Raw genomic sequence first — 134,287 nt, 5'->3', positions numbered from 1 at the left:
TCCGTGTGCCGCGGTGCCCGTGACTCGGCCTGCGGGGGCGCGGCGTCGTGCCGGTCTGAGGCGACGGAGACGGGGTAGAAATCCAATGTTTTTATTATGACGATTTTTAATGAAACACCGAATCGACAGGCCTGCGGCTCCACACTCCGACGCGACCGCAGGCCCGCCCCCTGGCTACAGCGGACAGGGCACGGAAAAGCTGGAGATGGAGAACACGGAGATGGCGGCGCCGGTCGGAGCTGGACTGTCGCTGCCGACGCTCCGGCGGTCTCGAACCCCAGCCACGTCGCTCTGCGGTGCCAGCTCTGCCCAGCTGGGCTCTGCTGCTGCTGGTCAGCCTGAAACAGGGTTTCATTCTGCTCCTGAGGGGAACTGGAGTTGCCCCCTTATTCTCACCCCTACATACCCTCCCCCGCTCTGAGGGAGATAACCTGCCCCCGGCCTGTGGATTAGAGCGCCCCCTCCTGGGGGAGGTGGGGGGGGTCCTGCACACCCAGCTCTTTTCATGGCAACAGAAACCAGCATAGCGCCTCCCGCAGGACTGTTGACCTCGGCCGTCTGGGGCGGCGGCAGGCACGCCCGCGTGGAGCAGCAGCTGCAGGGCTTGTTGCCGGGGCTGCGCGGCGCGCGGCGAGCTTCGAGAGATGGCCAGCCAGCCCGCCCACCCCCCACTGCAGTGCTGCGCTCGATTAATCAGCCTGACCAGCAGCATGTAGAGCAGCTGGCCGCGTGGAAATCCCGTACCGGAGCTGACCGGCACCGGAGCTGGAGCCTGCCCTGCCCCAGGGGGAACAAACACTGTAACTCGCAGTTAAAAACACAACCACAAAAGGCCCAAATACACTTGTGCTCGTCCAGGGAGACACCTGCGACTTATTTAAAACAAAATCTACCCCTGGACACAGACTGCTGGGAGAGGAGAGCAAATCGCACCACCTGACTCTGTGGGGGAAATCCCACTGAAAACACCAATGGGAGACGCACGGGCGAGTCTGGAGCCCCACTCATCCTCTTCCTCTGCTCCAGGGACACCCCTCCGAGCCCCCCTCCCCTCCCCACCAGAACCGGGCTGGGGGCACTCGGGCCAGCTCTTTTCCCAGGGACTCGGGTTCCAATGGGAAACCCATCCAGGAGGAACGAGGACAAGTCAGGGACGCGGGGGGGGGAAGGTGGTAATACAATCTACTACTACTGACGGTACAGGACTTCTGTCCACACCCACACGGCCAGACCCATTTCAGACTAGGAGTTTTAATAGTAAAGTGCACGTGTCTGGTATAAAAACAACAAGAGGCTGACAGCTGTGTTTTTTAAGAGCGCCCTAGAGGCATGAAAGCATGAAACCTCTCCCCCCCCCCCCGGAAAAGAAAGAATGGAACAGTCCATTCCCCCTTCAGCAGGGATGCGAAGGTCTAGTCCATCTCACTCTGATGGGGGGGGGGGGTTAAAGACCGGAGTTCCTTTCCTTTGGGCGAACTGAATTGGACTCGCTCCCGGCTCGCCCCACCACCCCCGCACCCCCCTACTGGGCTGCCCTTGCCGCTGCGCCTCCCAGGAAAAGCGACCTGGACTTAAGGGATTGGGCTCCCACTCCCACCTCAGTCTGGATGTCCGGGATCCTCACGGGGCCTTCGGGAGCACTGGGGGGGGGGGGGGGGGGTTTGCGCAGGCTGGAGCAAGCAAGGTTCGGTGTGGGCCCCCCGGGCAGTGGCCAGCGTCCAGCCCAATACTGTGCCCGAGGGGCCTGCGGGCGTCTCTGGGGGCTCCCGCTGCTGCCCGGCTCTTAACAAGCTCTGTCTTCTCCTCGTGGGCGTCACTGGACCCATCGAACAGGTGCTGCTGCTTTTAAACGAGACCACCAGACACGGCGCCTCCTCCTGGCCTAGGACTGGACACCCCTGCTGCAGGCACACTGACCCTCCTGGAGCAGGACCGGACACCCCTGCTGCAGACACACTGACCCCTCCTGGACCAGGACCGGACACCCCTGCTGCAGGCACAGCGCCCCCTCCTGGACCAGGACTGGACACCCCTGCTACAGACAGCACCCCTTCCAGGACCAGGACTGGTCACCCCTGGATTAAAGAGCAATTCCCTGCCTCTGGAATCCCCCATTTTCCCAAAAGCCATTCCGATCTCCTCCAGCGCCAGGAATGACTAATCACCCATCTTGTACGGATACAATCGCTCTATCAGGAAGAGAACATGGCCTGGTTTTTACACGCTTAATGCTCTAATGAAAACACACCGCAAGAAAACTGGTGCATAACATAACACATAAAAGCACATCTGCCCAAAGTTACTTCTGTACAAGACATGGTCAGCAAGCGTCCATTTTGTTTTGGGTGTGTACCCCCATCTGTATCCCCATCCCTTCTCTGTACACTCTTCCAGCGCCTCCTTGCGTTGCCCTGGAGACAGGCGTGAGCGAACAACGACGTCTTTGATCCAATCAACACGTGCTCCACAGCCGTTGCCATAGCGAAAGAAGAACGAAAATCTGAGCAGAAGTCTACGAATGACGCGATTGGAGGAGAAGCCCACACCCCTGGCTCTGATTGGCTAGGGAGGGTTCCAGGAGCTCTGAGTGGCAGAGGGCCTGTTCCGGGAGCTGGCCAACGGCTGCGCAGGAGGGGTGGGCTTGGGGGGGCGGGTCCTAGGACGCTGGCTTGCTGTAGCCGAAGAGTCCGACCGGGAAATACTTGACGTGTGTGGGCCACTGGGCCGCCAGCTGGAAAAACTTGACGTCGTTCCACTCCACCCCGTCGATGGACACTGCAGAGAGAGCACAGCAGGGACCGCCTGTCAGCCACTGGCGCTCTGTGGGAGCGCAGGTGAAGTGCGCGAGTCCACGCGTGTCTGAGCGTGCCCATGTTTGTCTACATGTGCGTGCGCGCCCCTGTGCGCGTGTGCCCGTGTCCGAGCATGCCAGTCTGTGTCTGTGTGTGTGCGTGCCAGTCTGAGTGCAGCCCTGTCTGTCTACATGTGCCTGTGTGTGTCTTGCCTGGGTGCCTGTTGTGTGTGTGCCAGTGTGTGTGCCTGTGTATAGGAGTGTGCGGTTGTATGTGTGCGTGTGTGTGCCAGTGTATGTGTGGGTGTGCGTGTGTTTGTGCCCATGTGTAGCAGTGTGTGTGTGTGTGTGTGTGTGCCAGTGTATGTGTGGGTGTGCGTGTGTAGCAGTGTGCGGTTGTATGTGTGCGCCCGCACCTCGCAGGATGGTCTGCTGCTGCTTGGCGGAGCAGATGAGCCGGCTGATGCCCTCGATCACCTGGCTCTTGGAGTCCACCTCCTTCTCCTTCGGCTTCTTGCCCAGGAAGATGGTGGGCACTGCGGAGACAGGAGAGAGCACCGTGGTGAAAGCACAGTTCAGCGCAGTAGAGCCCAGTAAGATCAGGGTAAAAGCACAGTACAGCGCAGTAGAGCCCAGTGAGATCAGGGTAAAAGCACAGTAAAGCCCAGTGAGATCAGGGTAAAAGCACAGTAGAGCGCAGTAGAGCCCAGTCAAAGTGCAGAGCAACATGGTAAAAATCACAGGACACCGTGGTAAAAAACAGTGAGGGGAGGTAGGTGCTTGGCAATCCCAAGGGAAAACCTACACAAACAGAGAATTGGCTCCGGTGAACTGGAACACAGGCAGGCAGGCCCTCCTGCTGGAACCCTCCCAGTGCCATGGCGGCGCCGCGCCAGCAGGGGGCAGTGTGCACTCACCCTTCTTGTTCTTCTCCTTGGTGACCACGGTCATGGACATGGTGTTGAGCCCGGGCGGGCCCTCGCCGGCGCCCCCCGGCAGCCGGCTGACCTGCACGGAGCGGAAGGTGCTCTTCAGGGTGTTCTTCGAACCCGTGTCGCGGCGCTCGCCCTCCTTCTTCCTCTCCCCGCCCAGCGCCACCCAGTAGTCCACCTGCAGGCCGATGGCGTCCACGCCGTGGGGCATGCTGGGACTCCTGCGGTGGGAGAGAGGGCAGGCAGAGCTGAAGCCGAGAGAACTTCGCATAGCGGCGAACATGAGACCATCAGCACAGTCTGCACTCGAGCAGCTGCTAAATCCTGGACTGGATCTCGCTGCTGGGCAACCGGAGGCTGACCGCCGACCGTCTGCGACCTGCGACCTGGGAGGCAGTTCAACCCTTAGCCTCTACCGGGAGCCGACGGCCGGCAAGCCCCACCCACCCCAGCACGGCCAATCCGCTGCTCATGGAGGGCGAGGGGGGCGGGGTCGCGGCGGCCTCCTTGACCAATCCGACGCCGGACCCGTGGGAAGGCGGTGACGTGGAGGGGACGGCCAAGCTCGTGGCCCCGCCCTCGTCTGCGTCCGCACCTGAAAGAGGCGGGACAGGAAGTGAGGAAAGCGAGGCGTGGGGTTGAGTCTCAACACCGATTCCACTCCACACACCCCTTCTCCTAAATCCTGTATGCCTGTGCTCCTCTTACTCTCCGCACCCCAAATCCTGACCCTTTCCTCTGCACCATGCACCCCGTTCTCTCCACTTCCTGAGCACCGTGCCCTGGTTCTACCGTAATCCTACCTGCGGACGCTGGACTGGGCTCGATCAACCCCACCTTCACCACCTGTCCAAAGACACAGAGAGGAGAGGCAGTGAGAGTGGGAGGACACAGGAGACAGGAGAGAGGAGAGAGGGAGAGGAGTGAGGGGGGACACTCACCCCAATGAAGGGGATGAACTTCTGATAGGAGTCTTCATCGTGCCTGAAGAGAGAGGGGGGATTAAAACAGAGTCTTTACAGTGGTCTGGAGAGAGAGGAGAGAGAGGGACAGAGAGAGGGGAGAGAGAGGAGGGAGAGAGGGGAGAGAGAGAGGGACAGAGAGTAGAGGGAGAGAGGGGAGAGAGGGACAGAGAGTGGAGGGAGAGAGGGGATAAGGAGAGTGGAGGGAGAGAGGGACAGAGAGTGGAGGGAGACGAGTGCAGACTCACAGCCTGTGCTTGCAGGTCAGCATGGCCTCGGCCACAGGCAGCTGGTGGGTGATGGCGGCTCCTGTGATGTACTGGGAGATCCTGCCGACCACATCGATGGGATCTGGGAGGAGACAGAGCGGGGGGCTTCAGTCTGTGACCCCCCCACACACACTGACACACACTACCAGGAGGAATACTCCACTAAGACAGTAATACAGCAGTGAACTTGATTCTGGAACAATACTTCACCCCCTCCAGTTAAAGGGGGGAAACACCCCAAGCAGACAACTCCAGTCCAGAAAAAAGGCATCAACCAATCGCCTGATAATCCAGCCCACTGATCCCTAACCCAGCCCCCCGATCCCTGATCCATTCTGGTGATCCACCCACTGATCCCTAACCCAGCTCCCGATCCCTGATCTATTCTGGTGATCCAGCCTCCTGATCCATAACCCAGCCCCCGATCCCTGATCCATTCTGGTGATCCACCCACTGATCCCTAACCCAGCTCCCGATCCCTGATACATTCTGGTGATCCACCCACTGATCCCTAACCCAGCTCCCGATCCCTGATCCATTCTGGTGATCCACCCACTGATCCCTAACCCAGCTCCCGATCCCTGATCCATTCTGGTGATCCAGCCTCCTGATCCATAACCCAGCCCCCGATCCCTGATCCAGCCCCCTGATCCAGCCTGCTGATCCATCCTCCTGATCTCTAACCCAGCCCCCCGATCCCTGATCCAGCCTGTTGATCTCGAACCCAGCCTCCCGATCCCTGATCCCGCCCCCTGACCCGGCCCGCTGAGGCGCTGACCTGTCTGCGGCGGCTCCGAGCGGCTGAACAGGTCCCTCCAGGCCGGGTCCAGGAAGGAGGAGCTGTAGCGGCTGTCCAGGCAGCCCAGGTGCTTGGCCACGGGGTGCGAGCCTGCAGACAGGGAGAGGGCAGGAATCACAGCTGCGCCGCAGCCCGTCGCCTGATGAAGGACGAACCAGGGGCAGCCCAGAGGAACGAGCTCAAGCGCCGACGTCCTGCACCTCACTCTCTGTCACGTTATTCGGGGTGTCATGTGTGATCGTTTCATCACATGTTTTATATTTCGTTGCTGTACACGATGTCTTACGGGCGATCTAACACCTGAATTAATGCAGGGAGGCCCCCCACGCCCCGCGCCCTGCCCCTCCCTGCGGGCAGCTTACCCAGGGGCACCACAAGGAACCTCATGTGGTTCAGCCAGTCCGACGTCTTGTTGGCCAGCTGGGTGACGAAGAACCTCAGGATGGAGCCCAGGTAGCTCTGCCCACCCACTGCTGCCACCTTGACCGGGCGTGGCATGGAGGAGTTACAGTTACAGCTGGGGAGAGAGGGGGGGGGAGAGAGAGGGGAGAGAGAGGGGGGAGAGAGAGGGGAGAGAGAACGAGTTGGTTTATCTCCTCCTGTGCCCAGGGCTGAAGCAGGACAGGATCCTGTGTCTGTGTCTGTGTGAGTGTGAGTGTGCGTCTGTGTTTCTGCAGCTCCTGAGCTCGGGTGTGGGTCCCGTGTCCGACAGACAGGGTGAACTCACAACTTCTGGATCCGGGTCAGCACCGCAGACAGCACGGCCTGGATCTCGGCACCAGAACACGTGCACACCACCGGCAGCTTCTGGGCGTGGAGCAGGTCTGCCACAAACTGCAGGGAGAGGAGAGGAGAGCCTTCACACGTGCTGACCCCCTGACCCTCACTGACCCCCCAACCTTCTGACCTTCCAACCCTCGCTGACCCTCCGACCCGCGCTGGTACTGACCTGGCCCTGCCAGTCCGTGATGTTGACCAGGATGAGGTTCTCCGGCAGCGCGGTGTCCGACACCAGGATCTGGTTCAGCTGATCGTACACGACCTTCCTGGGCACCTGTGGGTGACAACAGCCTTCCTCCAGCAGGCAGTACGGTCAACCTGCACACTGGACTGCACACAGACCACAACAGGGTCTAACAGGACCGGACCTGAAACACTGGACCCGCTGTCCTCCTGGTCTAACAGGACTGGACCTGAACCGCCGGACCAGCTGTCCTCCCGGGTCTAACAAGACCGGACCTGTGTGGTCGGTACCTGCGTGGAGTGGCTCAGCTCAGGTGACCTCTCGCTGTCTGAGCTGTTGGTTCTCTCGCTCAGTGGCTTCGACTGCTGCCGGTCTCTAAACGGAGTGCTCCTCCTCTGCCGCGGGGTGTGACCGCCGTCCAGCCTGTGTGGGGAGAGTGGTGGACACAGAGTGAGGGAACTGAGAGCTGGACATACCGAGACTGTCCTGTCTGTGTGTTTACCTGGGAGAGGGCGTGCTCTGTGTCTATACTGTGTGTGCTAACCTGGGAGAGGGCGTGTTCTGTGTCTATACCGTGTGTGCTAACCTGGGAGAGGGCGTGCTCTGTGTCTATACTGTGTGCTGACCTGGGAGAGGGCGTGCTCTGTGTCTATACTGTGTGTGCTAACCTGGGAGAGGGCGTGTTCTGTGTCTATACCGTGTGTGCTAACCTGGGAGAGGGCATGCTCTGGGTCTATACTGTGTGCTGACCTGGGAGAGGGCGTGCTTTGTGTCTATACTGTGTGTGCTAACCTGGGAGAGGGCGTGCTCTGTGTCTATACTGTGTGCTGACCTGGGAGAGGGCGTGCTCTGTGTCTATACTGTGTGTGCTGACCTGGGAGAGGGCGTGCTCTGTGTCTATACTGTGTGCTGACCTGGGAGAGGGCGTGCTCTGTGTCTATACTGTGTGCTAACCTGGGAGAGGGCGTGCTCTGTGTCTATACTGTGTGCTAACCTGGGAGAGGACGTGCTCTGTGTCTATACTGTGTGTGCTAACCTGGGAGAGGGCGTGCTCTGTGTCTATACTGTGTGCTGACCTGGGAGAGGGCGTGCTCTGTGTCTATACTGTGTGTGCTGACCTGGGAGAGGGCGTGCTCTGTGTCTATACTGTGTGCTGACCTGGGAGAGGGCGTGCTCTGTGTCTATACTGTGTGCTAACCTGGGAGAGGGCGTGCTCTGTGTCTATACTGTGTGCTAACCTGGGAGAGGGCGTGCTCTGTGTCTATACTGTGTGCTAACCTGGGAGAGGGCGTGCTCTGTGTCTATACTGTGTGCTGACCTGGGAGATGGTGTGCTCTGTGTCTATACTGTGTGCTGACCTGGGAGAGGGCGTGCTCTGTGTCTATACTGTGTGCTGACCTGGGAGAGGGCGTGCTCTGTGTCTATACTGCGTGTGCTAACCTAGGAGAGGGCGTGTTCTGTGTCTATACTGCGTGTGCTAACCTGGGAGAGGGCATGCTCTGAGTCTATACTGTGTGCTAACCTGGGAGAGGGCGTGCTCTGTGTCTATACTGTGTGCTAACCTGGGAGAGGGCGTGCTCTGTGTCTATACTGTGTGCTGACCTGGGAGAGGGCGTGCTCTGTGTCTATACTGTGTGCTGACCTGGGTGAGGGCGTGCTCTGTGTCTATACTGTGTGCTAACCTGGGAGAGGGCGTGCTCTGTGTCTATACTGTGTGCTAACCTGGGAGAGGGCGTGCTCTGTGTCTATACTGTGTGCTGACCTGGGAGAGGGCGTGCTCTGTGTCTATACTGTGTGCTAACCTGGGTGAGGACGTGCTCTGTGTCTATACTGTGTGCTAACCTGGGAGAGGGCGTGCTCTGTGTCTATACTGTGTGCTAACCTGGGAGAGGGCATGCTCTGAGTCTCTGTGCTCTTGCTTGTCTTCAGGGGAGTCCTGGGCTTCTCAGGGACTGACACAGTGATGGAAGGGGTCGTCTCCCCAAACAGGTCTTGTTCGCTGAGCTCCTGCACCACACAGAGAGAGCAGAGAGAGAGAGATGGCTGTTCAGTTTCTCGGCATGTTTCCCCAGCGTGTCACCAGCGTGTCACCAGCGTGTCACCAGCGTGTCAGTGTGTGTTACCAGTGTGTCGGTCTCTGACAGGGCCTCCTCCAGGGTCCTGCTTTGCGGCTGCTTCATCTTCTCCAAAGGATTTGCCTCCCCCTGCTGGAGAGACAGAGGAATGACAGGGGCGAGGGTGGGGCTCACAGGCGTCTCCAATCAGGGGGCAACCTCTCGGAGTCCCGTGGGTGGCTCGGAGAGGAGAGTCCCAGCTCTCCGGAGCACAGGCCCCCTGTGAGGGATAAGGATCACTCTCCCTGACGACAGTAATGGGCTCAGCTGAGACATGAGCTGATCCCTTTAAGCTGTGAAGAGCTCAGGCTGTGGGCTGGAAGCCAGAAGGATGAGGCTCCCGAGAGGCACTGGAACAGAGCTGTGGCCTGCAGCCCTGTCCTGCAGCCTGCACCCCCTTTCTGTAGAGCCCCAGTCCTGCAGCCTGCACCCCCTTTCTGTAGAGCCCCAGTCCTGCAGCCTGCACCCCGCTTCTGTAGAGCCCCAGTCCTGCAGCCTGCACCCCGCTTCTGTAGAGCCCCAGTCCTGCAGCCTGCACCCCCCTTCTGAAGAGCCCCAGTCCTGCAGCCTGCACCCCCCTTCTGAAGAGCCCCAGTCCTGCAGCCTGCACCCCCCTTCTGTAGAGCCCCAGTCCTGCAGGGCTTCTATGCATCTTCAGTCAGAGGCTAAAACTCACCTTCACCTGGACTAATTAATTTAATTATGGTAATTGGGTTCAATTAAGGAACAGCAAGTTGGGTCAAACAAGCCTGCAGCTCTGCAGATGTGAGTTCTAATCAGATATTCCTCTAAATCTCCCAGTCCTGCTCTCCCAGTCCTCCCAGTTCTCTCCCTTCTGAGTCCTCCCACTTCCCAGGACTCACTGGGCTGAAGATGTCTCGGCCCAGGCTGCCCTTGCTGTTCAGACTGCCGATCTCCGTCTGGGAGCTGGACTGGGACATTCCCTCGAAAAAGGGCCTGGAGACACACAGGACAGAGACAACATCACTCCCAGTGCACAGCAGTCTGATCTCCCCCAGAGCCCCTCCCCCTTCTGTGTACTGGCCAGGCTCCTCCCACAGAGCTCCTCCCCCAGTCTGTGTACTGGCCAGACTCCTCCCCCAGAGCCCCTCCCCCTTCTGTGCACTGGCCAGACTCCTCCCCCAGAGCTCCTCCCCCAGTCTGTGTACTGGCCAGCTCCTCCCCCAGAGCCCCTTCCCCTTCTGTGTACTGGCCAAGCTCCTCCCCCAGTCTGTGTACTGGCCAGACTCCTCCCCCAGAGCCCCTCCCCCTTCTGTGCACTGGCCAGACTCCTCCCCCAGAGCTCCTCCCCCAGTCTGTGTACTGGCCGGCTCCTCCCCCAGAGCCCCTCCCCCTTCTGTGTACTGGCCAAGCCCCTCCCCCAGTCTGTGTACTGGCCAGGCTCCTCCCCCAGTCTGTGTACTGGCCAGGCTCCTCCCCCAGAGCTCCTCCCCCAGTCTGTGTACTGGCCAGGCTCCTCCCCGAGACCCCAGACCCACTCCCCCCTGGCAGGGTACTGGCTGCGCTGACCTGAGTTTGGGCTTGGGGGTGCTGAGGATGCTCTCCGTCTCCTCCATCTCCGGCCCGCTGTCGCTGGGGTTGTAGAGGCTGTCGTACAGCTCGTCCAGGTCCTCCTCCACCTCCTGGATCTGCTCCCGGGACACGTGCTCCAGGCCAAACCCCACCTGCACACAGGCAGGCAGAAGGAGAGGGAGGAAGAGGAAGAGGAAGCATTAGTCCTGTCACTAATGAGAGAGACGGGGAAGAGCAGGACTGCGCCCCAGCTCAGAGAGGGGGAGCACGCAGGACTGCGCCCCAGCTCAGAGACAGAGGACAGCAGACGGTTTTACCTGCTGCAGAGAGAGATGGGAAACGTTACCTCATCGGAAACTTTAAACCTTTTCAGCAAAGCCACAAACTTCTGCTTTATGTTGGGTTGCTGAGGAAAAACAGAAAGAAAAGAAGGTCACCAGTTCAGACAATAGCACTTTGGTCAAATAGAGGAAGCTTCAATTTCACTGCAACTGAGGGGCAGAGAAGCATAGTGAAGCTCATCACAGCACAGAGCACTATAGCCCAGAACAGTTCAGCACAATACAGAGCTATACAGTAGTGCTTGTGACTCTAAGTACAGTACAGAGCACTATAGCACAGCACAGTACGGTACAGTACAGAACACACAGCACAGGATAGCCCAGCACTGTAGCACAGAACAGTATCGCTCATCAAGTCCCACCAGAGCCAGACACAGCCCTGCAGCAGCTGTGGGGCAGGCGGAGTGACCCGTCACCCCTAACTGTGACCTGAACCTCACACACCCGGCTCCCCACAGCCCTTCTCGAACTGCACCCTCTCCCTCTCTGAAGGACCCCTCAGAGCCCGCCCGGGTTAACGCCCCCCCCCAGGTCCGCGCGGGCCCCCGCGCCTGCGCGCCGAGTCCTGCCAAGTCCTGCCACCGCAAACACTGGCGCCAATCGTGCGCTCGGCTGTCTGACGTGGGGTCACTCTCCTGTCCGACCCGGCCTGGGGTCACTCCCGTCTGACGTGGGGTCACTCTCCTGTCTGACCCGGCCTGGGGTCACTCTCCTGTCTGACGTGGGGTCACACTCCTGTCCGACCCGGCCTGGGGTCACTCTCCTGTCCGACCCGGCCTGGGGTCACTCCCGCCTGACGTGGGGTCACTCTCCTGTCTGACCCGGCCTGGGGTCACTCCCACCTGACGTGGGGTCACTCTCCTGTCCGACCCGGCCTGGGGTCACTCTCCTGTCTGACATGGGGTCACTCTCCTGTCTGACCCGGCCTGGGGTCACTCTCCTGTCTGACGTGGGGTCACACTCCTGTCCGACCCGGCCTGGGGTCACTCTCCTGTCCGACCCGGCCTGGGGTCACTCCCGCCTGACGTGGGGTCACTCTCCTGTCTGACCCGGCCTGGGGTCACTCCCACCTGACGTGGGGTCACTCTCCTGTCCGACCCGGCCTGGGGTCACTCTCCTGTCTGACGTGGGGTCACTCTCCTGTCTGACCCGGCCTGGGGTCACTCCCCGTGCCCTTGGCAGACACAGCTCTGGCTGACAGCACGCCGTGCCTGCAGGCGCGGTGTCGGGCTCGGCCACTGGGGCGGCGCTGCTGTGGACAGGCGGAGAGACTCACATTGACCCGCGTGATGGACGCCGTGGAGGTCAGCTTGCGGCGAGACTTCTTCATCTTCCCCACCTCGTAATCTTCGTCAAACAGATACTGAAAGAGCGGGGGGGGCAGAGTCCATCAGGCTGGGACGGGGTTTAACTTTAACCTTTAACCCTTCAACCCCCCACCCCCAGGAACAGGGTCATCGCCGCCCTACTGTTGGGACCCACAGCCCCTGTGCCCCAGACTGCCTCCTGTACCCCCAAACCATCCCCTTGCCCTAAACAACTTTCCTGTGTTTCTATACTGACAGTGCTTTCTGTACCCCAATACTTCACCCCGCCTTCTGTACCCCAATACTGTCTCATCAGCTATTACAGCCTCACCTGGCCAGACACAGGGTCCCCTCTACCCTGCTGTTGGGACCCACACCCAAACCCCTTTCTGCCCCCGTGCCCCAGACTGTCTCCTGCCCCCTGCCCTCTGCCCAGATATGGGCTCCTGTGTGTCAGCACCAACACTGCCCTCTGTGAGCTGCGCCCCGATACCGCCCCCCTGTGGAGCCCCACCTGGCCGTGCGCGGGGTCGTCGCTGCCCTCCTGCTCGGAGGAGAAGCTCTCCTCTTCGTCTTCCGAGTAGTTGTCGATGTCCGGAGAGCGGTCTGCTGGCGGGGGGGGGGGGAAGAGAGGGAGGGAAGGAGAGGGTGAGGCTCTGGGGGGACACCCCAGTTCCCAGCGCAGCGGGGCGCCTGCTGCACCCCGCGGCGGGGATCTGATCGGCTGCGGCCCCTCGTGGTTCTTTTTAAGGAGGTTCCCGTGACCCCAGCCAGCAGCAGGAGGCTGCACTCCCTGGGCCAACCACAGGGGCGGCGCCGTGGTGGAGCAGGGCGACTCACCGGACAGCTTGGCCTTGGGCCCCTCGTGGTCGATGGGCTGGCTGGACAGGGAGTAGACGCGGATCTCGGCCACCGGCACGGCCGCGTCCTTCACGTTGCTGTGGAGACCCAGCACCTGCGCCCCCTCGCTGGGGTGCTGCATCACCTGGGCAGGAGACGGACAGAGACCCGGCTGAAGCGGGCCAGGCCGGGACGGGACCGGACCAGGACGTGCAAGGGCTCATGGGATGAGCTTGTAGCTTAGTAGCTCAGCTACAGAAACGGACAAATGATGCCTGACAGCCCAGGACCCGTGCACACGGGGGGGGGGGCACATGCACACAAAAGACACACACGCACACGGGAGACACACACGCACACAGCCTGGCCCTGCCCAGGACCCGCACTGACCTCCGCCATGTTGATGAGCCCCAGGGCCAGCGTCTTGTAGCCCAGGATGGTGCGGTTCTTGTACCTCTTGCGGCGCTGCAGCATGATCTGCAGCTTGTTGGCGTCTCTCTTCAGGAAGTGGGGGTACTGCAAGGCATGCAGGGAAGACACGTCTCTCGTCAGGCCAGCCCAGCGGAGAAAACTGGGGTCAGAGGGCAGATTTAACCCTCCCCACGCTGGCTCAGCTCTCATGAAGCAGCCCTGCAGGACTGGGGCTCTACAGAAGCGGGGTGCAGGCTGCAGGACTGGGGCTCTACAGAAGCAGGGTGCAGGCTGCAGGACTGGGGCTCTACAGAAGCGGGGTGCAGGCTGCAGGACTGGGGCTCTACAGAAGCGGGGTGCAGGCTGCAGGACTGGGGCTCTACAGAAAAGGGGTGCAGGCTGCAGGACTGGGGCTCTACAGAAGGGGGGTGCAGGCTGCAGGACTGGGGCTCTACAGAAGCGGGGTGCAGGCTGCAGGACTGGGGCTCTACAGAAGCGGGGTGCAGGCTGCAGGACTGGGGCTCTACAGAAGCGGGGTGCAGGCTGCAGGACTGGGGCTCTACAGAAGGGGGGTGCAGGCTGCAGGACTGGGGCTCTACAGAAAAGGGGTGCAGGCTGCAGGACTGGGGCTCTACAGAAGGGGGGTGCAGGCTGCAGGACTGGGGCTCTACAGAAAGGGGGTGCAGGCTGCAGGACTGGGGCTCTACAGAAAGGGGGTGCAGGCTGCAGGACTGGGGCTCTACAGAAGGGGGGTGCAGGCTGCAGGACTGGGGCTCTACAGAAGGGGGGTGCAGGCTGCAGGACTGGGGCTCTACAGAAGGGGGGTGCAGGCTGCAGGACTGGGGCTCTACAGAAAGGGGGTGCAGGCTGCAGGACTGGGGCTCTACAGAAGGGGGGTGCAGGCTGCAGGACTGGGGCTCTACAGAAAGGGGGTGCAGGCTGCAGGACTGGGGCTCTACAGAAAGGGGGTGCAGGCTGCAGGACAGGGCTGCAGGCCACAGCTCTGTTCCAGTGCCTCTCGGGAGCCTCATCCTTCTGGCTTCCAGCCCACAGCCTGAGCTCTTCACAGCTTAAAGGGATCAGCTCATGTCTCAGCTGAGCCCATTACTGTCGTCAGGGAGAGTGATCCTTATCCCTCACAGGGGGCCTGTGCTCCGGAGAGCTGGGACTCTCCTCTCCGAGCCACCCACGGGACTCGGGGCCTGGTCAGGGGCTGCTAAGCTGGACGTGGAGCACACATTTTACACCATGGTAAAGCCCTGGGTAAAAGCACAGTACAGCGCGGTAGAGCCCAGTGAGATCAGGGTAAAAGCACAGTACAGCGCAGTAGAGCCCAGTGAGATCAGGGTAAAAGCACAGTACAGCGCAGTAGAGCCCAGTGAGATCAGGGTAAAAGCACAGTACAATGCAGTAGAGCCCAGTGAGATCAGGGTGAAAGCACAGTACAGCACAGTAGAGCCCAGTGAGATCAGGGTAAAAGCACAGTACAGCGGAGTAGAGCCCAGTGAGATCAGGGTAAAAGCACAGTACAATGCAGTAGAACCCAGTGAGATCAGGGTGAAAGCACAGTACAGCACAGTAGAGCCCAGTGAGATCAGGGTAAAAGCACAGTACAGCGGAGTAGAGCCCAGTGAGATCAGGGTAAAAGCACAGTACAATGCAGTAGAGCCCAGTGAGATCAGGGTGAAAGCACAGTACAGCGCAGTAAATGCAGGGCCTACAGATGCTGTCATGTCCTGCTGGCCAGGTGCTCGGTCCAGCTCACCTGCAGGGAGAAGGAGAGCTGCAGGTCTGTCTCCGTCAGCCCGGCCGCAGACAGCAGGATCTCATTGGAGCGAAGGATGCGCTTCGAACCCTGGGACAGAGACACAGGGAGGAGTGAGAGAGGAGCAGGGATGAAGAGGAGAGCCACTCTAGCGCCGGACCGGAGGAGATACCTGCAGCTTGACGGCGATGACCACAGAGGTCAGGTCCTTGTCCAGCTCCTTCAACATCACCAGCTTCTTCAGGGTCAGGTTGAAGAGCCTGAGGCAGACAGGGGAGAGGCCGACAGGCACTCATCAGGACGGTTTCTGCACCGGGAGCTGTCCAGAGCAAGGCCTGTCCTACACCAACCTGAACACAGGAGACTACAAGACCCTCAGGGTCACCCACAGCGTCAACCCTGCCGACGTCTTCCCGCCCGGTGGGAAACGGATCAGAGGACGCAGGCGGACACTGCAGGTGAACCGGGTGCGAACCACAGAGCCTCAGGCCTCTCCGTGAGAGCGTTTGCGTTTCTCAGCCCAGCCTGTTGTACGATTTTCCTGTCTCGAGTCGCTGCAGCCCTCGGGCCTGTGCACACAATCCGGGAAGCCGAACGTCTGCAAGACCCACGCGCCGGAAAAACCCGGGATCGAGCCGAAGACCAGGGCTGTGGATCTCGGCTGCTGCCCCTCCCCCCCCACCTCCCACGACCTCGTCAGCCTCTGGCAGAGCCCCCCGCCCCCCACCCCAGAGCCCAGCACGCAGCCTCCTCCGCACGGCGTGAGTCAGTGTGAGAGAGACACGGAGAGCACGCCACAGGCCTGTCTGCAGGGGGGAATATTAACCCACTGCTGTCAGGGGGACTGCAGGAGCCTGCAGACCCCTCAGACTCCCACTGCATAGTGATTTGAGCCACTCCTGGGTTTTCTCCCCACCAACAGCAATTAACAGCATGGTAAAACCTGGAGTGGATCAGACTGCTCCAGGATCAGACTGCTGCGCACTGGGAGTCTGACTGACAGCACTGTCACACCTGGAGCGGATCAGACTGCTGCACACTGGGAGTCTGACTGACAGCACTGTCACACCTGGAGCGGATCAGACTGCTGCGCACTGGGAGTCTGACAGCACTGTCACACCTGGAGCGGATCAGACTGCTGCGCACTGGGAGTCTGACTGACTGCACTGTCACACCTGGACCAGATCAGACTGCTGCGCACTGGGAGTCTGACAGCACTGTCACACCTGGACCGGATCAGACTGCTGTATGTTCGGAGCCCAGCTGGTTTCCCTCTGCCTGTTCAAGCATCTTTTTCCAGATGTCCTTTCAACACCTGACGAAATGTCCCCTCACCTCCCTGCCTCATCTCCCTCTGGATTTGGGAAAATAGGACAAGAACAGGCTTCTGCCCCGGCCCCAGAATCCAGGTCAGGCTGACATTCAGGATGCAATGGTGATCTGACACAGGAAAAAAAGAGGTAGGCTACCTTTCCAGCAACAAGAATCGCCCAGATCGAGCCCCTACCAGACCCCCAGTGACAATTTTCACAAGCCGTCCCCCGCCCCCAACCACAGGGGTGCTTAAAGGGTTAGGATAATGGAAAATCAGACGGATCCCAGCTGGTTTCTCTCCTGTTCCTTCACCACACCATCTGTCCTCCTGCCAGACTCAGGACTCCAGCACCGAGAGTGACATCACAAAGTGGACCAAAGAGTGAACTACTAGCCCAGTGCGCAGCAGTCTGATCCGCTCCAGATGTGACAGTGCTGTCAGTCAGACTCCCAGTGCGCAGCAGTCTGACCCGCTCCAGGTGTGACAGTGCTGTCAGACTCCCAGTGCACAGCAGTCTGATCCGCTCCAGGTGTGACAGTGCTGTCAGTCAGACTCCCAGTGCGCAGCAGTCTGATCCGCTCCAGGTGTGACAGTGCTGTCAGTCAGACTCCCAGTGCGCAGCAGTCTGATCCGCTCCAGGTGTGACAGTGCTGTCAGTCAGACTCCCAGTGCGCAGCAGTCTGACCCGCTCCAGGTGTGACAGTGCTGTCAGTCAGACTCCCAGTGCGCAGCAGTCTGACCCGCTCCAGGTGTGACAGTGCTGTCAGTCAGACTCCCAGTGCGCAGCAGTCTGATCCGCTCCAGGTGTGACAGTGCTGTCAGTCAGACTCCCAGTGCGCAGCAGTCTGATCCGCTCCAGGTGTGACAGTGCTGTCAGACTCCCAGTGCGCAGCAGTCTGACCCGCTCCAGGTGTGACAGTGCTGTCAGTTGCTTTAACTACAGGAGACTCTTCTACAGAAACTCCACCAGGAGCTGGAAATTCCCATCTTTCTGTTGTACAGTAGGTCAGTCTGCATTGACTGATACAGAGTTATAAAAGTCCAGTGAGATCAGGGTAAAAGCACAGTACAGCCCAGCGAGATCAGGGTAAAAGCACGGTACAGCGCAGTAGAGCCCAGTGAGATCGGGGTAAAAGCACAGTACAGCGTAGTAGAGCCCAGTGAGATCGGGGTAAAAGCACAGTATAGCGCAGTAGAGCCCAGTGAGATCGGGGTAAAAGCACAGTACAGCGCAGTAGAGCCCAGTGAGACTCCAGTTACCTCGTGGAGAGGCACAGTATGACGTGACGAACGCAGGAAAGATTCTTATTCCACCTTTAAACAGCCCCGAGACTCAGGGGTCTAATTTCAGCCCTGTCCTTGTCCCAGTCCTTGGCAAATCTGCGCCTGGGTGTGTGTGTGTGTGTTACAGACGGGCACTGCTGGGGGCTCAGGAGCCAGTCTGTTTGTCTTGGCACCTGGCCTCTCCACCCTGGCACAGGAAGTGTTTCCTGATGCCCTCTGTGGGACAGCGCCCAGCGCCCCGTCTGAGCTCAGCGTCAGCTTCAGCTTCAAGGGGAAAAGTCAGGCGGAGCCGGGAAACACAGGACATCACTCCGCAGGAGGGACATCTGCCATTTGGAATTCCTCATCGCCATGCCGACGCGAGAAGCAACCAACGCTAACGCTAACGCGAGCGCGCGAGATCGCCCCAACTCTGCCCCCCAGAACGGAGCTCTGGAACCCTGTTCCCGAGCCCAGCGCAAGCAGACTGGACAGGGAGCCCGGAAGAGAGCAGGGCTGGGCAGCTTGTTCCACTCTCCCACCACCCTGTGTGTAAATGAGCGCCTCCTGCTCTGGGCTCCCGGCTGTGTGGAACTCGAGCTGCCCCGCGGCGGGACACGGGCTCAGCGGCCCAGAACCTCCCTCTGGCGGAGCAGGAGACCCGGCCGTCGGAGGAGACGGAACCGGCGATCCGCGTCCGGCCGGCCCCATCGCGACCCGCGCGCAACGCCGGACCCATCGGAAAGCTCCCCCGTCACCGCGGCCCAGATCCGGACTGATCGGACTGACGCCAGCGCAGACCAGGGTCGTGGGGAATGAACTCCGCCGGTCCGCTCGGTACCGGTTCCGGCACCGCATCCTGCGCACGCAGCCCGAGTGGGAGGCACGTCTCGCTGCGCGGTCGTCCTGCCGTGTTTATTTCTTGCGGGGGGGGGGGGGCGACCTTCCTCTGTGGAGTATTTATCCACAGAGATAACCTTGTTGTGAAAGGCGCTATATAGAAATAAATTGAATTGAATTGAATAAATCATCGATAAACCGGCGGGTCTTCGCACCAAGGGCGAGGAGAGAGGAGGGGCGCTGGGGGGGGGGGGGGGCGAGCCTCACTTACACCAAGGGAGCGAGAGACGGGGAGAGATCTGAGGCGCCTGTCACGCACCCCGAAAGAGCTCGCCCTCACACACACAGCCACACACACCCACCACGTCCCCCCCACCCCATCACCGCCACCGTCCCGGTACAAATTCACAGCGCTTCCCATGTTTACAGAAATTCAGGAAAAAATAAAGAGACGCTCGATGATCAGCCGCCCGCACGGACACGCCACCGCCGGAGGAAGAATTTGAGACCGGCCCGCATTCCTCAGGAATTCCACTCGCACCCGTCCGAGCCTGTCTTTCAGGGGCAGGGCTGACGGATCGCCCGTCCGCTCCGGCCGGGAAACGGCAGAGAGAGCGCCGCTCTCCCGGGAGACGGGGGGCCGGCCGCTGGCGCGGATCGGCGGCTCCTACCTGGGCACGCAGCTGGGCAGCGAGCGGTCCACCTCCCAGGTGGCGTACAGGTTCATCTGCACCGGGCGGGCGGAGGCGATGGTCACCGGCTTCGGGGGCTGGAGGTGCGGGGACGGAGCCCCGCCAGCCCGGGGGAGCCCTCCTCCTCCGCCGCCGCCGCCGCCTCCTCCTCCTCCTCGCTCGGACATGCTCGGGGACGAGGTCTGCGCAGGAGGTCTGGGAACGGCTGCCTTGCGAGGGCAGGTGTGCGGGGTGGCTGTTTCTCCTCTCTGTCCGGCGGAGGAGAGAGCCCCAGTCGCCGTCTCCTTGTTTTGAACGCGCGAGGCGCTTCCTTCCTATTTTCTGTGCGCGCTTCCTTCCTGCCGCCTCTCGGCTCCTCCTCCTCCTCCTCCTCCTCCAGCTCTACCGCGGGCGGCTGTTTTCCGCGGATGTGGGCTCCTCCCGCGGTCCCGAGCCGAGCCGAGCCGGTTCAGACAGAGGGCACGGCGCTGCCTCGCTCGGCCAGCCCGCTCTCAGCACTGCCAGCGAGCGAGCGGGAGAGAGGAGGGGGGCGGTGAAGGCGCAGACAGGCCCTCAAGATGACGCGCCTCGCAATCAATACCTCACAGCGTGTGTGTGTGTGTGCGTGAGTGTTTGTAAGACTGTGTGAGAGAGTGAGTGTGTTTGTGTGTGTAAGTGTTTGTAAGACTGTGTGAGAGAGTGAGTGTGTTTGTGTGTGTAAGTGAGTGTGTGTGTGTGTGTCTGGTGGGGGAGGGGGGCGGGCTGCTGATAATACTCCCTCTTCCCTGTCCAGAGGTTCCAGCGTGTGGACCTGCAGACACGCACACACACACACACGTCCGTTCCTTAAAATAACCCGCCTCTCCCCCAGCCAGGTGTCTACTCCCAGGTGGACTCGGGTCCGAACAGCGCTCTGCCCCTCTGGGCTCGGCCGGGCGCGCTGGGAACACGCTGGTATGGTTTCAGCTCACAGTGCTCTGGGGTCCTGGGGGCTGAAAGGCGCTATATGCCGGGCCAGGGGCGGCTGTCGTGGCGTCTCGGTAAGGAAGCACAGAGAGTCCGCGGGTCAGGTGGAGGGAGGGCGGCGCCTGCGGCGGGGAGATAGGGGGGCCGGCGGGGGCCTGGGGCTTCTGTCCCCGGAGATAAGAGGGGCTGCTGGCGTCACCGCCCCCCCCCCCCCCAGTTCACACAGCCTGCCGCTGGCACACGGTCACACACAGGAGACCCCCAGTGTACAGAGACTGGGGCTCCCCAGGAGCAGGGCCGGGTGAAGAGACTGGGGCTCCACAGGAGCAGGGCTGGGGACCCCCAGTGTACAGAGACTGGGGCTCCCCAGGAGCAGGGCCGGGTGAAGAGACTGGGGCTCCACAGGAGCAGGGCTAGGGACCCCCAGTGTACAGAGACTGGGGCTCCACAGGAGCAGGGCTGGGGACCCCCAGTGTACAGAGACTGGGGCTCCCCAGGAGCAGGGCCGGGTGAAGAGACTGGGGCTCCACAGGAGCAGGGCTGGGGACCCCCAGTGTACAGAGACTGGGGCTCCCCAGGAGCAGGGCCGGGTGAAGAGACTGGGGCTCCACAGGAGCAGGGCTAGGGACCCCCTGTGTACAGAGACTGGGGCTCCGCAGGAGTAGGGCTGGGGACCCCCAGTGTACAGAGACTGGGGGTCTCCTGGGGACACCCAGTTTAGGGGATATAATCTGTCTTCGAGGGTCTCCCTCTAAATGTCTAGATATTTTTTCAGAAAAGCAGAAACAAGAATTGGTCCAGAATCATGGGAGAAATGCTAATTAGTTCACAGGTGAGAAACAGGGCCACCTTTCACCCGGGCTTCGCCCTTGCAGGCTGGTCATCGTGTGTCTCTTTAATGAAGGATTTACCGCGACCGCTCTCTGAGCGGGCAGGGGTCACCCTGCGGACAGCGCTTCCTGTTCCTCACGGCTGTTTACAGCTGCAGCCCAACAGGCGTGACGTCCCCCGCCTGAGCGAGGGGTCACGCTGAGGGTCGCGACGGGCGTCCGTTCCCTGAAGAGACGACCGGGGGGTGACGTCACTAGCCCGCGCCGCCCCCCTCGCCCCGCGTGCGTGACGATGCCTGTCATCGTAATACGATTTCTGCGGCTTTGTGACGGATTTCACCTGCAGCAAAGTCAAAACTATCCCGATAAAGACTCCACCGTCTAAATGACGGATTATATTCAGGCCTAATTATGTAAATGCAGGTATACAACACGTGTATATTCGCCGTTTCTGTGAACACTTTTATTTAGAAGGGCTACGGGCGTAGATTACAAGTGTGATTCTTTAAAGTGACAATGATCGTTAAACCTTAATAACTATTGTTGTGGTACGAAAGAAGTTAGATTCTAGCGGGACCGGGCCGCAGACGGTAAACTGTGACGTCACCGCGACGAGCCGGTGACGTCGTATTCCACGTATAGGGGGCACGTCAGCGCACGTCCGCCTCGGGCGGCTTCATAAGCCCGGCCCCGTGCCGGCGTGGGGGGGGGTCAGTCCCAGAGCCATGCCGTGCCACACGGGGTATGCCCGGAAGCGCCGCGCCCGCGGAGCCGGGCGGCGGAGGAGGAGGAGGCGAGGGACGAAGGCGCTGAAGAGCAGCGGAGGGCGGAGGAGGGGAAGACGGAGGAGCCGGTCCTGAAATTTCGGGTCCGCCGCCGAATCGCGGGTACCCCTTGTCCGAGGGGACCCACACAAGCGGAACCACAATAAATCTTCCTGTGTGGTTTAAAACCAAAAGCAAAACGGCTTTTTTTTGTGTGTGTGCAACACGTATTAATTGGAACAATCTGCTCTTAACCCAGACCAGTGCCGTTTCTGACACTGGCCACTGGACAGACTCTCATCTGATTTCTGCCTCTGAGCACCCAGAGCAGACCGGACTGTTCAAGGAGAGGACAGGTCAGATCGAAGCTTTTTACAGGCGTTCCACCAGCTCGGGACTGAAAACCATCCATAACACGTTGCACAGGCCCAGACCCACAGACACTGTCCACCCTGCTGCTTCCGGGCTCGTTCGCTGGTCCGGTGGTTCAGGTCCAGTAATAATAATAATAATCATAATAATGTTGCTTTATTAGCCCTATACACCTTCTTGCATTAGGAATGTGTCTTTCCACAGACCCCAGCTCGCTCTCCATGAGACACAGACGGGGAGAGATGCTGGGGGTCAGAGCGCAGGGTCAGACATTTATACGGCGCCCCTGGAGCAGCTGGGGTGAAGGGCCTTCCAGTCACAGGCACAGATCCTTAGCCACAGAGCCACCGTTGGACCGGGAGGACAGCTGGTCCGGTCTCATTGGACCGGGAGGACAGCTGGTTCGGTGGTGGTTCAGGTCCGGTCTCGTTGGACCGGGAGGACAGCTGGTCCGGTGGTTCAGGTCCGGTCTCGTTAGACCGGGAGGACAGCTGGTCCGGTCTCGTTAGACCAGGAGGACAGCTGGTCCGGTGGTTCAGGTCCGGTCTCGTTGGACCGGGAGGACAGCTGGTCCGGTCTCGTTGGACCGGGAGGACAGCTGGTCCGGTGGTTCAGGTCCGGTCTCGTTAGACCGGGAGGACAGCTGGTCCGGTCTCGTTAGACCGGGAGGACAGCTGGTCCGGTGGTTCAGGTCCGGTCTCGTTGGACCGGGAGGACAGCTGGTCCGGTCTCGTTAGACCAGGAGGACAGCTGGTCCGGTGGTTCAGGTCCGGTCTCGTTAGACCGGGAGGACAGCTGGTCCGGTCTCGTTAGACCAGGAGGACAGCTAGTCCGGTGGTTCAGGTCCGGTCTCGTTGGACCGGGAGGACAGCTGGTCCGGTCTCGTTAGACCAGGAGGACAGCTGGTCCGGTGGTTCAGGTCCGGTCTCGTTAGACCGGGAGGACAGCTGGTCCGGTCTCGTTAGACCAGGAGGACAGCTGGTCCGGTGGTTCAGGTCCGGTCTCGTTGGACCGGGAGGACAGCTGGTCCGGTGGTTCAGGTCCGGTCTCGTTGGACCGGGAGGACAGCTGGTCCGGTCTCGTTAGACCAGGAGGACAGCTGGTCCGGTGGTTCAGGTCCGGTCTCGTTGGACCGGGAGGACAGCTGGTCCGGTCTCGTTGGACCAGGAGGACAGCTGGTCCGGTGGTTCAGGTCCGGTCTCGTTGGACCGGGAGGACAGCTGGTCCGGTCTCGTTGGACCAGGAGGACAGCTGGTCCGGTGGTTCAGGTCCGGTCTCGTTGGACCGGGAGGACAGCTGGTCCGGTCTCGTTGGACCAGGAGGACAGCTGGTCCGGTGGTTCAGGTCCGGTCTCGTTAGACCGGGAGGACAGCTGGTCCGGTCTCGTTAGACCAGGAGGACAGCTGGTCCGGTGGTTCAGGTCCGGTCTCGTTGGACCGGGAGGACAGCTGGTCCGGTCTCGTTGGACCAGGAGGACAGCTGGTCCAGTGGTTCAGGTCCGGTCTCGTTGGACCGGGAGGACAGCTGGTCCGGTCTCGTTGGACCGGGAGGACAGCTGGTCCGGTGGTTCAGGTCCGGTCTCGTTGGACCGGGAGGACAGCTGGTCCGGTCTCGTTGGACCGGGAGGACAGCTGGTCCGGTGGTTCAGGTCCGGTCTCGTTAGACCGGGAGGACAGCTGGTCCGGTCTCGTTAGACCGGGAGGACAGCTGGTCCGGTGGTTCAGGTCCGGTCTCGTTGGACCGGGAGGACAGCTGGTCCGGTCTCGTTGGACCGGGAGGACAGCTGGTCCGGTGGTTCAGGTCCGGTCTCGTTAGACCGGGAGGACAGCTGGTCCGGTCTCGTTAGACCGGGAGGACAGCTGGTCCGGTGGTTCAGGTCCGGTCTCGTTGGACTGGGAGGACAGCTGGTCCGGTCTCGTTGGACCGGGAGGACAGCTGGTCCGGTGGTTCAGGTCCGGTCTCGTTAGACCGGGAGGACAGCTGGTCCGGTCTCGTTAGACCAGGAGGACAGCTGGTCCGGTGGTTCAGGTCCGGTCTCGTTGGACCGGGAGGACAGCTGGTCCGGTCTCGTTGGACCAGGAGGACAGCTGGTCCGGTGGTTCAGGTCCGGTCTCGTTGGACCGGGAGGACAGCTGGTCCGGTCTCGTTAGACCAGGAGGACAGCTGGTCCGGTGGTTCAGGTCCGGTCTCGTTGGACCGGGAGGACAGCTGGTCCGGTCTCGTTGGACCAGGAGGACAGCTGGTCCAGTGGTTCAGGTCCGGTCTCGTTAGACCGGGAGGACAGCTGGTCCGGTCTCGTTGGACCGGGAGGACAGCTGGTCCGGTGGTTGAGCTGGGTCAGACATCACCCGACATCCTTAAAAAAAAAACCCCATACGAATACATCTAGAGAGCAACTTTATTTACAAAAACAGGGAAGTGTTGTGGCAGCACACAGTGGGATGTAGAAAGAGCAAACGACTATATACTTTTCCGTCCCTCGTCATTTTAAAAACGCAGACAAAGTCCGTGGCGACCGGGAAGGAGCACATCCGGGTCGGAGACTCTTCCTCCGCGGCTAAAACTTGAACTCCTTGTACTTCTTGGCCCCCCCCCTGGTGTCCTGGGGCTGGGCTTTGCGCTTCTTTTGCTGGAGAAGGAGAAGGTCACCCAGTGAGAGCAGAATCACCCTAACACCCCCCCCACCCCGCCTGAACACGGTCCCCCCTACACCCCCAGCCAGCCTAGGCGGCCCCCCCTACGCCCCTACCTTCTGCTTGGCGGCGTGCTCGGCCACCATGTCGCTGAAGTCCTCCTTCTCCACCTGCGCCTGCTGCTCCCGCACGTGCTCCTCGTACTTCTGCGTCATGGCCATGGGGTCCAGCTCCAGCTCCTCGGGCGCCAGCGCCACCTCCACGCCCTGCGACTCCTGCCCGCCCGCGCTCTTCCGGCCTCCCACAGCCTGGGGCAGAGGGGAGGAGGGGTAGAGAGAGAGAGGGGGGAGGGGTAGAGAGGAGAGAGGAGGGGTAGAGAGGAGAGAGATAGAGAGGAGGGAGAGGGAGAGATAGGGAGAGGGGGTAGAAGAGAGAGAGGAGGGGTAGAGAGGGGAGAGATGGAGAGGAGGAGTAGAGAGGGGAGAGATAGAGAGGAGCGAGGGAGGAGAGAGAGAGGAGAGGTAGAGAGGGGAGAGATAGAGGGAGAGGGAGAGGAGGGGTAGAGAGGGGAGGGGTAGAGAGGAGGGAGAGAGGGGAGGGGTAGAGAGGAGGGAGAGAGGGGGGGGAACAGACTCACAGTGAGTGACGCTGACATTAAGACACCAGCTGCCAGGAGTCGAAGCCGACACGCCGCCCGGCTGCCCGTCAGGCAGGCACGCTCACCCCCGACACGTCGTAGATGTGCGTCGACGCCATCATGGCGGTCCCCACGCTGGCCGCCCTCCTCTCCGGCAGCACGGTGAAGAGCTGGGGCGTCTCGTTCCTGCCGGGCAAACACCACGTCAGCGCCGGGCCCGAGCCGCCGCCCCCCCAGCCCCCCGCCCCCCCCCCTCCTGCCCGTCCCGCGCCCTCACCCGTCCATCAGCTCCTCGATCTTCTTCTTCCTCAGCTCGATGAGCTCCGGCGTCTCCATGCCGGCGGGCACGGACGAGAGCCCCCCGGGGGTGATCAGGCCGCTGGCGGGGAGAAGGACAGAGCCGGGGTCAGTCCCGGTCGCTCGCGCAGCCGCGGCCGGCGCCGGACGGGAGCTCGCGGGCCCGCGGGCGCGGCCTACCTGTCGGCGGGGGTGAAGAAGCCCGTCTCGTCAGGCTTGTCCTCGTCGCTCTCCTCCTCCTCCTCTTCCTCCGACGACTCCTCGTCGGACGGCTCCAGCTCCCCCCAGGGGGTGTGGTCCACCTCCTCCTCCTCCGTCTTTGCCTGGGAGGGATAATACATCAGTGAGGGGGTTCGAGTTGAAGGTGACCCCTCAAGCGCCCCAGAGTTCGTCGACACACCTTCGACTTTATAACCCTTCCCAGCCCGGCGAGCAGCAACAGCTCCTCCTCCGAGAGCCGACAGGTGTATCGAAACACTTCAGCTGCGCACAGGTGGACTCCAGCGTCAGGTCATTCATGCGACCTCTGCACCAGAGCTTATTTAGGTGTATCTTAGCAAAGGCGGGGTGAATACTTCTGTAATCAAGCAGTCGTGTGGTCATTTGTAACCGATTAAGAAAAAGCTACAGAGTTGTTCTGGCATTACAGAGCCGTTCCGACTCCAGCGCGCTAGAAAACACGACGTGAAAGGTGCCGAAGGGGGGTGAACACTTTTTGCAGCCGCTGTACAGGTGGGAACGCTTCCTGATGACCAACCGATCACGCACCCCTGCTGAGCAGCGCCCAGTTCCAGCTCCTGTTCTGGACCGGTACGGCAGCCGTGAGGCAGCAGGGGTCCCGGGTGAGCGAGTGTTACCTGTCGCCCGAGGAGATGCGCGAGGACCGGGCGAAGGTCAGATATCTTAACAGACGGAGCCACAGGGTCATAAGGGGCTGTACTTTCTCTTTCACATCACTGGAGAAATCAGAGCCCAAAACCAGCACCGCGGGTTCGAGCTGGACGACAACAGGAGGCCCGCTGGCCTGGCCCGGCCCGGCCCCGGCGAGGTCCGCACCTGGAAGTCCCCGGCGTTGGTCCCGAACACGTCCCCGTACAGCGGCTTCCCCGTCTCGTCCACGGGAGGCTTCCCCCAGCCGCCGGCGTGGTACCCGAACGAGCAGCCCTGAGAGAGACGGAGAGAGAGACGGGCTGAGCGGACGCGGTCCCGGGTTCGAGAGCGCCGCCCCGACAGGCCCCGCCACAGACGGCAGCCCACCCCCCCGAACCACCACAGCGCCCCCCGGGTCCCTAAACCCCAGCACCCCCCTTCCCCCTAAAACCCCAGCCCCCCGCCCAACATTCCTAAACCCCAGCACCCCCTTTCCCCTAAATCACCACCTCCCCCACATTCCTAAACCCCAGCACCCCCTTTCCCCTAAATCACCACCTCCCCCACACTCCTAGACCCCAGCACCCCCCTTCCCCCTAAAACCCCAGCCCCCCGCCCAACATTCCTAAACCCCAGCACCCCCTTTCCCCTAAATCACCACCTCCCCCACATTCCTAAATCACCACCTCCCCCACATTCCTAAACCCCAGCACCCTTTCCCCTAAATCACCACCTCCCCCACACTCCTAGACCCCAGCACCCCCCTTCCCCCTAAAACCCCAGCCCCCCGCCCAACATTCCTAAACCCCAGCACCCCCCTTCCCCCTAAAACCCCACCCCCCCGCCCCACATTCCTAACCCCCCCCACCTTTCCCCTAAATCACCAGCCCCCCCCACATTCCTAAACCCCCCCCACCTTTCCCCTAAATCACCAGCCCCCCCCCACATTCCTAAACCCCCCCCACCTTTCCCCTAAATCACCACCTCCCCAACACTCCTAGACCCCAGCACCCCCCTTCCCCCTAAAACCCCAGCCCCCCATTCCTAAACCCCAGCACCCCCCTTCCCCCTAAAACCCCAGCCCCCCGCCCCACATTCCTAACCCCCCCCACCTTTCCCCTAAATCACCAGCCCCCCCCACATTCCTAAACCCCCCCCCCCACCTTTCCCCTAAAACCCCAGCCCCCCGCCCCACATTCCTAAACCCCCCCCCACCTTTCCCCTAAATCACCAGCCCCCCCCCTTTGCCAAGATGCCAAGCGGCGCCCCAGTGTCGCTCCACGCCCTCATCTCAGCGCCACTCCGCCTCGCAGGACAAGACACACGGCGAGCGCCACGACAACCCCCGAGGGGCCTGGGGCCCGCACGAGCCCGTCTCCCGCGGGCGCGAGCGGCTCACCTCCGGGATGGGCGAGTTCAGCCCCGGGATCTTGAGGTTGGGGTAGGAGGGCGGGGGTCCGTATCGCTGCATGGCGATGAGCCAGGGAGGGGGCACCTTGTGGGAGTTCTGCAGAGACAAAGGCAGGGGGAGAGAGAGAGAGAGGCACAGGTGAGTGGGGGATACCGCTCCCACAGATCCCGTCTGTGCTCCCAGATCGACCAACAGAGCGACAGGGGCCTCATGCACACTGTCCTCGGGGAGCCCTGGTGAACCCCAGCGTTCCAACACACCCACCCCCCCCCCCCACCACCACCACCCTCGAGAACGGGAGAGGGCGCCCCCTACCGGTCCCACGGGCATTCCCAGAGCGATCCGCAGCTCGTCCGACAGGTCTCCCGGCTTCTTCTCCTTCAGCCTGGTCTCGAACTCCTTGCCCTGCGGGGGAGAGGGAAGAGCACCAGCCCTGAGATCCGACGCGTTTTGCCCGGTTTCCTGCTTTCCCCAAGCAGCCCCCTGGTTCTCAGTGTCCCTGGAATCACTCACTACTGCGTGGGATTCGGCAGCTCCCAGCAACAACTCCCGTGAAGTCACTGCTGGGGAGAAAGCAGGGAACGAGGACACGCCCCCCAGACACGCCCAGCTGCCACGCCCCGGCTGCCACACCCCCCTCCTCCAGGCAGGCCCCGGCTGCCACACCCCATGACCAACCCCCCCAGACACTCCCCGGCTGCCACACCCCCCTCCTCCAGACACGCCCCGGCCAGACGCTCAAGTTTCTCGGCACGGCGATCAAGCACCCCAGGGCCTTGTGGGAGCCTGCGTGTGGCCTGGAGGAGTGGCGTCTCTCTCCCCGGCGTCGCCGCGCTCCAACAGGCCCCCAGGGAAACCTGGCTGGATGAATCCAGAACCGCGGCCGCCCCCTTCCCTGACTGCGCCCCGCAAAGTGCCGCTGCTTCACCCCCAAACAAGCACGTGCCTTCCCTGGCTAGCCCATGGGGGTGGGGGGCTTCCCAGCAGACGCCGCAGGGCCCCGAGGTCACCCCCCCTACCCCACCCTGCCTACCTCGTAGTACAGGTCGCCGTGGATGGTGAGCTTGGGCTTGATCTGCCACTTGAAGAAGGCGTCGTGCAGCTTCTGGTAGTCGATGTCGATCTTGCCCATCTTGGGGCGCACCTTCTCCCGCATCTTCGTCTTCATCGTCTTGGCCTCCTCCTGCACGGAGAGAGGAGGGGGACAGGTGAGTGAGGACCGCCCCGCCCCCACCCCGATGCAGCCCCCCCCCAGGCGGGAAGGCTCGCTCACCTTCTCCTGCAGCGCCTCCCTCATCTCCTGGATGCCGGTGCGCTTGATGAACTCGGGCAGCTCGAAGGGCGGCTTCTCGATCCCCCGCTTGCCCTGCAGGTACTTCCTCTTGAAGCACCAGTGCCGCGGCACGGGCACCGTGTTCCGCGTGGCCTTCAGGTGCACCAGCAGCTTGGGCTCCTGCGCCGTCACGTCGTGCATCTCCACCACGTCCGGCCGCGCCACCAGCTGGGCGAGAGAGCGGACAGGGGACCGTCAGGCCGCACCCCGGCACCGCCCAAAAGGAACCGAGCTCCCGCCATTCTCACAAAGGGGCAGCACCCACCCTCCGGCTCTGCACGACGGTCAAAGGTCACAGCCAGGGGTTAAAGGCCGCATTAACAGGTTAAAGGTCACGGGGGGGATACCTGCTTGAGCTCGGCCACGGTCAGCCTGTTCATCCGCCTCAGCTTCTTCTTGGACATCTTGGGGGCATCCTGCCGGGTTTCCTGGAGAGCGACAAGCATGGTCAGGACCGGCGCACAGGGGACAGACACACAGGGGACAGCACAGACAGGGACCCCAGACACACAGGGGACAGGGACCCCAGACACACAGGGGACAGCACAGACGGGGACCCCAGACACACAGGGGACAGGGACCCCATGCACACAGGGGACAGCACAGACGGGGACCCCAGACACACAGGGGACGGCACAGATGGGGACCCCAGACACACAGGGGACGGCACAGATGGGGACCCCAGACACACAGGGGACGGGGACTCCAGACACACAGGGGACAGCACAGACGGGGATGCCCGAAAGGGGGCGCTCTCACCTCGTCACTGTCATCGCTGTCCTTCTTCTCCTCCTCAAACCCCTTCTTCTTCACCATCGCGGTCTCCTGCCGCTCCGCCTTCTCCGGCTCCTTCTCCTTCTCCTTCTTCACGTCGTCCGTGAGCTGCGGGAGACAGGCGCGTCACCAGCCTGGCGCAGCGCGGCAGGGCGCCCACACCCCCACGCCACGAAGCGCGGCACAAGCCTTCCCATCACTCCCCGTGCTCACCTTGAAGGCCTCGAAGATGCGCTTGAAGAAGATGTAGTTGGGGTCGTAGATCTCGGGCTCCTCCGTGACGTACTCGATCTCCACCTCGGGCTCGCTGTCCCGCCCGCTGCCCGGCGCCGCCTCCGTCCCCGGCTCCCCGTTCGCCTCGCCGCCCGCCCGCGCCGCCCTCTTCTTCTTCTTCCGGTTCCTGCGCTTCCGGCTTTTCTGCAAGCGACCGGAGAGGTGACTCCTGGGGCCCGCGCACGGCGACGGGGCGCGGCGCGGGCCCTCCGCCGGCGGCTCACACTCACGTCTTTCTTGGAGACGCCGGCCTCCTCCTCCTCCTCTTCCTCCGCCTCCGACAGCGTGGCGGCCGCCGAGGGCTTCGCCTCCACCTCGCCGCCGCCCTCCTCCTCCTCTGGAAGAGAGAGAGAGACAGGAGGCGTTTGTTTACACGAAGAGAGGTGGGAGTCTGGAACAAGCTGGCACAGCACTGCTGTGGAAGGCAGAAACCGTCCGAGAAAGGGTCGCATGGGCTCCTCCAATAAAAAGAGGAGATACTGGACACAAAGGGTGGCGGGAGTGTGGAACTAGCTGCCCAGGGGTAATGCTCTCGTACTCGAAGCAGAAGGGGCTGGGCGAGACCCTGGGAAGTCGACGAGCTGCAACGCGGACCGCGGCCTCACCTGGTGCCAAGCTGCTGAGCTGCTCCTGCCTCATCTCCTTCAGCTGCAGGATCTTCTCCAGCACCTGGGGGATCTTCGGGCCCACTCCGGTCTCGTCCACCTGGTACACAGCCACCAGCGCAGAGGGTCAGCGCCACTGCCCTCACGGAGGGAGGGGATCAGGACAGCACCCACTGCCGCCCGCCCGCAGGACAGAGCTCCACCAGGAGGGCAGCGACCACAAGGCCCCGCTGGGCCTCCGGCTCCTGTCCCACTCTGTGTTCTCCCCCCTCTCTCTCTCGCTGTGTCTCCTGTCCTGCCCTGTGTTATGACTGAGGGACTCTCTGTGTTCTCCCCCCTCTCTCTCGCTGTGTCTCCTGTCCTGCCCTGTGTTATTACTGAGGGACTCTCCCCTCTCACTGCGTCTCCTGTCCTGTTGTGTGTTATTGACTAAGATGTCCTCTGTGATCTCCTTCCTCACTGCGTCTCCTGTCCTGTTGTGTGTAATTGACTAAGATGTCCTCTGTGATCTCCTCCCTCACTGCGTCTCCTGTCCTGTTGTTTGCGCCGAGTACTGAGGGACTCTCTGTGATCTCCTCTTTCTGTGTCTCCTGTCGCGCTCCGTGTGCAGTACCTCTCTGATGTCCTCCCCAGGAGGAGGGGGGGGTCCTCTCTGTGGCCTCTGGAGTGGGGGGGGCCCCACTGAGATCCCGGGAGGCGGGGGGTTGTTGGGGGCCATGCCTGGAAAGGGACAAGAAAAGCCAACGACCGCGTCTGTCAGCCGGCGAGCAAAGACTTCTGGGATCAACCTGCCGAACAGCCCGCCCGCGGTCACAGAACACAAGACGGGTCACAAACGAGGGGATCCAGCCCGTCTGAAGGGTGGTAAAACCGGGGTCTCGCCCAGGTCGCCCACAAGGAGGGCGGTTACACCCCCCAAGGCCCGCCTGGCCGCTCGGGGGCCTCAGAGAGGCTAACTTACACAAACTCCTGTCTCAGCGCGCCTCTAAAACGAGCTCTGTGGCTCTCCCAACCCTCCGAGCACGAGCACGAGCACGAGCTGTGGGGTCCCCCAGAATCTGTCCCGAGGGGATCCCCTCGACCGTGCCGTCGCAGCTAAATGGGAACAGACCCCCCCCCGGGACCTGTACCCCGGCTCTCAGCTGGTGGGCGCGGTGCCCAGGGCGCGACTCACCTCGCATGGGGTTGAGCTGGGGCAGCGGGGGCAGCATGGGAGGGCGGGGCCCAGGCTCCGGCAGCCGGGGGGGCGGGGCGCCCTGCTGCATCTTCACCAGGCCCTGCTGGCGCTCGTGCTCCAGCAGCACCGCGGCCTGGGGGGAGTTCAGTCCGCGGTCAGGCACGAGAACACAGCCGCACAGACTGCGCGGGGAAACACACGCGCGCACACACACACTGGCAAAGCCCCTTTGGGCCAGGAGCTGTTCCCTCAGTCAGACTTCCCCCCGCCCCCTCCTCCCCCCACCTCCTCACCCTCTGCTGCTCTTCCAGCAGCTCCTGCTCCTTCATCTGCTCCTCCACGGACCGGGCGTCCCCCTGGAAAACAGCCAGCGCTCAGTGACGCCCCCGGACTACACCCCTGGCTCCCACCCCCCCCACTCCTGCAAGCAACCCACGATCTGAGCCAAGCTCAGGGGACAGAATGGGGTCCCCCCTCCCCCCCCAGGACACCCGCGTGATGGCGAACCCTGCGCCCCGCCTGCTGCTTGCCAGCACTCCGAGCTGGCCCTCCTGCGGGGGGCGCCGCTGAGCTCAGCTCCCCGTGCCGCCAACAGCTGGGATGAGCGACAATCTCAATCCAGGCGGCAGGAAGCGGGACAGCCGGCAGAGAGAGATTCCTCTCCGCTGGAGGGGGGGGGGGGGCTGGAGGACACACGCGACGGGGACACCGGCGCCCCCCTACCTGTGGCTGCTGGGGTGGCGGCGGCGGCGGGGGCTGCGGCTTCGCCCTCTCCTCCTCCTGCAGCAGCATGGCGGCGCGCTGCTGGGCCATCTTCAGGTGCTCCTCCTGGGACAGGCTGCCGGGGTCCAGCAGGGGCATGCGCAGGCCCGGGGGCGGGGGCACCCCCATCATCCCCAGGGCCGGGAACATCCCCGGGGGAGGGGGAGGGGGCAGAGGGAGAGGCATGGGGGGCATGGGCAGGCCGGGCATCTGTAGGAGGGGGGGGAGACCAGCAAGAGGGGGGCAGAAAGGGCAGCATTATTATCGGAGAATCGCTTACAAACTCCCTGCTTGGGGTCCCTCCCACACCCCGGGCACACTCACCTGGGCCGGCAGGGGGGCCACCACATCTCCATCGCCGGCCTGCAGCGTGGGCTTGGTCAGCATCATCCCCGTCTGGAAGGGCAGACACAACGTCAGACGGGACAGGGAGAGGGGCTGCAGCAGAGCCTGGCACTGCTGGAGCAGGACTGTCAGACCTGGGCACTGCCAGCCCATCTGGACCCAGAACAGCAGAGCCTGGCACTCCTGGAGCAGGGCTGTCAGACCTGGGAACTGCCAGCCCATCTGGACCCAGAACAGCAGAGCCTGGCACTGCTGGAGCAGGGCTGTCAGTCCTGGGCACTGCCAGCCCATCTGGACCCAGAACAGCAGAGCCTGGCACTGCTGGAGCAGGACTGTCAGACCTGGGCACTGCCAGCCCATCTGGACCCAGAACAGCAGAGCCTGGCACTGCTGGAGCAGGACTGTCAGACCTGGGCACTGCCAGCCCATCTGGACCCAGAACAGCAGAGCCTGGCACTGCTGGAGCAGGACTGTCAGTCCTGGGCACTAACAGTCAATCTGGACAAGACCAGAGTCATGGTTTTTCACCAGAAAGCCAGGCCTCAGGGAAACAAGAACTACTTCTCACTCAACAACAACACACTGAAGCACACATCCAGCTACACACACCTCAGTCTGACCATCAGCTCATTTGGGAGTTTTGACCTGGCAGTGAAGGCACGAGGGAGAAGGCACTCAGGGCTTTCTACACAATAAGAAGGAGGCTCTTAAACATCAACCCACCAACAAGAATCTGGTTCCAAATATTTCAAAGTGTAATCCAACCCATTGCCCTATACGGCAGTGAAGTGTGGGGTCCCCTCACAGACCAGGATTACACCCAATGGGACAAACACCCCACAGAAACTCTGCACATGGAGATCTGTAGAAACATCCTCCGTGTGCAGAGAAAAACACCTAACAACGGGTGCAGGGCCGAATTAGGCCAGTACCCACTATTGATAAACATACAGAAAAGAGTATTAAAGTATTGGCTACACCTAAAACACACCAACCAAAACTCCTACCACCACAAAGCCATGCTGAGCCAAGAGCTGAGCCCAAAACAGAGCCCCCCGAGCCAGCTGGTCCTGAGGCTCACTGACCCGAGCCGCAGTGACAGAGATGCACTTCCTACTGCACTGTGACAGATACTCTGGGATTAGAGAAACATTCTTCCCTAAACTCAGAAATCTAGTCCCAGAGTTCCCACACCTGCCAGAATCACAACGGGTCCCAATCCTACTGGGAATGGGAGGAGGGAACTCAGTGGAACTGGCAGCCCAGTGTGTGATCTCCTGTCCCAGCCTGAGGAACAGTGAGCCTGTCTCCCAGTAATGCTTCATATGTTTGCATGTAACTATATATAGATGGGTCTGTATTGTGAAATTCCTGTAAATGTCTGGAGATTTTATGCAAGTTGTATTTGCTTTGGCAGCACTGATCTCTTCATTGGTCATGCCAACAAAGCATCTTGAATTGAACTGAGAGAGTGAGACAGGTCACTGTATCAATCACGTCAGACAGAACATACTCACCTGCATCACATAGGCCTTCAGTCTGTCAATCATCTCCTCTCTGGGGCCTGAGGACAGAGACAACATCAGTCCAGAACTGTCACTGAGCAAAGACACAGCCACAGCACAAGATAACCACAAGTACCCCCAATACCGTCAGGCTGACTGTGAGAGTGTACTGGTTCTGTCTAAGTAACAAATCCTAAATTCTGATAGAGCATGTAATGCACTAAGACCTGGGTTTCTACTGGCACTGGGGCTGAGCTGGGAAACTGCAGGACTGAGGTCTGGGGTTCAGCTGAGCTGGGAAACTGCAGGGCTGAGGTCTGGGGTTCACCTGAGCTGGGAAACTGCAGGGCTGAGGTCTGGGGTTCACCTGGCTCTGCAGCTGAGATGGGAAACTGCAGGACTTGGAAATAAATATAAATAGCTACAGAGATGGCCAACGGATGGTCTGTTAAGCCTCCGGTGTTTACAGCAGCTAACAAAAGCAATTTCTTTAAAAGCGCTTTTATATCACAGCCCCCTTTCACGAACTAAAGGCTCGCCGAGAGACTCCGCGGCGCCAAACCGTGAAGCCAAGACGCGCAAAACCTGAATGAAAAGATGTGTTTCTGACGGTTCTGTACAAGGGTACGCCATAGAAATGAACCCGAGCAACCTGAACGCCGGGTTCCCCAGACGCCCGCCCACCGCCACTGGCGCCGGCCTGCTCGGGTGGACTGACCACTCGAGCCCGAGGCTTCGGCGCAAGGCCTCGGCCTTTCCCCCTCCCTCCACGGAGCCCGCGCTTTACACTCACCCATTGTGGGGGCTCCAATCTCAGCTAGCTTGGCTTGAAGCTCCGGGACGCTCCATGTGTTCAGGACAGCAACGGAGCTGCCGAGGTCCGGCGGAGCTTGCTCGGTGCCGGGCGGTACATCAGTCGCCATGGCTGGATCACAGAAACAACAAGCGAGGCAGGAACGGAAACCAAACGAGCGCTCTCAGAGGATCATGGGAACTGCGTCTCTCGACCGGAAACGGCGGTCCTGCGGCCTTGTGGGATTTGTAGTTCTAGCAGGCGACCACAAAACCGAGTCACTTTCTGAACAGATCAAATGCAGTTCTTCTACCTACTGTACATGAAAGCGACCAAAAAAAAAAAAAAAACTAGAGGTTTGTAATACTGCTAAATATCTTGTAATCATTTAGCACACTGACACACTGATGAAGAGTGGGACTGTCACAAGCACCTTTTAATGTACACATGCTGACGCGCACACTGACACACAGCATCAATGCACAGAAACACTCAACTGCAGTTCTATACATTCATCCTGCTAATTAACTAACGAAGGACTTGACTGAAGCAGTTTTTGTGGACAGATGTTTATTCTTCACAGCATCCCCCTTCCTCACTCCAGAGCCCCCGCAGGGTCTGTCCGGTCCTGCCCTGGACCAGCTGCCCCCGCCGGCCTCCCCAGGACCAGGACCAGGACCGACCCGTTTTGGGGTGCCCCGGCAGCGTTCTGGGGCGCAGGCTGGGGTCCTCCACCTCTCTCTCAGTCGAAAACATCGTCAAACTCGTCGGGCACTTCCGGGGGCGCGGAGCCGGGCTTCGGAGTAGCGGGAGCTCGGGTTCCCGGATCGGTGCTGTCCGCGGAGTCCCTCCGGAGCGCTGCAGGAGACGGACACACGGTCACTGACCAGCCAGGGTGGACAGCTAGGGCTCATACAGGGGGAAGAGCAAGCTACCACTGAGCAGAACTGACCTTTGCTCTGGGCAGCGAGAGTGCCGCTGTGATTCACCCTGAAAGTGCAAGGGAAAAACTCTTAGAAAGAAACATCCTTTAGAGATCATTCTACTGACAGACTTCAGGAACTTCACTGTGGTCCTCTGTACAGCGCAGTAGAGCCCAGTGAGATCAGGGTAAAAACGCAGTACAGCGCAGTAGAGCCCAGTGAGATCAGGGTAAAAGCACAGTACAGCGCAGTACAGCCCAGTGAGATCAGGGTAAAAGCACAGTACAGCGCAGTAGAGCCCAGTGAGATCAGGCTAAAAGCACAGTCCAGCGCAGTAAAGCCCAGTGAGATCAGGGTAAAAGCACAGTACAGCGCAGTAGAGCCCAGTGAGATCAGGCTAAAAGCACAATACAGCACAGTAGAGCCCAGTGAGATCGGGGTAAAAATGCAGTACAGCGCAGTAGAGCCCAGTGAGATCAGGGTAAAAACGCAGTACAGCGCAGTAGAGCCCAGTGAGATCAGGGTAAAAACGCAGTACAGCGCAGTAGAGCCCAGTGAGATCAGGGTAAAAGCACAGTACAGCGCAGTAGAGCCCAGTGAGATCGGGGGAAAAACGCAGTACAGCGCAGTAGAGCCCAGTGAGATCGGGGTAAAAGCACAGTACAGCGCAGTAGAGCCCAGTGAGATCGGGGTAAAAGCACAGTACAGCGCAGTAGAGCCCAGTGAGATCAGGCTAAAAGCACAATACAGCACAGTAGAGCCCAGTGAGATCGGGGTAAAAATGCAGTACAGCGCAGTAGAGCCCAGTGAGATCAGGGTAAAAACGCAGTACAGCGCAGTAGAGCCCAGTGAGATCAGGGTAAAAGCACAGTCCAGCGCAGTAGAGCCCAGTGAGATCAGGGTAAAAACGCAGTACAGCGCGGTAGAGCCCAGTGAGATCAGGGTGAAATATGGTACGTGTGGATGGTGGTGAACAGGTGTTCACTTGCCTCTCTTTCCCTGGTGCTGGTGGGACCTGGCAGCTCCCTGTTACTGTGAGCTACAGCACCCCCACCTGTGAGAGAGACACAAGACACCTGTCTCCCCAAAACCAGGGCTGGCGGGGCCCCCCTCCCCAGACTGAAATTGCCCGCGGCCTTTCAGACGGATTCGGTCGGGAGGAGGCGTTCCTGTGCGGTCAGACCCCCCGCCCCCAGCGCACGCGCACCTGTCCGGCGTGCCCCCGGGGCGCTCCCCCGCGGCAGGGACGGGCGGCGGGCACCCCTCCTTCCTCCCGGAGTGGCTCCCCTCCTCTTCCTCGGCTCTGCCAGGAGAAAGCCCCTGTCAGTGACTCTGAGCTACTTCGATGAGCTCATTCGCCCGGACACTGAGGCGGGCGCCGGCGGGGACATTCAGGGAGGGGGGGGGGGGGGCATACAGACTCCACACAGAAGGATCTCTGGAACTGAATTCTGCAAGTAAATCCTCATTCTAACGTCGTTTTTAACACACACTTGACACGCCAGTGCCTGTGGAAGCGAGAGGCTGGTGTGGTGGTGGACTGTCGCTGGATGGACACTCACGTCTGACCAGAAGACGTTTTGGGATCTTCCTGTGGAGCCAGGAGAGCTTCGATCTCATCGCTGTCATCTTCATCTTCATCATAATCATCATCATCGTCATCGTCATCGTCCCCTTTGCTCTTGATGTCGTTGGAGGTGCTCACACCCACTTCCTCCTCCTCCTCCTCCTCCTCAGAGCTCCTCCGCTGACCCGCGATGCCCTGGGAGTTGACCGCAGACCCTGGGTCAGGTGACAAACAGAGCAACCACCTCAGTGCAAAGACGCTATTTTCCTAAGGAGAGACCTAGCAGGACAGCCCAGCCCGCCCTCTCCCCCTCCTCCTGTGTCTTTTGTTAAAGACAATGCCCGGGCTTCTTACAGGAAGCAGAGATCCTGGGATCACGACTGGAGTGATTACATTACACACAGTGCTACCCAGCCATGTTGTCGAAGAAACAGCTGGACAAGATCCAAAGGGTTTCTCATTGTTGGTGAATATTCTTGTTTTTATTAAATTAGGGGTCTCCAAGTCAGGTCCTGGGGAGCCCCAGCCCAGTGTGTCCTACAGATCCCCTGTTTCTAGAGTTTGGCCACACCCGTCAGCTCCTGATGGCCAAGCCAGTGGTTTATTCCATTAAGAGAACCGCAGTCCTTGAGGACGGAAGAGGACTTAGGTCCTCAGTCCTCAATAACCCCTAAATTGGTTAATTTGACCAATCATGGGTTTAATTGTTCACAGTGAGGTCGCTCCAGATCTTTAGAAACAGGTGGCATTAAAGGTTGTTTTAAATTGTTAACATTTTCAGTGCACCTGCACCCTCATCATCAATAATCAATCATCAATCATCGGTCATCAATCAATCAAGTCATCAATCTCATCAATCTCATCAATCCGCGGCCGCGAGGGACCCACCCGTCACGCCGCCGGCGTCCGCGCCCGTCTCCCGGTGGCCCTCGCTGCTCTCTGGTGCCGCCCTGCGGTGGTGGAGAGGAGCCCAGGTGAGCTGTGGATCGGGCCGGGAGCAGGAGCTCTCTCCCCCTGGCCCAGAGAGATCTTCCCAGGTTATATCCCTGCTGGCTCATCGCGACGGGCGCCGCGTGTGCACGCCTCTCAGGAATAACACAAAACCGACCCACCGAAAGGTCAACAGCTCGACACGAGCAGGGGATTGCGAAACCCGGATCCCCCACAGTACAGGGGCCGTGGCTCAGGGTCTTAATTGTGTAATTGATTTATGAATGAGGGCGGCCCTGGGTTCGATTCTGGACCTGGGCAGCCGTCTGTGTGGAGCTTGCATGTTCTCTCTGGGCTTCAGTGGGTTTCCTCCAGGTGCTCCAGTTTCCTGCCACAGTCTACAGACATGCTGGGAGGTGAATTGGCTTCTTGGGAAACTGGCCGTGTGTGTGTGTGTGTGTGTGTGTGTGTGTCTGGAAAGCGATTGGAAAACGGATGGTAGGATTAATCAATTCACTAACTACACCAGGGAGCCGACTCCTGGGAAAACCTGGCACGGAGTGGACTGGGAGCGGAGGAGGCACCGGGCCACTGGCGGTGCTGAACCAGATGGGGGCGCTAGCTGCCTCTGACAGATAGCAGGGAGGAAAGTGGGAAACGGGTAACCCAGAGTGGTCCGGGCCGAGCTCGCACCTGACGCCCAGCGGGGAGCTGACAATTCTGTCTTCGGAGTCTGTCCCCTCGCTGTCCCGCTTCTCCTCCTCCTCCTCCTCCTCCTCTTCCTCTCCGTCGCTCTCCGGATCTTCCTGCTCGTCTGGCGCCCCTGTGTCCGTGCGGCACCCCTCCTGGCGGTCTGGGGTCTCTGCTTCACTCGGGCTGCCGTTGGACCCCTCCTCTGCAGACGCCCCCTCTCGCTCGCTGGTGACGCCCCCCAGCTCCCCCCCTCTCCTGGGATGGCTCGGGCTCCCCGCCCCGCCGCTGACCTCTGACCCCGCCTCGCTCTCGCCTGGGTCGCTCCCCTCCGTCTCTGCCCCCACCCACCCTCTAGCCCCGGCGTCAGACAGCTGCAGTTCCCCTATGTCTCCAGCAGGTGGCAGCGGTCCGCTCTCAGTCTCAGAAGCGGACTCACTGGTGCTCGTCTCTGACGGCCTGGCCCTGCCTGGGGTGCCTCGAACCAGGGGCCTCTCGTATGACTTATCCTCTGCACTGGAGTCTGTGAGCGCAGCGTCTCGGGGCTGTCCAAGGTCCCTAAAACCATGAAGAGAGGTCACCCCCAGTGCAGTGTGACCCCCGGCCCTGACCCCACTGGACACCCCAGTGCAGTGTCCCCCAGCACTGACCCCACTGGACACCCCAATGCAGTGTGACCCCCCTGTGCTGACCCCACTATATTCCCGTGTAGCTCTGTGCCGATATCCCAGATCAGTGCTCCTCACTCCCTGTCCTGGAGAGTCACATGGGCTCCAGTCTTTATTCCAGCTCAAACTGATCCCAGTTACAGCTGTTTCCGGGTTCCAGTCACCAAGGAGCTCAGCTTCCCTGTAAAAGCAGCAGGCCTGGGACTTTCCGGGAGCAGGGAGTGAGGACCGTGGTCCCAGATATTTCCTTTTCCCGCAGCAAAGAGATCACAGAGGGTTACTTACTCCCGGGAGGAAGATCGCTCCTCCGGCCCCTGTCTCTGCGGATTCCTCCTCCTCCTCCTCCTCGCGGCAGTGGCCCTGTCCGCGTCCCTGCTCCCTGCATCACTGAGGGCGGGGCCAGTCTCTGGTGAGTCGTCGAGGGTGGGGCCGGTTTCTGGGACGTCGCCGAGGGCGGGGCCGGTCTCCGGGGCGTCGCCATGGGTGAGGCCTGTCTCCGGGGCATCGCCGTGGGCGAGGCCTGTCTCCGGGGCGTCGCCGAGGGCGGGGCCGGTCTCCGGGGCGTCGTCAAGGGCGGGGTCGGTCTCCGGGGCGTCGCCGTGGGCGAGGCCTGTCTCCGGGGCGTCGCCGTGGGCGAGGCCTGTCTCCGGGGCGTCGCCATGGGCGAGGCCTGTCTCCGGGGCGTCGCCATGGGTGAGGCCTGTCTCCGGGGCGTCGCCATGGGCGTCGTCGAGGGCGGGGCCGGTCTCCGGGGCATCCCGCGAGCGGAGCCGGACTGTGGGGAGAGCAGCAGCCGCTGGGCCCGGAGCGCTCAAGGAATCCGGCGACCTGCCCCGACCGGATTCGCCCCCCGGGAGCAGGAGGAGCAGGAGGAGCACCGACGGCCGAGCGCTCGCCTCACCTGGCCGGACGTCCAGCCCAGCGCGGTCGCTCTTCCTCCCCGGCCCCTCTCGGCGCCTGGCCAGTCCGTCGGGGAGCTGGGGAGCAGCGGACGTGTCCCCACGCGGCGACCCCCAGACCGGAGATGGTGCCCGGAGGTCTTCTCCCTGGAGCCGGAGAGACTCGGGGTCCCTAAACAAGCTGACAGGGTGACACAGCAGCCGCCCAGTTCCTGGGGGACACCACACCTCCCTCTTCTCTGTGCCCTCTGACCCCCGGGCTGGGGTGAAATGCAGGGGGGCCAGCCGGTAGCCGCCAGCTTGGTCGGGATTAGTCCCTGGCGGGAGTCTCCCCAGCGGGTGGGGATAGACGCCCCCTGCCTCCCTGCGCCTCCCCTCCCCGCACGGCGCCGGAACAGGGAGGCCGCGGGGAAGCTGGGGCGCGCGGCTGGGACGGGGGGGCTCCTGTGGTGAGCTCCGATCGCCCAGCAGCGCCTGTCGCCAGTGTGGGAAACGCCGCTGCAGCTGCGCCTCGTACTCCGCCTGCGCCAGCGGGGAGGAGGGCGTTAGATTGCAACCAGCTCCGCTCGGTCGGCCAGCGGCACTGCAGGGGCATGGGGGAGGAGCGCGGGGGGGGACCAGTTCACCCACGGCGTCGTGGGCCAGCAGTGGCGGAGCACGGGCACTCACCCTGATGGTCGCCATGGCGGCGGCGCGTGCCGACAGCTCCCGCGCAGTGTCCACGGCCCTCTGGAAGTCCGCCAGGAGCTGGCTGTTCCGGAGCCGAGCCCTCCCCTCCCTCTCGCAGACGTCCCGCCACTGCGCCTGCAGCTCCGCGGCCCGCTGCCTGGACACAGAGAGAGGGAGGGGCAGGGAGCTGGGCCACACTTACACCTGTATCTGTACTGTGCTTTTACCCCGGTCTCACTGGGCTCTACTGCACTGTACTGTGCTTTTACCCTGATCTCACTGGGCTCTACTGCGCTGTGCTGTGCTTTTACCCTGATCTTGCTGGGCTCTACTGCGCTGTACTGTGATTTTACTGTGGATGGCAAGTGCACAATCACACACTGATTTGACAGTTCAACTAAACAATAGGTGACCACACAGACACACCCACTGGCCACACAGACACACCCACTAACCACACAGACACACCCACTGGCCACAGTGAACTGACACACACTCGGCACAGACATTGAGGGGCCTCACTCACAGGTGCTGTGCCCTCTGCAGCCTGCTGAGGGCGCCCTGCAGCTCCAGTCTCCTCTGCTGGCTGGATTAGAGAGAGAGGGGGCACACACAGCTACGTCACAGGTCTCTGGAACACATTCACTAACCAACACCTTAACCAACATCATCTGGTATAAAGGAGCAGCGTTCACCACATGAGAGCAGCCGTTCATCGATCCAAAGAACTCTTCCAGCTGTTTTCTGAAGGATCTCAGGGGAATCTGCCTGTTCCCGTCGCCCGCCACTCTCCAGTGTCCGCAGTCTCGCCCTCTGAAAACGATCGCGCGTTGCTGCCACCGTGCGGCGGAAAGGAGGCGGTGCGGCGAAATTTTGAGCCTCCGGCTAATCACAGACTAGGATTGCCCGTCAGATTATGCGCTTCTGATACCGACCACACGAGCACTACTGTCAGAAAATCCTCTGGGGCAGGAGCAGGGGGCAGGGGCAGGGGGCAGGTGCAGGCGCAGGGGCAGGGGCAGGGGCAGGAGTAGGGGGCAGGGGGCAGGGGGCAGGAGCAGGGGCAGGGGCAGGTGAAGGGGTAGGAGCAGTAGCAGGGGTAGGGGCAGGTGCAAGTGCAGGGGTAGGGGCAGGGGCAGGTGAAGGGGTAGGAGCAGTAGCAGGGGCAGGGGCAGGTGAAGGGGTAGGAGCAGTAGCAGGGGCAGGGGCAGGGGCAGGTGAAGGGGTAGGAGCAGTAGCAGTAGCAGGGGCAGGGGCAGGTGAAGGGGTAGGAGCAGTAGCAGGGGCAGGGGCAGGAGCAGGGGCAGGTGAAGGGGTAGGAGCAGTAGCAGGGGCAGGGGCAGGGGCAGGGGCAGGTGAAGGGGTAGGAGCAGTAGCAGGGGCAGGGGCAGGGGCAGGTGAAGGGGTAGGAGCAGTAGCAGTAGCAGGGGCAGGGGCAGGTGAAGGGGTAGGAGCAGTAGCAGGGGCAGGGGCAGGTGAAGGGGTAGGAGCAGTAGCAGGGGCAGGGGCAGGTGAAGGGGTAGGAGCAGTAGCAGGGGCAGGGGCAGGGGCAGGTGAAGGGGTAGGAGCAGTAGCAGTAGCAGGGGCAGGGGCAGGTGAAGGGGTAGGAGCAGTAGCAGGGGCAGGGGCAGGTGAAGGGGTAGGAGCAGTAGCAGGGGCAGGGGCAGGGGCAGGTGAAGGGGTAGGAGCAGTAGCAGTAGCAGGGGCAGGGGCAGGTGAAGGGGTAGGAGCAGTAGCAGGGGCAGGGGCAGGAGCAGGGGCAGGTGAAGGGGTAGGAGCAGTAGCAGGGGCAGGGGCAGGGGCAGGGGCAGGTGAAGGGGTAGGAGCAGTAGCAGGGGCAGGGGCAGGGGCAGGAGCAGGGGCAGGTGAAGGGGTAGGAGCAGTAGCAGGGGCAGGGGCAGGGGCAGGGGCAAGTGAAGGGGTAGGGGCAGTAGCAGGGGCAGGGGCAGGGGCAGGTGAAGGGGTAGGAGCAGTAGCAGGGGCAGGGGCAGGGGCAGGTGAAGGGGTAGGAGCAGTAGCAGTAGCAGGGGCAGGGGCAGGGGCAGGTGAAGGGGTAGGAGCAGTAGCAGTAGCAGGGGCAGGGGCAGGGGCAGGTGCAGGTGCAGGGGTAGGGGCACGGGCAGGTGAAGGGGCAGGAGTAGGAGTAGGGGCAGGTGCACTAGCAGGGGGGCAGGAGAATTTACCTGCGGCGCAGCCCCTCGTGCGCTCCCAGCCCGCTGTCGCCCAGGAACCGCGGGTCCATCCTCGAGCCCGGACGCGCAGGACCCAGGTCACGGGTGGATCAGAGCGGATTGCCGGGGATTACCGGGTGGGTGCGGGAGAGCGGCCCGGCGCTCACGAAAGCGTCTTGCAGACACGCGTCCTCTTGACACACCCGACTGACGGCGCTGAGTGAGCGACCCGGACCCCAAAAGTCTCTTTCAAACAGACACGTGGGGCGTCGAGTGGGGTTCCACTGCGCGGTACCGTGCCGATACCGAGCAGGTCCGCCCCTGACAGCGACCCTGCACTCTCGCACGGTTTAACGGCTCGGCCCCCTCCCCCATCAGTGCAGGCGGATAGAGCACAGATCTTCTTAGTGTCAAAACCTCTGGGGGGGGGCGTGTGTGTGTCCACGGGGAGCGAAAGTGGTGTTTAGGCAGATTAAAAAAAAAAAATCAGCCGAGGTTCATTTAGAATACTGTGTGTGATTTTGTATTTGACTTGTAAATGTCTGATTTTTTTTAATGTTAATTGTATCTGTTTGGCTTCGGCAGCACTGATTTCACTCAGTGGTCATGACAATAAAGCACCTTGAATTCAACTGAATTGAATTGTGGTCTCCTCCTTACAGAAAAAGACACCGCGGCTCTGGAGTCCATCCGACAAAGAGCGGACAGATATCCTCCAGGATTTAAGGTGTCTTAGACGGATACGACTACGAGGAGACCTGGTTCAAGCGTTCAGAAATGCTGAGAGACTGTGCGGAAGAGCACAGCGTAGACACCACCTCACACTAAGGGTGGCGGGAGTGTGGAACAGGCTGCCCAGCCCTGCTGTCGAATTCGACACCCCTTGTTTCCGGACGGGCTGAGTCCTCCTCTCTTTTGTAACCTTTGCTTCGTCCCTGTGGGGTAGCCCGGCTCTCGGACATGCGGCTCGGAACCAGTGGGAAGGGACAGGGGGAGGGGACTGTTTTAACTGTGACACCTGTGCGCGTCGCGGTGTGTCCGCGGAGCAGGCGCTGAGGTGCTGTGCGGGGCAGGTATTTCACTATTAAAACCGTCAGATTTTTACCCCTCTTTTATTTTATTTTTTTTTTTATTTGGAGCGTGGGAGGCGTCAGTTACAGCCCCGAAACATTTGTACTTTTTCTCGTCTTTCCGAAAGCCTGGAAGAGGCGATCCTTGTTTTGTTTCTTTTCTTCCTATGATCGCTGTCGGCTTTGTTCTCGAAGAGATGCGTTTGGAAGCCGCCGGGAGGAGGAGAAGGAGAGGGAGAGACCGTTAATTACAGATGAGACGACGGCGCTGTAGCGAGAAGATTCGTATTGTATCTGCGTTTCTGGCGTAGACGGGCTGTACTTGTCCGCACGTATTTATAGGGAAGAGGGGGGCGTTGTTGAAAGAAGCACGCACACGTTTTTTTGCGTTAAATTGTTTGGCCGAAAAACCCCCACCAACAACATACAACTTGTCGTTGCTCAGCGACTCGAACCCTCCGGGCTTCCGGCTTCCGGCTTCCGGCCTGCGGCCCAGCATGCGGTCGTTCTGCTACCGCGCGTGGGGCCGGCTGGAGCGCGCGTGCCGCCGCCTGCCGGTGGTGGTGAACACGCTGCTCGTGCTGTCCATCACGGCGGAGGTCAGCTACCTGGTCCTGGCGGAGGCGCCGGGGCGGGCGGGCTGGACGGCGCCGTGGAAGGCGGCCCACCTGGGCGCCCAGGCCTTCATGCTGGGCAACATCGCCTGGAACTCCGTGCTCTTCCTCAGGACGGACCCCAGCGTGCGGGGGGTCTTCCTCGGAGGGGAGGGCGTGGGCCAGGGCTGGAGGTAGGTCTGGCGAGGGCGGCTTACACCGGTCCCGCCGTCTTCCAGTACAGGGTCTATCCCAGCAAGCACTGGGTGCATGGCAGGGTACCCCCTGGACAGGACACCAGTCCGTCACACTCTCACACCATGGCCAGTTTTCCCACAAGCCTGTTCACCTCCCAGCATGCCTTTGCACCGCGGAAGGTAGCCGGAGCTCCCGGAGGAAACCCACGCCAACATAGGGAGAGCATGCAAACTCCACACAGACAGCACCCAGCTCCGCCATCGAACCCTGTGCCCCAGCGCTGCGAGGCAGCACCGCAGAGCACTGCATCGCTGTGCCGCCCCTGTCCCTACCCTGAGCTACCGGACCAGCTGTCCTCCTGGTCTAACAGAACCGGACCAGCTGTCCCCCTGGTCTAACAGAATCGAACCCGAGCCACTGGACCAGCTGTCCCCCTGGTCTAACAAGACTGGACCTGAACCACTGGACCAGCTGTCCCCCTGGTCTAACAGGACCGGACCCGAGCCACCGGACCAGCTGTCCCCCTGGTCTAACAAGACCGGACCTGAACCACTGGACCAGCTGTCCTCCTGGTCTAACAGAACCGGACCAGCTGTCCCCCTGGTCTAACAGAATCGTACCCGAGCCACTGGACCAGCTGTCCCCCTGGTCTAACAAGACTGGACCTGAACCACTGGACCAGCTGTCCTCCTGGTCTAACAGAACCGGACCAGCTGTCCCCCTGGTCTAACAGGACCGGACCCGAGCCACTGGACCAGCTGTCCCCCTGGTCTAACAGAACCGGACCCGAGCCACCGGACCAGCTGTCCCCCTGGTCTAACAGAACCGGACCCGAGCCACTGGACCAGCTGTCCCCCTGGTCTAACAGGACCGGACCTGAACCACCGGACCAGCTGTCGTCCTGGTCTAACAGAACCGGACCCGAGCCACCGGACCAGCTGTCCCCCTGGTCTAACAGAACCGGACCCGAGCCACCGGACCAGCTGACTTGTCCTTCCTGTCCCCCTGGTGGCTGGCTCTGTGTAAGGCCGGTTCGCTAACTGCTGCTCTGTCCCCCCCAGGTACTGCTACAGCTGTGAGACGCACACCCCCCCGCGCTGCTCCCACTGCTACGACTGCCGGGTGTGCGTCCTGCGCCGGGACCACCACTGCGTCTTCTTCGGCCAGTGCGTCGGCTTCCGCAACTACCGCTACTTCCTGAGCAGCCTGCTCTTCATGTGGGCGGGGCTGCTGTACGCCGTGGTGCTCAACGCCGAGGTCTTCCTGCTGCTCCTGAGCGAGGGGCTCACCCTGCACAGCGTCCTGCTGCTGCTCGCGCCCTGGGTCATGCTGGTCTCCGGTCAGTCGCGCCCCCCCCCCCCCCCCCGCCTGCCGGGTGACGCGCGTTCACACACATGGACATGTGCACACTCACGCGCACGCATTCGCATGCACACGGGCGTGCGCACGCTCACACGCCCATGCTCACGTTCACACGCTCACGTGCACTCGCTCACACTTGCACGCGCACACACACACGTGCACAATTGCACACGTACACACGCTCACGTGCACTCGCTCACACTCACACGCGCACACACACACGTGCACAATTGCACACGTACACACGCTCACGTGCACTCGCTCACACTCACACACACACGTGCACAATTGCACACGCTCAGATTCACACTCGAATCTGTGCACAGGTGCAGTCACAAACCCACACAGACACACTCGCTCTTGCGTGTGCGGGACCTATAGGTGCTGGAGGGTGTTCCTCCGTGCGAGCCTGGGTCGTGTCACTCACTGTCATGTCTCCCATCTCCTCCCTGTGTCTCCTCTCCCCTCTCTCTCCTTTCCCATCTCTCTCGCCTATCTCCCCTCCTCTCCCTGGGTCTCCCTCTTCTCCTTGTCTCTCTCTCTCCTCCTCTCCTCTCCCCTCCCCTCTCTCTCCTCCTCTCCCCTCCCCTCCCTGTGCCTCCTCTCCCCTCTCTCTCTTCTCCTCTCCCCTCCCCTCCCTGTGCCTCCTCTCACCTCTCTCTCTCCTCCTCTCCCCTCCCCTCTCTGTGCCTCCTCTCCCCTCTCTCTCTCCTCCTCTCCTCTCCCCTCCCCTCCCTGTGCCTCCTCTCCCCTCTCTCTCTCCTCCTCTCCCCTCCCCTCCCCGTGCCTCCTCCTCTCCCCTGTCTCAGGCCAGGTCACCGCGAGGGCGTTCGCCTTCGCCTTCATCGCCGACACCTGCGTCGTGGGCTTCCTGCTGGTGGCGGCCTTCCTGTTCTTCCACGTGGCGCTGATGCTGCGCGGCCAGACCACGCGGGAGTGGTACTCCAGCCGCCGCCCCTACAGCCTGGGCTGGCGCCGCAACCTCCAGGAGTGCCTGGGCCGGCGCTGGTACCTGGCCTGGCTCTGCCCGCTCATCCCCTCCCCGCTGCCCGGCAACGGCATCCGCTTCCGGGTCACCGGCCCGCTGGACCCCGCCGGCAACTGACCGCCCCCCTGCCTCCCCGAGACCGTGACCGACGGGGGCACGCCACCAAGCGGACGCTGGAGCACGCTCAAACACCCCCCTTCGGTATTTCAGCCTGGCTGGGCCACCGGAGGGGACGCCAAGCCTCGCCTCCCGCAAAGCACCGTGGGAAACGGGCAGTCACTCCCTCTGCTGCTGGGGTGGGCCACCAGGGGGCAGAGTGACCTCTCCCCCACCCCTGTTCCAGCAGGCTGACATTATTCAGACTGAGCCGCGTGGCGCGCTCTGACCGGGCAGCTGATCTCAGGCCGGTATTGATCAGCACCCTCCTGCTTTTTTTTAAATGATCTGTATCGGAGCTCCTCTCTCCTGGTCCCTCGGAGCCAAAGGGGATGTTTCTTGGGGTGCTTGCAGTGACCTCACAGAATCAACTAGGGGTCTCGGCTGCAGGAATCTATGACTTGATCTCTGTTAGTGGAATCCGTGCTCTCAGTTAGGGGTCTCAGTGACTGGAATCAATGAGGGGTCTTCATGACCGTGAACGCAGTGACTCTCCAGGACCAGAGCGAGGAGCGCCGATCCCCCACAGGGAGGGGCGGGGATCTGGGAATTTCTCACGGCACGAGGAAGCGAGCCGGTGTGGGTCAGCGGGGTCTTTATTGGGGGGGGGCTGGTGGGGGCTCTCAGTCCTTCTCCTGTCCGTGACACTCCTCCTCCTCCTCCGCCGCCTGCAACGAGAGGGAGAGAGGCGGGGCGGTGAGGATCGGGGCGCCCCTCCACTGCCTTTCGGATCCCGGGATCTCGTCCAGCTGTTCCCCGAAGGATCCCGGAGAACCCGAGCTTCCATGGTGGTCCTGAGCCACGCCCCCACGTCCCGGTCAAGGGGGGCGGTGTCCGTGTGTCTGCCCACGTCTGTCGAACCCTGTGCCAAGACCGTGACTGTGCAGCTGCCATAAACTCGGACCCTCAGCCGTCGGACTATTTCCAGACTGGGGAGCGCTCCCTCCGGTCCCTGCCGGATCTCCTGCGCCCGGACTCCGGGTCTGGAGCTGGAGTCTGGGACGGGGGGGGGGTTGATTCCTGCTCCACAGGTCGGGAAGACCCCGTTGTTCTGGGATTGCGGGATTTTGTTATTTTCCCAGCGGACTGCTGTTCTCGGTGACCCTGCCTGCCCGACGGGCAGCTCGGTTTGGAATAAAGGCGACAGGTTGTTTTGTAAACGTGTGTGCTGGATTTTGGGGGGCGGGGCGGGGAGGGGAGGGGTGGGGCAGCGGTGGGTCGTTTCGGGTGCCGTTGTGTCTCGTAGAAAAGGCCTTTCAGGGGCCCCAGCCACTGGGGCTTCTTCTGGCCAGCTGATGGCGCTAGAGAGCAGAGAACCGTGAAACCTGGGGCCTGGTGCCATCCTGGGTCTGCTCCCGCCAATTAAACAATTAACCCTATTATTGTCTCGAGGGGTCACAGTGGGGTGTTTCTTGAGCATTCACTGCCCCCCCACTCTTTTTCCCTGGGGGCCGGTTAGAAGGCTTACAGTCGTCCAGTTAATTGAATAACGAGAACAGTAATAATTAATAATAACCGCAACCACGGACAGTAGACCCCCCCCAGAGGGGGTGAATGTGGCACCCCGAGTCTGTTTTCACTTCTGCGGGGATCGTCCTCACTGGGCTGGTCAGCGTGGCACAGCTGGCTCTGACCCGTGACCGGGCCCCACCCCTGGGGGGTACACTGGCGCTGTCGAAGAGTGTGTTTCTGCAGGGGTGGGTAGCGGCAGTATTTTGAACTGCGGAAAATCGCCCCCCCACCCCCCTTTTCACCCCCAGGCGCCCACGGTTGTGCCCAGGCTGCTCCCAGCTTCCCCGAGAATTCAAGCAGGGCGGGGCGCCCAGGACGTGGGAGCAGGGGCTCACCTCGAAGAAGGTGTCGACGACCCGGTCCAGCGTGGCTCCCTGCGACCGGAAGGCGTGGTGCTGGAGGTCGATGGCCGCCAGCAGCCGGAAGTAGCTGGTCATCAGCTGGACCTCCCTGGGGGCAGACGAGGAGGCTGACTTACTCAGGTACGCTGTCCCCCTCTAACAGCTACTTCTCCTCATATTGTAGGGGTACAGTGTGACCCAGACTGGACTGTAGGGGTACAGTGTGACCCAGACTGGACCAGTGATCTCCGGACTGTAGGGGTACAGTGTGACCCAGACTGGACCAGTGATCTCCGGACTGTAGGGGTACAGTGTGACCCAGACTGGACTGTAGGGGTACAGTGTGACCCAGACTGGACTGTAGGCATACAGTGTGACCCAGACTGGACCAGTGATCTCCGGACTGTAGGGGTACAGTGTGACCCAGACTGGACCAGTGATCTCCGGACTGTAGGGGTACAGCGTGACCCAGACTGGGCAGTGATCTCCAGACTGTAGGGGTACAGTGTGACCCAGACTGGACTGTAGGGGTACAGGGTGACCCAGACTGGACCAGTGATCTCCGGACTGTAGGGGTACAGTGTGACCCAGACTGGACCAGTGATCTCCGGACTGTAGGGGTACAGCGTGACCCAGACTGGACCGGCGATCTCTGGACTGTAGGGGTACAGCGTGACCCAGACTGGACCGGCGGGCTCTGGACTGTAGGGGTACAGCGTGACCCAGACTGGACCAGCGAGCTCTGGACTGTAGGGGTACAGTGTGACACACACTGGAAAGGTGATCTCTGGACTGTAGGGGTACAGTGTGACCCAGACTGGACCAGCGGGCTCTGGACTGTAGAGGTACAGAATCAACTAGTCCAGTCCATGTTCTGAGTTGGCTCTGGTCCTTGGGCCTCAGTCACTAACCTCTTGCTGAATTTGTTCTGGCTGTAGTTCTGCTGAATGGCTCTCTGAAGGAAGGTCTCATTGTCCTGCTCCTCTGACAGCTGACCTTCAAGGGAAAGACACTGCCTTTGTACCTTTACCCTCATCTCACTGGGCTCTACTGTACCTTCACCATAGTGTACCACAGTGAGGTTTTGGATGTGTGAAATTTGGAGGCTCCAGGCTACCCTTCTTCTTCAGAGCCGCCGTGTCGTCCTCAAAGTCGTCGAGGGTGGAGGACTGCAGAGGGAGAAGAGGTTATTGCAGAGGGCTGTGTTCCTGACACGACTGGCCTTGTTGTCTTGTAAGGTCGATATCATGCTGTGGCATTCTTGTCAGGGCTTGCAGTGCTAATTTATAACAACTCATTTACTTCAGGTTTACATCCGAGATGAGTCTCATTCAGATGTCTGAATACAAGGGGGTTCAGTCCCTCGCTCGGGGACACAGAGAGCTGCAGGTTCTGTAAGAATCGGGACAGTACCGGGCAGAGCAAGGCAGGACAGGGACACACAGGAGAGAGAGGTGGTTAACGATGCTAACAAACTCATCTTCAGGACTGAGTCACTGGACCAGCTGTCCTCCCAGTCCAACAAGACCAGACCTGAACCGCTGGACCAGCTGTCCTCCCGGTCTAACAGGACTGGACCTGAACCACCGGACCAGCTGGTCCAACAAGACCGGACCTGAACTGCCAGACCAGCTGTCCTCCTGGTCTGACAGGACCGGACCTGAACCACTGGACCAGCTGTCCTCCTGGTCTGACAGGACCTGAACTGAACCGCCGGACCAGCTGTCCTCCTGGTCTAACAGGACTGGACCTGACCCGCCAGACCAGCTGGTCCAACAAGACCGAATGTCTGTGGTTTTGTACCCCTGCGTTCAGGAGGTGATGAGTTTAGAAAGGCTTACTGATCCTTCAGGCCCCAGAATCTGCACATTTCAGAGTGGCAGAAATGTGCCACCCCACCCCAGCACCCAGATGACACCCACCTTGTCCTTCTTCCTCTCCATGCGCCTCTTGATGGCCAGCTGGAAGTTATCAACCAGGACGGCGATGAACAGGCTGAGGAGAGAGAGGAGACGGGAGGAGGATTGGGAGAATGGGTGGGAGGAAGATGGGAGAGAGAAGGAGATGCTTGATCCACAGCCTCAGACCTTGCAGAGAAGGACACGACTGGAGTGTGCGAAAGGTCAGGGTGATTGTCTGGGGTTCGGGTGGCGGAGGGGAACCCACTTGAGGAAGGTGAAGTACTCCACCACAATGTACAGCACCAGGAAGATGATGATGTAGGAGTAGCCTGCGGGAGAACCGGAGACACTCAGCCGGCTGGGAGACGCAGTTGTGCTGTCTGTACACACTCTCTCACTCATTACAGGCTGAAGGAACTCGGTCGCTCTCTAGTCTCTGATGGAGGGGACAGCAGCTGCACACACCAGGGGCGCCTCACATCACCTGTGACCCTCTCTGGTGTATAGTGATGATGCTCTCTTGCTGCTCATGTTGCAGTGTTTCTGTGAGTCTGTGTGACGGAGCTGAGAGCAGTGTGTCGGTGTGACGGAGCTGAGAGCAGTGTGTTGGTATGACTGTGCTGAGAGCAGTGTGTTGGTGTGACTGTGCTGAGAGCAGTGTGTCTGTGTGACGGAGCTGAGAGCAGTGTGTTGGTGTGACTGCTGAGAGCAGTGTGTTGGTGTGACGGAGCTGAGAGGAGTGTGCCTGTGTGACGGAGCTGAGAGCAGTGTGTCGGTGTGACGGAGCTGAGAGCAGTGTGTCGGTGTGACGGAGCTGAGACCAGTGTGTTGGTGTGACTGTGCTGAGAGCAGTGTGTCTGTGTGACGGAGCTGAGAGGAGTGTGCCTGTGTGACGGAGCTGAGAGCAGTGTGTCAGTGTGACGGAGCTGAGAGCAGTGTGTTGGTATGACTGTGCTGAGAGCAGTGTGTTGGTGTGACTGTGCTGAGAGCAGTGTGTCTGTGTGACGGAGCTGAGAGCAGTGTGTTGGTGTGACTGTGCTGAGAGCAGTGTGTTGGTGTGACTGTGCTGAGAGCAGTGTGCCTGTGTGACTGTGCTGAGAGCAGTGTGTTGGTGTGACTGTGCTGAGAGCAGTGTGTTGGTGTGACTGTGCTGAGAGCAGTGTGCCTGTGTGACTGTGCTGAGAGCAGTTGTCGGAGCTGAGGGCAGTGTGTCTGCACTGCGGATGGGGCAGGCAGGTCTCCTGGCGTGCGCTCTGTCTCACCCCGGTCTCGGCTGGTGGAGTAGATGTAGGCCCAGTCATCCAGGGTGAGCAGCTGGAAGAGGGTGAAGATGGTCTTGAACATGGACCCGAAGCGCTCTGGGTCCGACACACTGAACATCTCCCGGAAGATGACCGCAAACATGACTGGACGCTAAGGCATCAAGCCACCCTCATGTCTGATTCAGAGAGGGAGTGTTTGACCACTGTGCTCTGGTGACTGTCCAGTGTATAGGAAGTGTCCAGCCCTGAGCTGTCCACGGTACAGAAAGTGTCCAGTCCCGAGCTGTCCAGTGTATGGGAAGTGTCCGTGAGCTGTCCAACGATAAAATAAGGATACACAGGAAGGTGAACATTAGTACGATGATGGCTCCCATGGACTGGAGAGACTGTAGGCAGGTGGACATGATGGCCTGCAGGTTCTGTAAGAATCTGGACAGTACCAGGGAGAGCAAGGGAGGACAGAGACACAAGGGAGAGAGGTGGTTAGTGATGCTTGCAAACTCATCTTCAAGACCAGCTGTCCTCCTGGTCTAACAGGACCGGACCTGAACCACCGGACCAGCTGTCCTCCTGGTCTGACAAGACCGGACCTGAACCGCCGGACCAGCTGTCCTCCTGGTCTAACAGGACCGGACCTGAACCGCCGGACCAGCTGTCCTCCTGGTCTAACAGGACCGGACCTGAGCCGCCGGACCAGCTGTCCTCCTGGTCTAATAGGACCGGACCTGAACCACTGGACAGCTGTCCTCCTGGTCTAACAGGACCGGACCTGAACCACTGGACCAGCTGTCCTCCTGGTCTGACAAGACCGGACCTGAACCGCCGGACCAGCTGTCCTCCTGGTCTAACAGGACCGGACCTGAACCGCCGGACCAGCTGTCCTCCTGGTCTGACAGGACCGGACCTGAACCGCCGGACCAGCTGTCCTCCTGGTCTAGCCAGACCGCACCGGATCCACAGTGTTCTGATGTCAGTACACTCTGGGATAGTTTTCCCCGGACTATCCCAGAGAGGCTATCCCAGAACAGAAGAGCGCGGGGGTCCTACCGGATCGTCCGGAGCACCCGGAAGGCCCGGATGGCCCGGATGCCCTTGAAGATGCGCAGGATCCGGAAGACCGTGGAGGCGTTCCCGCTGCTGAAGCTGCTGGTGGACTGGATCAGGGGCAGGACGAAGTCCACCAGGCTCATGAAGACGATGACGAAGTCTGGAAGGCGGGGGGACGTGTCTGAGCTCCGGCCGTGAGTGGGGAACCCTGGGGCTGCCGCCGGCGGCGGTGCGGTCTGGGGGTGCTCACCAGGATCGGGGGGTCCTTTGTTTTTAAGTAAAATGTGCCTGGGCCGTCCAGTGTAGGGGTTGTGTCCAGCCCTGAGCCGTCCAGTGTCTGGGATGTGTCCAGCCCTGAGCCGTCCAGTGTCTGGGATGTGTCCAGCCCTGAGCCGTCCAGTGTCTGGGATGTGTCCAGCCCTGAGCTGTCCAGTGTCTGGGATGTGTCCAGCCCTGAGCTGTCCAGTGTCTGGGATGTGTCCAGCCCTGAGCTGTCAAATGAGTAAGAAGTGTCCAGCCCTGAGCTGTCCAGTGTCCGGGACGTGTCCAGCCCTGAGCTGTCCAGTGTCCGGGACGTGTCCAGCCCTGAGCTGTCCAGTGTCCGGGACGTGTCCAGCCCCCTGACTCACCCAGGATGTTCCAGGCGTTCCTGAAGTAGACGCGGCCCCAGACGAACACCTTGAGCGCGAACTCCATCAGGTAGATGGAGAGGAAGCTGGCGTCCATGGCGGAGAAGAACCAGCCTGGACAGGGAGCAGGGGGTGGTGAGCAGGGTGATCGGACCGGGCCGCGCCGCGCCGCGCGCAGAACCGGCCTCCTACCTCCGCGCACGGCCACGCTGTCGAAGGTCTGGGCCACCAGCGAGCCCGTGTTCAGCACCACGACCGCCAGCAGGAAGTTGTCGAGGGGGCGCGACTCGGTGAAGGCGAAGACGATCTGATAGAGCAGGCGGCACCGGTCCAGCAGGGCGCCCCAGACCCGGCCCAGGCAGGTGCGCCGGGCCTGCAGGGCCCTCTGCCTCCTGTCCCTCTCTGACCGGACCGGACCGGACCGGGGGAGAGGAGAGAGAGTGATCGTCCCGCTCGGACCGTCCTGCACACCAGAGCCACTGAACCTCTGGGGGTCTCTGGGGGCCCTTCTGGGCTCAGTGTCGGAGCTGATGTAATTGTTTAATTAGCTGCAGGATCGTTAACATGACAGCCAGAGGCCGCCAGCAAGTTCTTGTCTCAGGCTCAAACTGTTTACGATTTAAAAACATTTTAAAAGTGAAAATATCCCCTTCCTGAATTTGAATATAAAACCGAGAGCAGGAGGCACTTCTTTACACAAAGGGTAGTGGGAGTGTGGAACAAGCTGCCCAGCCATGCTGTTGAAGCCGATACCCTGGCTTCTCTCTAACAGTACCTGTTAGACAGGAAGAGCTGCTGTATGACGGTATCGGATCAGCTGGCCCGGCCCGACCCGAGCGGCGCTGACGCCCTGTTACCTGAGCTGCGGATGAGCTGCTGTATGACGGTATCGGGTCAGCTGGCCTGGCCCGACCCGAGCGGCGCTGACGCCTTGTTACCTGAGCTGCGGATGAGCTGCTGTATGACAGCTTCAGGCACCTCGCAGGTGGAGAAGATCCTCTCCCGGGCTCGGCGGCGCCCCCCTGGGGAGGCGACTGGAAGGACAGGCAGGTGGTGGCGCTCCTTGTTCCGCAGGCTTGCTGCAGAGGGAAAGGGAAAGGGGATCAGGGATTGAGGATAATAGATCGGGAATCGGGGATAATAGATTGGGAATCGGGGATCAGGGATGGGGATGATAGATCAGGAATCGGGGATTAGGGATTGGAGAAATAGATTGGGGTTTGGGGATTAGGAATTGGGGTTTGGGGATAATAGACCAGGAATCAGGGATTGGGGAACGGGAGGTGGGGATTGGGATTGGGAGTACCGGCAGAGCTCTCTTGCTGTGAAGGCACAGTGGCTCTCGAACCCGTGGCTTTTACAACAGTCACTGTCCTCTTTTAGCACTTAGCCAGGGCCCAGGCTGTGTCTCTGAATCTGGACCCCCTCCTGTCGGGAAGGCCGGGGCCGAATCCCGGGGGAACAGGGCTGGGGACTGGCAGTTGCTCTGGTCCTCGGTTTGGGAAACACCGGGGCTGCAGAACCGGTCTGGACCGGCCCTGCTGGGCTGCACTGCGGCCGGGCTCGGCTCCGAGGCCGGAGCGGTCCTGCCGGTGTGGGAGCTGAGCGCAGCTCTGGGGGGGGCGGTTACTGAACCCAGCGGGTGTGGGGGGGTCCCCAGGACCAGGCAGGGGGAACCCCCTGGGAACGCTGTCGGCTCTTGCTAGAGCAGGGGTGTCAGACCCACTTCCTACAGGAGAAACCGAGTGACCTATCAGACCTTTCACCTGCTGATTTTTATGAAGGTCGTTTACAGCTGCCCTGAGGTAAGAGGTCCAGGTACGACACCTTCCGCCCGGTTCAGGTATCCAGAATTGTGCAGCTACTTAAACAATGAGATCATTAAATAATGCGACTGAGGGCTCTGCCACCTCAGGGCCCGAGTGCTGTGTCAGTACTGCCTCAGCGCTGGGGGCTATCCAGACTTGGTCCCGTGGGGGGCGCTGTGTGTGCGGTTTTCCCAGGTCTCCTGGGGTGAGCTGGGGTGATCGCTTGCAGACCCCCACCGAACACCGTGAGCACGGGCGCTTGCCTAAGTTCGCCTGGCGCTGCCGGGGGTGCAGCGTCTGGCTGGAGGGCTTCTCCTGGACGGGAGCAGCCGGGAGGTCCATCTGTGCTTTTCCAGCGGAGTCCGAGGTGAGTCGTGTCTGGAATGCAGAGAGCGCCCGAGCGACGTCGGTGCAGAGCGACCAGGCTCGGCCCTCGTGCCTGCAGACAGCAGGCTGGGACAGACTGGCAGAGAGATGTACTGGAGCAGAGTGATGTTGGTGTCTAGACTGTACAGTGGAAAAATGACTTCATGTCCCCACCTCTGTGCCTGAATAGACACGATCTCACTGAACAGCTGTGATACAATTTATTGCGATATATATTATAATATTTTCTAAATGATGTTTTTGCATACTCACACAACTGTTGGTCCTATTGCCAATACATCTGCAATTAACATCGCCACCACCACTGCTGCAGTTTCTAATATTCTTACCACCAGTAAATAATAAATAAATAAGTTGGAATGGCCTGATTATACTGGCAGAAAGGACTTCAGTCTCTGGAGAGTGTGACCTGAGCAACGCCCTCCCTCTGCCTTGCAGGGAAACAGCCCCACTGCAGTGCTGGGCGCAGTGTTCCGCGCCTCTGTGACATCACCGTGACCTCACCGTGACGTCACAATGGGAGGCGGGCGGACCGGAGTTTCGTCACAGCTCGCCTCTGGCCACCAGGGGGCGATCTTGACAGACGGGCCAGGCCCCCAGGGGAGGTGGGGGGGGGGACTGCTGCTTCTTGGCTGTACAGGTTCGTCTGTTAACCCTGCACGCCTGACGCTACTGGGCGTGCTTGGCTTTCTGAGCTGCTGCGTCCTGAAGGAGTTCTTCTGCAGGCTGAGTGCTGTGTTTCCACGGGCTGTGGCCTGATTCCTGCACGGGGGAGTTCTGAAACTCGCCCAGGGCCATGCTGTGTCCTTCCCTGTTTGTAATGTAACTAAAGTAGACCAGACTAAATCAGGCAGGTGACTCTCGTCCTCCTGAAGCGAAGTGAGGTTCCTCTTCACTTTGAGGAACGGTAATACTGTGTGGAGGTCAAACCCTTAGCAGTTACCGGGCAGAAATCGGTTTCAGAGGACAACGTCAGGACCGGCAGTCAGCCTGGGACCCGAGGGCTGAGGGCGTTAAGGGTCTGTGCCTTTAGGACCGCCGGCATGAGGCGCTTTACACAAGGAGCGGTGGGTGGCTGCAACGGGCCGGCCTAGTCGTGCCCTTCGAGCAGGTTGCCGGAGCATCAGAGTTAGATGTGCCGCAAGGCCCTGTGTTCTATGTAACGTTTTCCGCGTGGTGTGCGAGTGCGCGTGTGAGTGTGCGTGTGTGCGGTGCAGTGTGTGTGTGTGTGTTTAACAGCCGCGCGGCTGCACGCTGCGGCTCAGTGTGCCTGTGGCTGCAGCGCGCTGACAGCGCCGCGCTCTGTGTCTCTGTGCCTGACTCAGACGGCTCTTCCGTGGCCGAGGCCGGGCCCGAACCCCCCCAGACCCGGAGCGCAGAGGCGTCCGGACCCGGGACGGGGACCGCTGGCAGGATGGACGCCGGGCGCGGAGGGCGAGGGACGGACAGTCCGGACTCCGGGATCTGCGGTAGGTGCTGGTGGACATCGTTCCTCCTGGGGGCTGACTCTCAGTTAGACAGCTGCTGGGGAGTGGGGGGGGGGGGGGGGTTTGAGGGGTGACCCAGATTTGCAGCTCAGCTCGTTATGGGTGCCCCTGACCTGAGCTGGTCCTGTAGCTTTCTAGTTGCTTGAAGCGGTTCTGGGGGTCCGGTCTCATATCTGGGGTTCCGTTCCTGCCCCCTGTGTGTGTCTGCACCCCTGCTGCTTTCCTGGTGTGTCTTCAGTCTTGGGGCGCCCACTGTGATGTTCTAGCTCAGTGGGACAGTGTAGATCGGGGGTTCCCCACTGTAGTGTTACAGTTAAGGGCTTCCCTACTGTAATGTTCTAGGTTAGGGGTCCCCCAGAATAATATTATAGATCAGGTGCTCCCCAATATAATGTTCTAGCTCACAGGTCCCGCAGTGTCATGCTCTAGCTCAGGGGTCCCGCAGTGTTGTGCTCTAACTCAGGGGTTCCCCAGTGTCATGCTCTAGCTCAGGGGTCCCCCTCCCCAGCCCGGGCTGTGCTGCTCTGACCTGTGTCCCCCGCTCTCTCTGGACAGGCCCCCTGTCCGCCATGTCGGTCTCGCCCCCCCGCCGCCCCCCCGTCCTGCTGCAGCTCCAGATCGGCCTCTTCCGGGACGTGGTGTCCGTCCCCGGCCCGCAGCTCGGCGTTCCGGCCGTGCGGAGGCTGGCGGCGGACATGATCGAGAGGAAGGTGAGGCGGGCGCGGTGGTGCTGTTTCGGGGCGCAGGAAACCTTGCAGAGCAGAAGGGTTAGAAAAACCAGGAGAACGACATTGATTTCGGGGGGGAAGAGCGTGTGATCGGGTGGTCAGTATTGCTGTCTCGCAGCGCTGGGGCCCTGGGGCCCATTCCGGACCTGGGGAGCCTGTCTGTGTGGAGTTTGCATGTTCTCCCCGTGTTCATATGGGTTTCCTCCAGGTGCTCCGGTTTCCTCCCACAGTCCAAAGACATGCTGGTGGGTTAAGTGTCCTCTGGGAGCACTGGCCCTGGAGTGAGTGAGTGAGTGAGTGAGTGAGTGAGTGAGTGAGTGAGTGAGTGAGTGTGTGTGTGTGTGTCCTGTGATGGACTGGCCCTGGTGTGAGTCTGTGAGTCTGTGTGTGTCCTGTGATGGACTGGCGTCCCTCCCGGGCTGTACCCCGCCTCGCCCCTGTTGCCTGCTGGGATAGACTCAGTGCCTGTGACTGGCTTGCAGCCGTTGGCCGGGGGGCGGAGGGGTGAATTTCAGCAGCTGCAGTCCAGGGGCGGCGCGTGTCTTTTCCGAGAGGCGGCTGGGGCTTTGCAGCAGGTCGAGCTGAGCCCTGCAGCTGCTCGTCGCCGCGGAGCGCGCGCGGCGGGGGGGGGGGGGGCTGTGGTTTGCGCAGCCTTCCGCCCGCCGGCTCCCACGCGCTGCCGCTGAGCGCTCTCTCGCACCCGCAGCCCCCCCCCCCGCCAGACTTTCCACTGCAGAGGTGGGCAGCCGAGAGAGAGGGGGGCCGGAAGAGCGAGCCGCTCGAACAAGAGAAAGGCGGGGCGAACGCAAGTATTAACAATCCTTATGCCTCTGCGGCTCTCTTCTGGACCCCCCACTCCGAGCTCTGTACAGGTCACGGGGTTCCCCTCCACCAGCACCAGCGTGCACCCCCACCCGGATGGCGCGCCAGTCCGCTCCCCACGCACCAGCTCTCAGTGGGGGGGAGAGCCGAGAGCAGGAAATGAAGCGTTCGCGCCTCGTTTCCCTTTGCGGTGTTTTTCATTGCCTTGCACACAGCAGCCAGGCCTGTGTGCCCCGGCGCTGTCGGCGGCTCGGGGGGCCTCGCTCCTGCGCCTCGTCCTGTCCGCCCTGCCCTGCCCTGCCCAGAGCTCAGGAACACTGAGGCCCCTCCAAGCACTTTCCCTGAGCCGCTCCAGGGTGGACCCCCCGTTCCAGCCAGGGCTGTGTCGCTAACGGATTGGAGCCCGGGGTTCCCGAAGAGGCGCAGCGCACGTTTTGGTCGTGTCGGGCGGGGTGACGGCGCCGCCCCTCTGGCGGGACGCTGAATTGCGCAGGGCTGTAATGTCTCTGGGGGGCGGCGCAGTGGTGCTGCGGTAGTTGGCAATTGCTGCCTTGCAGCGCTGGGGCCCTGGGTTCAATTCCAGGGGTGCTGTCTGCGTGGAGTTTGCATGTTCTCCCCGTGTTGGCGTGGGTTTCCTGCCGCGGGCCGCAGACAGGCTGGTGGGGGACGGGCTGGCGTGCTCGTTGCCTGCTGGGACAAGGGCACAGGCTCCGGCTCTCCCTTGAGCCTGGATCGGAAGAAGCAGTTAGAAAATGGGTGGATGGATGTAACATCTCTTCGTTTCTGTGTGTCCCCCTGTTCCTGTGTCCCTGTGTTATTGTGCCCCTGTGTCCCTCTGTGTCCCTGTTCCTATGTGTCCCTGTCTCCCTTTGTGTCCCTCTGTGTCCTTGTTCCTCTGTGTCCCTCTGTCTCTGTGTCCCTCTGTGTCCTTGTTCCTATGTTCCCCTGTGTCCTTGTTCCTCTGTGTCCCTGTGTCTCTCTGTGTCCGTGTGTGTCTCTGTGTCCCCGTGTGTCCCTGTGTCTCCCCGTGGCCCTGTGTGTCTCTCTGTGTCCCCGTGTCTCCCCGTGGCCCTGTGTGTCCCTCTGTGTCCCTCTGTGTCCCCGTGTGTCCTCGTGTCCCCGCGTGCCGCAGGCTCCTGACTGCAGCGTGGCCGGGCTGGGGGAGAAGGTGCTGCTGTTCCGTCACGAGCCGGGGTCGGAGAATGTGCTGCGCAGGCTGAGCGGAGGAGACGCCCTGCAGGAGGGGGACCTGATCGAGGTGGTGCTGTCAGGTGGGCGGCGTCGCACTGCCACTCCCCCAGCTAGGAAGCAATTAGGAAGGAAAATGAGGAAACTATCACTTTGTTAATGATGTTATAATAGTGGTTTCCGGTGTTAACTAATGACCATATTTTGCAATTGTTTTAGTGCACTACCATATTTAACTCTGGAATAATTACCTAATTAAGCAACGCTAATGACCTGCCCTGCAAGAGGGAGTTGTTTCCTCCTGTTTGTGACTCCTCCCCCACCGGCCTGTGCCGCGTTACCTGATTGGCCCGGTGTGCCTGGGGAGGCCGTGCTCTGATTGGACAGCTCCTCTCCTTCCTCCCCGCCCCCTCCCTCACAGGCTCCGCCTCCCTGACCGAGCTGAAGCTGTGCCCTCACGCGCTGGCGGTCCACTCCTACCGGACGCCCACCTTCTGCCATCACTGCGGGGAGATGCTCTGGGGTCTGGTGCGCCAGGGGTTAAAGTGCGAAGGTAGGCCACTGCTGGGGACACAGCGCCCCCTCGTGGACGCGTTAGAAAGTACAGTGATGCGCAGTCACTGGCCACAATATGAGGACCCCCCTCCCACTCACTCATACACCCGGAGCCCTGTTTACCCGAATATAAGCCACACTTTTTACTTCCCCAAATTTTGCTTGTATGCAATTTATATTTGCATACAAGCAAAAAAAAAACACTGCAGGTGGATCTGGTGGTTGGACAGCTGGACTGGGTCGAACGGTTGGCGTGGACTGTGGGCTCCGGCGTGTGGGCGGCGATCAAGCGCCGAAAGAAAACATATATTTTCAGTTTGGGCTCTCCAGTCACAGTAGGCTTTCGCGCTCAGGAAGGAGGCGGTCCGGCGTGCTGAGCAGCAGGAGATTGTGGATTCACGGTCCCCGCAGAGATGACAGGCTACACAGCTCACCTCCACCCAGGTTGAGCTTGGGTTTTAGCACTGAGGTGGTGCCCTAATCACTTTGCTTTCGGCTGGGTGACATTGCGTATCAGTTTGCCTCAATCTCCTAATCTCCTCTGTCCCAAAAAAACCCAGATGCGATTTTTCTTCCGGATACGAGGGAGTTTACTGTATTATTTGCATTTTAAACTGCTCTCCCGTTTTCCTTTATTTGTTTTCAACCAGGAGAACGTTTTCATTCAATTAATTCATTCAGGAAACTAAGCTACGCTCCGCAAAGTTATTTTTTCAGTTTTTCCGCAGTCAGGGTTCCTGCCTGCGTCTTGTGTTCGGGGTAAATACGGTAGCGTGTCCGGCCTCCGTGGGCAATAATCGCAGCCAGAACGGGAGGGGGCACGTACGCCCAGGAGGTCCTGAAATACTTGCAGTCAGCACCCCTCCTTTCCTGGCAGGATGGGCTTTCATGGAAGTGTGATGAGCTGTTGATATTCTGCAGGGGGAATGTGATCCAGGGGACTGTTCTAGTCAGGAGGGATGTGACCCCACGCTTGGGGGCGCTGTGTCTGCAGCAGGGGTGGTCCAGTCCTGGTCCAGGAGGGGTCGCTGTGTCTGCAGCAGGGGTGTCCAGTCCTGGTCCAGGAGGGGTCAGTGTGTCTGCAGCGGGGGTGTCCAGTCCTGGTCCAGGAGGGGTCAGTGTGCCTGCAGCAGGGCTGTCCAGTCCTGGTCCAGGAGGGGTCAGTGTGCCTGCAGCAGGGCTGTCCAGTCCTGGTCCAGGAGGGGGCACTGTGTCTGCAGCAGGGGTGTCCAGTCCTGGTCCAGGAGGGGTCAGTGTGCCTGCAGCAGGGGTGTCCAGTCCTGGTCCAGGAGGGGTCAGTGTGCCTGCAGCAGGGCTGTCCAGTCCTGGTCCAGGAGGGGGCACTGTGTCTGCAGCAGGGGTGTCCAGTCCTGGTCCAGGAGGGGTCAGTGTGCCTGCAGCAGGGCTGTCCAGTCCTGGTCCAGGAGGGGGCACTGTGTCTGCAGCAGGGGTGTCCAGTCCTGGTCCAGGTGGGGTCAGTGTGTCTGCAGCAGGGGTGTCCAGTCCTGTCCAGGAGGGGTCAGTGTGTCTGCAGCAGGGCTGTCCAGTCCTGGGCCAGGAGGGGGCGCTGTGTCTTATTTATCGAGCTGCCTGCGCTGCGCTGGCCTGACTCGGCCTGAGGCGCGCGTGGCGCTGTGTGTGCGTGTCCCCCAGGCTGCGGACTGGACTTCCACAAGCGCTGCGCGATCCAGGTCCCCAGCGACTGCAGCCGCTCCAGGCGCAGGTGCGGGTCCAGCGTGTCCCTCTTCTCCGCGGGACGTCCCAGAGCCCCCTCCCTCTCCACGCAGGCCGGGGGCAGCCTGGAGGAGGTGAGAGCCGGGGGAGGGGATGGGGGAGGAGGGGGCCGGAGGGTTCACGCCCCAGCGGCCTGTGTCTGTACCCCTGCTGCCCCCCTCTCTCTCTCTCCAGATCAGGCAGTCCAAGACGGGCCAGCGCCCCAGGACCCCCTCCTGGGTGGGCCATCCCGCGTGGGCGGACCGGCGCGCGGGGGGCGGGGAGCTGCAGGTGCCCCACACGTTCCACATCCACACCTACACCCGGCCCACGGCCTGCCAGCACTGCCAGCGCCTGCTCAAGGGGCTCTTCCGGCAGGGCCTGCAGTGCTCCGGTAAGGGGCCCGGGGTCCGTCCCATTCCCAGTCCCATTCCCAATCCCATTCCCATTGTCGCTCCTATTCCCATTCCCAGTCCCATTCCCACTGTCGCTCCCAATCCCATTCCCATTGTCGCTCCTATTCCCATTCCCAGTCCCATTCCCACTGTCGCTCCCATTCCCATTCCCATTGTCGCTCCTATTCCCATTCCCAATCCAATTCCCATTGTCGCTCCTATTCCCATTCTCAATCCCATTCCCATTGTCGCTCCCAATCCCATTCCCATTGTCGCTCCCATTCCCATTCCCATTCTCAATCCCATTTCCATTATCAGTCCTGTTCCCATTCCCTTTCTCTTTGCCTTTCCCATTCCCACTCCCTCTCCTTCTCCCAATCCCATTTCCATGGTCGTTCCTGCTGTGTGTCTGAGCCCGCCTCCTCTGCCTGCAGACTGCCAGCTGAACTGCCACCGCCGCTGCGCGCCCCTGGTGCCCAGCGCCTGCCCGGGAGAGAAGAGCTCCACCAACGGGCAGGGTGAGGAACTGGAGGCTCTGACTGAGCCCCGTCTGTCATGTGTAGAAACCGAGGGGCGTAAAGAGGCCATAAGGCTCACCTGGGGCCTTAGTGGATCCAGACTGTCCACCTGCTGTTTCCTGAAGCAGCCCAGAGCCTGGCTGGACGGGCTGTTCCAGACACCTACAACTCTCTGTGTAACTGGACAGCGACTTCATCCCTTTTAGTTCCCGATTGTGACCCTGTCGTTACCAGTTGTGACCCAGCAAAGTAAAGGGGACACCCAGTTTTACTCAGCTGGTCCAGTGAATGAAACGGGAATGAGGCGATTTGTGGGCCACAGCTGGGGGTGCTGGGGGCTTGAGGATGACCTGCCTGGTTTAGCCGCTGGTCTGGGACTCGGATCCGGTGGGAATTTGCCAGTGGGCAGATAGATGATGAGTGTGTCCCGGTTGGGCCTCCTCTTGTTTGTACCCTGTTCCCCTGTGTGAGAGATCGCCCTCACGTGGCCGGGTTGGGCAGCAGGGGTCATGGTACTGCCCCCCCACCCCCTGCAGGTAGTGGGGCGTGGCCCTGAGCTCCTGCGCTTGCACCCCAGAATCTCCCCACCCTTGAGTGGAGTAGCTGGTCACCCCTGACCTGCTGTGTCTGGGACGCGGGACACAATCGGGGTGCCTGAGAAATCCCATGCACGCACAGGGACAACACGCAGGCTCCGCACAGAAGGTGCCCTCATCTGGGATTGAGCCCAGATTGACCCCAGAGCCGAAAGGTGCCCCCGTGCCAGCCCAGCTCCCTCCCTTCACAGGCGGAGATCTCTGCTGTGCTCGACAGCAGTGCCTGAGGCTATTTGTTTTAATGTGCAGACGCAGACCTGAGCTCAAACGCAGATGCAGAGGAGGCCTCCGGTCTGACCGGTGAGGCCAGCGAGGAGCCCAGCTTCGAGCAAGACCCGTTTGCTGACGAGGAGGGGGCGGGGCCTGGGTCACCAATCAGGTAACAGCTTTCACAGGAAGGGGGCGGGGCCTGGGCAGGTAGGTGGTGCGTGGGTGGGGGCTTGGGTCACCAATCAGGTAACAGCTTTCACAGGAAGGGGGTGGGGCCTGGGCAGGTAGGTGGTGCGTGGGTGGGGGCTTGGGTCGCCAATCAAGTAACAGCTTTCACAGGAAGGGGCGGGGCCTGGGCAGGAAGGTGGTGCGTGGGTGGGGGCTTGGGTCACCAATCAGGTAAGAGCTTTCACATGAAGGGGCGAGGCCTGGGCAGGAAGGTGGTGCGTGGGCGGGGCACAGTGGAAGGAGCCTTTATAGGAGACAGGCCTGACAGCAGGTTCATTTTAAACATCCCTGGGATATTACATGTCTTTATGTTGTAAATCTTCCTTAAAGACAAAAAACTGCTTTGTCTACAAATCAAAATGTGCAGCAGCAGTATGAGTTCGGCATCCCCCCCCACGCTGCCCCTGACAGCGGGTGGCAGGATGTCCGCCTGCTCAGCTGGGGTGGGGTCTGAGGTCCTGCTCCTCTCCTCCTCAGCCCCTGCTTCAGCAGCAACATCCCCCTGATGCGCGTGGTGCAGTCGGTGCGCCAGTGCAAGAGGCGAGGCAGCGGCGCGCTGCGGGAGGGCTGGCTACTGCACCACACCTGCGCCGACCCGCTGGTGAGCGGGACCGGCCCGGCCCGGGCCAGTGAGCGTGAGAGAGTGTGATTCTGAGTGTCTGAGAGTGTGTGACTGTACTGCATGTGTCTGAGTCTCTGTCAGTCTGTGTCAGGGTGTGTGTGTGTGTGGTGCTGGGGGAGGGGGGGGCACTTTGTAGTCCTTATTTTAACCCTCTCCTCCCCTCTCCCCCCCACCTCCGCGCCCCAGAGGAAACGGCACTACTGGCACCTGGACAGCAAGAGCATCACCCTGTTCCAGAACGACACCGGCACCAAGTTCTACAAGGTGAGCGGGCCGCCTGGTACCGAGTGCGCGGTCAGCCTGGCCGGCGGGGTCCGGTCCTCGTGTGCAGTAATTAAAAACCCAGCGGCTGAGCAGCTGCTCATGCGGACCTGGTGGTCCTGTGTGCCTGCAGTGAGCTCGTCTTCGAAGAGAAACACTGGCTTCCTCGGTCGCTGACTGATTCCAGGATTTTGTTCAGCTGTTTTCTTGAAGGAACCCCACACAGCTCTGGGTGTTTGTTCCACACATCTGCCACCCTTTGTGTAAAGACATGACTCCCTGTTCTCAGTCCCTGCTTGCTGCCCCCTCGATTCACAAATCATGGCGTGAAAGCACTGAGCTCTCTCTCTCCCGTCTCCTGTCCCCTGCCCCTGCCTGAACTCTCCCTCCCGTCTCCTGTCCCCTGCCCCTGCCTGAACTCTCTCTCCTGTCCCCTGTGCCCTGTCTCTGCCTGAGCTCTCTCTCTCCTGTCTCCTGTCTCCTGTCCCCCAGGAGCTGCCCCTGTCTGAGATCCTGCAGGTGCGCGGCCCTGGTCACCTCTCTGTGGCCACAGGGGACGGCAGCGGTCACTCCTTCGAGCTGGTCACCAGCTCCCTGACCTACTGCGTCTCTGAGAGCGGAGCGGCCGGGGGCGAGGCCCTGGGGTGGGAACGAGCCGTCCGCCAGGCCCTGATGCCCGTCCACGGCTCTGCCCACCTGGGCCAGGACCGCGAGGGTGAGTGGGGTCACGCCTTCGGGAAGCAGGGGTGGGGGTGGGGGCATGATCTGGTCAGAACATGCAGACTCCACACAGAAGGGCCACAGAGACTGACTCAGTCCTCTGAGGATTAACTCTCTGGAGAGTGCGAGAGAAACAGGGGTCTTCAGCACTTCCTGGGGGGGTCAGTGGGGGGGTCATATGGGGTGCTGCATCTCAGTCCAGAGCAGAATGTTCCCCTGGTTTGCTGAAACATGAGTGTAGACGCATGGCAACTGGCCTAGAGAGAATGCAGACTGGCAGAGTCGGACTCATGTCAGATGGGTCCAGCTGTTAGGGGTGGCGGTGTGGGGCTGCCCTGAGCGGGGGTTGTGGGCTGCTGTTGTATCCGCCTGCTCTTCTCCCGCTGCAGGAACGGGCTCCCGGGCCGAGGAGAGACCGGTAAGGGCGAGGTCCCGCCGTCGCCCACCAGCTTGTGAGGGCTTCCGTTCTGCGTGGTCACGTGGTCTCAGCAGGGAGAGGGTCTGCCGTCTGTCCATCTGAGGTTGAAGGCTGAGGCTGAAGTGCCCAGTGTCTGTCCTGTCTGCCCAGTGTCAGTCCTGAGTGCCCAGTGTCTGTCCTGTCTGCCCAGTGTCTGTCCTGATTACCCAGTGTCCTGATTTCCCAGTGTCTGTCCTGTCTGCCCAGTGTCCACCCTGTCTGCCCAGTGTCTGTCCTGAGTGCCCAGTGTCCACTCCAGGTAGCAGAATTGGGCAGGCAGCTCTTTTTTGAGTTTCAGCCTGTCCTGACCTCTGACCTTTGACCTGTCAGCCCATTACAACGACAGCCTCTGTTCCCACTTCTACCTTTCCCCGCAGGTGGACATCAGTGCAGTGTATCAGATTTTTGCGGACGAGGTGCTGGGATCGGGGCAGTTTGGGATCGTGTACGGAGGTGAGCCGCCGGGCTGGCATCCTGCGGCCCCTTGTGCCAGCTGAGCGGGGCCCCGCCTCTCCCTCCCTCGCCCTCTGACTGGTCTCTCTGTCCAGGGAAGCACAGGAAGTCGGGGCGCCCCGTGGCAGTGAAAGCCATCGACAAGAGCCGCTTCCCCAGTTGCCAGGAGTACCAGCTGCGCAACGAGGTGGCCATCCTCCAGGTGAGACTGCCCCACCTGTCAAAGCCCAGCCACGCCCACCCCACCTGTCACAGCCATGCTCTGGCCACCCCACCTATCACAGCCATGCCCCGCCCACCCCGCCTGTCACAGCCCCACACACTCCCCTGTCAGCTCTGCCCACTTCACCTGTCACAGCCCTCCCACTCCCTTGTCAGCCCCGCCTACTCATGCCAGCCAAATGACCGGTCCATCTCTCTTTCAGAACCTCTGTCACCCTGGGGTGGTCAACCTAGAGGGCATGTTCGAGACCCCCGAGCACATCTTCGTTGTCATGGAGAAGCTCCATGGTGATATGCTGGAGATGATCCTGTCCAGCGAGAAGGGCCGACTGCCGGAGCGCACTGCCCGCTTCCTGGTCACTCAGGTCAGACCACCGCGCTAATTGGGCGGAGTGTGCCATCTGGACTGCTGTGTTCGGTCTCCTCTGCTCGGCGTTGTGGGAAGACCAAGCACCCCGTTTCTGATTTCGGTTTTGTTTTGACAGATCCTGGAGGCTCTGCGCTATCTGCACTTCAAGAACGTCGCCCACTGCGACCTCAAGCCCGAGAACGTCCTGCTGGCCTCTCCTGACCCTTTCCCACAGGTCAGAGGTCACCGCATGCACTGTGTAACCCGGAAGTAAACCACTAACTCAGGGGCACCCGATCCTGGACATGGGGACTCCCACCCCTGGTTTATTTCCACCTGAACAGACCCAGGAACAGGTTTAATTGTGCTCAGTTCCTAAACGTACAGGAATTGGCCTTTTAAAGAGGAACAGCCAGGCTATTTTTATATTTGTTCTGCGATTCAGTAGAACAAACACTGTAAACAGACACTGTAAACCAGCAGGCTTGTGAATCCAGCTCTTTCAATCCACTAGAAACGGTTCTCTCCACTTCCAGACGGTTTTGCCGACAAACACAATTTACTTGTGAACTCTGCCGGCAGATCAAGTTGGAACACCTCTGTGGAGAAACGTCTGCGGCACAGCCTGCACTGTAATTCTCTCGTACACCAGAGTACTCTAGTCAGGCCCGAGACTAGTGAGCAGGAAGGGCCACTTCACATCACAGCGCGGGGACTTACTTTCACGGGAGTCCACGATTCTGTGCTCCGGAGGGAATTGGTCAAATCAACGGATTTATTTTGAGGGCAAGATTGAATAACCCCTCGGAGAAACTGGGGCTGCGGTTCCACTTTGACTGCGAGTAGCTGTGGAGACCCCCGGCCTCTGAGCAGGCAGCACCCTGCTCACCGCTCCAGCACCTGTGGTGCCTCAGCTCCGGGTCTTCGCTGTGCCCAGATCGTAACGGGCGCTGCCAGGCCTCCAGCGAGACTCCGAAGCTCCGACGTGCCTTACTTCTGGCGATGTTCAAGGGTCTCCGTCTCCTCTCCCAGGTGAAGCTGTGCGACTTCGGCTTCGCCCGGATCATCGGGGAGAAGTCCTTCCGGCGCTCGGTGGTGGGCACCCCCGCCTACCTGGCGCCCGAGGTGCTCGGCGCCCACGGCTACAACCGCGCGCTGGACATGTGGGCGGTGGGCGTGGTGCTGTACGTCAGCCTGAGCGGCACCTTCCCCTTCAACGAGGACGAGGACATCGCCCAGCAGATCCGCAACGCTGCCTTCATGTACCCTGAGAACATCTGGGCGCACGTCTCCCCGGAAGGTGAGCCGGGCGGGTGGGGGTGGTCATGACTGGTACGCGGGCGGCCGCCAGCCAGGAGCCTGAGCCAAGGAACTGAGCCTCTTTTGTGGAGAACCGAGGTGACTGGAAATGGGGGGGCGGATGGGGGAGTGGTTTTACGCAAAGAGCAGTAGGTGCCTGGAACAAAATTGCCTAGCTGTGTAGTGGAATAGGATTCCCGATGGGAATCTGGTGGGGAATCGGTCAGCTGAGATGCTGGGCCTGAGCAGCACAGGGGCTGGGTTATGTTGGAGCAGCAGGGGGCGCTGTTTCCTCTGGACCAGAATTTCCGAACCAGAGCAAAGCCCCACAGGGGGGTGAGACTGACTGGAGTCTCTCGCCTACCCGGTTCAGTAAATTGAATCCCGACGGATTTCAGCCTTTGTGGGCGGCCCGGAGGTGCAGGGGTCAGCGTTCCTGCCTCGCAGCGCTGGGGCCCTGGGTTCAATTCCAGATCTGGGATGCTGTCTGTGTGGAGTTTGCATGTTCTCCCTGTGGGTTTGTGTGGGGTTTCCTCCCACAGTCCAAAGACATGCTGGGAGGTTAATTGGCATCTGGTGCACGTGTGTACCATGCAATGGACTGGTGTCCCATCCAGGGTGTACCCCGCCTTGCGCCCGTTGCTTGCTGGGATAGACTCCAGCTCCCCCATGAGCCTCTGTTGGTTGAGAGGGTAGAAGATGGCTGGAGGGATGATTTCAGCTGTGAAATGCCTCAGGGGGGAGTGGGCTCGTGGGCAGAGCCTCCCTCACCGTGGCCCGCATGTCCTTCTCTCCACTGCCTGCAGCCATCAGCCTCATCAGCAACCTGCTGCAGGTGGCCGTGAAGCGAAGGTTCAGCGTTGGCAAGGCCCTGGGACACCCCTGGCTCCAGGTAGATCTCCTGCTGCGTTCATCACAATGGAATTGTGTGTGTGTCCTGTGATGGACCGCTGTCCTGTCCAGGGTGTGTGTGTGTCCTGTGATGGACCGCAGTCCTGTCCAGGGTGTGTGTGTGTCCTGTGATGGACCGCTGTCCTGTCCAGGGTGTGTGTGTGTCCTGTGATGGACCGCAGTCCTGTCCAGGGTGTGTGTGTGTCCTGTGATGGACCGCTGTCCTGTCCAGGGTGTGTGTGTGTCCTGTGATGGACCGCTGTCCTGTCCAGGGTGTGTGTGTGTCCTGTGATGGACCGCTGTCCTGTCCAGGGTGTGTGTGTGTCCTGTGATGGACCGCTGTCCTGTCCAGGGTGTGTGTGTCCTGTGATGGACCGCTGTCCTGTCCAGGGTGTGTGTGTGTCCTGTGATGGGCCAGTGTCCTGTGCAGGGTGTGTGTGTGTCCTGTGATGGACTGCAGTCCTGTCCAGGGTGTGTGTGTGTCCTGTGATGGACCGCTGTCCTGTCCAAAGTGTGTGTGTGTCCTGTGATGGACCGCTGTCCTGTCCAGGGTACCTTGTCTCCTTGTCCTGTCTCCTGTGGTTCGAATGTGAGCTCTGGGATGCCCACCCAGCTCTAACCTGTCCCTCTCTGTGTGTCCCTCCCCCCTCACCCCCCCGGCTCCAGGACTTCCAGCTGTGGCTGGACCTGCGGGAATTCGAGGAGCGGCAGGGCAGGCGCTACCTCACCCACCCGGGCGACGAGCCCCGCTGGCTCCAGCACGCCCAGGACCGCGGGCTGGAATACCCCCAGCACCTGCTGGCCGGGCCGGAGGACACGGGGGCCGGTGAGAGCTGATACTGGAGAGACTGCCCCCGCCCTGCTCCGAGAGCACCGCTGTCTTCGTCCCGCCGTGCTCAACCCCTGCCGGGACACTGGCAGTGCAGTGCAGTGGAGCACAGAGCAATCCACCGAGCAGAGACGGTGCAGCCAGGTGGAAAACACCCTACACAGGCAAGTGTAGGGGAGCACAGAGCAATCCAACAAGCAGAGACAGTGCAGCCAGGTGGAAAACACCCTACACAGCCAAGTGTAGGGGAGCACAGAGCAATCCACCAAGCAGAGACGGTGCAGCCAGGTGGAAAACACCCTACACAGGCAAGTGTAGTGGAGCACAGAGCAATCCATTGTGCAGAGACCCTGAAGGTAGGAAACACCCAGTAGTGGTCAGCAAGGCAAGTCAAGGAGCCGTCCTGAATGGACTGTGTGTATTTACTGCAGTGAGCTCTCATAGGACCTATGCCCTGTTGTTTAATGTATTGTAACCACCTGACTGACCACATGAAGGCCAGTTGGTCAAACTAGACTGATTCAGCAGTCTCTGAAGGTTTATGACCACTTTATGAATGTGTGTCACAGTGGAGCTGATCACTCTTTAAGACGCCATTAGTACATTTGACTGGTCTAGCTGACCATTGTACGTCCACATGACTGTCCACATTTAGATGAGTTTAACTAGTTGTCCTTCATCTTGTGTAACTGACCCCAGTATGATTAACAGGACACGTCTCTGTGCGACTGGACGCTCAAGGAGAGAAATACGGACACAGCGCAAGGCTTTCCAGTAAATTTTTTATTAAGTTTTTATGTTAGTGATTTATTCCAAGAAAGTGTTTCTGTCTCTCCCTGTGCGATTTCGTTAAGGCTCCCCTGTGTCACAGCAGGAGCGAGGCGTGGAGGAGGAGGAGGAGGAGGAGGAGGAGAGGGAGGGGGAGGAGGGTGGGGGGACACAGAGACAGCAGGTGAAAGGGAGTCTGGCCCGAGCCTGGGGGGGTGGGGGAGCCCCGTCTCCAGGCCCCAGACGGCCGTCCTGTCCTGGAGCAGAGAGTGGCAGTGGCTGGACACAGGACCCACAAGGGCCAGTCCTTTAGAACAGGAGTGCATTGAAGACGGGCCTTTCCGGATCAGAACAGGGGGCAGTCGAATAGGGCACCCTGAATCTCCACCTGCCCCCAAATGTGAACCCCTGTGCTCACAGAAGCAAGTGCTTGGTGCAGTTAAGGTAGCTCTTACCATTTTATTTCGAATGATCCTCACAGCGTTGAAGTTAAGAAAACGAAATGGAGGACTGATTGCTGCCCTACGACACCTACTGGACTGGGGCTCCGCTGGACAGTGTCTGAGCTAGGAGACTGAAAGATAAGAAACACAGTGGCCTGAAGGAGGCTGGTGGAGTCTGGGAGGGGTTGGAGGTGCTGGTTCAACAGTCACCTCGCCCTGCAGGACCAGTGGTCCCCTGCCCCTGGCCTGCTCTCAGCCTGTCCCCTGGGGGGGTGCCAGTGGGTGAGAGGTGGACTCAAGTTGTGGGCCTGGGGCCAAGCACTCCTGTTCGCACACAGTAGGCTATAAACTTTCCTGTGTCCCTTTGCTGAGGGATTTCTGTCGTTTTCTGATCCTGAAGAACAACTTCCTCTTCTGGCCTTCTTTCACTTCCTGGTGCCTTCAAGCCCCTCCCCCCATAAGCCCCCCCCCCACCCTGCTCTCTCTGTGATTGGGTACAGCTCGGGTCAGCCTCCTGGTCACCGTGGCTACCACGCCCGACCTCATCTTGGCGCCTCCCCTCCTTCAGCTCCTCCCACCTGCTCTCACCCACTTTTGAATTCTCACTTGTAAGTGCTGTGTCCTTATGACCGTTAAGACATCCGTGATTTTCCTCCGTGGCTCTGTGGGGGGGGGGGGGGGGGAATCCCTGACGTAGCTTTTCTAAAACAAACACCGCATGCAGTCGGCAAAACCGTTGGCCGGCCTCTCGCGCCGCCGGTCTTGTCCTGCTGTCAGGCTGGGTAGGGGGGGCAGGGTTGCTCAGCCTGCCCTTGGACGCTAACGGCTCTACAAATTAAAAATGAGCTCTGCAGAAAAACCTGCCGCCGCCCTCCCCTCACGTGAGCACAGGCGGTGCGCCTGGCGTCTCTAGTGGAGAGGCGGTACCCAGCATCCCACTGGGCTTCAAACGCACCCTGTGTCTGCGGGTACCGTTTCAAGCCCTCTGATTGGATGGCATCCCGCCTTCACAGAGTCGGTACCGTCGTCTGAATGGCTCGTCTGTTCTAGTGGGTTTCCAGGTTTTTTTTTTTCCTGCCTGGAGGATTTGCAAAACTGAGATTTTTAAATTATTGGGGGGTGGGGGACGAAAGAGAGGGAGGGGGAAGGGGGTCTAGGATGAGCGTGTCCACAGCGGAGTGGCTCTCCCTGCGCACATCTGACAAGTCTAATCCAGGCCAGCGATCCAACCAAGACCTCCGCTCCCTCCCCTGGGTGTGTGTTCTGGAGCTGTGGGAGGGAAGGGGGAGGGCTGGGGGCGGGGCTACAGTGGAGGGGTGGGGAGAAAGGGGTATGGGTGGGCGGGGCACGGGAGTGGGGCGGGGCCGAAGGCCTGTTTACAAGTCGCTCTCCCCGTAGAGGGCGCTGGAGAAGGAGATGTAGTCCAGGGCGCCCGGCTGGGCGTCGGCGCCCACGTACTTGGTCATCCGGCTGATGCAGTACTCGGCCTGCTCGGGGGGCAGTTCCCGGCGCAGCTCCTCCACGGTGATGTAGGACTGGGAGAGGGAAGGAGACAGAGAGAGGTGGTCACCCCCCACCGCCAGCAGCGCCCACCAGACCAGGGCGGCGGACCCGCGCGGCTCACCTTGTCGGACGCCAGGATCTTGAAGGAGGCCATGACCTGCTCGGCGGTGTCGGTCTCGGCCGTCTCGCGGGTCATGAAGTCGATGAAGGCCTGGAAGGTCACCACGCCCGTGTTGTTGGGGTCCACCAGGGTCATGATGCGGGCAAACTCCACCTCACCCTGCGGGGTGGCACAGCGAGAGTCAGGGGGGCACCAGGGTCTGTGCTTAGTGCACAGTGCTGACTGTGTAACAGAACAGTCCTGATAATACTTCCTGGCACTGCTATAGCTCTTTTCTGGATACTCTACCACCACCAGCACCACCAGTGTGTACCCCCACCTGGATGATGTACCAGTCCGCTCCCCACACCCCAGCTCTCAGCGGGGAGGAGAGCAGAGTGATGGAGCCAGTTCAGAGAGGGGGGTTATTAGGAGGCCATGACTGGTAAAGGCCAGGGGGGAATATGGCCAGACACTGGGGTAACACCCCTACTCTTTTTGAGAAACACCCTGGGAGTTTTAATGACCACAGAGAGTCAGGACCTCAGTTTTACGTCTCATCCGAAGGACGGCGCCTTTTTACAGTGTAGTGTCCCTGTCACTGTACTGGGGCATTAGGACCCACACAGACCGCAGGGTGAGCACCCCCTGCTGGCCCCACTGACACCTCTTCCAGCAGCAGCCTCAGCTCTCCCAGGAGTCTCCCCTCCAGGTGCTGGCCAGACTCACACTGCTGGGCTCCAGTGGGCTGCTGGGGGTGAGCTGCAGGGTGATAGAGCTGCAGGCTAAAGGTAATGAATGTAAATAATTACATAGCTTTAGCTGGATGTTAAATGCGGTGGTGGTTATAGCATTCATAGACTGGAGCAAAATTTAAGGGACCGGTTTAGCAATTACACTAAGACAGGGTCGGTCATGGTAATGAGGAATTTACTCCTGCCAGCTACAGCACTTGCTGTTGTGTCAGTAAGGAGTAGCAGGAGTCACTGCAGCCCTGCCAGTCAAGGACAGAGGGGGCAGTTCTGCTGTGACTGACTTTGCAAACCATGGGGTCGTGAGTCCTGCATGCCCGTGCCAGCCCCGCGTGGCTCATCGGCTCCCCCTGCTGGGGCACTGAGCACACAGGACAGGGTAGCGTCGGGCCCGGTCCTCACCAGGTCGTAGCCCATGGAGATGAGGCAGGCGCGGAAGTCGTCGGGGTCCATCATGCCGTTCCTCTTCTGCGGAGAACCCAAACAAACAGAGGCAGGCGTCCATTACAGTGCCCAAAGGATGAGACACGGGTAACCGCAGGTACATCCATCCCTCCATCTGCTAACACATTCTCCCAGGTTGGGGGTCACGGACTCCCAGCAAGCAACAGGCGCAAGGAGGGGTACCCCTCGGGCGGGACGCCAGTCCATCACAGGGCACACAGAGACACACACACTCACACTCACGCCAGAGCCACATCAGTAACATCGGGGACTACAGGCTGCTCCTGTCCTGTCTTAATGGGACAGGCCTGTTCTTTCAGTCTGGAAATGAATACTCCCAGGAAGTGACTGAAAAGCTTGCGCACCTGTAGGATAGGCAAGATCAGAACCCCCCCTCCCTGCCGGTATCTCCCGGAACCACACTGAACTTACAGTGCGTGTTCAGAATTCAGGGCTTCACACCCATCCTGGAGTCCCTGCACTGGCTTCCAGTCAAGGCTCAGCCCTGCACTATCTGACACACATGTTAAGGGTTTACTCCCCTTCAAGAGACCTGCGCTCAGCTCTTGGTTATTTTGTCCCCCCTGGTTTGTCTGCACTCTGGGGAAGATGGAGAGCGTTGGAGCTGAGCGTCTCATTCGGGGCTTTTAAATTCAAACTTCAGACTTTTTTTTGGTGGGGGGGGGGATTGTTTCAGCTGTTGTATCAACTTTGTTCTTCAGTTCTAGTTCACTGTGACGCTTTTCGAATGTAAACTTGCGTTCTGTAAAGCGCTTGGAGATGACGACTTTTTAGCGCACTGCATCAATAAAGATTATGATCACGTTCCGTCAGTAATGAATGCGCACGGACAGTATTCATACAGGCATTGCAGGTGGCTCCAGTCTCGAGCGGTTTCCAGCTAGTCCAGTGGTGTCCTGCTTGGCTGACCCAGTGAGGCAGTTCTAGCTGCTACTGGATGAAGGTTTTCTGATCTCAAGTCCTGAGCAACATCTCTGCTTTCAGTCACCTCTCTCCCTCCCTCCACCTGCCCGCCCCCCTTCTCCCCCCACCTTCTTTCTGTTTCACACAGAACACCAGAAAGGTCACAGGAGACGCTGTCCAGCTTGTTTGGTCAGCAGTAGCTCATGGATCCCTGGATCTCATCCAGCCATCTCATGAAAAAAAACTACAGCATCGGCTTCAACACCATGCAGCTTGTTCCACGCTCCCACCACCCTTAGTGTAAAGACGCACACCCTGCCCACCCTGACATTTCTCTCCTACACCCTGTCGAAGTGGTTGAAGAAGCCCCTGTCCTTCCTCTCTCCCTGCCCCTCCTCTTCCTCACCCTGTCGAAGTGGTTGAAGGAGGCCCTGAACTCGTTCAGCTGCTCCTGGCTGATGCCCTTGGCGTCGCGGGTCAGGATCTGGTTCTCCACCTCGTTGATGGTGCGAGCGATGGTGGTCAGCAGCTGCTCCCAGCCCACGCGGATGTGCTGGAGGGAGACAGGGGAGTGAGAGAGGCTCAGAGAGAGTGTAAAAGGAGAAGAGAGAGAGGGAGGGCCCGGGCGGGTCTGAGCTCACACCTCCATGGTGTAGTTGGTGTGCTTGTTGTCAAAGATCAGGGCCTCCTGGATGAGCTGGTGGTCTCCCTCCAGCTTGTCGATGTTGGACTTGTAGTTGATGATGTTCTGCTCGTACTGCTTCAGCTGGTTCATCTGCTCCTCCAGCGATCCCGCCATCTCCACAGAGATGTGTCCGATTTCCTGGAGAGCGTGGGCAGAGAGAGAGAGAGAGAGAGAGAGAGAGAGAGAGTGAGGGACCTGCCATCTCCACAGAGAGAGAGCAAAAGAGAGAGAGAGACCTGCCATCTCCACAGAGACGTGTCCGATCTCCAGGAGAGTGATGAGAGAGAGAGGGAGGGACAGAGATGGCTTGTCATACCTCCATCTTGGTTTGGATCCAGGGCCCGATGACGTTGGCCTGGGCGGCGAATTGGCGCCGGAGTCTCTCGTTCGCCTGCTGCCGGGCCAGCTCCTCCTGCAGCATTTGGTCTCTGAGAGGAACCAGCTGTTTGACCTGAGGGCATAGGATAAGGTCAGGGGCCAGGGGTCAAGGGTCAGAGGTCAGAACAGTCCTAAATAACCCACTGCCTTTCCAACAGGGAGGGATCCCGAGTCCTACAGCGTGGTCTTGTTGTTCCGCTGCGTGTGCTAGTGACTGCAGCGCGAGCGAGAGATCTGCTAACAAACACAGTAAACCCTCCCTTTCCCAGTCTTCGGATCAAGCTCACAAAATCTGCTGAAGGGGACCGAGATGATGATATTACAAGAAAGGAGCAATAACTTTTACGCCAGTTTCAAATTCAGGAATGTCATTGGTGCCCTCTAGAGGCGAGTCAGTTGCTTGCGACAGGTGTCTTGTGTTTCGCGATAGTACACAGTGCATTCACGACACATGACATAACGAGCTGCATTATAAAAAGGCACAGGAACAGTTTTCATTCACCGCGGAAGGCAAATGTTAAAAAATAAAGTCCAGTAAGCATATAGTATACAGTATATAGTGTTTTTTTCTCATACAATAGAGTCTGTTAAATCATGAATGAATCCTGCCCTGTTAGTCCGATAAGCCAAGGGTTTACTGGGCTGGCACTGGGTGTGACGCCTGTGTTGACCACCGCTGGGATCCCAGCGCTAGGACATTAAATAACCCGAGATCCCAGCAGCCGGCGCACGGATTACTGGTGCACGGATCACTGGCGCACGGAGGGCTGGCACACAGATCACTGGCGCATGGACGGCTGGCGCACAGATCACCGGTGCACGGAGGGCTGGCACTCACCGCCTCCCACTTGTTGCTGATGTCCTGCGAGGAGAGGTTGGTGTAGGGGTTGATGCCGGAGAGCTTGATGCCGTAGGTCTGGGCGATCTTCAGGATCTCGTTGTGGATGCCCATGGTGGCCATGCGCTCCTTGTCGGCCTCGGGCAGGGTGGCCTTGAACTGCTCGTGGGCCGTGATCAGGCTCTGCAGGGGGAGGGGTTTGTGAATTACTTCAAGGAGATTCAATTAAAACTCATCAGGGAACAAGTTACGTCTCGATCGACTAAGACATCAAAAGAACAAGCAGTGACCAGTACCACCAGATCCATTTTCAAACCACTCGATCCAGTTCAGGGTCGCAGGAAAGCCGGAGCCTATCCCAGCAAGCAACGGGAACAAGGCGGGGTACACCCTGGATGGGACGCCAGTCCATTGCAGGGCACGCGCACCAGGGCCAGTTTTCCCAGAAAACAATGAACCTCCCAGCACGGCTTTGGACTGGGGGAAGAAACAGGAGCACCCAGCAAAATCTCATGCGAACATGGTAAGAACATGCAAACTCCACACAGACAGCCCCCGGGAATTGAACCCAGGGCCCTGGCGCTGTGATGCAGCACTGCCGACTCCTGCTCCACCGTGCTGCTTGGCAATTCATCAGGAATGACCGAGGTCTCCTACCCCCGGCTCCCCGTCCTGCTCCCGCCCGTACCTGGATCTCCTCGATGCTGTGCACGATGAACATGTCCTGCAGGTCCTCCATGGCCCCGTCCATCCAGTTGTTGAAGGGCGCGGCCCTCTTGGCGAACTCCAGGTACAGCTGGTCGATCGTCTCCCACAGCTTCTCCACGCGCTGGAACCCACACGGCCCGCACAGGTTAACAGGACAGCCGACCGTCTCCGCCACCTCCCAGTCAGCCCTGCCGGTCGACCTTACCGATGCCCTTCGGCACCGGTACGGATCCGGCCGACACATTCTACCGTTTGTATCGGACACCTGCGAGCACTGCGTCAAAAAGGCGAGCTAAAATCGGACCATCTGGAGCGATGACGGGGAATAGCGTTCACAATCTGTTAGGGATCGAAGAGATTAAGTTCCTTCCATTCCTCCACCCCTGTTCCTCTTCTCTTCTCTGGGCTCTCTAAACCAGTGCCAACGCGCACGCCGCCCTCCTGGCACTACCGGAGCAGCAGGGCCTTGTACAGTACCTCCAGCGCATCTCTCCTCTTCTGGGTGAGGGTGCCTAGATTGTCCCACTGGTCGCAGATGCCCTGGCAGCGGGAATTCACAGTGGCGGCATCGTGGTAGTCCAGTTCGCTGGGTAGGGGCAGAATGCGATTAAGAGTGTGCTGTCGCCGAGCCAGCCGTTGTCAAGGCAGGCTCCTCCCCCTAGTTACAGCCCCCGCCCTCTGGAATAGAACTGCATGGGTGTCCCCGCCCCTTTTGCTGTGGTACCCCCATTTGGGGGTTAAGCCACGCCCCTAAACCTCACACCCTCTCTCTCTCTCTCTCTCTCTCTCTCCACCTCTGTCATCCCCCCTCTTTCCTATTCGTCCTCCCACCCACCCCACTCCCTTCCGGAAGCTTGTTCCCTCCCTCCCTCACTTGAGCTCCTGGGCGATGGCGGCGATCTGCTCCACTCTGTCCTGGTGCGCGGCCAGGTCGCTCTCGAAGGCCTCGTGCTTCCTCATCAGGGCGCGGATCTCCATCAGCGAGGCCGACTCGTAGTCCTTCTGCGACAGCAGCTCCTCCTTACCTGCGGGACAGGCGGCACGCAGAGCGTCGGACACAGAGCCATCAGCGCACCCCCCTGCCCGCTCCCCGCCCACGCCCCGGCCCGGTCCGATCCGCACCCCTGGTCCAGGTCTCGTGCAGGGCACACTTCTGCTTGAACTTCTCCGCCAGGTGGTCGAGTCTCTCCAGCCGCCTGATCTCGGTCAGCAGCCACTCCTCGTAGCCCTTCTCCACCTGCTCCAGCCCCTTCCAGGCGTTGGCAATGTCCTGAGAGAGGAGAGGGAGGTACGGGGGTAGGGCGTCACTGAGGTCAGAGGTCAACCAGAGGGGTCAGGAGTGAGTCACAGAGGTCAACCAGAGGGGTCAGGAGTGAGTCAGAGGTCAGATGTTAATCAGGTGGGTCAGGTGTGAGTCACTGAGGTCAGAGGTCAACCAGGTGGGTCAAGAGTGAGTCACTGAGGTCAGAGGTCAACCAGGTGGGTCAAGAGTGAGTCACAGAGGTCAGAGCTGTGTCAGGAGTGAGTCAGAGGTCAGACGTCAATCAGATGGGTCAGGAGTGAGTCAAAGAGGGCAGAGAGGAATCAGGTGAGGCAGGTGTTAGTTGCTGAGGTCAGACATCAGTCAGATGGGTCAGGTGTGAGTCACTGAGGTCAGAGGTCCATCAGGTGGGCCAGGAGCGGGGCACACAGGTCAGAGGTCAATCAGGTGGGTCAGGAGTGAGTCACAGAGGTCAGAGCTGTGTCAGGAGTGAGTCAGAGGTCAGACGTCAATCAGGTGGGTCAGGAGTGAGTCACAGAGGTCAGAGCTGTGTCAGGAGTGAGTCAGAGGTCAGACGTCAATCAGGTGGGTCAGGAGTGAGTCACAGAGGTCAGAGCTGTGTCAGGAGTGAGTCAGAGGTCAGACGTCAATCAGATGGGTCAGGTGTGAGTCACAGAGGTCAGAGGTGATGGGCGGCTTGGGGAGGCGTACCGAGACCATCTTGCCCTCTGAGGGCATGAAGGCGGGCCGGTTGCTGAGGCGCAGCTTGGTCTGCAGGGTGTTGAAGTTGATCTCCAGCTGGCACTTCTCCTGCACGCGGGGCGGCTTGTGGACGCGGCGGTAGTCCCGGAAGTCCTCCAGCTTCTGCTGCATGGCGCGCATGGTCTGCTCCGCCACGCGGTTCTCCAGCCAGGGGATGGTGCGGCGGATCCACTCCAGGAGCTGCAAGCAGAACAGCCGTCATGGGGACGGAGACCGCCAGCGGGAGGAGGAGGAGGAGGAGGGGCCGAGGAAGAAGGGACTAGCGCACGCACTACAACATACAGCCATCAGGTAGGGGGCGGAGCCTCTCTGAGGGGCAAGGCCAGGTGGGCCACGTCCCAGCCAATCAGAGCGGGCGAATTCGCCCTACGCTCTCCAGTTTGGCCAACCCCAGAGCAGGGAGCAGGCCAGTCCAACACGTACTGGCAGAGCCACTGCCATTTCTAAGGCTCAAGAGGAGATGGCACAGCACAGGGAACAAGGATTTCTTCTTACTTAGAAATTTAGAATGGTTGTGCCCACCCTGATCTGAAAGAGGGCCGATGTGTCAGGGGGGTGGGGACAGAGGCACAGAGAAGGGCAGTGGACAGCCGTCAGTGTCCTTTACCTCGCTGGCCAGCTTCTCGTACTCCTCCATCAGCTTTTCGTTCTCCTGGTTCACGGCCAGCACCTTGCAGATCCTGTTGGCGGCTGTCTCAGCCTGGGAGGAGGAGAGAGAGGGAGACCAGTTAGCCGCTAGCCGCTCGCACTGCTGAGGACAGGAGTCTCTGCTGCTGCAGAGTCTCAGACAGTAGGACCTGGGTCTGACGTCTCACCAGAGGGACAGTCTCTCACTCAAGGGGAACACAGGGAGTAAGGGGCAGAGCTGGGGCTCCAACTAGGGACCTCCTGGTCTATCAAGACTGGACCTAACCCTCCAGACCAGCTGGCTCCCTGCTCTACCAGGACTGGACCTCCAGACCAGCTGTCCTCCTGGTCTTCCAGGACTGGACCTGACCCTCCAGACCAGCTGGTGTCCTGCTCTACTAGGACTGGACCTCCAGACCAGCTGTCCTCCTGGTCTTCCAGGACTGGACCTGACCCTCCAGACCAGCTGTCCTTCTAGTCTACCAAGGCAGGACCTGACCCTCCAGACCAGCTGTCCTCTTCATCTAACAAGACTGGAGCAGCGGTCTCATGACCACAGCCATTCTGACAGTGAAAGGGCTATGGACAAATGTTACCTGCTCAGCTCCAGCGAAGGCATGGTAGAAGCAGGACACATAGGTCATGATAGCTTTCTCGTCAGGTTTGGGGGTGTTCACAATATCTGTCAGAGAGAAGAGATACCCACAGTCAACAGCACAGCTACAACACAGTAAAATCCCACCCATTAGCACAGAGAGGTATGATAAGCTGGGACACGCTGTACACAGGTTACTATTCTTAACAGACAGCAAACAACAGAGCTCTGTCTACAGTGAGGCTGTCCCAGACACTGGGGGTCTTACTCACTGCCAGAGCTCTGTCTACAGTGAGGCTGTCCCAGACACTGGGGGTCTTACTCACTGCAGAGCTCTGTCTACAGTGAGGCTGTCCCAGACACTGGGGGTCTTACTCACTGCAGAGCTCTGTCTACAGTGAGGCTGTCCCAGACACTGGGGGTCTTACTCACTGTCAGAGCTCTGTCTACAGTGAGGCTGTCCCAGACACTGGGGATCTTACTCACTGCAGAGCTCTGTCTACAGTGAGGCTGTCCCAGACACTGGGGGTCTTATTCACTGCCAGAGCTCTGTCTACAGTGAGGCTGTCCCAGACACTGGGGGGTGTAAATACAGTGTAAATACCAGACCAATTAAAGTAATGAGCATCTCTGCTCTGCTTCCTCACCTTCTGCGTCAAGCATCTTGGGGATATCCAGGTATTTCTCAGCCACTTCGAAAGCAGTGTTCAGGTTTCCGATGGGGTCATCCTGGACAGAGAGTGTGAGAGTGGGGTTGTCACAGACCTGGTGCAGGGTGTGTGTGTGCACTCCGCATGCCACTCAGAAAACCTAAACCACACACACACCTCTCAGCTTTTACCCTGATCTCTCTGGGCTCTACTGCGCTGGACTGTACCATGCTTTTACCCTGATCTCACTGGGCTCTACTGCGCTGTACTTTGCTTTTACCCTGATCTCACTGGGCTTTACTGCGCTGTACTGTGCTTTTACCCTGATCTCACTGGGCTTTACTGCGCTGTACTGTGCTTTTACCCCGATCTCACTGGGCTTCACTGCGCTGTACTGTGCTTTTACCCTGATCTCACTGGGCTCTACTGCGCTGTACTGTGCTTTTACCCTGATCTCACTGGGCTTTACTGCGCTGTACTGTGCTTTTACCCTGATCTCACTGGGCTTCACTGCGCTGTACTGTGCTTTTACCCCGATCTCACTGGGCTTCACTGCGCTGTACTGTGCTTTTACCCTGATCTCACTGGGCTCTACTGCACTGGACTGTGCTTTTACCCTGATCTCACTGGGCTCTTCTGCGCTGTACTGTGCTTTTACCCCGATCTCACTGGGCTCTACTGCACTCTAATTTGAACACAGGCTCAGGGGGCACCTTTCTCAGTTTGGAGTAATCGATGAGGTCAGGTCTGTGTCTGTGGATGAGCGCGCACAGCGCCAGGCCGTCCTTCCAGCTGGCTCACGGAGAGAGGGGAACGGAACAGAGCCATCGGAAGCAGTGAGGAGGAGCAGGTAAGGGAGTGCAGGACGCCGAGACAGGAGGGGAGGGCAGGTGTGGAGGTGAACAGCAGCAAGACAGGCAGCAGGAGAGAGGGTGGAAGAAAGAGATGCAGAAAGAGAGTGATCAGGTTAGAATGGCGATTAAAAACCACTACAGAGATTCTCCAAGAACACGCACAGCAGGAAAGGAACCCCGTGTGAAATTAAAAGGAAGAAAGAAACTGCAGGAGCCCCTGAATGGTTCCAATCGCCAGAGCTGGGGTGGCGTGTTCCCTGCAGTCGGGCTCACCTGATGTGGAAGTTCTGCACATTGACGTTCCTGTAGGGGGCAGTCTTTCTCTGGCACCACAGCAGCAGGCCCTCCTTCGCCGAGGTTTCTGCGTGCAGAGAAAGGGACGAGAAAGAATGAGGGGAGACGTACAAACGACAGGTGTGCAGTGAGAGTCCAGGTGTGTCTGAGTGCCTATGTCTGTAGATGAGAGGTGTGCAGTGAGGCAGGTCTGGGTGTGTCTGAGCGCCTGTGTCTCTAGATGACAGGTGTGCAGTGAGGCAGGTCTGGGTGTGTCTGAGCGCCTGTGTCTCTAGATGACAGGTGTGCAGTGAGACAGGTCCAGGTGTGCAGTGAGACAGGTCCAGGTGTGTCTGAGCGCCTGTGTCTCTAGATGACAGGTGTGCAGTGAGGCAGGTCTGGGTGTGTCCCTGTCTCTAGATAAGAGGTGTACAGTGAGACAGGTCCGAGTGTGTCTGAGTGCCTGTGTCTGTAGATGACAGGTGTGCAGTGAGACAGGTCTGGGTGTGTCTGTACAGGTGCGTCTCTCTCACTGACCCTCCACTGAGATGTCCTGGATGGCGAATCTCAGGATGATAGTCCAGATCATGCCCAGGGTCATCTTTGTGTTGCCATCCACAATCTCTGTAAGGAAGCAGCGATACGGTCATTCAGCCTGCTGCTCCCACCCCAGCCCGAGCCCCCTGAGCCCCCTGAGCCGGGGGGGCGACTCACCCTCGGCGCCGATGGACACCAGCTTGACTCCCTTGCTGCAGATGAAGTCCAGGGCCTTGTTGACGTTGGCGATCTTGTGGAACCGCATCTTCCCTTTGTCTGGTTTGGGCAACCTCTCACCTGTTGGCGAATAACATGAAGTTACTATCCCACACTCTGCAGACAGACAGGCACGCCCCGTCCTTACAGACAGTGTCTTTCTGTGTCAGCCCAGGAGTGCGCCTGCGTGTGCCGGCGTGTGTCAGCCCAGGAGTGCATCTGTCTGTCAGCTTGTTCACTCACCTGAAATGACCTCCAGCAGCAGCATGAGTTTGAGTCCATTCCGGAAATCCTCCTCAATATTCTCGATCTGAGTGCCGGCTTTGCGCAGGTGAGAGTTACACCAGGCTGTGAAGGTCTGGGAAAGGCGAGAGAGGAGAGGTCAGAGTTCAGAGCTGCAGGAGCAGCACAGGTCTCAGTCTTCATTGCAAAAAAACTGGGCCATCTGGCTCATATCTGCCTGTAAATCTCCGGAGGCTGGAAACAGGGAGTGGGCGGAATGAGACCGGAGAAACGGGCGAAAGCCAGGGACAGGGGTCCAATCCTGCTCCGCGGAGCAGGGAGCGCTCTCACTGATCCGGGGGCCGGAATTCAGATGTGATGACTGCATAGCCATGCTTATAGAAGGGAATTCTGGGAGGAAAGCCAATGTTTCGTGTTGTGGTCAGAGATCAAGTGGGGAGAGAGAGAGAGAGAGAGAGAGCAGCTGTGTGGAGGAGGTCCTGAGGCTGCAGGGATGATGTCCAAGTGTGTACAGTGTGTAGTGTGCACTGAGGGTGTGCAGGGTGTGTACAGTGTGTAGTGTGCACTGAGGGTGTGCAGGGTGTGTACAGTGTGTAGTGTGCACTGAGAGTGTGCACTGAGGGTGTGCAGGGTGTGTACAGTGTGTAGTGTGCACTGAGGGTGTGCAGGGTGTATACAGTGTGTAGTGTGCACTGAGGGTGTGTACAGTGTTTAGTGTGCACTGAGGGTGTGCAGGGTGTATAGTGTGCACTGAGGGTGTGCAGGATGTGTACAGTGTGTAGTGTGCACTGAGGGTGTGCAGGGTGTGTACAGTGTGTAGTGTGCACTGAGGGTGTGCAGGGTGTATAGTGTGCACTGAGGGTGTGCAGGGTGTGTACAGTGTGTAGTGTGAACTGAGGGTGTGCAGGGTGTGTACAGTGTGTAGTGTGAACTGAGGGTGTGCAGGGTGTATACAGTGTGTAGTGTGCACTGAGGGTGTGCAGGGTGTGTACAGTGTGTAGTGTGCACTGAGGGTGTGCAGGGTGTATAGTGTGCACTGAGGGTGTGCAGGGTGTGTACAGTGTGTAGTGTGCACTGAGGGTGTGCAGGGTGTGTACAGTGTATAGTGTGCAGTGAGGGTGTGTACAGTGTGTAGTGTATGTAGTGTGCACAGTGTGTGTGGTGTGTAGTGTGTACAATGTTTGTGTAGTGTAGAGTGTGTGGTATGTGTGTATAATGTATAGTGTACAGTGTGTGTCTAGGATGTGTGTATAATGTGTAGTGTGTGTGGGGTGTGTAGTGTGTAATGTATGTGTAGTGTGTGTGGTATGTAGTGTGTACAATGTTTGTGTAGTGTAGAGTGTGTGGTATGTGTGTATAATGTGTAGTGTGTGTGGTGTGTGGGGTGTGTAGTGTGTAATGTATGTAGTGGGCACAGTGTGTGTGGTGTGTAGTGTGTAATGTATGTGTAGTGTGTGTGGTGTTTGTGTAGTGTAGAGCGTGGGGTGTGTGTGTATAATGTGTAGTGTGTGTGGTGTGTGGGGTGTGTGTGTATAATGTGTAGTGTGTGTGGTGTGTGGGGTGTGTGTAGTGTCAGGAATGCTCCTCTCCCTGTAATCTGATGTAGCTGCAAGCAGAGCTCTCAGCACAGGTGACTCCAGGCACGCTTGACCAAATTTAGACAGGCTGCCATCCAGAGCTGGCTGTGAGGCAGGCCAGCCGGCTAAATCCAGCCACGGGACAGCTGAGCCGGCAGGATTCCTGAGCCGGGATCACGCTCCCCGCTGGGAGAGATGGGAAATGGGAAATGGGGGGGGCTCATACCGGGATACGCAAAAAATGATCCACATCCTCCTGGATCATTTGTTTTTCCCCTGTGAACATCAGGAATTCTCCTGCACCAGAGCCACCGGACCAGCGGTCCTCCCGGTCTAACAAGACCGGACCAGAGCCACCTGACCGGCTGTCCTCCCGGTCTAACAAGACTGGACCTCAACAACTTGACTAGCCCTGTTCCTGAACCAGAGGTGGCACCCACATTCCTGAAGGCCAGGGAGCGTGATCTGGGGTAAACAGGGCACCCCCCTATAATAAGACAGCAAACACCACCAGGTGGGCGTGGCCCAGCAATGAGGCATGAACTGTGACACAGCGAGACACTTCAGTAAATATTATTCTAACCACAGCCCTTCTGGAGCACGACCAATTTAATTGTAGAATGACACATTCCCCACACACAGGAATTTAAAATACAACAACACTGTCCCAGACACTGGGGGTCTTACTCACTGCCAGAGCTCTGTCTACAGTGAGACTGTCCCAGACACTGGGGGTCTTACTCACTGTCAGAGCTCTGTCTACAGTGAGACTGTCCCAGACACTGGGGGTCTTACTCACTGCCAGAGCTCTGTCTGCAGTGAGGCTGTCCCAGACACTGGGGGTCTTACTCACTGCCAGAGCTCTGTCTACAGTGAGGCTGTCCCAGACACTGGGGGTCTTATTCACTGTCAGAGCTCTGTCTACAGTGAGGCTGTCCCAGACACTGGGGGTCTTACTCACTGCCAGAGCTCTGTCTACAGTGAGACTGTCCCAGACACTGGGGGTCTTATTCACTGCCAGAGCTCTGTCTACAGTGAGACTGTCCCAGACACTGGGGGTCTTACTCACTGCCAGAGCTCTGTCTACAGTGAGACTGTCCCAGACACTGGGGGTCTTACTCACTGTCAGAGCTCTGTCTACAGTGAGGCTGTCCCAGACACTGGGGGTCTTACTCACTGCCAGAGCTCTGTCTACAGTGAGGCTGTCCCAGACACTGGGGGTCTTACTCACTGCCAGAGCTCTGTCTACAGTGAGGCTGTCCCAGACACTGGGGGTCTTACTCACTGCCAGAGCTCTGTCTACAGTGAGGCTGTCCCAGACACTGGGGGTCTTACTCACTGCCAGAGCTCTGTCTACAGTACTTCTGTCCCAGACACTGGGGGTCTTACTCACTGTCAGAGCTCTGTCTACAGTGAGGCTGTCCCAGACACTGGGGGTCTTACTCACTGTCAGAGCTCTGTCTACAGTGAGGCTCTCCCAGACACTGGGGGTCTTACTCACTGTCAGAGCTCTGTCTACAGTGAGGCTGTCCCAGACACTGGGGGTCTTACTCACTGCCAGAGCTCTGTCTGCAGGACTTCTGTCCCAGACAGTGGGAGGATTATTCAGGGATGTAACTGTATCACCAGTAAAACGCTGTCCCGCGCACGACAGTGCAGGTTGGGGATTTGGAGGTCAGGATGTTAGGGACCCCAGGGAGAATGAGTTCTTTGGGAGATTAGCACCTGTTGCAGGAATTCCGCTGCATATTAACAACCCCTGAGGGCTGGAATGTGCCCGGCGTGCCACCTGCTCCCTGCCCATTGTGTGAGGAGGGGACTGAGCCCTTCACTGGGAGATGAGTCATCCTCCCTCCGCCCCCGCCAGCGTCGTCACAGGAATCGGCAGGCTCCGATCCCGGAGCGCACGTGGGGGCGATCAACTGAGGAATGGGAGGGAAAAGGGAGCCAGGTCCATCTCGCCCAGCTGCTCCCGATCACTGTTACTGACACCTCCCTGGACCCCCTCGGTCCCACTGGGGTCCGAGTCTCCCCTGCATGAGCAGGTGGGTTCAGCCAATCCTACTGCGCCTCACCGCTATTCCAAGCGCTCACAGGGCTCTCGGCTCTCGGATGTTGTTTTCCTGAGTGAACCGTCGGGAGTGTCCAGCTCCCATCCCGGGACACTGCAGGAGTGATTCTCCTTTCCACAAGAGCCCCGATTACCAGCCACTGTTTTCTCCACATCTGTCAGTGTTGCCAGAGGTAAATCCTACATCTTTTCCTGCTTCCTGAACAGGATGCACGTGAAAGTGCATTTAAAACGGCAAACAGGGAGAAACAGTTGTTCCTTTACACAAGGAGTGGCGGGAGTGTGGAACAAGCAGCTCAGCCCTGTGATTCTTCCCGGAAACAGCTGGCTGAGATTCCCGGATCGATCGGCAACCAGACAGGCCGTGAACCGGGCTTATGGTCTCATGTCCGGGCTGGACAGGAAGCCCAGCGGGACAGCGGGAGAGAGACCCTCCCAGCCCCCTCTGTCCGATCTATCTCGGCCGGAGCCGACAGATGGAGCTGGCTGGGGCCTGCCTGAGAACGGCAGATCCCCGGAATCAATCGGAGGGGAACCCCTCCCCCCTGCAAGGGTGCGATTCCGACAAGGAGCAGGGCTTTCCGGACAGCTCCATTTCCGTTCTGTGTGGAGTCTGCATGGTCTCCCTGCGTTCGCATGGCTTTCCTCCAGGTGCTCCGGTTTCCTCCCACAGTCCGAAGACACGCTGGGAGGTTCACTGGCTTCTGGGAAAACTGGCCCAGGTGAGTGCGTCAGTGTGTTGCCCTGTGATGGGCTGGCGTCCCACCCAGGGGGTACCCCGCCTTGCGCCCGTCGCGTGTCGGGAATGCTTTTCTTGTCCCGCGGTTTCTGGCTGCTGCCGGATATATCCAGTCACACCGCACCCGTCGGCCCCCACGAGAGCCGCCCCCCCTCTCCCTCACCTGTCCCGGCGCAGCAAGCGCAGCCAAACTGGAGAAGGTCACCGCCTGCGCTCCACTGCCATGTAAGGGGGGCATACCCAAAATACTGGGGCTCCTGGGGGGGGGGAATCGCTCAGGAACCCCGTCTTGGGACCAAGACCTCCACATTCACACATCCTGCACTAAGCTCTTGGCCTGCAGGGCTGTTATAACAGTAATGAGCACTGAGGATTACACTGTACAGTGTAGAGAACCAGCACTGATCACCCCACCCTCTCGGCACCCCAGATCCACACAGAAACGTACACCGCCCAGCCTTCCTCGGAGCTCGGAGCTTCCTGTGCTGGTGCTGCTGCTCCTGCTGGCCCTGTTCAGCTACCTCACTGAGACCCTCACTGCACAAACGAGGGGCTTGACTGCAAAACGTGCAACTCTTCTTTTCCTACCCAGAGCTATGGAATTTTATGCTGCTTCTCAAACGTGTCTGTAAGAGCGGAAAAGAGTCGCACAGGTCACGTTCATCCTGTTGCCAAGGCGGTTAGGGGTTCGAATGAGTAACTGAGAGCCCGCCTGGAGCAGACACCAGCAGCTGTGAGCGTGTGGGGCTCCAGGAGCAGGACTGGACACCCCTGCAGGAGAGACAACGCCTCCCACAGGAGAGACAGAGACCCCCCAGGACCAGGACTGGGGACCCCCGCAGGAGAGACAGCACCCCACTCAGGACCAGGACTGGGAAGCCCTGTGCTCCCAATTGTAAGGACACCCTCTTAAAGTAATGTGACCCACCAGATCCCCCCCAGTGCTGACCCCCAATGACCCCCTGGAGCAGCTCTCTGACTCCCGAAGTCACCCCAGTCTCCGAGAGTCACTCGGAGCAAAGGAGTCAGCAGAGTAATTATTCTGGGAGCTGCCAGTGGTTCAATCCGGCCAGAGAGGACAACATACAGGGTCATCCTGATTTATAGGCGACCGAGTCCAGAGTGTTGACAGACAGTCGCAGGCTTCCAGTTCTGGGGTGGGGTAGGGTCTGCAGTTCTAGCCGTCTCCACAAGGTGGCAGAGTCGGAGTTGGATCATAAGAACCCGATCAGAGCCGATGGACACCTCACCAGCCCGATCAACACTGATAGGCGACGCTCCTGCATGGCTGGGACCCGCTGTGACTGCCTTGCAGGGTTTTGAAGTGATGTCTGGGGCAATGTTAAACTGGGCGGAGGAGTACTGCAACACATTTTCTCCATATGAATCAGGCCACTTAATGTAATTAAAAAATTAAAAAATCAAAACTAATCTTGTGTAGATCTTCACAAAATAGTTAATCTAATCTGGACTGTGCTTTTACCCTGATCTCGCTGGGCTCTACCCGCTGTACTGTGCTTTTACCCTGATCTCACTGGGCTCTACTGTGCTGTGCTGTGCTTTTACCCTGATCTCACTGGGCTCTACTGCGCTGTACTGTGCTTTTACCCTGATCTCACTGGGCTGTACTGCGCTGTACTGTGCTTCTACCCTGATCTCACTGGGCTCTACTGTGCTGTACTGTGCTTTTACCCTGATCTCACTGGGCTCTACTGCGCTGTACTGTGCTTTTACCCTGATCTCACTGGGCTCTACTGCGCTGTGCTGTGCTTTTACCATGATCTCACTGGGCTCTAACCAGTATAAATTATTTACTCATTTGGCCGACACTTTCAGACAAAGCAGTTTACATCTGTTAACTCTTCCACACAAGGTCCTGGAGTACCTTGGTGCCTCTCCTGGGATTTGAACCCGAAACCTTCCAATTAGGAGGCCCTGACCGCCCCTGACCCAGCGCCCCGGTCCGACACCCCTCCCCTCCGGCACACCGAAGTCTCGGGCCTTCGAATCCGCAGCCCGGGCCGGTTCTCCGGACCAGAACCAGCCGTCCCCTCCACCCCCGTGAAGACACACACGTAACAATCGCTCCGCCATCTGTGTCCTCCCCCCCACCCCCACCCCCATCAAGCTCCCTGCTCCTCCAAAATACCTGCATGAGCTCACGCCCCCCCCACCCCCTCCCCCTGCGTGCCCCGGCAGTTTATAGACACTGCCCTACAAGGACAGGGCGTCTAGAATAGCAGCTGCCACCCGATCGGCCCTCCCTGCACACCGACACCCCGGAGGAGCTGGAGGGCTCCGATCCTGAGCGAGGACCAGCGCTCAGCGCGACCCAGGTGCCCGAAATCGTCCAGGGCGCCGGGACTTCCTCGGAAGCCACGCTGACCCGCGAACCAGGAAGGGCAGGTGGAAACGAAGCGGGTCGGGAGCTACGTGGAGACGGACTTCTTTACACTAAGGGTGGCGGGAGTGTGGGACGAGCCGCCCAGCCGCGCTGCTGAAGCCGATGCTCTGGTTGCCCTCAAGACGGACCTAGATGAGATCCTGGGATCAGTTGGACACTCGCGCCCAAACAGAGTTGGTGTGCCGATTCAGGCACAGAGAGCGGACCCATCAAAGCAGTATCCAGTATTTTAGTGCTGGTCGAGGTTCCTGTCACACAAATAAAACCCTGTGATCACGAAAGCATCTGTCCCCACTTTCCCTCCTTGCCTTGTTCTGCTGCTGCTCTCCTACCTCCTCCTGCCTCTCCTAGTCCAACAGGGTCGCTCCTGTTGCTCAGAGTGACTCCCGCCCCTCAGCCAACAGTTGTGCCACCCTGACCTCTGACCCCTGACCCCTGACCCCTGACCCCGGCTCGTGTCAGGTTTCAGAGGGTCAGTAAGGCCAGGTTATACGGGGCAGTCAGAATGGGAGATATCTTCATATGGGGCAACCCAAAAATACAGTTTGGGCTTTTCCAGGACAGGCCACTTCTGGGAATGAGGAATTGACTCCTTCCACTGCGTTAACTCCTGAACTGATATTCCTGGTCAGGGCTACGGCAACTCGTATCATGTCCTGGAAACACAAGGGGCAGGCGACCCCACTCCCCGACCGGGGCGTCAGTCCACGGTGGGGCGCACACATATACAGAGCCCGTGAAAGGCCCGGTGAAGACCCACACGCACACGGGGAGAACGTGCAAGCTCCACACACAGGGTGGGCTCGAACCCCGCGAGGCAGAAGCGCCCGCAGCCACGTCACTGTGCCGCAGGAGCTGACCTTTAAATCGCGCGACCGGGACGAGCCAGGAAGATCGGAAGATCGGAATGACTGAGAACTAACTAGCCCAGAACGTCTGGTCATCATCCACACCGGTCAGAGCTGCGCCAGACACTTGGAGGATTCCAGGGGAAACGTTTCCGAAGCTGGAGCTCTCACTCCGATGGGCCAGACCCGGCGCTCACATTAACACACGAGCATGAAGCTGCCGGAAAACTCCAGGGTCAGCGGTCCAGCTCAGCTCCTCGCCGATCCCGTGATCCTGCTGGGATCCAGCTGGGCTGAGCCTCTGCCGGAGCAGCGCGGGAGGCCAGTGGCGCCCCCCCCCCCCCACCATTCCGCCGCCAGATCCCACCTCTGCCCACCCGCCTTCGGTGACTCTACCTCTCGGAACCGATCCCCTCGATCCCAGAGCCTTCGCAGCGTCTACTGGACCGAGGCGCTGCTCTCAGCTGGAAGGCTTATTAGCCGTAAAGAAATCGTCAGGCAAAACAAACTGTGAGCAGTCTAGTTACATCACTAATTGCGTGGAAAGCAGTCCAAGCGCCAAGACATTCGGTTTGAAATCGAACCAGCTAAGCTGAAACTGCAAACTGGTCACTGAGGGCCAACCCAGATCATGGTCCAGTTGAAAACAGGGAGTCCAGACTATATACAAGCTGGTCTGTTTGAAGAACCGGTCTCCAATATTAACAACTACAGACGACCACTCTAGGACATCAGTATGTACGCCAACAAATACTTCCTTTCTGACTCCTGACCCATCCCTCCTCCCTTCATTGTTCCAGCCAGTATTTCAGCCACTGACTCGATTAATTACTTCATTGATCATTAATCGCTTAATCGCTGCTGACACCAAACATGACTTGGGGATCATCGGGACAGAAGGACTGGCAGTGAGAAATGTGACCCCCCCCCCACCCGCGCACGCTGTGGGCCAGAGAGGCCAACTCCAGTCCCCGCTGGTTCTCCAGATCTATCCACACCAGAGCCCAGACCCGCTGGGAGAAGCTGTTCAACTACAGCTAAGCCAGTGATTAGTTAACGGGGTCATCAGGAACCTGTGTCCTGCTTTTCTAAACTGGCTCTTCCAGGCTGATCCTCAAGCAAACGTTTTAGATCACGGAAATAACCCATCACATGTCCTGTTTCAAGTACCTCTAACAGGCTGGAAAACTGCACTGGGGTGTCAAGTGGGGACAGTGCTGGGGCTCACACTGCACTGGGGTGTCCAGTGGGGTCAGTGATGGGGGTCACACTGCTCTGAGGTGTCCAGTGGGGACAGTGCTGGGGGTCACACTGCTCTGAGGTGTCCAGTGGGGACAGTGCTGGGGGTCACACTGCACTGGGGTGTCCAGTGGGGACAGTGCTGGGGGTCACACTGCACTGGGGTGTCCAGTGGGGTCAGTGCTGGGGGTCACACTGCACTGGGGTGTCCAGTGGGGACAGCGCTGGGGGTCACACTGCACTGGGGTGTCCAGTGGGGTCAGTGCTGGGGGTTAGACTGCACTGATGTTAAATACACAGAATTGATCGCTCACTCCTGCCAGAGAACAGGGTGGACTAATCAATCCGATTGAAATTCCGGGGAGCGCCGGGGCTCACACTTTCTTCTAGAGACTGGGCGCTCGACCACCTCGCCGGTCGCTCCCAGAGCAGAGCCAGGGCGACCAGGACGTCGGGAGAGGCTGGAGGAGTAAGAACCACGGCCATTCACGGCACAGCTCCACATGCCTCAGACAAAAGACCACTGGGAGAGACGTCAAGAAACTGAAAAATGACTCGGGAGGAGGACAGGAAAGCGCAGGAAGGTCTCGGTGGGAACTGCCTGTCCGGGACGCGCAGGTGTCGCGCAGCGGTGCAGCTCTAAAACGCGCTCTGTGCGCCGGAGTCTCCTCCCGCGGCTCTGCTCCTCCTGCTGCCGGACAGGCGCTCGGCCGGCCGGAGCGACGCGTGACGCCGCCGATATTTGCAAGGAGTGACATCACTCCCCCCCCCCCCCCGCGGGCACGCGTGTTGATTACAAGTGTTTAATTACAGCGGATTAAAGAGAAAGTGTTTTTTTTTTTGTAAATAATATCGGGCAGACGTCATGGAGGCGGAGAGGAAGCGCGGAGAGCGAGGGGTGGGTATTTTTAGAAGATGATTCTATTTGCGTCGGACGGCCCCCCTCCTCTCGGCCTGTCCCAGACCCCCCGGCAGCCCCGGGTTCTGGAGGCGCGGCTGTACTCCGCGAGCGAGCTCGACGCGGGTCTGGACAGTGCTGTCCGGGCGGTTACACGTCGGAGAGACTCGTGTTACAAGTATGATCAGCAGTACGGACGGGTCCCACTGAGCACCGCGTGTGCTCCAGCTTGTCCTCCTCCTCTCTCTCCCAGACTCCTCTCTCTGCTCTGATCTAGTCTCTCTCTCTGGTCTCTGGGAGTCTCTCTATCCCCCCCTCTCTCTCTCTCCCATCTGTCCGGGTCGCTCAGTCCCGACAGGAATCCGCTGTCGATCCCCTCGCGCCCAGCGCGGCGGCTCTAATCAGCCGGAGCCCCGTTAATCACCCCGGGCAGCGCGCGCGCCCGCGCTCAGCCCAAGAACCTGCCCGGTGCGACGCCAGGTGCCCGGTGGTGGTGGTGGTGGGGGGGGGGGTGAGGAGGCTCGGATCAGCGCCAGGTGCCGGTCCGGTTTAAAATAAGAGTTTCTCTCCGGCGCGCTAAGGTATAAATGCACCTGCGTTTACAACACACGGGGGTTTGCGTCCAATTGTTTTAACTATCGTGTTTTAATTAGGGCTGGGGGGGGTGGGTCCAAGTATCATTTTTAACACGTACCCCCCCCCCCCCATATGTGTTAAAAATGATACTTGGACTGGGGAAAGAGAGAGAGAGAAAATGCAGAAGCAAGGGGCTGAAGCGACTGGCGTTGCCCGAGCGGTAGTCTGAGAAGCAAGGGGGTTCATCGACACGTTTCTGAGGAGGCGGAAGAAAAAAAAAAGCCCTTGAAATTGTCCCGCTGCGTTTTAGCACGAACCCCGAGGGGCGCGTGCAGAACGCGAGCCGTTCCCGTTATTAATAAACCTTCCGCCTCGCTCGCTGACGTCACCGGCACCCCCGGCCAGCGCCCGTCTTAGCCGCGCTTCTCAGTATAGGCCGGGGGGGGGGGCAGCGGTGTCGGTTATCCTCCTCAAAAGAACCAGCTGGATAAGCAATGACCCCTCCAGGACACACACACACACACACCGACCCCCGAGCGCTTCCGTCAGCTCCTGCGGAGCCCCTGCGTCAGCGGCTGTCGCGTTATTCATTCTTATCGATAAGAGCGCTAACAGAGTCGGAGCTGTTGCGCCGTTGGGGCGGGACTCGCTCAGGGGGGACAGCTCGGTCCCCAGGATCCGCTGCTGTAGTGCTCGGATGTGGTGAACTCATCATCATCATCATCATCACGGCGGATATTTTTAGGGGGTACTGTAAGGTCAAGAAACTTTGGGGGGGGGGGGTTAGGGTTAGAAATAGCCCTCTGAGCTATGCGCTGCGGAATCCGCCTGCAGCAGGTGCGACGCCCGCCTGCGGCCCAGGGTCCCCCCGGTGCGAGAGAGAGAGAGAGAGAGAGAGAGAGAGCTCCCTTTCAAAGCCCACAGCTCAGCTATTCGCACACCTGCGTGTATTTATTATTTTGTTGTTGTTGTTTTTCGGTCGTTAGAAGGAAGAGAGACTCCTGGAGAGCCTACAGCCCCACGGCCTCACAGCGCATCCTGTTTCTCATTTTAGGGCTCCCTTTCCAAGTCCCCCCCCCCCCCGGCCCCGGGCTCAAACCGGGCCCTGCCCGTCCTACCTTCCTCTGCTGCTTCTCCCAGGCCGGGTCCAGCAGGAGGTCGCGGTCCCAGTCCTCCTCCTGCGTCATGTACTCCTCGGTGGAGGTGACCACGTAGGAGGTGCTGTACTGCACCTGCTGCTCCACTTGGGTCATGTCGGCGGCCTCTTCGTCGGCTCTCCTCCGTCTGCAAACACTCGTGCTGCTCGAGGCCCGGGGGTCGTCTCAGGCACTGGACCCTTCAGAGAGGGGGGCTTTCTCGTCGCCGGGGTCGGGGGGGGGGGAGGTGGGCAGGTGGGGAACGCCGTCTACACGCCTCGAGGGGCAGAAAGCAGGTCCAGATTTCTCTCAGACGGGCGCCCGTGCGCTTGTGGCTGGTGCTGGTGCTGGTGCTGGTTTCTGCTGGTGCTGGTGCTGGTTTCTGCTGGTGGGGCCGCTGCCGCCGGTGCTGTCACTCGCCAGTACTGCTGTCCTGGTCAGAAGCGACACACGTGACCGGCCCGGGTTAAATACCGGCACCCCCGGCGCGGGGGGAGGGAGGGGATCGGGTTCCGACCCGGGAAGGCGAGGGGGGCGGGGCGGGGCGGCGACACGTGGTGGTGTTGGGGGGGGCGGGGCGGGGCGGGGCGAGACTCCCTCCGGAGGTTCTGGAGGAAGCAGGTGAGCGCGGAGGGAGGGGGGGGGGTGTCGGACACGCCCCCTTTAACGGCAGAATATTGACGTGCCGGTCTTGGAACAGCTGTTTCCCCCACCCCCCTCCCCTGCTCCTATTTCCTCCAGTGTAAACACAAGGAACTGTCTTTAGAGACCCCGGTTATCTTAACGTCACTCGAATGAATCATCCTCATCCTTAAACTTCTATAGCTTAGAGAGAGTAGACTCTGACTCTCTACAGCTCTCGTTTAGGAGGGTCTGTATGGAGCTCTGGCACACAGAAGACAGGCTGAATCCTCCGCTCAGTCCTTGTTTTGAATTGTACAATGTTAGCATGGCCAGTTGACCCTTGACCCTGAGAGGTGTTTGTTGTCTGCTTACTGAGGAAGTTTGTGGTTCCTCTCCTCCGTTGTCTCCTGGTTCTTTTCTCCCTCTGGAGTGTAGCGTCACGTCCTGTCGCGCAGCTCTGTCCAGTGCCTTGGGGGCAACCTGGTGGTGAAAGGCGCTATATATACACACACACGTTCAACCGACTCATCCCGATCGGCTCAGGAGGCTGTGTGTTCCTACGAAGGGAGCTTCCCAGGGCCGGTGCGGATCCGCCCCTTTCACCTGCAGAGATGACGACAAACCCGCACAAACCGTAACGATCCATGGCGCTGGTCTGGACGCTCCCCTCCGAGCGCTCGCCCGCCAACCCAGAAGCTGCAGCCAGCACCTGCCAAGCACGTCCAGAGAGCACCTGGGCCCCTTCCACCCCTACGGCTCACTGTTAATCTCCCACCTTGAGAGTTTTAAGACTTCTGCCATCCCGACGGAGAGCAGGAGAGCAGGAGATCGCCCAGGCTGGGGAACAGGCAGATTGACAGGGGGGGCCTCTGTCTGTGGGGGCAGATCACTGGAGGGGTGGGGTGAATCTCAAGAAGCCCCAGCCAGCTCCCTGACGACACAAGGGCTCGAGCCGAGTCACAGGGAACCGGTGGGTAGTGGTGGGGAGGGAGACTGCTTTACACAGAGAGTTGTGGGTGCCTGGGACGAGCTGCATGTGGTCGAAGGTCCTTCTCTGGGATCGCTCACGGGAAGCCCACTGCCCACCACCAGCAAATCGTCCCTGTCTGACCCCACCTGCCCCCCCCGTGGTTGCTCACAGGCCCGATCCAGGGAAGAACCGTTGCCCGACACCTGGTCCGAGCGAGGAGGTAGGACTGGCTGCACAGACAGTGCTGGTCACAGCTGCTCCTCCTCCTCACAGACAAGGCCCGCTCCGGTCCAGACACAGAGCCACACCTCCCAGAGGAGGCCTGGTCCAGTCCAGACAAGGAGCCACACCTCTCTGACGGGGCCCGGTCCAGTCTGGTCTGAACACAGAGCCACACCTCTCTGACGGGGCCAGGTCCAGTCTGGTCTGAACACAGAGCCACACCTCCCCCAGGGACGCTGGGAACATCCTGTGTCCATCTGAAGGTTCAGAGCCTGAGACAACTGGGACAGAACCAGAGGAGCCGGCGGACCCAGAGACAGACGGGTCGCTCAGGCCCGTCCGTCTGAGGCGCGTTACTGTCAGGAACGACAGCGAACACCACGAGCCGCCAGCCGTTACAGAGGGGGAACTGGGGCGGCGGACAGTGCCGAGCGAGGTCGGGAGTGGGCCGGAGCGGGCCGAAAGGGCAGTCTCCCACGGGCATGAGGAGTCCGCGGTCAAGAACCACAAGCACCACACGCTGGTCTGGTGGAAAAACCGTCTTTATTAGCAGCCCCTCCCCCCCCGTCCGAAGCTTGAACACGTTTCCTGAGGAACACGACACACAGGGCCCGCTCAGCTCACAACCGGAAACAAGTGGGCGGGTCGGATCGGCTCCCGGCTCCCCTGAGGGCCCGCCAGGCTCACTTCTCCGGCCCGTTTTCATCCCGGGTCGGATTTGTCCTCGGGAGGGCCCAGTAGGCCCGGGCTTCTCCATCGCCCCATCTTTCCCGAAGCCAATCCCCAGGGGCTGAAGCGATCCTCAGCTCCCGGATCGACTGAGCCATCGAGCCTCAGTTAAAGTGATCGGCGAACAGCGAGGGAGGCGTCTAGGCATCATCGTCTCCTTCAGAGCTGAATCGCCACCGTTCCCCCGTTCGGAGGAGTCACAGTCATCACACACCGTCGCCCGAGCCCCGGGCTGTCCGCTCAAAACACGTCCCACCCCTCTGCATTTACCTGAAGGCTGCAAACCGCCCTCTCGTGCTTTGAAATTCCCCAAAGATATCCATCCAGCTGCTTCATCCAGTATGGGGGCATGGGGGAGCTGGAGCCTATCCCAGCAAGCCAGGTGCACAGGGCAGGACACACCCTGGAGGGGACACCAGTCCATCACAGGGCACACAGACACAGACAAATGCACACACACACACACTCACACCTGGGATAATTTTCCCCAGACGCCATTTAACCTACCAGCATGTCTTCGGACAGCGGGAGGAAATCGGAGCGCCCACAGGAAACCCTCTCGGACACAGGGAGAACACGCAAACTCCACACAGACAGCACCCCAGCAATGGAACTGAACTCGGGGCCCCCATCCAGGTTTAATCTCTAGAACAGTATTCATAAGGCAAACCACATACTGGCACACCGGGTTATGACTTCCCCTGGAGCTGCACTCTTTCTCAAAGGAAGGAAGTGGCGATCCCGCATGCTTTGAACCCTATCGGAGCGCGGAGCCCCTCACCTCATCTCGACAGCCTGCCGTCACCTCACGCAGGTAAACCCCTGTCCCCCGACTGGTCGACTGGTGCGTGCCCCGCCCACATCGCGACTTCCTTGCATCGATCCAGCCTCTCTCAAGCTTCCCAGGAAACGTCCCACGGGAAATATGTCTCACCCGAAGGAGACAAATCCGTGGGATAGAACCGCCTGGAAGAGGACAAGCTCGCCCCCGGCCCCGCGGCACAGACGCGGCGAGGGCTGAACTCGCAGGACTCTTCACGGAGGAGGAGCTACAGCAACAGTGTTCAGCACCGACACTCCACGTGCTCGGTCTTTTCAAGGGGAGTGACTCTGAATCGCACCCGTGGCTTCAACACCGGTGTGAGCCGCAGGTGCCCAGAGAACCACCAAACCTCATGCCTTTCCCACACCCCTGCCTGTAGGACCTGCAGGACCCGGGTCCCAGCAGTCCTGTGCGGTCTGGGGTCTGGTCTGGCCCCCAGGTCGCGTGTGGAAGGAGGGCGCAGGGAGCCGCACAGGGGTACCCCGGTCCTTTCAGCGTGTCCAGCCGCTCGAAGATCACTCTCAATGCCCACACCCCCCCACCCTCTCCCCCAGCAAATTCACTCCCCCGTTCATTTCGGACACCCCTGATCTCACCTCGGCCACCGGGAGGAACTCACCTTCAAAGGTCAGAAGGTCAGCACAAGAAGAGAAGAGAGCGATCACCTGCTGGGACAAGAGCCAAGTGTTGCAGGTGCAAACCAAGAGCAGGCGCAGTTAAAACAGGAGGCCCTCCTTTACACAAAGGGTGGCGGGGGTCTGGAACAAGCTGTCCTTCGAGAGCGAGCCGCCGACCCTTCTCGTGCGCTCCGACGGGACGGTTTTCGAGAGAGGCGCAAGTCTGGTTACGATGGCCGGGGTGGGGTGGGAGGGGAGGGCAAGAAGGAAGAAGAGTGTTTTTCGGGGTCCGGGCGCAGGGTGGCGTTCCTGAAACGGGGACAGCGAGGGCTCCCCAGGGGACGGGCTCGGAGAAGAGGAAGAGGGCCGTGCTCTGACCTTGGGCACAGGGGCCGCAGAGGGTCGGGACACCCCGAGACGGTTCGGCAGACGTGGCGCATGCACCCCCGCACTCACCTCTCTCGCCATCGCGGCTCCCCGCTGGCGCCACGCTCTGCCCGGGACGCGGCCCAGATCGCAGGGTCCGGGGGTGGGGGGCGGGGGCGGGAGGGGGCCAGGCGTCTCGCCCCCTTTAAACCTGCAGCGGCTGTGGCTGCCTATCCTCCCAGCTGTGTGGAGCACAGGGGGAACACCTCAGTTGTGTGTGTGTGTGTGTACGTACACGCACCAGGCGGAAGCAGGTTAGGAACAAGAGACACACACACACGCGCACGCGCAGGCAGGCAGGTACGTCAAAAGCACAAGGTTCCCAGCCACTGCAACACCCACGGCGCGCCCTGCCTCAGCCCACTGCTCGCAACAAAATGAGGACGTCAAAAAAAAAAAAACAAACTAAAAAGAGCTTCTCCGGACGACAACGGGAGCCTCTTGATATTGCCAAGGAAGTTAGGGGTTAAAAATGAAAAAAAAAACAAACATCAAAAACCTAGTGTAGGTTTTGGTCGATTTTGGTCTTCACCCTAAATTGCTGCAGTCTCACAAACTTCCAGTGCAGCACAGGCAGTGCACCTGAACTCAACTGCTTTCGTCCTGACCCGAGTTGTTCCCTGCTGACCTCACGTTTGATTGGCTGGCTCCCCCCCTGACCTCACGTTTGATTGGCTGGCTCCCCCCCTGACCTCACGTTTGATTGGCTGGCTCCCCCCCTGACCTCACGTTTGATTGGCTGGCTCCCCCCCTGACCTCACGTTTGATTGGCTGGCTCTCCCCCCATGACCCGAGTTTAGATTGGCTGGCTCCCCCCCATGATCTCACACATTGGACTGGCTGGCTGAAGGCTGACCTCAGCCCTGACTGGGTTGTTCCCTCGCCTACCCTGACTTGGGACTGGCCTCCTCCCGCCCCACGGTACAGAAACCAGCGGGCCCGGACCCCAGCCCGCGCATACGGGACCGGAGCGCGCGCGCGCGTGCCGGGCTGCTGCAGTGGCAGTGGGCTTGGGCAGTGGCCCGGTGTTTGTGAGGCGAACCGGGACGAAGACAGCGGTCTGGGCGGCGCCGGCGGAACTTGTACGGCGAGGGGGTAGGGGGGGGAGGATGCGTGTGCGTGGGACGGGGGGCGGGGGGGTTCGGGGTCGAGAAGGCGTCGGCAGCAGTTTCTTCGTGTCCCCGGGTCGACCCCCCCCCCCACCGGGCTCCCAACAGCTCATCACACAGCACACCCACAAACCACTGCTTCCGAGTAGGGCTTGAATCCGTATTTTTATTTCAGCATTCCGAAACATCGTGGGGACCCCCCCAACCCGTACCCCAACCCCAGCCCCAGCACCCCCACCCCCCCTCCACCCCCAAAGAATAAAAGCCACAAGAGTTTCACATCACAAAGCCGCCAGCTCAGAAAACACCGGCATGCTGAGCTCCAGGTACTCTGGGAGGAGGAGGATGGGGCCAGACAAACCCCACTCTTGCCCCAGGACGAAAACACCTCCAGCCCACAGCATGGACCTCCCAAAGACCAGAGTAGGCGTCAACTCAGATTTTCTGTCCCGGGATCTTTAACGTCTGCATCCGAGAGTTCCTCAAGTTCCCCCACGCCAAAAGGCTGAGGGAACTGAATATCTTTAGTCTTAAACGGAGAACACTACACTACGTCATTCCAGTGGACCGGAATCAGCGGTGAAAGGTATAAAAAAAAAAACAAAAACAAACAAGACCAGCGGAAAGTAAAGGGATGAGCTGTACGCAAACAGTCGCAGGGGTCTGCAGCAGGCTGCCCAACTCTGTTGCTGAAGCCCCCTGGCTCCTTTCAAGAAATAACGAGATAAGGTCCTGGGATTGATTAGCGACTGAAAGATAATCACGGCTGCTCTAAAATGATAAGCCTGTGCGCTTCATACAGCGCCTTTCATCTATAGGAATGCTGCAGGGCAGAGAGAAACCAAGCGGGCTACCACCGAAGCGCTCCAGAGTCTCTCCTACAGCAGACACTGGAGGAGTGACCCCAGAATCGATAAATCAGGTGGGACGACAACCCCCTGATCTGATCTGATCTGGTCGGACCTCGGAAATGAAGCGCACGGCAACCTCAAGGAAAACCTGCAGCTGCTGCTGGGACCAGGGGTGCTGGTATACTGGTTCAGGGTGAGGGCTCACCAGACACCCAACGCAGCAGCAGCACAGTCCGGCTCGCCACCCGAGCAGGGCAGGGGACTCGGCTACCGCGCAGGACACAGACAGGCCCGGCGCCCGGAGAGCAGCTGCCGACCCACACCGGGCAGGGAGGCGTGGGGGCTGAGGGGGAGACCCCCCTCTGGCTAGCGGTGGGGGGAGGGCGCACCGCCGTGCCCTCGCCCCACGAATTTCCGATGTGTTCAACTCCTGACCCCCAGAGACAATTAAATACTGGAAGCTGCACGGGACATCTGCCTGTTCAAGGGAAACCGCGTCGGTGGTGTTATTATTCGACGCTTTCTAAGATGGCATCCAAAGGGCCTGTGAGGTCACCTATAAAGGGACTCGAAAGGATCTTCGGGAATAGGATTCCAGATCCCAGGATTAGAGCTACTACCTAGGTTGGCTGCGGTATTCCAGGGAGGAGCAGTTTGGAAAGAGGCAGGAATGGTTGGTGTACGGACACCTCCTCATCCCAAATCCCTCCCCAGCAAAGGGATAATGATTTAGGCAGGAATTCTTGGCAATTAATCTTGGACATTCCTAACCACTGCTCCGCCTCTTGGGATCAGGAAAAGGGGAAGGGGGTTACTGGGGCTGTCAGGTAAAAAAAAAATCAAAATTAAATACAAAACAAAAATACAAAATTCAAGCCCTACGTTACAACACTGATCAAAAGAGCCTTTATTTTATTGATTACATAAAAAATAACCATGAGGGAGGAGAAAAAAAAACCAAACGGGAAAAAAAACAGTAAAATCCAGAGCCAAAACGATGAAAACTTTCAAAACGAATGTTTGTGTTTTTTTTTAAAAAAAAAAAAGAAAAGAAAATTAAAAACAGATCTGGCCTGAACACATGTCCACATTCCTCTCCTGCCTACACTTAACACAGAAACACGGCCAGACCGGAGAGAGAGAGGGTGAAGTCCGCCTTCACGCACTGGGTGATTTTCTAGAGAAATGGGAACAAATGGATCTACAGGAACTGGGGGGCAGTCCTGGCCCGGGGTACAGGCACAGAGGGGCACAGGCTGCACCGCAGGTGGGGGGGTGCGTGGGGATTGCGTTAAGACATGACCCAGTGCTCCTACCTCCCCTGCCGGGGCCGCGGCCAACACCTATGAGTCCTGCACCAAACCCCTCAACAGAGCGCCCGGATATGGCCGGGGAGAGAGACTTGTCCTGTCCCGTGTGCACAATCAAACACTCCTACACCCGCAGAGCTGGGGGGGGGGGAGAGGGGGGAGCGTCCCGGCGGCGGGCTTGCGTGTCGGACAGAGACGGAGGTCAGGGCTGCCGGCTCCATGCCCTCCCGGTATTCCGGCCTTCGGAAAGTGACACCGCCCGAACCCCGTTCCGCAACACGCAGGTGCCCGTGCGCACGCTCGCACACACACGCACGCTTGCACACACAGACACACGCACGCTTGCACACACAGACATGCTTTCACACACAGACACACGCACGCTTGTACACGCATGCATGCTTGCACACACAGACACACGCACGCTTGCACACACAGACATGCTTTCACACACAGACACACGCACGCTTGTACACGCATGCATGCTTTCACACACAGACACACGCACGCTTGTACACGCATGCACGCTTGCACACACAGACACACGCACGCTTGTACACGCATGCACGCTTGCACACACAGACACACGCACACATGCTTGCACACACGCACGCTCGCACGCACACACGCACGCTCGCACGCACACACGCACGCACACATGCTTGCACACACAGACACACGCACACATGCTTGCACACACGCACACATGCTTGCACACACGCACGCTCGCACGCACACACGCTCGCACGCACACACGCTCGCACGCACAGACACACGCACGCACACATGCTTGCACACACAGACACACGCACAGACACACTGCCCCAGCCTTGGTCCACCAGGTGGCCTGGATCGTTTCCAGAGAGCGGAGGGCTTTCCAGCCTCCCGGCCGCTCCGGGACGAACAGAAGCGGGGAGAGAGGGCATAACGCATCCGAAATGGAACAAGGCCCGTTGACTCCAGATCCCACTCCGGGGCTCCCCAGGGCCGACGCTCTGGCAAGACGGAGGCATATCCGGCTCCGAACGAGCTGCTCCCGAGCCCCGGGCTGGCCAGGCACAGGGTGGGCCCGCCTGGGGCTCTCTGCCCGTCCGAACTCCGGCCGCCTCTGACCGGAGAGAAGCCCCCCGCCGAGGGGCCGGTCGCTGCTCAGACAGCAGAGGGGAGGGGCGAGGGCCAACTCTCGCGGTAAGACTGCAGGGCCCCGCAGGGCCCAGCCACAGGGGCGCCGGACAGGGAGTGGGTCAGTCTCGGGCGGGGGGTGTGGGGGCCACAGGCAGACGGGGCGGACGCACACGCGCAGACACGCGCTCCCCCTCCCCCGGGGCGCGGGCGGTGGCTATCGGAACGGGGGCTCTGGGGTGTGCTCTTGGGCGGGGAGGTCGGGGCGGCGGTCGGGCGGTTCCTGCTGCGGCGACGGCTGCGGCGGCTCATACGCTGTGGGCGCGGCTGGCGTGGGCGCGGCGGGCGCGGCGGGCGCGACGGGCGCGGTCTCCCCTGGCGGGCCCGTGTCATCCGGGATGGTGGTGGCGGCGGCGGCAGCGGCAGCCGGCTGAGCCTCGACGTCAGGCTCCGGAGTCGCGGCGGGGTACTCGTACTGGTACGGGTACTGGTACTGGTATTGGTACTGGTACTGCTGGTAATAGTCGGCATAGTACCTGCGGAGGAGAGAGACGGGCGGACGCCCGGTCAGCACAGGGACAGGCCTCCCCGCGGCCCCAAGCCCTCAAAACCCCGCCACGCCGGCAAACAGCACGAAAACCGGCTTCTCGCCTTTTACTCTGTGTACACAGCAGCCCCCCTGGCCCTCAGATCCAATTCAGTCACTGAAGGCTACGATGCAAGCCAATTAAGTCATTTAATAGCCAATTAAGTCACTGAAGGCTACGATGCAAGCCAATTAAGTCAATTAGTATCCAATTAAGTAACTGAAAGCTAAAATGCAAACCACTCAGGTCAATTACATATCCGTTAAGTCTATCAGGGGCTACAGGTTAAACACGGAGTCGGGAACGAGCTGCCGTCGCCTGGGATCGGGCCAGGAACGAGAACTCGCTCCGGACGGGATGGGACTTCGCCCAGAAGCCAAAGGAGTCACAGCAGGACGCCTCTCGTCAGAGACAGAGAGCTGAAAGACTCGGGAGGAGAGGGGCGAGAGTCGAGGGTGGCCGGGGGAGAGCCTCAACACCTTCATCGAGCCAACTGCCCTGAAACCCTGTGGAACTGGACACCCCGGCACCGGTACACAGGGGTACCCCAGTACCTGGGCACCACTGGTTAAATACCAGAGACACAGGGGTACCCCAGTACCTGGGCACTGCTGGTTTAATATCAAAAACACCGGGGTACCCCAGTACCTGGGCACCGCTGGTTTAATATCAGAGACAACAGGGGTACCCCAGTACCTGGGCACCACTGGTTTAATACCAGAGACACAGGGGTACCCAAGTACCAGAGACACTGGGGTACCCCAATACTGGCACTGCTGGTTTAATACCAGAGACAACAGGGTACCCCAGTACCTGGGCACCGCTGTTTTAATACCAGAGACAACAGGGGTACCTGAGTACCGGACAGTACTGGTTTAATAGCAGAGACACTGGGGTTCCCAGTACCGGGGCACCGCTAGTTCAATACCAGAGACACTGGGGTACCCGAGTACCAGAGACACTGGGGTACCCCAGTACTGGACACTGCTGGTTTAATACCAGAGACACTGGGGTACCCCAGTACTGGACACTGCTGGTTTAATACCAGAGACACTGGGGTACCCCAGTACTGGACACTGCTGTGTAAAAGAGGCGTGGTGTGGCCGTACCTGGCGTATGCGTCCTCATCGATGGCGGCCGCGGCGTCCTCGGGCCGGCTGGCGGGCGTGGGCAGCAGGGCTCTGCGCTTGCTCCGCTGGTAGGGGTAGGACTTGGGCAGCGGGTCGGGCAGCAGGGGGCCGGAGCGGCGCACGGGGCTGCGGTCGCGCTCGCCGGCCTTGCCCTGCCCCGGGGAGCCCCCGCCCGCCTGCTGCTCGGCCAGGACCTGCTGGCCCTGCGCGAAGTAGTGCGCCCGCGCCGCCTCGAAGAAGGCCTGCGCCGTGGGGTCGTTTCCCCCTGCCGCCCCGTACGCCGAGACGCCGCCCCCGGCGCCGTACATGGCCGGTGCCGCGCTGTAGGCTGGGGCCGCGCTGTAGGCCGGGGCCGCGCTGTACATGGCCGGGGCCGCGCTGTACATGGCCGGGGCCGCGCTGTAGGCCGAGGCGGTGCTGTAGGCCGAGGCGGCGCTGTAGGCCGAGGCCGCGCTGTAGGCCTGGCTCACCGCGGCGCCGGCGCCCGAGCCGTCTCCCACGTACATCTGGTTGGCCACGCCGGGGGCGTAGACCTGGCTGCTGTAGGCGGCGGCGGCGGCGGCGGCCGCGGCGATGGCGGCGGCGGCGGCCGTGTTGTTGGCCACCTGCGTGTAGGCGGGGCTGGTCACCGTGCTGTAGGCCTGGCTGTCCCCGGAGGTCATGGCCTGGCTGCCGGCCGACGAGCCGTACAGCTGGTTGGCCACGGTGCCGTACACCTGGCTGGCCAGGGCGCCGTACACCGCCGGGCTGACCGGGTTGCCGTCCGAGCCGATGGCCGCCGAGAGGCCGCTCAGCGCGGCGTAGGTGGGGTCGAAGACGGGCGTGTTGTAGACGGAGTTGTGCACGCTCTGCTGCACCTGCAGCGGCAGCCCCGCGGCGGCGGCGGCGGCGGCCGCCACCACGGCGGCCTGGCTCTGGTACTGCTCCAGCGAGGGCTTGGTCAGCGGGCACTCCCCGGCGTAGTGGCCCTGCTTGCCACAGCTGACGCAGGGGATCTTGCTGGTCGGCGCCTGCTTGCTGGGCTGCACCTTGGAGAGCTCGACGGACAGCGGCCGGCCCTTGAAGGAGGTGCCGTGGAGCGCCTCGATGGCCTGCAGCGCGTCCTCCTTCTTCTCCATGTGCACAAAGGCGTATCCTGCGAGACAGGGAGCGGGGGGGGGGGGGGATCAGGGGGAACCCAGAACCCCACATCACCGGGACACCCGGCACCCAGGCGGGCAATAAGACCCAAACTGGCTCAAAACCACTACACAGCCTGAGAGGCGACGCGAGAACATGTTTTACTGAGCTGGGTCCAGCTGGCTCTGGGGCTGAGCTGGGAAACTGCAGGGCTGAGGTCTGGGGTTCACCTGAGCTGGGAAACTGCAGGTCTGAGGTCTGGGGCTCAACTGAGCTGGGAAACTGCAGGGCTGAGGTCTGGGGTTCACCTGGGCTGGGACACTGCAGGACTGAGGTCTGGGGTTCAACTGAGCTGGGAAACTGCAGGACTGAGGTCTGGGGTTCACCTGAGCTGGGAAACTGCAGGACTGAGGTCTGGGGCTCAACTGAGCTGGGAAACTGCAGGACTGAGTCTGGGGTTCACCTGAGCTGGGAAACCGAAGGACTGAGGTCTGGGGTTCACCTGAGCTGGGAAACCGAAGGACTGAGGTCTGGGGTTCACCTGAGCTGGGAAACTGCAGGACTGAGGTCTGGGGCTCAACTGAGCTGGGAAACTGCAGGGCTGAGGTCTGGGGTTCACCTGAGCTGGGAAACTGCAGGTCTGAGGTCTGGGGCTCAACTGAGCTGGGAAACTGCAGGACTGAGTCTGGGGTTCACCTGAGCTGGGAAACTGCAGGACTGAGGTCTGGGGTTCACCTGAGCTGGGAAACCGAAGGACTGAGGTCTGGGGTTCACCTGAGCTGGGAAACTGCAGGACTAAGGCTGGGGTCCAGCTGGAGTTTTGACAACCACAACCCTTTTGTTTATGTATTTTATCCAGTCAAAAGAGAGACGGGCAAATTAAAATAAAAACATGGCCTTGTCCAGCCCACACCCACCACTCCTCTGTTCCCAACTGCAGACTCCCGAAAGTCTTCCCACGCTAAAAGTCAATGACATAAAAACAGAAGCAGAAAACGCGCCCAAGACAGAACTCGCAGAGCTCTAAAACCCCAGGGCTGGGCTCACAAGTTCAAGTCGCCTCTAAGACTGGGCGTCTTCGGAGATCCCCGAGGCTCCAGATTAACACAGGAAGGCCACACGGGTCTGATTAAGGGCCAGCCGGGCCAGCTGAACTCCGAAACCGAGTTAGACGGCCCACGTACGTCTACTGGGGGGTACAAAAAGCACGACGAGACACCAGTCTGTCCACCTAGAGACGTGCTCAACCTCCGACCAGTTTTAAGTGAGCAAAACACGAGAGGGAACGCGCTGCAAAACACACCCGTCGTTTTTCACAACGCACCGCACAGCCGCGGCGCCTCACGACTCCGTGACTGCCGTGCGACCAACACCCCTCCCCCTCGCACGCGCGCACCCACCCACGCACGCGGGTCATTTAGGACGCGCACGGAACGACGAGCAGGCCCATTAACACCTCTCGCTCACGAACACCGCAAAGCCCCCCCGACACCGTCAGCGGTGAGCAGCCCTCAAGGTCATCGTTACAAAACGACAGCACGGCGGCGAGCGCTCTGCTCCAGACAGGCAAGGCGCGGGCGACCCCTTCTCGAGAAAACACAGACAACACGGCTCTCACGGACATGGCGGGCGCGCTAGATCAGGGGTTCCCAGTCCGAGTCCAGGAGACCCACAAGTCTGCTGCGCGACTCAAGCCCGAGCCGAACTCACGAGCATCTCCCAAGTCTCCTTCTCAGAACTCTGGAATCGCACGTTACTTCAGAAAGGCCGCGCTGGCGAGGAAGCGCCCCGCATCTACAGGGGCTGAAAACTGTCACACTTTATCAAGGCGGCCAGGGGTTCGACTGAGCGACTGAGAGCCGGGCTGGAACAGAGGCCAGCAGGCGCGTGTGAGGGGAGGGAACTCGTTAATGCCATTGGGGCTCCAATCGAGTAATTAAAACAACAGTCGCGCGCGGGGCTGCAGGGTCAAGGGTCAGGATCGAGACGTCAAAGAGCCAGCCAAAGGAAACGAGGGCTTCAGTTAAGTAATTAAGCCAGCAGCCATGCGTGGGGCTGCAGGGTGCAGGACCAGGAGTGCAGGCACCAGCCCAGAAACTCGTTAATGCAATTAGGGCTTCAATTAAGGAATTAAGCCAACAGGCATGTGGGGGGCCTGCAGGGTGAAAGGATTGAAGGACCGTGGTGGGGTGACCAGGACCAGGAGGGGGACACCCAGTGCCTTGAGGCAGTCGGTAAGAACCGCAGCATTAAAAACACGAACCCCATGAAGAACACCCCCCCACACACTCACCTTTGACCTTGTCGCACTCCAGCACCTTGCCGAAGGTCTGGAAGAGCTCCTGCAGGTCCTCGGCCGTGCACAGGCCGCTAAGGTTGCCCACGAACACCTTGGTGGAGTGCAGGGGGCGCCCCCGCGACTCCTCCACCACCAGGTTGCGCCCCCGGAACTCTCGGCCGTTCAGCTCGCGGATGGCGCGCGCCGCCGCCCCCTCGCCGGCCAGGTGCACGAAGGCGAACTGCCGCAGCACGCTGCAGCTCACCACCGTGCCGTAGGGCTCGAAGATGGCCGCCAGCTCCTCCTGGGAGGTGTCCAGCGCCAGGTTGCCCACGAAGATCTTCACCGTGTTGCTCTTGTCCATGACGTCCCCCGGGCGAGCAGGGAGGGGGGAGGGAGAGGGGGGTTTACCTGCGGCAGGGGGGGGGGAGAAAGGGCGGTGAATTCCTGGATTTCGGCAAAGAAGAGGGGGCACAGGGGTCCCCAGGGGCCAATACCCTCCAGTCCCAGCAAACAACACAGACCACCATAACCCCCCCCCCCCCCCGCCCACACATGCACATTTGGGGCACCTCTGGGGCATCATCCAGGTGGGGGTACACCCTGGGGATCCCCATGACCTGTACAGGGCTCTGAGTGGAGTGTCCAGAACAGAGCTACAGCAGTGTGAGCCTTCTGTCGTTATTATTATTAAATCACCTCAACTGACATCACAGGGGATGTGGCCGCACTTGGGGTGGAGCGGTGGCTCTGCGGCTGAGGGTCTGCGCCTATGGCTGGAAGGTTTGCCGGTTCAAATCCAGCGGCCGGCAGAGGAATCCTACTCCTAATCCTGCCCCTGAGCGAGGCCCTTCACCCCAGCTGCTCCAGGGGCGCCGTATATTAATGTCTGACCCTGCGCTCTGACCCCCAGCTTCTCTCCCCTTGTCTGTGTGTCTCATGGAGGTCAAGCTGGGGTCTGTGGAAAGACACATTCCCAATACAAGAAATTGTCTATGGCCAAAAAAAGTGATCTTATCTTATTCAATAAGGAATCCGAATCTCCACCAGCCCTAATCGCACAATCGGGTCAGAGGCCAGTGAACCCCCCCCCCAGTGAAGACTGAGAATCTGTCCCAGTTTTATGACACAGGAACTCACGACGGCGGCGGGAGCGACCCCCCCGCGACCCTGTTTTATAGAGAGGGGGCGGGACTGGGGCTCTACCTCTGACCTGGGGGGGGGGTCAGCAGCTCCACAAGGCTGACATGAGGAAGAAGCTCCTCTCTCTCTCTCTCCCCAGTGTGTCGAAAGAGGGTGGTGGTGGAGAAAACACGTGGCCCGCCCACGCCTGACGATTGTACACGTCTGCAGGTCCCCCTCGCCCCGGCCCCGCACCCCCGGAACTGAGACCCCGACAACCCCGGCTCCGCACGTCTGTCCAGGTATCCCCCCCCCCCACCTCCGAAACACACATTTCCAGAATAATCGCCCTTCCGACACCCACCCCGTCCCCTGATCTGGTCTCCCCGAACCCGAACCCCTCCCGGGTCTCCCCGGCCTCAGCAACAAAGGCGAGGCGGGGTGAACTTTCCGCTACGAGAAACTCACACGCTTAAGAAAACGCGCAGAATTCGTGAATTGTATATATACATGTATTTATTCTCGTTCGCAGGGGAGACTCGGCCTTTAACCCGAGGAACACGGGGGGAATTTAAGACCGGATATTTGCTACGTGCGCAGGCAATGCGCCACAAACGTGCCGGAAAACCATATTTGCCATTGTCGTTGTTAACTAATCCTACCAATGCGGGTCTCGGCTCCGAGATTTGAAGGAATCGGTTTTTTTTTCCCCCCGAAAGCCGCCGCATTCCGAGACCCCTAACTCGCCTCTCGAAAGCAACCAGAATTGTATAAAATCCCAGAAAAAAACTGTTAAGGAACCAAAACGTTTTTCGCCTTACCTTGAGGGTTCTTGCCGTAATTCAAAATGGCCGCGCCAACTTCCGCTAATTTGAACGGCAGCCGGCTCCGGCCAATGGGAGCCCGAGCTAGGTCAGCGGCGGGGCCAATGAAAAGTGCGAACCGCGACCTCTCGCGGGGTTGTCCCACGCTGGCTCTACCCTCCCGCCTCCAGCGCGCCCTCGCCAAGTCTCGCGAGATGCGGCTTCAGTCGACCTTCGGTAGAGATTTCTGGAACTCTTACAGATGAGCTGTTGTTCGGCATTACTGTGTACATACACTACGTAGTGTGTACTGTAGCGTTTCTCTTGCAAATCAGTCACTGCCTTTGTGGTATCCTATGGTATATGAACCCCCCTGTGGCCAGTTTCATACACAGTGCCAGTTGCATTTAAAGTTCTGCCTGTTTTGCAGTGTTTGCAATGTCTTCTGCAGTGTTTGAGGCTGAGCACCAAAGTACAGTCAATTCAATTCAAGAAGCTCAATCACTGAAATCCTACAAGATCTGAAGCTAATAGAACACTACTAATAAATTTAGGTTGATTTCATCTTAAACTGATGCTTTCTTTGTACCGTATTTCAGCAAGAAATGTTTAACCAGGTCATACATTTCAAAAGTATTTTGTACTCCTTTATTTAAACAGCGAAGTCCATTAGGAGTGAATGCCTGTTTATCATGAGCGCCTGGAAAGTCTCTACAGCTGAGGGTGTTGCTGGATCACATCAGCAGCGGCTTGGAGCTGTGCCCCATCTGGGATTTGAACCTGTAACCTCTCAGGCCTTGGAAGAGGGTTGCTGCTCCTCTGGCACCTCCTGCTGGTACCAGGGCAGACCCCCGACACGCCACACACACACACACACACACACACACACAGGTGCATATCAAACTGCAAATCAATTCATGATCGAGCTGCTTCTGGTTTCAAAAGAACAGGTTTACAAACAAAAGCACAGTGACCAAAAGTACAGCCTGAGCACGGCGACATCAAGCCACAGACCTATGATTCCCTACTGCGTCAGAGATGTTTCACGCTTTAACATAAATCTGAGGACATACAATGAAGAAAATCAGAGAAAAGTGCACAAGCAGTCTGTCACGCACTGCAGTGGCAGCAGTGCAGTTTTTTTTTGTGCAATTTGCTGCCCAGGGGAAGAAAGGAAAGTCAAAGTGTTTTCCGAGATCACAGATTCGGCCACCTGTCTGCAGCAGAACAGGTGGACGATGATTGGCTCAGCACTCAGTCTGTCTCTGTCTGCCCCGCCCACTGCCTCTGATGTCACAGGTGTGCCGCCGGCTGATTGGCCGCCCTGCGTCCGGAGCCGGCCAGGGGGCGGTCTCGCTCCTCCCACAGCGTGACGCCGTCACAGGCGCAGATCTGCTTGGGGTTCTGGAAGAGTCCCGCCGAGCGAGCGATGATCCCACACGCCAGCCTACACAGGGATCAGATCAAATAATCAAATGGTACACCGGACCTGAACTGCCGGACCAGCCGTCCTCCCGGTCTAACAAGACCGGACCTGAACCGCCGGACCTGCTGTCCTCCCAGTCTGACAAGACCGGACCTGAACCCCTGGACCTGCTGTCCTCCTGGTCTAACAGGACCGGACCTGAACCGCCGGACCAGCTGTCCTCCCGGTCTAACAGGACCGGACCTGAACCACCGGACCAGCTGTCCTCCCGGTCTAACAGGACCGGACCTGAACCACCGGACCAGCTGTCCTCCCGGTCTAACAGGACTGGACCTGAACCGCCGGACCAGCTGTCCTCCTGGTCTAATAGGACCGGACCTGAACCCCTGGACCAGCTGTCCTCCTGGTCTAACAAGACCGGACCTGAACCGCTGGTTAAGCTGGCCTCTTGCGTGACTTTATTCTGCTGTGAAAGAGCACCCCTCTGTCGCTGGCTCCGACGGCGGCGATGTCTCACCTGTCACCAGAGTTGCCGGTCACTTTAGAGAGGAGGTGGCCCCCCCGGCCCAGGTCGTCCTCACCGGAGTCCACTACCAGCGAGCGGCCAGTGACGTCCCACACCTGCGCGGAGAGCGAGCCGTCAGGGACGACAAGGACACAAAAGCGCAATAAATGAGCACACACCCATCTTCACTCCAGCACCTCACGTACGTAACACTCACTGCAATAAAAACAGTCCCTCCCCTCCACGCACAGTAGTGACACAGTGTTGTCTCATTCATCTGCCTTGTCACCTGCTCAAACCACACCCCCGCCGACCACGCCCCTCACAGAGATGGGTCAAGGGAGATGGGGAATGGGGGCCTCCTACCTTGATTTGGGGGTCCTCCAGTCTGAAAGAGGCTCTGCCATCGTGGCCTGCGGTGATGTTGCCCAGGTCTCCCACGTGCTGCAACACACAGACAGGCTCTGAAGTCACAGACCGAGGCTTTTTCAGACCCACAGCCTGCAGACATTTCACAGTCGTCGCTCCAGGTGTGACAGTGCTGTCAGTCAGACTCCCAGTGCGCAGCAGTCTGATCCGCTCCAGGTGTGACAGTGCTGTCAGACTCCCAGTGCGCAGCAGTCTGATCTGCTCCAGGTGTGACAGTGCTGTCAGACTCCCAGTGCGCAGCAGTCTGATCCGCTCCAGGTGTGACAGTGCTGTCAGTAAGACTCCCAGTGCGCAGCAGTCTGATCCGCTCCAGGTGTGACAGTGCTGTCAGTCAGACTCCCAGTGCGCAGCAGTCTGATCCGCTCCAGGTGTGACAGTGCTATGAGTCAGACTCCCAGTGTGCAGCAGTCTGATCCACTCCAGGCTTTCAGTGTGAGTGTAGCCTATTCTGTGGCTCCACACTGTCTCTATAACCCAGCAGGCTGGAGAGCTGAGTCAGTGATGCCATCTGGCTTGTGCTACAAAGCAATGATTGTGCCCCAGGTAGCTCTGCTTCACATGGGGTTTGTAGACTCCCCTGTTGCCTTCCCACAATGCCCCCAGCCCCCCCCCCCAGAAAAGCCCAGTGCGGTGCAGTACCCGTTCTGTGTCCTCGGGGGCGCCGTGCTGCTTCCCGAAGGGGTTGAAGTGCTCCCCGCAGCTGGGAGAGGCGTGGGGGGGGGGAGGGAGGGAGGGGGAGAGAGAGAGAGGCATGAGCTGTGGTTAGTTTCGGTAGCTGTAGAAAGCTACCGGCAGGCAGAGGAGGTGGCACCGGCTGTGGGCGCAGGAGATGCCCTTCTTGAGAGGGGAGTCACCCAGATCGCCCACACATCTGCCGCCAAACTGAACCGGACAGCAGAAATAAAACGACAGCGCCTCGAACCCTGGCCAGTTTCAGCTCCAGGTGAAGGGAAGCTGGAAAGAGGGGCCTGTTTATAGCAGGAGTCCCCTGTGCTGTACATCTCTGGCGTGGGCTGTGCAGGACTTGTTTCGTCCGCTGTGTGGCCAGATCCGCCCCTGAGCTGCCTGCACGCCTGTACTGTACAAGCTGCGCGCTGTAATTTCAGCAGCTCGGGAGAGTCTGTCTCCCCTGGGGGCTCTAATGTTTTTGCAGGTGGGCTCTTGGCCGAAGCAGCGATCCTGGGTTAACGTCAACTTCCCCGGGGCCCTAGCTATTTTTATCCCCCCCCCCCCACACACACACACACACACACACACACACACACACACTCTGCGAGGGACTCGGGCCAGATCGAAGTGGCGGGCACACCTGCCGATCGCAAATCACTGCTCTCCGTGGCGGGCAGGCCGCTGGCTGACTGCACTGGGGGGGACTGCACCAGTTTGGGGGGCGCAGATTCAGAAGGGGATCTCCCCTCTGGCACACCCCCACGGGGAAAGAAGGGGGATCGGGGGACCCCGGCGCCACAGTGAGTCCCGGAGGGCCCCGGATTCCGGGGGACCCTGGACTCACAGCGCTCTGCCGTCCGAGTCACCTGCGGTCAGCGGCCCAGCGGCCCAGCCGAGGACACCTGCTGACCACGGGGCTGGACCTGCTCGTGGACGAGCCTGGAGTCAGAGCAGCGATTCAGTTCGGGGTCACGGGGGCGTAACCAGACGTGCCCATTTTCTGTCAGACTGGCTGAGCGGCACTGAGAGTGGGGTGGGGGGTACAGCGCCCCCTTATGACCCCCTGCAACAGTGTCTCCAAGGGACAGGCCTCGCCTCCAATCAGCACTGATCCCCCAGTATGGGGGGGGCACCCCCTGTCGTGTGTCAACACACGGGTGTCTAGAAGGTGGTGGGTGGTCTGCTCCCACTTCCTTGTGCCACCTCTCTGCGAGGTCACGGGGTCATGGGGTCATGGGGTTGCGCCAACAAGCGAGAGACGCACAGCCCTACAGAAGAGCACTGAGAGGAAGACTTTACTGGGGCACCTGAGGCAGTCGTGGGTCAGGTCCCCAAACTCGTGCACGTGCAGCCCGTGGGGGCCCGGCTGCAGCCCGTCGATGGTCCCGTCGATGAGACAGAGCCCCTCCGAGACCTGCAGGAACCGCACCACTCCCTGGACCGGGCCCGGGCCCTGCATCATGGCCACAGCCACACCCAGGTCCCCTGCGCAGAGACAGACACATACAATCAAACCCAGCAGCCGTCCATGGACAGAGCCCGACCTTCGAGGAACGACTGCGCACGGCTCACTGTCGTGGTTTTGAACAGACGAAAAAGCCAAGCTCAGCACAGACTCCTGAGATCTTAAACAGGAAAGGCAATCAGACTCCCACTGCGCAGCAGTCTGATCCAGTCCAGATTTTACACTGTTGCCAGTCAGACTCCCAGTGCGCAGCAGTCTGATCCAGTCCAGATTTTACACTGTTGTCAGTCAGACTCCCAGTGCGCAGCAGTCTGATCCAGTCCAGATTTTACACTGTTGTCAGTCAGACTCCCAGTGCGCAGCAGTCTGATCCAGTCCAGATTTTACACTGTTGTCAGTCAGACTCCCAGTGTGCAGCAGTCTGGTCCAGTCCAGATTTTACACTGTTGTCAGTCCGACTCCCAGTGCGCAGCAGTCTGATCCAGTCCAGGTTTATCACCTGCAGGAGACTCTTGTGTCTGACTGCTGTACAAAAGGCAGCGTCACAGAAAATGCGATCCAGGCGCTCTGACTCCCCCCCCTCGCCCTCTCACCCTGCTCCGAGACGCCCATGCCCTTCAGCACGGCCCGCCGGCCCGTGGCCTCAATCAGCTCCTGCACCTCCCGCGCAGTCAGCGTGGTGTCCACCAGCACCTCCTCGCGCTGCTGGTCAACCGCCACTGACCGCACCCCTGCAGCACACAGACTGTGTGAGACATGTGGACACACGCAGCACGCAGCACACAGCACACACAATACACACAGCACACAGACTGTGTGAGACATGTGGACACACGCAGCATGCAGCACACAGCACACACAATACACACAGCACACACAATACACACAGCACACAGACTGTGTGAGACATGTGGACACACGCAGCACGCAGCACACAGCACACACAATACACACAGCACACACAATACACACAGCACACACAATACGCAGCACGCACAATACACTCAGCACACAGACTGTGTACACACATGTGGACACACGCAGCACGCAGCACACAGCACACAGCACACACAATACTCAGCCCACACAATACACAGCACACACAATACACACAGCACACAGACTGTGTGAGACATGTGGACGCATGCAGCACACAACACAAACAGCACAGCACAGACAATACACACACAATGCAAACAGCACACAGCACAGACAAAACATATACACAACACACGCGGCACAAAGCACAGACAATACACACACACAACTCACATAGCACACAACAGACAATACACACACACACACATCACACATCACACATTGCCCGTGTATGTGTGGCCGTGTGTTTGGCGCCCCCCGGTGGCCTGGCCCCGGCACAGCCTCACCTGGCACCCCCTCCAGCGAGGTCCGGACAGCCCCGGCGCAGCTGTCGCAGCTCATCTGCACCGCGAACTCGAGCTGCCGGGGGGAGAGGCAGGTGATCAGAGAGGCGCTAACATGGCTCAGCAGCTGCCGAGCCGGCTAAGAATAGACCTGAAAACAGCCCCCGCGCTGAGCCTGACACCACAGACACGGGGGAGACCAGCAGCACCATCACCGTCATCATCCTGACCATCATCATCAGCGTTACAATAATAACCACAGAGCAGAACAACGGCACCATCACTGTCATCATCCTGACCATCATCATCAGTGTTACAATAATAACCACAGAGGAGACCAACAGCACCACCACCGTCATCATCCTGACCATCATCATCAGCGTTACAATAATAACCACAGAGCAGAACAACGGCACCATCACTGTCATCATCCTGACATTCATCATCAGTGGTACAATAATAACCACAGAGGAGACCAACAGCACCACCACCGTCATCATACTGACCATCATCATCAGCGTTACAGTAATAACCACAGAGCAGAACAACGGCACCATCACCGTCATCATCCTGACCATCATCATCAGCGTTACAATAATAACCACAGAGGAGACCAACAGCACCACCACCGTCATCATCCTGACCATCATCATCAGCGTTACAATAATAACCACAGAGGAGACCAACAGCACCACCACCGTCATCATCCTGACCATCATCATCTGCGTTACAGTAATAACCACAGAGGAGACCAACAGTAACACAATCATCATTACTATTAAGACTACTATCATCGTCATGAGAAAAACAGAAAAGAAAAATAGTACCATCATCATCTCATCATTGTAACATTGCAACAATCAACCAATCAATAACGTCGTGATCGTGGCCATGACTGCGACAGCTGTACTCTCTGGTGGACTAAGTGGGTCCCTGCCTTCCTGTGTGTGAAGGCGCTTCGAGCTCCAGGAGACCCCCAGCTCATGGGCAGGCCGGAGCCAGTTACCGGCACGTTAATCCCCCCGAGGGCAGCGCGCCTCCAACCCTCCATCCACCCTCCCGGACTCTGATCCCGACCAGCTCCGCGGAGCGTGTCGAGTGGTTAATGGGCGGCCGTCACAGTGGCGATTGGATAGTTATTTGTTTAGGGAAAACGCGGATCGTACATCATATATAATACGCGACGCAGACTAGATGTCAACAGAGAGGAGTTCCAGGCGAGGGTGCAGGTCAGCACTGCGGCCCTGGCTTCAATACAGGACTGGGGGGGTGCTGTCTGTGTGGAGTTTGCATGTTTCCTGCGGGTGCTCCGGTTTCGTCCCCCAGTCCAAAGACACGCAGGCGGGTTAACTGCGGGGAAAACTGATTTGTGGGAAAACTGGAGCTGGTGTGAGTGTGCGTGTGTCCGTGTTAATCTAGAAATCTGACACGAAATCGTTCATTTCGACACCGAGAGGGAGCCACATCACAGTGGCCCACCAAGCAGATGGGTGATCGATCAACGTCTTGATTAATTCGTCACTGACTTTCTGAAGGTGTCCCCCGTCTTCAGAAACTAAAAGGGGACCTAAGACTGTTTGTTTTGTCCTCCCTGACCGGATTTCGCGAGATGCGAGCAGTGTCAACACCGCTTCCTGGAGAATACTTGCAATTAAAACAATTTGTGTCTGTTCCTGATCAACGTGCACAATCCGCGTTCTCACGGAGCCTTTAAGCCAAATCAGACTCCACGACGTGTTACCTAAAGCCCGTCAGCGGTTGTGCGATACATTTTTTCACATTGCATTTGATTTATTTTCATTTTTTCTCGTCCCCTTCCCAAGTGCCGTCCTGTGCGCTCCGAGACAGGTGGAGCAAACTCGGAATGTTTTGCCATTTTACTGTCTATCGCTTATGCTGAGGATATAAAAAAAACACTAATGAACAACGACACATATAACGGTTTGTTTTAGTTGGTAAACAATAAGGATACAGGGATATCCGACACCGATGCAAATAATATTATTTGCGGTCTGGACTAGCTGATCTTTCCGCTGCTGTATACTTGAAAGAGCTGTGTATATCACTAAAATATACCCTTTACAGAAGCTCGGAAATGTGCTTTTTTATGATCTGTCAACGAAGAATGAAGACCCGAGAGACACAACAATCTCTTTAAGTAATTCCGACACCTTGCTCACGCTCCCAGCCTCCCGCGCCATTGTGTGTGTGTCTCACCCTCTGCCGGACGCACTTCCGGTCCCCCTGGGCCGCGACCGGTGACGGCGGCCATGCTGGTGAGGTCACGTTGAAAGACGCGGGCAGAGATCGCCCTCCGCCGGAGCGCACGGACAGCACTTGTCGCTGGGCCGGCGAGTGTGTGTGGAGACTGCAGTGCGCAGACTGCAAGCGATGAGCTACTGAACCTGCCTTTTGAGTGATCTTAAGAATGAAAGAGCCAACTTTAGGATTCCTTTTTTTTTTATTAGGGTACACAAAGGGTGGTGGGAGAGTGGAACAAGCCGCCCAGCCATGTTGTTAAAGCTGCTATCCTGGCTTCCATCTCCTGGCCTCTTTACTCTAAGGGTGGTGGGAGGGTGGAACAAGCTGGATGAGCTCCTGGGATCAGTTAACTACTAACCACGCGCGCTGGACGAGCCTCATGGCCTCTCGTCTGTGTCCTTCCTTATAATAATAATAATAATAATAACAACAACTTTATTTTATATAGCGCCTTTAAATGTGGCTTCTCAAAGCGCTTGACAGAATGACAACAACAATAAAACAAAACACACAAGAGACGCTCTTAGGAAATGTCCCGAGAGGCGTTAGACGCTGTGCTGTGTTTAGCGTTTCTGAGGACATGGGCGCTGGCATTTCACCTCCTCTGTCCAGCAGAGACGCGAAGCAGAGGACACGGGCCGCGCACGGGCCCACCCGGCTCACGGGGGGGGGCTCCGCTCCAGGGAGCCCTGGGAGGCCGGTTGGAAGAGCACATGGGCGGGGGTGGAGGAGATTGGACACTTGATCTGAGCTGCACAACACCCACACCAGCGCTGCTCATTTTTGGCAACGTGAAAGAAATATATATATATAAGATAAGATCACTATATCAGTCATATACAATTTCTCGTATTAGGAATTTGTCTTTTCGCGCACCCCAGCTCGCTCTCCGTGAGCAGGGAGACAGGGAGAGAGAAGCTGGGGGTCAGAGCGCAGGGTCGGCCATTTATACGGGGCCCCTGGAGCAGCTGGGGTGAAGGGCCTCGCTCAGGGGCCCAGCGGAGTAGGATTCCTCTGCCGGCCGCGGGATTCGAACCAGCAACCCTCCAGCCACAGGCGCAGACCCTCAGCCGCAGAGCCAGCGCTCCGCCCCCGGTGCGGCCACATCCCTTGTGATGTCAGTTGATGTGATAATAAGATTAATTATTAGGGCTTGGGCGCCTGTCCAGTGGCTGGAAACTGTTGGAAGGAAACCGGACACCTGCCCGTGGCTTCAACACTATACCCACCTCGAACCCGGCATTCTTGATTAACTTCTGCACACTCACACCCGAAGAAGGCTCCACAGCTGGAATGTTGTGTTCCTGCTCTTCTCTTTTCAGCAGGGAACAAACCTGCACTCGTTCCTTTGCTGCCTTCTTAATGCCTCTCACAGCTGATGACTGGGAACCTTCCCTTAATTAAGGGAACACTCACTTATCAAGCATCTGAGAACCTTGTGAGGAGCGCTGTAATTAATTAGTGCAGCTAATTAATTAGTCTAACTCTGTAACCGGGAATGTGGGCTGAGCAAAGCCCAGAGAGCCCAAGACCGCAGGGCATTGAGAACAGAAACCCTGGAGACACATATTAACCCACTTTTGCTGTTTCACAGCCCTTAATAATCATTCCCATAATTCCTGGAGGCTGTGTGACGTCACAGGGGATTGTGGGAGGAAATGTCTTGGTGCTGTATAGGGTGTGTGTACTTCAGCTTTAATCGTTAACCCAAGACAGGAACAGGGTGTTACCCTTTGCAAAGGATGGCTTTCAGAAGCAGCAAAACAGTGCCGATCATCTGTCCGTTTTCTAACCACTTCATACAGTTCAGGGTCACGGGGCAGCCAGAGCCTATCCCAGCAAGCAACGGGCGCAAGGTGGGGTACACCCTGGACGGGACGCCAGTCCATCACAGGACACACACAGACACAGGGCCAGTGTTCCCAGAAGCCAATCAACCCACCAGCGTGACTGTGGAAGAAAACACATCCGGACACAGGGGAACATGCAAACTCCCCACATACAGCACTCCAGGTCCGGAACTGAACCCAGGGCCCCAGCGCTGTGAGGCCACAGTGCTGACCACTGCACCACCCTCATTATTTAATGTAGATCACTAATTACTTTTACTAACGATCTTCCCTGTCTTGGTTGCTTTTGTACCCATATAGTAATACAGCTCCTTGTGCTCTTATTCGGAAAGAGGACAGACACAGCTTTTAGTAGAAATATTTATTTGGGTTTTAAACTGCGTTGAACCATTCAACACCACGACGAAACACAGAGATAATATTCATATAAATAATGAGACCAGCGGGAAGCGCGGCAGGCTGGGAATGCTGGGAGAGCTAGGGAGGAGCCTGGCGGAAGTATATACACTGTGCTTTCTCCCTGGAGGAGAGAATGGCCGCGGACCGTGAACACGTCGGGGGACGGAGCACACAAGGCCCTCGATGCCCAAGGACTACCTCACCTCCGCCCAAACACCGGGGGTCCGGTCAGAAAAAGCTGAGGCTGCAGGACGTGGGGATTCAGGCAAAGCAGAACAAATGAAAAACCCAAAGACTCCTCCCTAAAGCACAGGGTCAGAGCGTATTGATCCTCAAGAAACAAACAGGACCAGGACTGGACACCCCCGCAGGAGAGACAGCACCCCCCCCAGGACCTGGACTGGGAACCCCTGAAGGACCAGGACTGGGGATCCCTGCAGGAGAGACAGCGCCCCCCGCAGGACCGGGACTGGGGACCCCCGCAGGACCAGAACTGGGGACCCCTGCAGGAGAGACAGCGCCCCCCACAGGACTTCAATGGCACCAGTTGTGACACATTCTCCTGGCTACTGTTAACACCCTGAAGTGTAACACACACGCGTGTCACCAGTGTGAATCAGAGGGCACAGTGCAGTCAAGAATGTACAGTAAGAAGAACTCAAGACCAGTCAGAGATGAGAGAAGCTGCTCGGCCCATCAGCCCTGACTGGTCCTCAGTCGCTAATTGATCCCAGGAGCTCATCCAGCCATTTCTCGGAAGAAGCCAGGATGCAGGCTTCCACAACAGGGCTGGACAGCTTGTTCCACTCTCCCACCACCCTCTGTGTAAAGAAGTGCCTCCAGACGGTTTTTTTTAACAAAGCCAAACTATTGTCTTCAACCACATGGCTGGGCAGCTCGTTCCCCACTCCCACAACCCTTTGGGTAAAGACAAGCCTCCTTATCCAGGGTTATAAATGCATTTCCCTGTAGTTTCCTGCTCGTGCCTCACTGCTCATGTTGAAGAAGTCCTCTGGGTTGACACTGTCGGTGGTCTTAGGAGAAATGCGAACGCTTTCCTCGGGCACCGACGAAGCCAGCCCAGGGGCCTTAGGCAATGGGAATAATCAAATCGCACAGCGCCCTCTGGTGTCCACACTCCTCTCGCTGACTGCACTGTGACGCTCCAGCCAACAGAAGCCCGTTTTCAAGACACGCCGGATTTCCCCGGACAGCCACCGACCCCGCAGAGCGAGCAAGTCATGTGCTGCTCTAGCCCGTAGGCTCAAGGTGTAGCTTGTTCTGTTCTGGGGTATTTTCAGATCGCTCCGTTTCCAACAGCACAAGACGCTTCGCACCCCTGGAGAGTTCAAAGTTACCGGGTCAGTCTGTCCTAATCTGACTCGGAATGCTCCCGGATGGAGATCCTGTTGAAAGGTACCGACTCCGAAGCCCCCGGATCGCGGCTTTCCTTTGGGGGTACCACAAGTGGGGGGGGGGGGGTGCTTTCACTCCAGCCGAACAGCTTTTTCTAGTTTTCTCGGGGTGGGGGGTGAGGGGTGTATGGGGGGGGGGGGGAGAGGGGGAGTGAATCGCGGCTCAGGGGCCCGGGGACTCAGGCTGCTCCCCGAGATCCACAGCGCCCCCTCTGGTCAGCCTGCGCGCCTTGCCGGTGTCCTGGTCGCAGCGCTGGTAGGTCAGGGAGAAGCCGGCCCCCGCCTGCTGGAGGAGGTCCTGGTGCCGGGCCTGGGGGGGCAGGGCCCGCGTCTCGCCGCCGCTGCGCCAGTAGAGGGCGTAGTGCTCCGGTTCCGACACCCCGAATTTCTGGGCGCAGGCCTGTGCCAGGGTCTCCCCCGTGTCGCCTGGGCTCCAGAGCAGAGTCTTCACTGCACTGCTCTCGCCCTCCTGGAGCAGCACCCTGACGAACCTCTGCAACAGCAGCACCCCGGCATGAGGACACCCCCACTGCACAGGGGCTGCGCCGTCCCGAGCTCACTGTCCTCTAGCTGTGCTTTTACCCTGATCTCACTGGGCTCTACTGCGCTGTACTGTCCTTTTACCCTGATCTCACTGGGCTTTACTGCGCTGTACTGTGCTTTTACCCCGATCTCACTGGGCTCTACTGCGCTGTACTGTGCTTTTACCCTGATCTCACTGGGCTCTGCTGCGCTGTACTGTGCTTCTACCCCGATCTCACTGGGCTCTACTGCGCTGTACTGTGCTTTTACCCTGATCTCACTGGGCTCTACTGCACTGTACTGTGCTTTTACCCTGATCTCACTGGGCTCTACTGCGCTGTACTGTGCTTTTACCCCGATCTCACTGGGCTCTACTGCGCTGTACTGTGCTTTTACCCTGATCTCACTGGGCTCTACTGCGCTGTACTGTGCTTTTACCCTGATCTCACTGGGCTCTACTGCGCTGGACTGTGCTTTTACCCCGATCTCACTGGGCTCTACTGCGCTGTACTGTGCTTTTACCCTGATCTCACTGGGCTCTGCTGCGCTGTACTGTGCTTTTACCCTGATCTCACTGGGCTCTACTGCGCTGTACTGTGCTTTTACCCCGATCTCACTGGGCTCTACTGCGCTGTACTGTGCTTTTACCCTGATCTCACTGGGCTCGACTGCGCTGGGCTGTGCTTTTACCCTGATCTCACTGGGCTCTACTGCGCTGGGCTGTGCTTTTACCCTGATCTCACTGGGCTCTACTGCGCTGTACTGTGCTTTTACCCCGATCTCACTGGGCTCTACTGTGCTTTGCTGTGCTTTCACCCCGATCTCACTGGGCTTTGCTGTGCTGTACTGTGCTTTTACCCTGATCTCACTGGGCTCTACTGCGCTGGGCTGTGCTTTTACCCTGATCTCACTGGGCTCTACTGCGCTGGGCTGTGCTTTTACCCTGATCTCACTGGGCTCTACTGCGCTGTACTGTGCTTTCACCCCGATCTCACTGGGCTCTACTGTGCTTTGCTGTGCTTTCACCCCGATCTCACTGGGCTTTGCTGTGCTGTACTGTGTTTTTACCCTGATCTCACTGGACTTCATAAAGAGCTTATCATACTAAGAAACTCATTCTGATGTGCTGCCCTTAGAAAGTACCAACCGGAACGATGTGTGTGTCTGCGTGTGTGTGGATACACCCCTGACCTGGCTGTGCTGGGACGCCTCCTGGCTGACCTCACCGGCCCGGCGCAGGCTCCACCCCTTCAGCGCCTCCCGTGCCTCCCACGTCAGCCCGCTCGGGGGCGGGGCCTCCTGCTGGCTCTTGATCAGCGACAGGCTGGCGTAGACGCTCGTCAGGTAGTATCCAGCTGGGGGCGGGACATGCAAGAAATGCAGGAACTTCAGCCTGACCAATCAGGGGAACACTGTGACACGGTCACGCCTGGCCACTACGCTTAACTTTCACTCGGATTAAAGCCGTTGTGTCTCGTGTGCGGGTCTGGGGACGGCAGGGCGCAGACACCCCCAGATCCACCCTCACAGAGCTGCGCAGTGCCCTGACAGATTCCCAGCAGCCTGTCCGGCGGCTACAGGAACAGGCTGTATGGGCCGTGGGAACGATCGGACGTTCACGGCTTCGGAGCCGGACAGGAGGCAGGTGGACACGACGGGGGGCTTGAGGCCTCCCAGTCAGCGGCCTGTGGAGATGTAAATTTCACACCTCTGAGAGCCGACAGAAGCCTTTGTCTGGAGAGCTGAAACCGTGGTGCTGCATGTGGACGCACATCAGAGCAGAACAACACTGACTCATTCCAGTTTGCAGAAAATAAACCTGAACAGGAGTGGGTGTGCACAGACAGCTTGTGAGCGACTGCTGCTGCCTGCGGGGGTGGGGGTGTTCTGTTCGGGACAGGCCGGGCCCGGCGGGTCTCGCTCTCACCCTCTCCCATCAGCCAGGTGGGCTCCAGCAGCTCCATCATGTACTCCACCTCCAGGGGGAGCTCCGGCAGGCCGCACTGCACCAGGACGTAGGACAGGGCCGGCAGGAACTCATCGGCGCCGCACTCCTGCCCTGCGCGGGGAGCATGGGGGAGGGTCAGACCAGCGGGGTGGCAGGAGGGGGGCGGGGGCTCGGGGGGTGACACTCACCAGGGAGCGTCCTCATGGCCCTGTAGACGCACTTGCAGGCCTGCAGCAGCAGCACCACCTTGTCCACGGGCGAGTAGGTGCGTGGCATCAGCGCCAGCTTCTGGCGCACCCTCTCCACGCCGCGGGCATCCGGCACGCCCACCCGCACCCCGAAGCGCTCCAGCGCCCCCTCGCGCGCCCGCTGCAGGCTGTCGGCCATGAGCTGCGTCGAGCCGTCCTGCGCGTGCAGCGCCCGCAGCGCAACGTCGACCTGGGGCTTCAGGGGCTTCAGGACGCAGCGGTACAGGGCCTTCTCCAGGGCGAAGTCTGCAGGGAGAGAGCAGGACTGCAGCTCCCACAAGACACCACTGGAGAGAGCAGGACTACAGTTCCCACAAGACACCCCTGCAGAGAGCAGGACTACAGCTCCCACAAGATACCCCTGGAGAGAGCTGGCCTACAGCTCCCACAAGACACCCCTGCAGAGAGCAGGACTACAGCTCCCACAAGACACCCCTACAGAGAGCAGGACTACAGCTCCCACAAGACGTCCCTGCAGAGAGCAGAACTACAGCTCCCAAAAGACACTCCTGCAGAGAGCAGGACTACAGCTCCCAAAAGACACCCCTGCAGAGCAGGACTACAGCTCCCACAAGACACCCCTGCAGAGAGAAGGACTACAGCTCCCACAAGACACCCCTGCAGAGAGCAGGACTACAGCTCCCAAAAGACACCCCTGCAGAGCAGGACTACAGCTCCCACAAGACACCCCTGCAGAGAGAAGGACTACAGCTCCCACAAGACACCCCTGCAGAGAGCAGGACTACAGCTCCCAAAAGACTTCTCTTCTCTTTTCAGCAGGGAATAAACCTATTACTTGTTCCATTAAATTCTTACTATTGTTCACCAATCCCGGGACAGGAACAGTGCGCGGTTGTGCGTACGTGTGTCTGCTCAGTTTGGTGTTGCCCGCTGGTTTTGAGGCTCGACTCCTGCCTGGCGCTCAACGTCCCCCCCCCCCGCCTGCGGGCATGCTGGGACTCGTACCTTTCTCCTCGTCGGGCAGCAGGGTCTCGATGGGCGGCTGCAGCTCGCCGCACTCCAGCAGGAAGCTCTTGGCCTGCGTGAGGAAGAGCCGCAGCCCCTGCAGCAGGGCGCCGCCGGACCCCGGCGCCTCCCGGCCCTCCCGCTGCGCGCGCAGGAAGTCCTGCACCAGCGCGCCGAAGGCCGTGCGCCGGTCGCGGGACAGCTCCTCCGCCAGCCGCGCCACGCGCTTCTCGGGGGCGAAGAAGGACATGAAGGCGGCGCTCATCTTGCGCAGCGCGGAGGCGGGCTGGCGGGCCAGGGGGGCGGCCGGCGAGCTGGTGCCCCTCACCAGCGGGGGGCGCTCCGCGCTCTCCTCCGCCTCCTCCAGGCTGCTGAGGGAGCTGCTGCTGTCCAGCTCGCTCAGAGACGGGGCGCGGCGGCGCTCCAGGACCAGCCCCCCCTCCCCGGCGCCGTCGTCGGGGGCCTCCTCCCTGCCCTGGGACAGGGGGCACAGCAGGAGACGTCAGCGCTCGGGGGTACAGAGACCCCACATTTCCATCACGACACCCCCCAACCCCCCAAGAGGAAACCCCCCCTCCCTTGCTCTCAATACCCTCCCCTACCAGCAAGGGGCGACCCCATATCGCTGCCCACTCCGACTCCACCTGGGCAGGGGGGTGGGGCGCGAGCCCCTGTCTCCGTGCAGACACTGCACCCCCCCGTTGTCACCCAAGAGCGATACCTCTGGGCGCCCCCATTCTTACAGCCCAGGCTACCCTGGAAGCCCCCCCCCCCCCCCAAGACGGGGGGCAGTACCTGCAGCAGCGTTCGGGGCATCTGGTACCCCTCCTCCTCCTCGGCGGTGGGGGACAGGGTGGACCGGCCCCGCAGGAGCGCCCCCACCACGGCCCCCCTCTGGAACAGGGCGCAGGGCTGCATGTAGTCCGAGGCGTCGTCCCCGTCCCCGCGGGGCCCCTGGGGGTCCGGGCGGGGGGCGCCCTTGGCCAGCAGCGGGGGCGGGGGCGGCGGGGCGGCCGGCGGCGACGACAGCGGGCTGGACGTCTCCGTGGAGACGCGCACCTTCAGGCTGCGCTTGAACTGGTGCCGCTTCAGCAGAGCCCCCCGGCCGGGGGGCTCCTGCAGGAAGAGGGGGTTCAGGAAGCACAGCGCCCCCCGGCCCGCGCCGCAGTCCAGCTCCAGGGGGCTGCGCGTCCGGATCGGGCAGAACTCCTGCAAGAGGGAGGGGGCCTCCGGGGGCGTGGCGCAGTCCTGGGGCGCCGGGGGGGGCGGCTCGGCCGGCGGGGGCCCGTTGCGGGGACCCCGGAAGTTCAGGGGCGAGCTCCAGAACTCTGGGGGCGGGAAAGGACCGGACATCCCGTCAGGGGCAGGAGAGGAGGACACGGGGCAGGACTGCAGGAACAACCCCCCCCACACACAGGCCCAGAGCTGCACAGCCCCCTCCATCACAACACCACGAGGAGTGACACAGGGAGAGACGGGGCGAGGGAGAGTGAGACAGGGAGAGGGGGTGAGAGAGAGTGAGACAGGGAGAGGGGGTGAGAGGGAGTGAGAGAGAGTGAGACAGGGAGAGGGGGTGAGAGGGAGTGAGACAGGGAGAGGGGGTGAGAGAGAGTGAGAGAGAGTGAGACAGGGAGAGGGGGTGAGAGGGAGTGAGAGGAGGTGAGAAAGAGTGAGACAGGGTGAGGCAGTGAGAGGGGGTGAGAGAGAGTGAGACAGGGAGAGGGGGTGAGAGAGGGTGAGAGAGAGTGAGACAGGGAGAGGGGGTGAGAGAGAGTAAGACAGGGAGAGGGGGTGAGAGGGAGTGAGAGGAGGTGAGAAAGAGTGAGACAGGGTGAGGCAGTGAGAGGGGGTGAGAGAGAGTGAGACAGGTTGAGGGAGTGAGAGTGGGTGAGAGAGAGTGAGACAGGGAGAGGCAGTGAGAGGGGGTGAGAGAGAGTGAGACAGGTTGAGGGAGTGAGAGTGGGTGAGAGAGAGTGAGACAGGGAGAGGCAGTGAGAGGGGAGTGAGAGTGAGACAGGTTGAGGGAGTGAGAGGGGGTGAGACAGGGTGAGGACCTACCCACGCCCATGTGTGAAATGGACTCCAGCTGCTTGTGCGAGGTTGCCTTGGCGATGGCCTCGGGGAGCTCCAGGGTGAAGGGCAGCACATCCCTGCAGTGAGAGCGGGAGTCAGACTCTCCCTGCCAGAGCATTATCCCACCCACACACCCCACACACACACACCCCACATACACACCCCACATACACACCCCACCCACATCCCACCCACACACCCCACACATCCCACACATCCCACACACACACCCCACACACACACACCCCACATACACACCCCACATACACACCCCACATACACACCCCACACATCCCACACATCCCACACACACACCCCACACACACACACCCCACATACACACCCCACCCACATCCCACCCACACACCCCACACACACACACCCCACATACACACCCCACATACACACCCCACATACACACCCCACCCACATCCCACCCATCCCACACACACACCCCACACACACACACCCCACATACACACCCCACCCACATCCCACCCACATCCCACCCACACCCCACACATCCCACACACCCCACACACACACACCCCACATACACACCCCACATACACACCCCACCCACATCCCACCCATCCCACACACACACCCCACACACACACACCCCACATACACACTCCACCCACATCCCACCCACACACCCCACACACACACACACCACATACACACCCCACATACACACCCCACATACACACCCCACCCACATCCCACCCATCCCACACACACACCCCACACACACACACCCCACATACACACCCCACCCACATCCCACCCACACACCCCACACATCCCACACACCCCACCCACACACCCCACCCACATCCCACCCACACATCCCACACACCCCACCCACACCCCACCCACATCGAGACCCTCGCTCCGGACCTGCGGTCAGTACCGGACTGGAGAGTGACTGAGCCCCGAGCCCGGGCTGTCCGGACCTGCGGTCAGCACCGGACGGGAGAGTGACCGAGACCCTCACCTGCTGATGCAGTAGAAGGCGATGAGCCGGCACAGGTCTGGGAAGCTGATGGCTGAGCTCTCCAAGGAGAAGGCTGCAAGACAGGGCAGGCAGGGACTCAGACTGGGAGGGGGTCCGGACAGGGGGGGCATGCAGAGGGCAGGGATAATGAACCCAAGAGCCGAGGGGAAACGAGAGACTTTATTCCGAACCAGAAACGGGTGGATCTGGAGGGATAGAGAGAGGAGATCAGACAGAGGCAGCCCCTCTGTCCCTGGGGGTTTGATTCAGCTAGACTGTTTATCATACTAATTAACATTCACGTATCACGTAATTAATGCATCAAATTGATTAACGGAGCAAGCAGAAATGGAGACGCTAGAAATTATGGGATGCCAGGATTTATGGGCTAGAAAGTGGAACTGTGTCAGAACCTGCTTGTCTCGAGCAGTGTCTTATATCGTCGACAGAGCTATAACAAACAGTTTACGTCCAGGGCAATGTCATTGCGAATGGAACTTCATATACAGGAAGCAGAGCTGGAAAACCCATCAGCTGCTTCAGCCGTCTAGCTTTGTGAAACGGTCACATGTCCCGTAACAGGGAGAAAAAGCAGAGACAGAATTCAAGATGGACAGGCAGGAGAAGCAGAGAGATTTAAATTAGGATTAAAGATGTAGAGACAGAGAAAGCAGAGACAGGTCTTAGGATGGAAAGGCAGGAGAAGCAGAGACAGATTCCAGTATGGACAGACAGAAGAAGCAGAGACAAATCTAAGGATGGACAGACAGAAGAAGCAGAGTCAGATTCAAGGATGGACAGACAGAAGAAGCAGAGACAGATCTAAGGATGGACAGGCAGGAGAAGAAGAGACAGATCTAAGGATGGACAGACAGGAAAAGCAGAGACAGATCTAAGGATGGACAGACAGAAGAAGCAGAGACAGATCTAAGGATGGACAGACAGAAGAAGCAGAGACAGATCTAAGGATGGACAGACAGGAGAAGACGAGACAGATCTAAGGCTGGACAGACAGGAGAAGAAGAGACAGATCTAAGGATGGACAGACAGAAGAAGCAGAGTCAGATTCAAGGATGGACAGACAGGAGAAGCAGAAGCACAGATAAGCTGAGATGCAGACACGGAGACACAGACAGAGAGAGGCCCCAGGTGCCTGGCGCCCGCTCCACACTCACTGGAGCCCTCTGCGCGGATGATGAACTGCTTGACGAAGGAGGGCATGCTGTCGTCCGCCAGCCGCACACACAGCACCTTCTTCTGAGACGTGTTGGACTTCCGCACCAGGAAGGTCTGCACAGGGACAAGCACAGCTCGAGAGACTCATCCCAGCGTCCCCGCGTCCCCGAGACTCCCGCTGCACAGCGGCCTGCTCCGTGTCGGGACTTACCCACCCGCTGGGCTCTCGTGCAGCCTGAACTCTCGAGGGCTAGAGGGCTGGGTCCAATACGGAGATCTGCCCGAAGCATCACAGGACACTGTCCTAAAGTCCTGTGCTGCTCCAGGCCCCCATTAACCTTTAACCCCTCTTCTGCTGCTTGTGAACTCTCCCAGCAGGCACCTCTCCAGGGTCTGGATCAGGGGTTCCCTGTGCTGGTGCTGGACACCCCCACGCCTGCTCGGCTGCGTTCAGTTACTCAGTCTGCCCCCTCACTGCCGCGACAATAATCAGATCAATCCGAACTGCTCGTTACGGCTCCCACACCTGCAGCTGCAGCTGCAGCAGGAGCTGGAGCTGGAGCTGCTGTATTTTGCCAGTGAAAGAAGATCCCAGACCTGGGACTAGAAGCCCAGTGCAGATAGTCCAGCGAAGCAGCTGCTGATGGGACGTCAGGCTGCAGGTATCGCCTGAGGGAGGGGGGAGTGGAGACCAGCAGGTGTGGGGTCAGCAGGACCAGTATCAGGAACCCCTGCCCCAGACCAAGAGGGCAGGGATGCCCAATTAGCTCTTTAATGACAATATCGGCCCGGAAACAATTAAGGAGCCGCAGGTGGAGCAGGTTGGAGAAGATCAGAGTGGATCGGAGTGGATCGGAATGAAGCAGAACTGAGCGGAGTGCATCGGAACGGATCGAAGTGGATCAGAGTGGACCGGAGCAGAAAGGATCGAAGCAGATCGGAGTGGATCAGAATGGATCAGAGTGGACAGGAGCAGAAAGGATCGAAGCGGATCGGAGTGAATCAGAGTGGATCGGAGTGGACTGGAGTGGATCAGAGTGGACCGGAGTGGACCGGAGCAGAAAGGATCGAAGCGGATCAGAGTGGATCAGAGTGGATCGGAGTGGACTGGAGCGGATCAGAGTGGACCGGAGTGGACCGGAGCAGAAAGGATCGAAGCGGATCAGAGTGGATCAGAGTGGATCGGAGTGGACCGGAGCGGATCAGAGTGGACCGGAGTGGACCGGAGCAGAAAGGATCGAAGCGGATCAGAGTGGATCGCCCCCCCCAGCGCCTCACCCCCGGCGGCTCCCTCTGCAGGATGTGCAGGGCGGTGGCGGAGTTGACGGACAGCTGCAGCCAGACGGGGTGGGTGAGCAGGAGGCGGTCCAGCACGCTGATGCTCCTCAGGGAGCCCCTGTGCGCCGGCCGCGGCTCTGCGGGCTGCTGGGGCTCGGGATAGTCGTACACCGGCTCCTCCTGCATCTGGAACACAGGGCACACAGGCAGCACTGAGCTGGGGCACCAGGGACTGCTGTCAGGACACGAAGTACTGCTGTTCACAAAGAGTGGTGGGAGTGTGGAACAAAGAGGACAGTGGTCCATCACAGGACACCCACACACACCCCAGACAGGACAGCGGTCCATCACAGGACACACACACAGCCTGGACAGGAGAGCGGTCCATCACAGGACACACACACACACACACACACACACACACACACACACACACACACACACACACACAGCCTGGACAGGAGAGCGGTCCATCACAGGACACACACACACCCTGGACAGGACAGCGGACCATCTCAGGACACACACACACCCTGGACAGGACAGGGGTCCATCACAGGACACACATTCTATTAAAGAAAGAGGAACAGGCAGATCTTGGCTAA

At 59.6% G+C, this 134,287-nt stretch overlaps 9 protein-coding genes across 14 annotated transcripts in view; 2 read left to right on the top strand and 7 right to left on the bottom strand.

The window, feature by feature from the left end:
* Positions 1–77: 77 nt before the first annotated feature.
* On the bottom strand, positions 78–20,133 carry pacs1b (phosphofurin acidic cluster sorting protein 1b). 2 transcript variants are annotated; one of them, XM_088908940.1, is made up of 24 exons: positions 19,118–20,133; positions 15,201–15,288; positions 15,029–15,118; positions 13,243–13,368; positions 12,853–12,997; positions 12,527–12,621; positions 11,982–12,068; positions 10,711–10,770; positions 10,362–10,516; positions 9,695–9,788; positions 8,841–8,924; positions 8,600–8,724; positions 7,008–7,140; positions 6,703–6,807; positions 6,481–6,587; positions 6,116–6,270; positions 5,733–5,843; positions 4,934–5,036; positions 4,665–4,707; positions 4,527–4,569; positions 4,171–4,318; positions 3,709–3,944; positions 3,208–3,327; positions 78–2,775 (listed from the first exon to the last, which is right to left on the bottom strand). In XM_088908940.1, the coding sequence occupies exons 1-24, from the start codon at positions 19,303–19,305 to the stop codon at positions 2,657–2,659; spliced, it is 2,760 nt and encodes a 919-aa protein (XP_088765066.1). In that variant the 5' UTR covers positions 19,306–20,133; the 3' UTR covers positions 78–2,656. The 2 variants fall into 2 exon arrangements, with proteins under 2 accessions (XP_088765066.1, XP_088765067.1); XM_088908941.1 differs by having other exon boundaries at positions 12,527–12,618.
* A 4,299-nt stretch (positions 20,134–24,432) lies between these two features.
* Positions 24,433–35,642, bottom strand: sf3b2 (splicing factor 3b, subunit 2). 2 transcript variants are annotated; one of them, XM_088908938.1, is made up of 22 exons: positions 35,465–35,642; positions 34,684–34,730; positions 33,146–33,217; positions 32,783–33,031; positions 32,353–32,415; positions 32,057–32,192; positions 31,496–31,602; positions 30,883–30,982; positions 30,508–30,614; positions 30,218–30,421; positions 29,990–30,112; positions 29,578–29,658; positions 29,171–29,398; positions 28,931–29,080; positions 28,213–28,302; positions 27,886–27,993; positions 26,673–26,780; positions 25,797–25,939; positions 25,597–25,698; positions 25,406–25,505; positions 24,799–24,990; positions 24,433–24,678 (listed from the first exon to the last, which is right to left on the bottom strand). In XM_088908938.1, the coding sequence occupies exons 1-22, from the start codon at positions 35,592–35,594 to the stop codon at positions 24,607–24,609; spliced, it is 2,712 nt and encodes a 903-aa protein (XP_088765064.1). In that variant the 5' UTR covers positions 35,595–35,642; the 3' UTR covers positions 24,433–24,606. The 2 variants fall into 2 exon arrangements, with proteins under 2 accessions (XP_088765064.1, XP_088765065.1); XM_088908939.1 differs by lacking the exon at positions 32,353–32,415.
* A 9,362-nt stretch (positions 35,643–45,004) lies between these two features.
* On the top strand, positions 45,005–49,508 carry zdhhc24 (zDHHC palmitoyltransferase 24). The gene is made up of 3 exons (XM_088909036.1): positions 45,005–45,838; positions 46,904–47,181; positions 48,014–49,508. The coding sequence occupies exons 1-3, from the start codon at positions 45,549–45,551 to the stop codon at positions 48,307–48,309; spliced, it is 864 nt and encodes a 287-aa protein (XP_088765162.1). The 5' UTR covers positions 45,005–45,548; the 3' UTR covers positions 48,310–49,508.
* LOC148810694 (cation channel sperm-associated protein 1-like) lies at positions 48,972–58,033 on the bottom strand. The gene is made up of 14 exons (XM_088909019.1): positions 57,909–58,033; positions 57,112–57,287; positions 55,979–56,119; positions 55,233–55,442; positions 55,041–55,154; positions 54,412–54,571; positions 53,702–53,793; positions 53,365–53,508; positions 52,368–52,431; positions 52,124–52,196; positions 51,319–51,370; positions 51,113–51,197; positions 50,196–50,310; positions 48,972–49,016 (listed from the first exon to the last, which is right to left on the bottom strand). Exons 1-14 carry the CDS (start codon positions 58,031–58,033, stop codon positions 48,972–48,974), a joined length of 1,596 nt encoding a protein of 531 aa, XP_088765145.1.
* Positions 58,034–58,504: 471 nt separating this feature from the next.
* On the top strand, positions 58,505–72,573 carry prkd4 (protein kinase D4). The gene is made up of 19 exons (XM_088909035.1): positions 58,505–58,704; positions 59,278–59,432; positions 61,405–61,543; positions 61,882–62,013; positions 63,669–63,823; positions 63,924–64,122; positions 64,558–64,641; positions 65,487–65,616; positions 66,153–66,276; positions 66,484–66,561; positions 67,051–67,273; positions 67,668–67,696; positions 68,113–68,188; positions 68,284–68,390; positions 68,614–68,775; positions 68,896–68,994; positions 69,792–70,059; positions 70,865–70,950; positions 71,616–72,573. Exons 1-19 carry the CDS (start codon positions 58,650–58,652, stop codon positions 71,784–71,786), a joined length of 2,472 nt encoding a protein of 823 aa, XP_088765161.1. The 5' UTR covers positions 58,505–58,649; the 3' UTR covers positions 71,787–72,573.
* On the bottom strand, positions 72,545–97,266 carry actn3b (actinin alpha 3b). Its single transcript, XM_088909034.1, has 21 exons — positions 96,810–97,266; positions 85,340–85,454; positions 85,058–85,177; positions 84,881–84,967; positions 84,344–84,431; positions 83,930–84,008; positions 83,214–83,295; positions 82,568–82,653; positions 81,952–82,044; positions 81,294–81,524; positions 80,444–80,591; positions 80,196–80,346; positions 79,799–79,907; positions 79,302–79,442; positions 78,614–78,796; positions 77,714–77,848; positions 77,356–77,535; positions 77,119–77,265; positions 75,747–75,812; positions 74,614–74,772; positions 72,545–74,524 (listed from the first exon to the last, which is right to left on the bottom strand). Exons 1-21 carry the CDS (start codon positions 96,942–96,944, stop codon positions 74,366–74,368), a joined length of 2,694 nt encoding a protein of 897 aa, XP_088765160.1. The 5' UTR covers positions 96,945–97,266; the 3' UTR covers positions 72,545–74,365.
* Positions 97,267–99,169: 1,903 nt separating this feature from the next.
* rbm14b (RNA binding motif protein 14b) lies at positions 99,170–112,732 on the bottom strand. 2 transcript variants are annotated; one of them, XM_088908937.1, is made up of 5 exons: positions 112,688–112,732; positions 110,760–111,155; positions 107,327–108,482; positions 105,945–106,166; positions 99,170–101,420 (listed from the first exon to the last, which is right to left on the bottom strand). In XM_088908937.1, exons 2-5 carry the CDS (start codon positions 111,106–111,108, stop codon positions 101,384–101,386), a joined length of 1,764 nt encoding a protein of 587 aa, XP_088765063.1. In that variant the 5' UTR covers positions 111,109–111,155; positions 112,688–112,732; the 3' UTR covers positions 99,170–101,383. The 2 variants fall into 2 exon arrangements, with proteins under 2 accessions (XP_088765063.1, XP_088765062.1); XM_088908936.1 differs by lacking the exon at positions 99,170–101,420 and having other exon boundaries at positions 104,090–106,166.
* Positions 112,733–113,293: 561 nt separating this feature from the next.
* Positions 113,294–120,770, bottom strand: ccs (copper chaperone for superoxide dismutase). 2 transcript variants are annotated; one of them, XM_088909032.1, is made up of 8 exons: positions 120,717–120,770; positions 118,549–118,621; positions 117,757–117,894; positions 117,006–117,183; positions 115,669–115,729; positions 114,967–115,044; positions 114,613–114,716; positions 113,294–114,116 (listed from the first exon to the last, which is right to left on the bottom strand). In XM_088909032.1, exons 1-8 carry the CDS (start codon positions 120,744–120,746, stop codon positions 113,963–113,965), a joined length of 816 nt encoding a protein of 271 aa, XP_088765158.1. In that variant the 5' UTR covers positions 120,747–120,770; the 3' UTR covers positions 113,294–113,962. The 2 variants fall into 2 exon arrangements, with proteins under 2 accessions (XP_088765158.1, XP_088765159.1); XM_088909033.1 differs by having other exon boundaries at positions 120,622–120,760.
* Positions 120,771–123,003: 2,233 nt separating this feature from the next.
* LOC148810689 (ras and Rab interactor 1-like) overlaps positions 123,004–134,287 on the bottom strand; it is a 17,230-nt gene continuing 5,946 nt past the window's right edge. For both annotated transcript variants that reach the window (XM_088909030.1, XM_088909031.1), the window contains exons 2-11: positions 133,683–133,868; positions 132,404–132,518; positions 131,229–131,301; positions 130,214–130,305; positions 128,951–129,483; positions 128,156–128,630; positions 127,130–127,435; positions 126,921–127,052; positions 126,185–126,348; positions 123,004–124,964 (exon numbers count right to left, since the gene is read on the bottom strand). In XM_088909030.1, the coding sequence (XP_088765156.1) occupies positions 124,635–124,964; positions 126,185–126,348; positions 126,921–127,052; positions 127,130–127,435; positions 128,156–128,630; positions 128,951–129,483; positions 130,214–130,305; positions 131,229–131,301; positions 132,404–132,518; positions 133,683–133,868 (2,406 nt within the window). In that variant the 3' untranslated portion in view covers positions 123,004–124,634. The remainder of the gene's footprint in view (positions 124,965–126,184; positions 126,349–126,920; positions 127,053–127,129; positions 127,436–128,155; positions 128,631–128,950; positions 129,484–130,213; positions 130,306–131,228; positions 131,302–132,403; positions 132,519–133,682; positions 133,869–134,287) is intronic.

This window comes from Atractosteus spatula, assembly GCF_055471065.1.
Source record: "Atractosteus spatula isolate fAtrSpa1 chromosome 24 unlocalized genomic scaffold, fAtrSpa1.hap1 SUPER_24_unloc_1, whole genome shotgun sequence".
Lineage (NCBI taxonomy): Eukaryota > Metazoa > Chordata > Actinopteri > Semionotiformes > Lepisosteidae > Atractosteus > Atractosteus spatula.
The sequence above is the reverse complement of the archived record's forward strand: the minus strand, read 5'-3'. Positions and strand labels throughout refer to the sequence as shown.

Excerpts from the sequence above, each read along its gene's own strand:
- pacs1b (XM_088908940.1), bottom strand. The coding sequence starts at position 19,305 with ATGTCCGAGCGAGGAGGAGGAGGAGGCGGCGGCGGCGGCGGAGGAGGA. Across the intron at positions 13,369-15,028 it reads AGCTCTCCTTCTCCCTGCAG|TACCCCCACTTCCTGAAGAG; the intron begins GTGAGCTGGACC and ends CATGCCTTGCAG. Across the intron at positions 12,069-12,526 it reads ACGACCCCGCGCACGGCCAG|TATCTGTTTGACGAAGATTA; the intron begins GTGGGGCTCCAC and ends CCGCTCTTTCAG.
- sf3b2 (XM_088908938.1), bottom strand. The coding sequence starts at position 35,594 with ATGGCGACTGATGTACCGCCCGGCACCGAGCAAGCTCCGCCGGACCTC. Across the intron at positions 25,940-26,672 it reads CCAACGCCGGGGACTTCCAG|GCAAAGACGGAGGAGGAGGA; the intron begins GTGCGGACCTCG and ends TATCCCTCCCAG. Across the intron at positions 24,991-25,405 it reads ACATCTACGACGTGTCGGGG|GCTGTGGGAGGCCGGAAGAG; the intron begins GTGAGCGTGCCT and ends CCTCTGCCCCAG.
- zdhhc24 (XM_088909036.1), top strand. The coding sequence starts at position 45,549 with ATGCGGTCGTTCTGCTACCGCGCGTGGGGCCGGCTGGAGCGCGCGTGC. Across the intron at positions 45,839-46,903 it reads GGCGTGGGCCAGGGCTGGAG|GTACTGCTACAGCTGTGAGA; the intron begins GTAGGTCTGGCG and ends TGTCCCCCCCAG. Across the intron at positions 47,182-48,013 it reads CTGGGTCATGCTGGTCTCCG|GCCAGGTCACCGCGAGGGCG; the intron begins GTCAGTCGCGCC and ends CCCCTGTCTCAG.
- LOC148810694 (XM_088909019.1), bottom strand. The coding sequence starts at position 58,033 with ATGGCCCTGGGCGAGTTTCAGAACTCCCCCGTGCAGGAATCAGGCCAC. Across the intron at positions 55,443-55,978 it reads GCAGCTCATCCGCAGCTCAG|AGAGGGACAGGAGGCAGAGG; the intron begins GTAACAAGGCGT and ends CGGTCCGGTCAG. Across the intron at positions 55,155-55,232 it reads CAGCGTGGCCGTGCGCGGAG|GCTGGTTCTTCTCCGCCATG; the intron begins GTAGGAGGCCGG and ends CTCCCTGTCCAG.
- prkd4 (XM_088909035.1), top strand. The coding sequence starts at position 58,650 with ATGGACGCCGGGCGCGGAGGGCGAGGGACGGACAGTCCGGACTCCGGG. Across the intron at positions 64,642-65,486 it reads GAGCTCCACCAACGGGCAGG|ACGCAGACCTGAGCTCAAAC; the intron begins GTGAGGAACTGG and ends TTTAATGTGCAG. Across the intron at positions 68,995-69,791 it reads CTCCTGACCCTTTCCCACAG|GTGAAGCTGTGCGACTTCGG; the intron begins GTCAGAGGTCAC and ends CTCCTCTCCCAG.
- actn3b (XM_088909034.1), bottom strand. The coding sequence starts at position 96,944 with ATGACCCAAGTGGAGCAGCAGGTGCAGTACAGCACCTCCTACGTGGTC. Across the intron at positions 83,296-83,929 it reads ATTACTCCAAACTGAGAAAG|GATGACCCCATCGGAAACCT; the intron begins GTGCCCCCTGAG and ends CTCTCTGTCCAG. Across the intron at positions 77,849-78,613 it reads TCAGCAACAAGTGGGAGGCG|GTCAAACAGCTGGTTCCTCT; the intron begins GTGAGTGCCAGC and ends CTATGCCCTCAG.
- rbm14b (XM_088908936.1), bottom strand. The coding sequence starts at position 111,108 with ATGGACAAGAGCAACACGGTGAAGATCTTCGTGGGCAACCTGGCGCTG. Across the intron at positions 108,483-110,759 it reads GGAGTGCGACAAGGTCAAAG|GATACGCCTTTGTGCACATG; the intron begins GTGAGTGTGTGG and ends CCTGTCTCGCAG. Across the intron at positions 106,167-107,326 it reads GATGAGGACGCATACGCCAG|GTACTATGCCGACTATTACC; the intron begins GTACGGCCACAC and ends TCTCCTCCGCAG.
- ccs (XM_088909032.1), bottom strand. The coding sequence starts at position 120,746 with ATGGCGCGGGAGGCTGGGAGCGTGAGCAAG. Across the intron at positions 115,730-117,005 it reads CTGACCCACGACTGCCTCAG|CTGCGGGGAGCACTTCAACC; the intron begins GTGCCCCAGTAA and ends CGCCTCTCCCAG. Across the intron at positions 115,045-115,668 it reads CCCCCGAGGACACAGAACGG|CACGTGGGAGACCTGGGCAA; the intron begins GTACTGCACCGC and ends TGTGTGTTGCAG.